The 144,179-nt window shown below is 42.3% G+C and overlaps 3 protein-coding genes across 5 annotated transcripts in view; 1 reads left to right on the plus strand and 2 right to left on the minus strand.

Moving 5' to 3' along the window:
• Positions 1-12,787, minus strand: part of LOC105921235 (integrin alpha-11) — a 226,260-nt gene extending 213,473 nt beyond the window's left edge. Inside the window, exon 1 of the mRNA XM_036130878.1 lies at positions 12,709-12,787. Coding sequence (XP_035986771.1) covers positions 12,709-12,757 — 49 coding nt within the window. The 5' untranslated portion in view covers positions 12,758-12,787. The remainder of the gene's footprint in view (positions 1-12,708) is intronic.
• A 10,029-nt stretch (positions 12,788-22,816) lies between these two features.
• Positions 22,817-102,113, plus strand: LOC105922159 (zinc finger protein 609). Its single transcript, XM_036130883.1, has 10 exons — positions 22,817-23,184; positions 30,209-30,345; positions 45,069-45,930; positions 48,553-48,778; positions 52,735-52,822; positions 56,999-59,153; positions 70,849-71,224; positions 94,054-94,392; positions 96,743-96,821; positions 101,411-102,113. The coding sequence occupies exons 3-9, from the start codon at positions 45,202-45,204 to the stop codon at positions 96,814-96,816; spliced, it is 3,987 nt and encodes a 1,328-aa protein (XP_035986776.1). The 5' UTR covers positions 22,817-23,184; positions 30,209-30,345; positions 45,069-45,201; the 3' UTR covers positions 96,817-96,821; positions 101,411-102,113.
• Positions 102,114-104,753: 2,640 nt separating this feature from the next.
• ska1 (spindle and kinetochore associated complex subunit 1) lies at positions 104,754-113,457 on the minus strand. 3 transcript variants are annotated; one of them, XM_012858040.3, is made up of 7 exons: positions 113,316-113,457; positions 111,794-111,887; positions 111,594-111,709; positions 110,224-110,318; positions 106,060-106,197; positions 105,365-105,534; positions 104,754-105,121 (listed from the first exon to the last, which is right to left on the minus strand). In XM_012858040.3, exons 1-7 carry the CDS (start codon positions 113,334-113,336, stop codon positions 104,973-104,975), a joined length of 783 nt encoding a protein of 260 aa, XP_012713494.3. In that variant the 5' UTR covers positions 113,337-113,457; the 3' UTR covers positions 104,754-104,972. The 3 variants fall into 3 exon arrangements, with proteins under 3 accessions (XP_012713494.3, XP_021169536.2, XP_035986773.1); XM_021313861.2 differs by having other exon boundaries at positions 111,794-111,879; positions 113,316-113,455; XM_036130880.1 differs by lacking the exon at positions 113,316-113,457 and having other exon boundaries at positions 111,794-113,305.
• Between the last annotated feature and the right edge of the window lie 30,722 nt (positions 113,458-144,179).

Genomic DNA, 144,179 nt, shown 5'->3' on the forward strand with positions numbered 1-144,179 from the left:
CCCAGAGCAGGGGTTCGAGCCCAGCCCTGGCGAGGCCCGCAGGAGGCACCGGGCTTCGGGGGAACGGAGGGGAGAGAGAGGAGAGATGAGACGCATCGCCGGCTGCGCGGCACGGCAGGTCGCCTGGCCCGCACCCCCCCCCCCCCCCCCCCCCAGCGCGTTGCGCGGACCGCGGAGGATTGCAGAAACGCACGGACCGCGGAGGAGTGCCGAAACAGGCGGCCGCAGGTTGCTTCAGGGACGCCCGCTTCCCTCCCTTCGCTGGCGGGGACGGAGAGGAGGGGAGGGCACCCCCTCGTAGTTTTGCTTAAACAGCAGGATGCGCTCACGAAAACCTCACGACAGCCGACTGAATTTCAAACATGTTTGATTTTCACTGATCGTCCGATTCCTGATCGGGAGGTAGTCGTGAGAAGCCAGTCCCCCCTCCTCCCCCCCTCTACAATCAAGCTGAAATTTGGCCCGATTCAAAAAATGCTCGCACGACTGAAGAATCGGCCCGAAAAGGGGAAAAACTCGTACAGTGTACGCCTGGCTTTAGTGATTGCACGTAGGTTATTACAGTTACCGTTATGGTCACAGTTACAGTGCAGCGTTGTATAATCTGGTAGCAGCAGGAATGAATGACCTACGGTAGCGCTCCTTTTTACAGACAGAATGTCTAAGTCTGTCACTAAAGGTGCTGCTCAGCTCCTCTACAGTCTGGTGCAGGGGGTGGAAGGTGTTGTCCATGATGGATGTGAGCTTGGACAACACCCTCCTCTCAGCCACTTCCTCCACAGAGTCCAGAGTGCAGTCCAGGACAGAAGTAGCCTTCCTCACCAGCTTGTTCAGCCTCTTTATGTCCCGCTCTGTGCTGCCAGGAGCCCAGCAGACGACAGCGTAGAGGAGGGCTGAGGCCACCACAGAGTCATAGAAGGTCTTAAGCAGAGGTCTGCTCACTCCAAAGGACCTCAGCCTCCTCAGGAGGTGGAGCCGGCTCTGGCCTTTCTTGTACAGAGCTTCGGTGTTATGAGTCCAGTTCAGTTTATTGTTGACATGAACACCCAGGTGTTTGAAACTCTCCACAGTTTCTATGTCCTTAGACTTAGACTTAGACTTAGACTTTCTTTATTGTCATTTTGTAGCACAGAGTGCATACAGAACGAAATTTCGTTTTTTCATACAGCTCAGAAAGATTGCAGTAACTCTACAGGATACTTTGCAGTGAATTTACAGTACAGGATAAGAAAAATGCAGTGGTAAATCACAGTCAAATACAGGATAACTTTCAATTAACTTTCGGATAAAGTGCAGCAGTGAGCAGTAGGCAGATTGAAATGTAAAAACAATGTAAGCAATGTAAACAATTATGCAGTAAGGTGCAGCAGTGATTTAACAATAGACAGTTGCATTGTAAACAGTTTTGCAGTACGTTTCCGGAAAAAGTGCAGCAGCGATATTGAAGGATACATACAAATGTGCAAATTAGCGGGTCGAGTGTGGTACACAGTCCGTTTTTATACTTCAGCAGTTCAACAGTCTGATGGCAGCAGGGAAAAAGCTTTTGCAGAACCTGGTGGACCTGCAACGGATGCTGCGGAACCTCTTTCCAGAGGGCAGCAGGGAGAATAGTCTATGGTGGGGGTGTGAGGGGTCCCTGATGATGTTACGGGCTCGAGACACACAGCGCTGCGATGAAATGTCTTTAATGGAGGGAAGAGGAGCCCCGATGATCCCTTCTGCTGTCCTCACCACTCTCCTCACGTTCTTCCAGTCGGAGGCACTGCAGCCTCCACACCACACAGAGAGACAGCTGGTCAGAATACTCTCTATGGTGCTTCTGTAGAAAGTCGTGAGGATGGGCGGGGGCAGGCGGGCTCTCCTCATCCTCCGCAGAAAGTACAGTCGCTTCTGTGCCCTCTTCACCAGTGACATGGTGTTCATAGTCCAGCTGAGGTTGTCCGTGATGTGCACCCCCAGGAACTTGGTGCTGCTGACCACCTCCACAGCTGAGCTGTTGATGAGCAGTGGAGCATGGTGAGGCCGGTTCTTCCTGAAGTCGACGATGATCTCCTTCGTCTTCTCCACGTTCAGGATCAGGCTGTTGTCTCTGCACCAGCCCACCAGCTGCTCCACCTCCTCTCTGTAGTCCTGGTCGTTGTCGTCTCTGATCAGGCCCACCACCGTTGTGTCGTCCGCAAACTTCACGATGTGATTGGTGGTGAACCTGGGGACGCAGTCGTGTGTCATCAGAGTGAACAGCAGGGGGCTCAGGACGCAGCCCTGAGGGGAGCCCGTGCTGAGGGTGATGACATCAGAGGTGTTCTGTCCGACCCGGACTGATTGAGGTCTGTTGGTTAGGAAGTCCAGCAGCCAGTTGCGAAGGGGTGTGCTGAAGCCCAGATGCTCCAGTTTTCCCACCAGATGCTGTGGGATGATGGTGTTGAACGCTGAACTGAAGTCCAGGAACAGCATCCGCACGTGCGTGTTCTTCTCCTCCAGGTGTGCCAGGCTCAGGTGAAGAGCAGAGGAGATGGCGTCCTCAGTGGAGCGGTTCCGTCGGTAGGCAAACTGGAACGGGTCGAGTGTTGGGGGGAGACTGGAGACGATGTGTTCCTTTACCAGCCTTTCAAAGCACTTCATCATGATGGGAGTCAGTGCAACAGGCCGGTAGTCGTTGAAACAGGTGACTTGAGGTTTCTTCGGCACCGGAATGATGGAGGCGGACTTGAAGCATGCTGGCACTGTGGCTTGGTCCAGCGAGGTGTTAAAAATGTCTGTGAGGACACCAGCCAGCTGACCTGCACACTCCTTGAGCACCCGCCCAGGTATGTTGTCGGGGCCTGGGGCCTTTCGCGGGTTGACTCTCCTCAGAGTCTTCAACACGTCGGCAGTGTCAAGGCGGAGGACCTCCTCTTCCTGATGGGGGACAGCTTTCACTGCTGGAGTGCTGTTTAGTGCCTCAAACCTCCCAAAGAAGTTATTTAGTCCATTGAGGAAGTCAGCATCAACTTCACCCACCGGGGGGGAGGGCGTGTTGTATTCAGTGATCGCCCGGATGCCTTTCCACATGCTCCTGGTGTTGCTGGCATCGTGGAAAAGCTCCTGGATTTTCTGGCTGTGGTTCCGCTTTGCAAGCCTGATGGCACGGTTCAGGTTGGCTCTCGCTGTCCTCAGAGCCTCCTTGTCTCCAGACTTGAAGGCTGAGTTCCGTGCTTTTAGCGCTTGACGGACCTCCGCAGTAATCCAGGGTCGTTGGTTGGCTCGGGTGATGATGGTCTTGGTGGTGCTGACGTCCTCAATGCATTTGTTGATGTAGGCTGACACGGTCATGGCGTACTCATCAATGTTGATCTTGTCCTCATAAGTTGCTGCAGCTTTGAACATGTTCCAGTCAGAGCACTCAAAACAGTCCTGGAGCGCCTCTATTGCTCCCTCAGTCCACACCCTCACCTGCCTCGCTGTAGGTTTTGCTCTGATCAGCAGGGGCCTGTATGCAGGAATTAGCATCACAGAAAGGTGGTCTGAAGAGCCCAGGTGGGGGCGGGGGGCTGCTCTGAATGCTCCTTTTATGTTTGTGTAAACTAGGTCTAGAGTGTTCTCTCCCCGAGTTGCAAAATCCACGTGTTGGTAAAAATGAGGGAGAACAGTTTTCATATTTGCCTGGTTAAAATCCCCAGCAATGATGAAAACACCCTCTGTGTGTGCAGATTGCAGCTCAGAGATAGTCCGATAGAGAACAGTCATAGCCTCTTTAGTATCAGCGCTGGGAGGGACGTAAACCGCTGCGATGATAACAACAGTGAACTCTCTAGGCAGATAAAAAGGTCTGCAGCTAATAATCATAAGCTCAATGTCCGGAGAGCAGAGACTTGTGACTAATCTAGCATTTTTTACACCAGGTGTTATTGATGTAAACGCAGAGTCCGCCCCCTCGGGTCTTACCGCAGAGTTCTGTCTGTCTGTCGGCGCGGAAAGTAGCTAGCCCCTCCAGGCTAACGGCGTTGTCTGGGATTGATGATGAAAGCCATGTTTCGGTCAGAATGAGAGCGCAGCAGTCCCTGAACTCTCTCTTTGTAGAGAGCTCGAGTTGTAAATGGTCCATTTTGTTGTCCAGTGAGCGAACGTTGGAAAGCCAGATGGATGGTAGCGGCGGTCTGAATGGGTTAGCCTTTAGCCTCGCTGCTAAACCTCCTCGGCACCCGCGCTTCTTCAGCCGGCTACACCGCTTCCGCGTCGCGCTCCTCCGGCGTGAGCTGCTCGTCGAGGCCGCCGCTTCACAGGCCTCCGGGGCTGGTCTCCGTAGGACGCCACAGTCACGTAAGCAGACGAGCGTGGTATTTAAAAGTCCAAAAACACAACTTGATCGCAACTCCAACAGGCGCTCGCGGTCAAGTACTGATCGGCTGGGTAGATGAGTGGTTTCCAGCGAGTTTGGCGGCATTTTTATGCATTTTTATGCAAAAAGTCCGCGAGTTGGTACAGAGCTGTGTTCGGCTGCTGCCGCCAGGGGCGCCGCCGGAAATCTATGTCCCTGGATGTTCACAGGTGAGTGAGGTGGGGGTCTTCTCCTGAAGTCAATCACCATCTCCTTGGTCTTACTGGTGTTTAAGCACAGATGGTTCTTCTCACACTAGTCCACAAAGTCCATGATGACCGACCGGTACTCCACCTCGTTCCCCTCAGACACACAGCCCACAATGGCCGAGTCATCAGAGAACTTCTGAAGGTGGCAGCTGTCCGTGTTGTAGGTGAAGTCCGAGGTGTAGAGGGTGAAAAGAAACGGAGACAGAACGGTGCCCTGGGGGGCCCCGGTGCTGCAGAGTGCCACCTCTGACTGACAGCCATGCAGCCGCACGTACTGAGGGCGGTCAGTGAGGTAGTCCATGGTCAGTGAGGTAGTCTATGGTCAGTGAGGTAGTCTATGGTCAGTGAGGTAGTCCATGGTCCAGTCAGCCAGATGTTTGTCCACTCCAGCGTCCTCCAGCTTCTCCCTCAGCAGCACCGGTCTGATGGTGTTGAAAGCGCTGGAGAAGTCAAAAAACATGACTCTCACAGCGCTCCCAGTGGTCTCCAGGTGGGTGAGCGCACCCTGCAGCAGGTTACCTTCATAGACAACTTTAACATATTTTGGGAAAGAAGACATCTGTTCAACAGAGATGGTTTCTCTCTAAATAGGTCAGGTGCAAAACGACTGATTTCAAACATCTTCTATTCTGTGAACCATGCTCCATCAGCTTTGTTCCAAAACAAAGTACATCCAGTGCCAAAACAAATGATAAGCCCAGTGCAGCCCGAACAAACCAAGATAAAGATGGCCAGAAAGATGACACAGAAAGAGGCTTCGTCAGAATTACAGGAGGATCCATCCCAGATCTCAGCAGGACAAAGACAGGACCAAGAACCGCCATAGTCACAAACACCGGTCCAGACTACACCCGCCTCGCCTTCCTCTCCACAAAGCCCAGAGGTTCCTTTCCTGGATTTCTCTCATAACATGAACAAAGTCCTTAAGATTGGTCTACAGTTGACATCCTCTCCACATATTAATTCTGAAAACCGCAGTTCTGTGACTAAATCAGCATCTTCCAAAGGACGCAGAGGTCCAGATCCTCCTCCTCTACATATCACAGAACATGCCTGTCCTGAGGACCTTCGGATAACTTCCTTGTGATATTCAGCGGGCCCTGGCAGTACGTTTATCAGTCAAGACCGCTTCCAGCATAAGCCTGGGCCTCCTGATGGAGAACATGGAATATCTGTTATGGTACGTGGCAGAAATAAGAAAAGCAAAAGGAAAACAAACAGGAATAATCAGTCGTACTTAAAAGTCATAAACTGTCAGATGCAACCTGCCACAGAGACACCATCAACCACCAAATCATATAAACTGGGTTTACTAAATATTAGATCTCTGTCAGGAAAATCCCTTTTAATTAATGACTTCATTATTGACGATAATCTTGATGTTATGTTTTTAACAGAAACATGGTTACATGAATTTAATGAAGCAGCCATTCTGCTGGAGTCGACTCCTCCAAACTACAATTTTCTTTGTGAGAGCAGACAGCAAAGGAAAGGTGGAGGAGTAGCAACATTGTTTAATGATTCACTAAAGTGTAAAAAGGTGTTTTTGGGAAAATTTGACTCTTTTGAACATTTGGCTCTCCAGGTAAAGAGCCCGATACGAACTATGTTTCTGAATGTTTACAGGCCTCCTAAGTCCACATCAAACTTTTTTAATGATTTTAGTGACCTGCTGTCTGTGATATGTGTTGATTATGACTGTTTAATTATTGTGGGAGACTTCAACTTTCACGTTGACAACCCTGAAGGCAGAAGTGCAAAAGAACTGTGTGACACACTTAGAAACTTTGGTTTAAGTCAACACGTTAAACAGCCAACACACAAACAGGGACATATTTTAGACTTGATCATCACTAAAGGTCTAAACATTTCACAGGTCAATGTAACTGATGTTGCCTTATCCGATCACTTCTCCGTTACCTTTGAATGTATCATTACCATTGACTCATTTAGCCAAAGGGACATCGTAAGAAAACGCACCTTTAAGGACAATGCCACAGAAACTTTTATTCAAGCTTACTCTGCTACTTCAACCTTGGGCTGCAACTCAGTAGATGAGCTAGTAGATAACTTTCATTCTAAAGTCTCAGACATCATTGACTGCATTGCTCCAGTTAAAGTGAAAGTTGTTTCCGGGAAGAAAAAATCTCCTTGGAGAAATGCTCCAGCAGTTAGAGGTGAAAAAAGGGAATGTGGAAAAGCTGAACACAGGTAAAGAAAGAATACACTCCAGGTTCACTACGACATCTATAAAGAGAGACTTTACAGATATAACTTACAACTGAAAAATGCAAGAGAATCTTTCTTCTCTGAGATCATTAAGAAAAACATTAATAACGCTCGTGTCTTATTTTCCACAGTCGACAGGTTAACAAATCCCCCTGTGTCCGTGGCTTCAGAACTCCACTCCACCAGGGCCTGCAATGAATTTGCTAACTTCTTTACTGAGAAAATCATAAAAATTAGAGGATCACTTTGTACTTCCATATCAACACCAGAACCAATGCCGTATTCAGCTGGAACTTATCCTGACAAAATGTCTCAATTCAGCCAAATAAACCACAAAAGCTTAGAGCAGATAATAGGGTGTTTTCACTGACGTCACTGGCCAACTTCTGGTCCGCCATATTGGGTGGCACACTTCCTTATCTCTAGTTGTCGTACACGTATTATCGTATCGCGAATGGATAAGTACGCCAGCACGCTAGAGCGACCAGATAAGGACGTATACCTGAGGAAATGTTCCGTGATCGACCATATGGACCCGTATGCCCTCCACGGTGCCTTGTTTAGCCGTAATCCAGGTGCATTACCTGGTGTTCGGTGAAAACCCTCTGCACACTCTTGAGGAAATGAGAGCTTACAAGGGTCTAAAGGCTCACAACCAGTTCACATCTGGTTATGTACATCAAGGAAATCGCCATCATACGTGGACGGGTGAGTTTTAATAAGATAGTAAAAATGTAAACAATCCGACGCAAATGCGGCGCATGCTTCTGCGGTGGCTGACGGCCGGCGGCGGGCGGTGCGCGAAGGCGCTTGGCTGCAGGGCCGATCGACGCTGCTCACGGCTTTAATTATTTAAGCAGAACAATGACCAGTGAAAAATTAAGTTGTATTTACCGTATTGGCGCCGGTAGGAGCTGCAGATCATAAAGCCAGCAAACAGTGGGAACACAGCAACTCGTTCAAAGGTAAGCTGTGCTCAGACGGGCTCTGGCACATGCTAACCGTTAGCGCTAACCGTTAGTGCTAACAACCACTCACGCATGTAATGTACTTTTAACTTGCTGCTATGTGTTTCAAACATTCAGAACACACTCTCACTGACATCGGGATAGTGTGGAAAGTTATGTTCGGTCGACTTACAGCCGCGATCCAAGCGAGCCGACGACTCTTTGTTATCTCTGTAACTCGTTCAAAGGTAAGCTGCGCTCAGACGGGCTCTGGCTCATGCTAACCGTTAGCGCTAACAACCACTCGCGCATGTAATGTAATTTTAACTTGCTGCTATGTGTTTCAAACGTTTAGAACACACTCTCATTGACATCGGGATACTGTGGAAAGTTATGTTCGGTCGACTTACAGCCGCGATCCAAGCGAGCCGACGACTCTTTCTTATCGCTAACAGTTGTTCTCCGTGGTTGCGCCTCCAGGCAGGAAAGCGGTGGAAAATTAATCTGTTTCTATGTTTTTCCCATGGCGATCATGTGTTGCGCTGTTACAGCCCACAATACAGCAACGGTTTACCATGGTTGAAATCAAGTTAAGGTGAAATTAATCAAATTAAAACACGGCTGAGAGAGGGAGTACAGTACGCGGTAGTAATAGGCAGTAGAGGCGGCGGAGGCAGTCAACATGACAGCCGCGGAAAGTAATAAGTCATAACGCCTAAGCCCTATTATTAATATATTCTTCTTATATGTTTTAAATACTTAACAGTTAATTACCTGTGACAAAGTGAGCACCGCAGACTCTGGCGTATTCCAGCTTAACACCGTCCAAGTCGGACCTGGATATCCGTGTCAGCCATAGGTGACGGCGTTGTTCAGACAGCTGTTTTGTTTTTTCACACTGATTCACTATTACGGCTGGTAGGCGATAGAAAGAGCGTTGATCTCCACCTCCACGGGCCGTGCAACCAACCATTAAACACGTTTTCCCCATTGTTCACTTCCAATACTGCCTAAGGCGTCATACAATGCAGGTCAACGGTGCGAAACGACTGCCACCCAATATGGCGGACGCGCTGAGTAGTCACGTGAGCGTGACGTCACCTGAAAACCCCCTATTCAGCAGCTAAGTTCCTCCTCGTGCTGCCTTGATGTTCTACCCACAGCTTTCTTTAAAAAAGTTTTACCTTTCATAGCGTCTGATTTGACTCAGATAATAAACACGTCCCTTCTGTCAGGAGTTTTCCCCCAGTCCCTAAAAACAGCAAATATCAAACCACTGCTGAAAAAGAACAATTTAGACAAACTTCTACTCCAGAACTTCAGGCCCATCTCAAACCTCCCATTTATCAGTAAGATTATTGAAAAAGCTGTGTTTCAACAATTAAACACCTTCTTAACAACGACCAGCCGCTTTGACGTTTTCCAGTCTGGCTTCCATGCTCACCACAGTACAGAGACTGCCCTGATCAAGGTTTTTGATGACATCCATATAAATACAGACTGTGGAAGAACCATTGTGCTGGTTCTGTTGGACCTCAGTGCAGCATTTGATACTGTTGATCACTCCATTCTGTTAGGAGTGGCGGTGGGGGGGATGGTAGGTCTCTGGAGGGCTGGTGGTTGGAGACGCGTGGAGAGTTGACGGCAGGGAGGGGGTCAGTGTGTGGGGAGTCGAACCGGGTGAAGAAAGTGTTCAACTCATCTGCAGACTTGGTGTCACCGTCTGCAGCCCTGCTGGTCCTCTGCCCGAAGCCGGAGATGTTCTTCAGACCTCTCCACACATCCCTGACGTTGTTCTGTGCCAGCTGCTCCTCCATCTTCTTCCCATAATCCTTCTTTGCTGCCCTGATCTTCCACTGGAGCGCCCGCTGGACTCTACGCTGCTCCTCTCTGTCCCCTGAGTAGAAAGCCCTCTTCTTCTGGTTCAGGAGGACTTTCAGCTCAGGGGTCACCCAGCGGGGGTTGTTTGGAAAGCATCGTAGCCGTCATGATGGCACGATGCTCTCCACACAGAAGTTCATGTAGTCAGTGATGCATTCAGTCAGGCTGTTGATGTCCTCTCCATGAGAGCTTTGGAACATGCTCCAGTCTGTGGTACTGAAACAATCCCTCAGTCTCTCACTGGCCTCATCTGATCAAACTTTCACTGACTTCTTCTGCACTATTGTCCTCCTCACCAGTGGAATGTAATGGGGGAGCAGGTAGACGAGGTTGTGATCCGAGCGTCCGAGTGGGGGGAGGGGGGCGTAGGTGTAAGCATCCTTAACATTTGCATAGAAGAGGTCCAGCGTTTTATTGTCCCCTTGTAGTACACGTGACGTACTGGGTGAGCGTGGGGAGGGTCGAACGGAGGGAACCCTGTGTTCACTCCTGGTCCCAGGAGTGAACACAGGGTTCACTCCTGGGACCAGGGTCCAGGATGACCAGCCAGAGTGACAGCCAATGAGTTCCCAGCGAGGGCAGAGCGAGCATTCATCCATATAGGAATCAATGAAGCTGCTGATACACACCAGCACTAGACAATAAACTAGTGAGGACAAAGCTAGCATAGGACCAGATGATTAGCAGGTGATGCAGCACAGACACTGGAGAGATACTTCATGGTTGTGAGGCAGGTTTAAATGGGCAGAGTAGCAGGTGAACTGGTTTGAGCCTAGCTGGAGCAATTGGAACTAACTAGGGAGAACAGAGAGGTGGCTGAGGAGTGTGGGACAGGCAATGTGGAAAAAAGTAAATCAGCCCCAAAAACATAAACAAAAAGGCCCAAACCATGACAATGTAATGGAAGAGTATACATTTGTGAGAAAAAGAAAACACAACACAATACAGTCCAGATTTTGTGCACAAAAAACCTGCTGTGAAATAATAGTTAAATTTAATTACATTTTATTTATATATCACCAATTCAAACACGTCACCTCAAGGCACTTTACAAAGTCAAATTCAGTCAAATCATCCAAACAGATTGGCAGGTCAAAAAGTGTCCTATCTAAGGAAACCCAGCAGATTGCATTGAGTCTCGACAAGCAGCATTCAGGAAGAGCGTAGAGCCACAGTGGACAGTCGTCTGCATTGTAAATGAATTTGCAGCAATCCCTCATATTCAGCATGCATGAGGCAACAGTGGAAAGGAAAACTTCCCTTTAACAGGAAGAAAAAACATCCAACAGAGCCGAGCTCTATGTGAACAGCATTCTGCCTCGACCAACTGAATGACTGTGAATGAAAACCTCACATCAGAAAGCTTCTTCAGGGCCTAGAGGAAACTAGGTTTCTTCAAGAAAAACCTGTAGGTAGGGTTTTATTAACCTAGTGATGTACTGAGTTAGACTTAATTCTATTTTAGGGCTCATGAAGGGTTCATGAAGTCTACATTTTCACGTAACCTGTTTTCTGGAATTACCTTCTGGTTATAAACATAGTAGATAAATGCAGCTGAAGCAAATATTGAGCTTTTTATAAATAAAATCTATCATTTCTTTCCTTTGAGATTAAATTAAGATTTATAACAACAGCTCACTTAAAACACAACACGAAACAGATCTTAGCAAAACGTTGAGCTCCATAGTGAACACAGCCTTAATGTAGCAAAATAGAGAAATCTTAATATTTGTTTTTTATTACAAAGCAGAATTATGACCTCAGCAAAACTTTCAAGTTTTACTGGTTTCTAGGATTCTGTTTGCTGTATATAGGTAGCACCTCATGTCACACTCCTTCCTGCTGCTTCCCTGCGCGCACCAGCCTTCATCCTGCGTCGCCTTCCTCGCCGCCTTCTTCCGCCTCAAGCCGGCTGCACTCCCCTTCCTCGTGCCTGCCTGCGGTCCTCTGGCGTCTTCCATCTCCGCCTGCCTGTCAACCCCAGTGTTTCAACAACTCTCTCGCTGCGCTGCCGGCTTCCCCCTGACACTAGCGCTCTCTCACTGGCCCCGGTGGTTTCCTGGCTCCCAGCGTCTGCCTGGCTCCGCTGCGCAGCACCCACGGTCCTCCTGCTGCCTTTCGTTCTGCCCGCTCCTGCCATCTACATCCTTCTGCTCCAGCCCGGTAAAGACTCTCTGGTCCTCATCCTCCACTACTCATACTCTTCAATAAACTCTTAAAACGAATCTGTGTGTGTGGCTGTGTTCGGGTTCATCAGAACGTTCATGACAGATAGACAGTAGGTGTGTAGGTCAAGGGACATATCTAAACTGTTTGTTTTCCAGGTGAACTCTTCCACCAACTCCTCCTCTTCTCCCATGATGGAAGCAAGGTTTTACATACTCTGCCTCTCCTGAAATCTAAATCTGGTTTCCAAGCCATGCCACAAAACTACTAGCCAGCTCTCCGTACTCCGCTTCTGGTTCATATTTGATACTCTCAAAGGCTGCAGATTCATTTGAGTATTTCTGCAGATGACAGCACTGTTTTGTACTGGAAGTCTGAAGTGTACAGAGTGAAAAGGAAATATGAAAGTTTAATCTTATGTGCTGCTCCTCTGTTCCCAACTACCTGGTTAGATTGAGAGCTCCACCGGTGTTTTCTGCAGTTTCTAAGATAACAAACCAGGTTGAACTGTATTAAATACAATTGAAAAATCTAAAGTATTATCCTCTCAGTGCTTCCTGCTTTAGAGAACAAACTACCAAAGGGGAAAGTACCACTATTTTATCTCTGACTGTAGACTTGGATTTCAACTTGTATTGTCTTATGCTATAGTTTAACTGTGATTAAAAAAAAATGAGTTGATGTGGTATTGCAGTAACTTGAAATGCTGATTGTTTAAGCAGACTATTCAAACAAAATGAACCTCAGTACCTTTGCAAACAGCTTAAATTTCTGTCCCTTATGTGTCATTGGCTGCTTAAATGGGATTTAAAGTAAATACCTCAAAGGTTACTATTTGGCATGCCCTTAAAGTCAAAAGAAGCATCCATTTGATATAGACTCCATTTTCTACATTTTGTCGTGCACGTTCGCTTACCTGGCCACAAGGTGCACGTCCACAGCACAAGAAGGTGGTGATAATCCATTAGTTGCCCTCAAAGGAAACAAGTACAGAGCAAGAGTGAGTGTGTCTCATCCCAGGGTGGATTCTTCACTATACTCTAATGTGTGACAAGCAGGGTGGAACAGAAAGGAGGAGGCACTCTATGTAGTAAATGTACCTCCTCCTGACTCATGTGTCTGCTGTGCTCACACAGACGTGTTCGTTAAATGGCCTCAGACTTTACCCTCTCTCTTTTAAAAAACGAGCTTTAATGTCTGTGGTGGTCTGTGATTCAGCAGAAGAACAGGGAATTCCTCCAACTCTTTGAATCAGCTTACTTTGCTCAACACCAGATGTGCCTTAATGTCAGTGGTGGACAGTAAAGGAGTACATTTACTTGAGTACAGTACTTAAGTAATTTTTTTGAGTATCTTTGCTTTACCTTGTTTTGTTTCTTTTTTGTTTTTTTGAAAAATATGACTTTCACTCCACTATATTTAAAAAAACGAAAACAAATATTGTATTTTCAACTCTCCTACATTTCTAGGACGCTTACTCGTTACTTGTTCCTTTTAGACTCAGCATAGTTTAGTAATCCGCTTTTGCGTTCTTTCATTACTGAAATACAATTGGCCACACACTGTGCTTCTCACAGGAAGGTAACCAATCAACAGCCACTGCTCACACCTGGAATGGATTTGGAAATATATCATCTTTGTTCAGTATCGCAAGCTCAGGAAATGCTAAACAGAGTAGGTGTAGCATAACCTGACCCTAGCCAGATTGATATCGCTCCGCCCAGCTTCACTCACATCCAACTGGGACCTCTTCCATAGAAAGTGATTTCTCCAACTAATTTTATTGTCCAGCCAATCAGGACGCAGGGCTGGAGTTTCATAGATGTGACGTAGTGGAGAAGCGACCGTGAGACTGATTCAGACAATGGCGGCTCGTCGAGGAAGCAAGCGTTAACATTGATGCTGCTATTTCTTCCGTGTTGTCCAATCCATGGACCGCGGAACGCATTTTACATTGGTCGGGCTCACCAGTCCAGTGGCCGAGCGGGGGGGAAGGGGGGGGGGTTGTAAAGCAAACGCGGCCGAGCGGGGGGGGGGGGGGGGGGGGTGTAATGCAAACGCGGCCGAGCGGGGGGGGGGGGGGGGTTGTAATGCAAACGCGGCCGAGCGGGGGGGGGGGGGGGGGTTGTAGTGCAAACGCGGCCGAGCCGCAGGGGGGGGGTTGGGGCGCGCTGCGGGGAGAGACACGCTTTTCGCGGATTGGGGGGTGAACACACAAGCGCGGCCGACAGCCGCAGGGGAGGACTTGATCATCAAAAGTAGGTAGGGCCGCGGCCCTACCGGCCCTACCGGTTCCGCGGTCCATGGTCCAATCTACCTAATATTGTTTCATTAAAAGAACATCAGAGAACGCCTCTGAAGGCTTTTGTTGGTGGAAACCATGTTTTCGCCCTTCTCCAGACCGGATTAGCGGTTAGCGTGAACCATGTTAGGAGGCCTTAAGTCCTCAACGCGGTCGGCCCGGGATCGACTCCGACCCGCGGCGCTTTGCCGCCTGTCTTCCCCCCTCTTCCTGTCAGCTCACTGTCAATAAAACGCGTGCCACTTAGAGCTGCGTCGCTATCATCAGCATCACGGGTTAGCTTCGGTGTGAGTGGTTGAAATAGCACGTCAATAAAGATGACAGACAAGTGGCTTATCCAATCATATGCAAGGATTTTTGATAAGGCCCAGCCTTCAATAAAGGCAATTCCTATGGAGGTGTCCCAGATGGATGTGAGTGGGGCTAGGCGGAGCGACCTCCATATGGCTAGAGTCAGGTTAGGTGTAGCATAGGCTTGCTGTCTGAAGTATGTGAATGAAAGTGAATAGCTCTATTGGAAAGCTTACTTTGGAACAGAGCTTTGTTAATTTTAGGAGAAAAACCTTACCCATCATACAAACAATTCATGGAGTACAGAAGCTCAAAGTCCAAAGGGCGTCAGTGTTTTATATAGGGACCAAAAAGAAGACATTGAGCTAATCAACAAAAACAGTGCACATAAGCTGTACTGTGATGACCAAGTTATTAATACCCGAACGTCTGACTCGAGGTGGCTTAGAAATGGATCTGTATCCAATTATTTTACAGATTGCTAATTTCTTTAAAGCGGAAATCTTGGTGTAGACTCTGTGGTGTAGCTCTCTAGGCAGAATAACAGAAGCTCTCTTGCAGGACGAGATGTTTTGCAAAAGAAATGAGCCAAAACACTGTATAACGATTTGCATTATAAATGAATTTGCAGCAATCCCTCATACTCAGCATGCATGAGGCAACAGTGGAAAGGAAAACTTCCCTTTAACAGGAAGAAAAAACATCCAACAGAGCCGAGCTCTATGTGAACAGCCATCTGCCTCGACCAACTGAATGACTGAATGAAAACCTCACATCAGAAAGCTTCTTCAGGGCCTAGAGGAAACTAGGTTTCTTCAAGAAAAACCTGTAGCAGTGGCGTAGGAATAGGGGGGGCAAGTGCCCCCTCACTTTTTGGACAGGGGGGGCAAAAGGTATGTTTTGCCCCCCCACTTTTGAGATAAAATTTCATTTTAACATTATTTTGATAAATATAACAATAAGAAAGCTATCAATATCAACAAGAAGTATTTGGCTACCTAATTAATTGATAGTGTTACTGTCATTGAATTCAATTCTTATTAATTAACTTGTTTTCTCTTAATTCACTTTTTAATTACTTGAAGTCTACTGGTTATTTCATTATCTTTTTAATGTTCAAATTCATTATTATTATTTTGTTTAATATGGGTTAAACTTCAGTACTCTTGTATGACTATGTACTGTTTACTGGGACCTAGTTAATAAATAACATGTGTGGGCATCTTCTCTGTATCCAACTTTTATGCGTCTGTCCACTTAATGACCTCTTGACTCATGCGCTATAGTCACTCCCTTTAAAACCATTAAGACAAAGAAGACAAGATTTAAACCAAGACCTAGGATAACCTGAATTTTTACAAAAACCCACCAATTCCCAGCGTAGTAAGTTATATTACTTACCATTTTACTCTGAAATCAATATTAGTAACTTTAAAGGGGAAGTTCGGTCAACAAGGAAAAATCAGGGGATCATTAGCTATACCTAAAACTAATACGTTTGTGGTTATTTAACGAATTTAGCGTTAATCAATAAGAAAAAAAACCCATAAATTGTCGTCTGGATCACTGTGTATGAGGGCGGTCAATACTGCCCAAATATGGGCAGTAATGGCCGCCTGACATCACATCCTGTGACGTGGGTAAGCGGAGAACAGACGGCAGTTCGCCGCGCATTAGCAGCTGTAGGAGCTGCTGTACACAGCTGCCATCAACAACAATTATTTTGGATTTCCAGAGGACTTCACCATTGAACTTTGCGAGAGCTATTGTTGAAGCAACAATGCTCACGTGCATTGCAGCTGGATGTAACAAACATCAGGTAAAAGTGGAAAAAACATTAGTTTTTTCACCTTTCCGATTCATCATCCACCATGGGCTGTTTTACTGGATTACCACCGTGAAGAGGGAGGACTTGCCATCATGTGTGTATATATATATATATATATATATATATATATATAAATGCTTCTCCACAACTGGGTATATATCCAAACTGCTAAATGTGTCTCTCTTGTAAGCAAAGCAATAGCAGCCCTTTTTTCAGCCAGCTGACAAACACTGCGCAGCAAAAGGTTTTTGTGGGCTACCATGTTTTGCTCTGTTAAGCCACAAAAAATTAAATTTCAAGAAAGCTAAGTTAGGTTTTTTTTGTCTTTAGGGAAATTATTCCTCACTTTTATCAATATAGCTGGGCTAACTATAGCTATCATGCAGGTTTTACAAATGCACAAGGTTTTATCAAGTGAAAACTTTCAATCTGGTTGTCACTGCCTTTGGATGGGCCTATATTGTAGCTTGTTTGATGAGCTTTAGCTCAAAAATGAGTCAACTCTAAGAATCTTACATCTGGACTAAAAATGGAAAGTCTGCTGTTCATGCCAGGAACAACAGTCAACACAGTCAACACTGGGGGCTGAGCACCCCTAAAGGTCAGATCCTAGAATCGCCCCTGGTGCTCACTGTTGTGAAGACCACTTATTTTATACGACTTTAGTCTTATTTTTTCTAAAGTCACTTGTATACTTCATGAGTTGAGGGTTGTAGTTTTTTTTGGGCTTGTTTCTGAAAGTGAAGTCGAAAGTGAAGGGCTCTAAACTAAGTGACGCCGAAATATCCCTCTGCCTCATAACGCACTACAGCTTATCGTGACAGCAGAAGCAGAGTAAACCCAGAATGAGCCGCTCTGACCTTATTTTCTGCAGTTAACGGCTGCAATAACTGATGATAACTGCTGAAAGTAGATTATACTCATCTTCTAACATTGCAGAACCCAACCCATAAACCGTACTTTAATGCTTATTTGATGTCTTTTTATGTCTCTAAAATGTAAAATTAGTATTAATTTAAACGCTTAATACCATGTCTATCTTTGTTTAAGTGGTTAAAAATATTTTGGCATTAAAACGGATATTTATTTACAAGGGGACAGATAGGGCATTGGGACTTGCTTTACAGCCGATACCGCACAGTGACGTCACAAACTGGGAGGAGGCAGCACTGTTCTTCACCAAGATGGCGGCCCCCATAAAAGGACTTTCAAATGAAAATTACTCTTAATTAAAAAAGCTTATAATTTATTGAACAGTATGTAATAATTGTATGTTTAAACATTGGTCTTTGTCTTTGAGATAATACCAAATTTAATCTGTCAATATCTGTTGCCTCTTGGGGTAGTTCTTTGTTTGGTAAATACCTCCTAAATGTTGAGAAGATAATGATGTGCCTTGAAAAAAACCCTCTTAAGCCTACAGTGCTGATATAGATGTAGATGTACTGATTGCTTCTTTAATCAGCACGCTCATTAAACGTGTTAAATAGGGGTGCATTTCACTTTTCCTTGCCTATGGACCCAAAAGATTTTTTGGTTCGCTCCGCTCGCCATTTGGCTATAATACCTTATCTATCTTATTTGCACCCCCACATTTTAAAACCTTCCTACGCCCCTGATTATATATATATATATATATATATATATATATATATATATATATATATATATATACACACATACATACATACATATACACATATATATATATACACACACACACACTGCTTCTGCATAGCTTATGTTTTTTGTCATTTTCATCTGTATGATATCTTTTGCCTTCTTTCTTTCTTCACACCCTCCATCGGTGTCCTCCCCACTGAGCTATATAATACACTGGAGTGCTGATTTTGCCGAAAAACTGAAGTCACTGGCCGCCATCTTGCTACTCCCTACTCTCACAGAATCCCACAGGATTTGGTTGCAACAACAAGCAGTTTTCTGGCTGAGTGAAAATATTTCACAGGTAATTCTACAGTCAGTGGATGTACTAACACTATCAACTACTAGGAAATAAGGTGCTGAAATATTTTACATGTTATTCATATTAAATATATATATGTATATATAAGTATGTGTATATGTATATATGTATATATATGTATACACATATGTAAATATATGTTTTTGTATATTGTTATTTATATATTTATAAATGTTAAATATATATATTTAAAGAATAAAATGCTAAATATTTCAGAACATGACTTTCTCAGTACTTGATATTTTTAGAACATAACATAAAACTATATGGCATTTGACATTTTAAAAGTTTTAAGCTCCCCCTGAACATGAGAAAATCCTCGTTATTTGATGCTGTATCGCACATATTCCCTAGTTACTGGGGGAAATAGGGAGTACCAATATGGCGGCTGGTGGCTTCAAAGCGACTCGTTCAAACAGACGGTGATTAGCACTCCAGTGTATTATATAGCTCAGTGGTCCTCCCCCATGTGCTTTCCTTCTTCTTCTTCTTCTTCTTCTTTTTGTTTACTGGCAGATTGCAACCTTAGCTTTTAGGTGCATACCGCCACCTACTGTACCGGAGTATGTAGCTTGGGCCCTATCAATTACTTTATTAATATCTACATCTATATATATATACCTGTATATATCTACATGTCTATATATATCCATACATACATATATCTATATATATACATACATACATCTATATATCCATATCTATCCATATACCCATATATATCTATCTATATATACACACATACACACACACACACACACACACATATTATATATATATATATATATATATATATATATATATATATATATATATATATATATATATACACACACACATACATACACACATCCATATACATACCTATATACACGCACCCATATATCTATATACCTTTTAAATCTTATAGTATACTCCTATATTCTTAAGATATTTAATAACAGCTTTCTGTATTTCCTTTATCCCCTCTCCTGTTGTTCCTATTTATCCTTTCAAATTCCATTCCCTTCCTATTTGTCTTGTCTTTTGTTTTAATCTTATCCTTTCTTCATCATATTTTCTATAATATAATAAAATATGTTCTACATTTTCTATTACTTTACATTCTGTGCATTCATCTGTTTCACTTTTCTTTAATAAAAATAATGTTTAATTTAACCCAGTATGATCAAATCTTAATCTAGTTAAAATAGTCTCCTCTCTTCGATTTTTCCGAGTCACACCCTTGGCATTAATAGATTTCTGTATCATATAATAATTTCTTCCACTTTTATCCATGTTCCATCTATCGTGCCATTTTTCCTTAATTTCTTTTTTAATTATTGCCTTAGCTTCTCCTTTCCCATACGGTATATTTATAATATTATTTGTTCTAATTGATTTTTTAGCTATTTGGTCTGCTCTTTCATTTCCATTTAATCCTACATGGGCTGGAACCCAACAGAATGTTACTTTTATATAAAGTTTTTGTATTCTGAATAAACTTTGATGAATTTCTAATAATAACTCTTCTCTTTCTGATTTCATATTTTGGATACTGTAAAGGGCTGCCAAAGAATCAACACAACAAACTACTCTATCTGTTTTTATTTCCTCTATCCATTGTAATCCTATAATTATTGCCATCATTTCTGCTGTATATACCGATATCTGATCAGGTAATCTCCTCCCAATACTTATCTCCATCATTGGAATATATATTCCTATACCTACGTTCCCTTTATCATCTTTAGATCCATCTGTATATATATATCTAAATATCTATAATATTTAGTTCTTATATAATGATTTGCCATTTGACCTCTCCTTCTGTTTACCCACTCTTTTTTTAATTCCATTATATAAAAATCTACCTCGACATTTGGAAATAACCAAATAGGGATATTACTTATAGGTCTAGGTGAGTTAAACCATATATTTCTTATTTTATATTCTTCTGATTTATCTTTTATTATCCATCCAAATCCTTTACCTTTAAAAGAATTATATTCCCAACACTCCTTTATAACACTTTTTGCTATATTTTCATTTCCACATCCATATAACCGACACCAATATGTAACCATGAGTTGATCTTTCCTTAAATCTAAAGGCACTTCTCCTAACTCTACCTGCATTGCTTTAGTTGGTGTTGATCTTATTGCACCTGTACAAATTCTCATTGCTTTATTAATTACTCTTTCTATTTTCATTAAATTTGTTTTAGCTGCTGCTCCATATACATAACACCCATAATCTATTGTGGATCTCATTAACGCCTTGTAAATATGCACCAATGCTTGTTTACTTGCTCCCCAATCTTTTCCTGCTATACTGCTCTCATGAGATTTATTATTTTCTTACATTTCGTCTCGACTTTTTCTATATGTGTTCTCCATGTTCCTTTTTGATCTAGCCATATACCCAGATATTTAAAATGACTTACTGTCTCCATTTTGTGACCATATAGTTCCAAACTCTGTTCATCTATCTTTTTCTTTTTTGTACATATCATATGACAAGATTTACTTGATGATAGCTTAAAACCCCATTTATATGACCATTTTTCAATTTCTCCTATTGTCTCCTTTATTCTATTTCTTACTATTATGGGATCTCGTCCTCTTGTCCAAATGGCCCCGTCATCAGCATACAAAGCTGATCCAATCCTTCTATCTAATTTCATAAAAATATCATTAATCATTATATTAAATAATACTGGGCTAATAACACTTCCTTGTGGAATTCCATTATTTATTTCAAATTGCTCTGAGATTTCAGATCCTATTCTAATTCTTCTTTCTGTTAGAAAATCTAGAACCCAATTATAAAATCTACCTCTTATTCCCATCATATTTAATTTAATTAATAATCCTTCCGTCCACATTGAATCATAAGCCTTTTCTATATCTAAGAAAACAATGCTCATTATTTCTTTCATTTTAAATGCTTTTTCCATTTCATTACTTACTTTCACTACAGCATCCATAGTAGAACGTCCTTTTCTAAACCCACATTGATATGGTGCATATATTCCTTGTTTCTCAAGAGTATCATTTAGTCTTCTTACTAGTATTTTTTCCATCCATTTACATAAATGCAATGTTAAGGCAATAGGTCTATAATTTCCAACTTTATTAGGGTTTTTCCCAGGCTTATTAAATGGCAATATCAACGCACTTTTCCACCTTTTTGTAATTTGACCTTCTTTCCAAATTTTATTAAATAAATATAATATAATCTCAAATAATTTCTCAGGTAATTTCTGAAACATCATATAACTTAACTTGTCTTCTCCTGTTGCACTATTTCTGACACCTTTTAACACAATTTTTAATTCATTCATATTAATTTCTGTATCTAATGCATTTTCCTCACTTTCTTTGTGAATAAATATATCTCTATTTTCAACTAGCATCTTCTCCATATTCTGTCTATGATTATTATCTAAATGGTCCCCGTTATGCACACTAGCAAACTTCTTTCCCAAAGCATTAGCCTTTTCCTTATCTGTTATTGCAATTATTCCATCATCCTCTAATGCTGGTATTTTGACAAATACTTTACTCCCACTCATTTTCTTTAGCATTGACCAAACCTCTCCTATTGTAACTTCACCTCCTATTGCAGAACAATAACTTCTCCATGTATTCCTCTTACTATTCTTTATAACTCTACGAACTTGAGCTCTCTTCCTCTGATAATTAATCAAATTTTCTTGACTCAAATTTTTCTTTAACACTCTAAATGCTTTATTACGTTCTTTAATTGCTTTTGTACATTCATCATTCCACCAAGGTATTCTTTTTTCCTTTCTCCCAATTGATTTATACGGTATACTCTTCAATGCTGCATTTAAAATTATCTGAGTGATTTTAGAAGAGCATTCCTCAATATCTTCCTTCATTGAAACAGAAAATATTATTGGATAATGATCACTTCCAATACTTGTATTTTCCTCCACATTCCACTCACATGAATTTGCCAGTCTATCTGATACTATAGTGAGATCGATACATGTGGTTGTATTAGAATGTATATCTATTCTACATGTGCTTTCCTCACCCATCTGCCCCCTTTTAACTGGAGAGGCTGATTACCTTTCTCATTAACCCCCAGCTGCGCGCGATCCCAGCGTCTTCCATATATGGGCAGGAGGAAGCCAGGGTACGCAGCACTACGCTTCTGGGCCAGAATGCCCCGGCTACACATGCGTCTCTGTAACAGAGAGCAAACAACTTGCAAGAAGCTGCAGAAGTAAACATTTCCAACCAGGCACCTTTTGTGTAACTGGAGACTGACTGTGTGGAATGATATAGAATGAAGGTCCCAGAACAGAACCGACTCGTGGGCTTGGGCTGAATTACAGCAGATAAAGCATCCTTAGAAAGCCCAGCTGAAGCTGTGATGTGTGTTGCGTCTGTTTTAACGCCTTCTAGGTCCACGTGAGAGAGCAGCGTGTGCTGACTCCGGGTCCACCAGGATCCAGCCGGCCACTCCGGGTCCACCAGGATCCAGCCGGCCACTCCGGGTCCACCAGGATCCAGCCGGCCACTCCGGGTCCACCAGGATCCAGCCGGCCACTCCGGGTCCACCAGGATCCAGCCGGCCACTCCGGGTCCAGTGGTTTCTGTGATCCGGTGATCCGGGCTTTGGATGTGCTGTAGCCAGCAGCCATCTAGCCCCGCGGTGCTACTGTTGTGCTCCTCTCTGTGTGACCGTTAACCGGGCTACCTGGCCCTGGAGTCTCTGGGAAGCCATCCGCTCATTGACCACCTGCAGTGCGTCCTGCCTCCACCCAGTCCGCAGCGCTGACCCCCTCCCCCCCAGCTGGAGCTGTTTCCCGGTGTGCTGTGCGTTCCCCGGGACCGGGACCGGGACATGGCTGCCCATTGAACTGGGAGCACGTTTTACTCTTCAGTGGCAACAACTTGTCTCTGTGGGATGTGGGACTAGACGAACCCGTGAAGCGTACATGAAGATTCCCTGGAGAGAAATCCCGAGCCGGGTAGGTGATAGATGTGTGTGGGAGGAAGCAGGAGAATGCTAGGAGGGGGTCCCGGAGTTAGCTCAGCGGGCTAGCTGCTGTCTTTGTCTGGAGACGTGCAAGCTAAGGGACGGGAGTCCATCATCGGACACGTCCTCGCTGTGAGCCGCCTGCTTACCTTCACCCTCCGGGTCTGTTATGGACCTAAAGCTGCACGTTTAGATCGCTGTCAATTGCTGCATCATTCTGGATCAAGCAGGCAATCTTGGCTAAACCCGTGAGCTGCCATTCCTGTGTTGTCGGGACGTTTCTTAAACTCCCAGTAAGTGACTTTTGTTTGGCTTAGAAGGTGCTGCTCCTTCAGTCACCTGAACAAGGCAGAGCTGTAACACAGCGAGCCCGGGGCGGCCACCTGCCCTGCAGCACGCTGCCTGGGGACAATGACATGAACCTTGCATTGCAACGTTGAGAGTATTGGACCACATGTGCTCTGACACCTGGAAAGAACTGGCCGAACACTACCAGGGTAGACTATTTATGTCAAGCTTGTCAGGCATGAAGGAAATCCTGCCACTTGGCCTGAAAAGCCCGCGTCCGATAATGGATGCCGCCCGCCGGTGCTGTAGCGGGCCGTGGCGGGCCTCGGATTAGCTCCGTTAAACGTGAGCACGTCCGCTTAGCTCCGCACCGGGGAGTCGACCCTAGCCGTGTGTGCGTGATTGAGACTGTGTCGCTGAACTGAAGCCATCATGAGGCGATGTTTGCATTTCTGCTGGCCTGCTTCTAAAACGCGCTAAAGCTGTGGGCCGCTAGCAGCAGCTAGCAGCAGCTAGCCGCGGCTAGCTGCTGCTAGCTGCTGCTAGCTGCTGCTAGCTGCTGCTAGCTGCTGCTAGCAGCAGCTAGCAGCAGCTAGCCGCTGCTAGCCGCGGCTAGCTGCTGCTAGCTGCTGCTAGCGGCCTGGCTAAAGCTCCGGCTAACAGCCTGCTCTGCGCTACACGGTCACCGAAGGTTTTATTTACGTACAGCTTCTCTGCGCCGGCAGAGGAAATCCTATTGAAGGGTTGCAGCTGTTGACAACTACCTGATAATCCTCTTCATACATCACCCCAAACTAAACATCCAACTGTGACCGTTCCCAGGATGTTACTTTCTCTGAGAGGCCAGCAAGTTTCCCACCATGATGCAGTGGTTCCACATGAGCACGATCTGAATTTAAGCACCCAAACTCTGTCTGGCTGGCTGTGTGTAAGGACATCTAGACCGAAACGTCCAAGAAGCATGCTGTAACCAATTCTGTGACTTTATTAGTTCTAATAAATGTCATGTAAATGGGACAGAAATGTCCTTTCACTCAAAGGTCATCCTTGTAACTGAGGAAGATGATATGTTTTACAATTTAAAGGTACTGATAATATTCTGCCTTGGAATACAGACGTTCATCTTGGATTCTGTTTCAAAGTAAACATATGCAAATGGGTAACTTCTAAAATTAGGAAATAATTAATATTTAGATAACAGGCTCGGTAGGCTAAGTGAGCTTTTGTTTGAGTGTGGAGTGGCACACGTCTTCCTTCCACATAGCTTTCCATTAATGTCCTTGGAGACAGCTCTACATGAGCAGGCAGCTTTTGTCAAGGGCTGTAATAAACAAATATTCTAGCAATTATTCTGACAGTCAAATAGTCGTATAAGAAATGTACATAGTCTGCAGATTTTCTCTTAATTACGTAAGCTTATTTTATGAGTAATAGAAATAAATGTAAAGTTTCAAATGAACAAACCACTCAATTCTTTTTTTGAATAACGATGATAAATCTACAGCTAAAAAGTTCTAGGATCAAAATGTTAAAAGCTCATCCCATTTTGGTTGACTTTACATCAATGCAGTGCAGCTGCCTGTGTTGTGAAAATCAGCGGTGTGCTCAGACATTGTGAGGGGGGGGGCAGGCGCTCAAGTGGAGAAAAAGGCCCATAGTGCAGCACCAGCACATGGAGCTGTCAGCTGCCTTTGTAGTATGATATTTATTACAGGCACAGCTTAAACATCATGTGTGTGTATATATATATATATATATATATATATATATATATATATATATATTTTTTTTTTTTAAATGAATATTCATATGTTGTCTGATGCAGAGTTTTAATAATGTTCAACTCTACAGGTTGGTTTATCAAACAATCAAGCTGGCAACAACAGAAAGTATTAAATTGCTGCACCACCTGAGGAAAAATCAACCCAAAACAAAGATGCATTTTACAAGAATTTTAATTAATAAAGCAACATAATTAGTATAAACACTCAAATAGAAAATACAACTCTAATTTTCACCCAATTTCACAACTGCCTTTTCTCCCTAAGGTCTTAGAAAAGTAGTCCTGTCACTGCAACAAGATTATCTCTTGGTGTAAATAATTGGTGAAAAGTTTCAGTCAGGCATCACGTCCCCATCACTGCACAGTCTGTGCCACTGAAGGTCCATAATGATATCCTCACAGCACTAGATGTAAATAATTCAGTTGTGCTTGTGATGTCACACCTCACAGCTGCCTTTGACACTGTAGACCACGCAGTAGTTGTTTCTCATCTGGAACACTGGTTTGCCTCATATCTAAGCAGTAGATTGTTTTCTGGTATGATTGATGGCTTCCCCTCTGAAATAGCCCCTTGGTCCTCTGGTGTGCCACAAGGCTCTATTCTTGGACCAGTTCTGTTTTCTCTCTATTTGTTGCCACGAGGACTTATGATCTCCATACACAAGGTCTCTTTTCATTGTTATGCTGATGACATACAACTTTACTTACCAATGAACCAGAACGACTATAATACTCTTTGTTTATTGCAAAACTGTCTGCCTGACATCAAGCAGTGGTTGTCTCCAAAATGTCTCCTCCTAAATGAAGGGAAAACTGAGTTCTCTTCAATTCTAAACAATCTTGTCAGGCCCTAAGCCTTGGTCCTATTTCCCCACCTTTTACGTCAGCCATGAGAAACCTAGGTGTGATTTTTTTTTTGACAGCACTCTGAAGTTTAATAAACAGCTTAACTCAGAAATGCAGCTGCTTGCTTTCTCTCAAACGCTCCCATATCACACCCATTCTCTGGGTTCGCTTCAGGATAGACTTTAAAGTCCTGCTGTTTGCTTTTAAAGTCATAAATCAGCATATATGTCTGAACTTTGATCGGTTTGCCACAACATCAGGGCGTCATCAGAACTTCTGACCATGCGTGTCCCCAGGACTAGGTGCAGAAAATAGAGTGATCGTTCTTTTGCTGTTTTTGCTCCTAAGTTGTGGAACACTTTACCACCAGAGCTACGATCCATTGCTGAGCTAGACATTTTTAAATCAAAAAAACAAAACTAAAAACGCATCTGTTCAGACAGGCCTTTCACTCCTATCCTGCGGATAATGTTTTCCTTTGTTTATTTGGTGGTTTTATTTTTCTATAGACCTGTTTTGAATTGTGCTATTATGCACTTTTTTGTTTTTATTCTGTTATTTTCCTATAATGTTTTTCTATTTTGTCTCACCATTTTTTTCTTTGTATTTTAACATGTAAAGCCCTTTGTGCACCCTATGGCTTGTTGAAAAGTGCTATATAAATAAACTTTGAACTTATCCTACATGCCTCACATTTAGTGAACTTTATTAAAGGAATTATTAATAGACAATACTCAGCTCATTTGGCCTAAAATGTATTTAAATGAAATGTTTAACAGACAGAGCTAACTTGACTTCTGTATTTGCAATAAAAACAACATAAGTGATATAGAAGTCACGGGGGATCATTATAGCAAATATAGTAACTCCATATGTAAGGCATATGTAATATTTCTATAAAATGGTGTTATTCTTTCATTGATTAAAAGCTTGACATCAGACTGGTGCTTTCACACAGTCCAGGAAGTCTGGCCTCCTGCCACAGCATTCCAGCCTGGGGGGAATCATACCCCCGCATTTGCAGAGATCACAGCTGAACCATAGGGAGATGTGACTGTCTCAGGGTTTGGATTGGACCACCGCTCTGTTTTCACTTGTTTCATTGTGTTGAAACGTCTTCCATATTCAGCAGTGGAGGGACAGGAGACAGTCAAATAATGCCAACAAATCAGGGCAGGGATGCTGACGGCTCCTTACAACGTGGACACCAGAGGTCTCCAGGACAACCTTGAGTGGTCCATAAGTGTTTCCAGTTGTGTCACCAAAATCTGAAATATTTATAGAAATACATGACTGGACTGCTCTAATAAACCAACCTGCAGTTTGGTCTCCTGACTCTGCCAGCTTGGTGACATGCAGAATCCCTCCACTGGCATCCTGGAACCTGCGGGTCATGCTCTCAACTTGCCCATTGATCACTTCTTTGTGTGCGGTAACGAGGGCCTTGTTATCACCCGCTCTAGTAAGTGATATTCCCTCATAGCTGTCTACACTAGTGGCTTTCATCATGGGTCCCTGTCTGATGAATAACAGCAGCACACTTTCTTCCTGTTTTGCTGAGGTAACCTTTTTAAAAAGAAAAATGGGAAAGTACTTAAACGTAAACATACCTGGTTTTGCACTTCTGGAGTAAAGCCTTTGTTGAGGTCAAGGCACAGTGGGCCCCTGCTATAGTGATGACGGGCCTCTGCAGACAGGTGGGCAGGTTACTCAGATGTGTGAGAGTCATGCTGGACGTCACAGCAGAAGCAAACAGCTTAACTACCAGTAGAGGAGTACTTTCTGGCTCTGGCCTGTTAGACACCTCGGATAGTTTGGGCATCAGGAGATTGAATCTTTGGAAACAGACACATAAACAATTGTCAATAATGATGAAATATGTTATTAGTTGTAACTTATTTATTAGACATATACATATCAGGGATTACTGAGTACCACTTAGCATGCTAATCTAGAACCACTACCTTCTCAAGGTGAAGGATGGGCCCCTGGTACCATTTCAGGAAGTTGTCCAGAGCACACAACAGGTGTCCTAGCCATCGGATCCCACCAATTCTGGTGGGCACAATGACGTACAGCCAAGAGCCTGGAAGCTGTTAATCAGGTTTGACCTGTTAAGCAGACCTTTGTGATAAAAAGAGTAGAGGTCTCCAAGCAGGTTCTCTACTTTCTGGAACATCACATGTGACCGCATGGCTCCAGAAAAGCTCAGTTCCAGGTGGTGTGCCATGCAGTGGATGCCAACAATATAGGCATTGTTGCCCTTCAGCTTGCTGACGGCACCACTGTTGGATCCGCTCATCACTGAAGGCCCATCAGTTCCTAGAACGAGCAGCTTGCTCGCCCAGTCATCACTCACTCCATCCATGATGCAACAGATGGCTTGGCTCAGGTGTCTGTCTGCCTTCTCCACCGACGTGATGCCAACCAGCTTTGATTCAGTTTTGCCCTGGTGACTTAATCTGATATAAACTAAATCCTCGTTCACAGAGCTGTCTGTGGAGCCATCATTGGTAGTTTTGTGTTTGTAAGATTCTCTTTGGTTTTCTTCAAAGGTGGACGGATATTTTCTGCTGACACTTGCGTTTTTGTCTTGTATCTGTATCGGCCAGTATGTGCATGTGTTGGCCGTTCCATCAGCGCCTTCAGCCGCCATGCTGTGACGTCACGTGACGCGCATACAGTGCCGCCGCCTCTGTGGCAGAGAGCGGCTCTTAATAGAAATCATATGTATTGATAATTATCAACAAATTCAAAACGTATATTTTAAGTGCAGCCTGCCAATTATTTTATACTGTTGCTTAGCAACCTATTTTCAGATACAGAACACAAAAACACTGAATTCAAACTTAGCGTTTTATTCAACCAACTTTTTACCAAAACTGCAAGTTTTTAAAAAAAAAAAAGAAAAAAAGAATGCGTGTTCTCTGAACTCTTTGAAAGGGGCAGAGCTTGGTTCCTGGGTCTGCCTTTGTGATGTGTTGGAAAGCCGTAATGACTGTAATATTAACCTACATGCTAGAATGCAAATGGAAGGAAAACGTATTCTATTGAATTTTTTATTGACCCTTTTTTTTCTATCATCGATATACGTCTATCGATCGATATATATTGTTATTGAATTATCGTACAGCCCTATGTAAGACTGATTGCCAATAATAACAAGAGTAAGTTTTCAACTTGTATTGTATTTTAAACTGTCTAATTTAGCTGTGTGTATATATATATATATATATATATATATATATATATTTTTTTTTTTTTATATATATATATATGTATATATATATATATATATATATATATACACATATATGGGTACTTGTTGCATTGCATTAAAATTATTTCTACGAGCATTAAAAGAGCATTAAAAAGCATTAAATTAAGGATACTCATTCCTGTATAAACCCTGATAAAGCTTTGCTGAAGCACCTCAGAGGGCATTATCCCGCTTATACCATGGTCGCTTACGAAACCAATAAATATTAAATCAAATTTTAAGAATTTTTGTATTTTTTTTACACTTATAATAGTACATTTTTCACGAGAAGCGGCTAAAATAACTATTTAATGTCTCTCGTTGTAACACGTTGCCAAAAATATTTGACTGAAACTTTTTATATAGGTTTTTTATAACACTTTTTAACAAATATCCTGCAGCCAATCAGAATCCAGTATTGACTGAGACCATGGTATAAATATTGTGTATATATAATTGACAGCAACACAGGACCCCAGTCTGTGCTTTGATGGCAGCACGGTGGCCTCGGCCTGACACCGGTGACTTCAGTGGCTGGCGCTGATATCCGATTGGATCTGTCCCAACTCTGAGTCCAGCCATGACTGAGAGCAATCTTTTTGGGTTTTTTTTGTTGTGGGAATGTTTTGGCCCTCTTGTCACGGAGGTATATAAGCGTTAATGTAAAACTTGATGATTGATCAAACTGTGGTTTTCCTTTTTTTAATGAATGAAATCTTTTAAAGACAATAATGTTAAAGTGGACTGCTAATAGGGTGGTGACCTGAAACCTTACCTGGATGATGTTAAACACAGAGGAACAGTCCCAGAATGTGTTTGTAACTGCTCTCCTCTCTTCAGGTGAACAGCAGCTTGTTGAAGCAGGCAGACGATGCCGTCATTAATTCCAATCTGAGGATGAAGTGCAGACTGCAGCTTTCTAAGGCGGCGCTCATCTGAGGTTGGAGATGGGCCAGCCCCAGTCTCTTCAGCTCAAGGTAACTGTTCACTGACCGTTCAGGCAGATCAACCCACTGTGGGTGTTTTACATGGCTCTTTCTGATTGGTTGTAACTAATCTCCATTTAGATTACTTCACTTTGAAATGGTGTTTAAATTTGTTGAAATATAAAAATACAAAGCAACAAATCGATAAAAAAATCAACAATTAAAAGCGTTAGCAATAAATTTCAACGTAGTTCGGGGTGGCGCCTGACCGTCAGTCTGGCGGCTCGTCTAAAGCGGCTGTTAGCTCGTTAGCTGGTTAAAGACAGGAGCTTGTTTACATGCGCAACGTTCGCTGATGTGATCGAAACGTGTTCAGATTAAAAGGAAAGAAATGATTCCGTAGGCACCGTTTATATGAGCTCAAAATCCAATAATCCGACCATGACGTGCGTTTACTTGCACTAAGCTTTATTCATGGTAGAGACTCTCTGACGTTAGCAGAGTTGTTGAATTTCCATAAAACAACCGCAGAAGTTTGATACTTCATATGGAAAAAACCGACAAACGCAGCGGTTCTGTTGGTGCTGGCTGATGTGAGCGCATAGAACGGACCGGCACCAGGTTCTGAGTGGTTGAGAGAGCGGGAGGAAATGATGATCGTCCCTAAACGTTGTGTGCTGCACAGCGCTGTGGCTCATCCTCCACATGCAGCGCTGTAAGTTCATGAGTTAATCGGAACAAGTGTTTAGATGGACGCTGATCGGATTATGGATCATAAACCAGCCCTCTCAATCACAATACAATTTCATTCTGATGATAATTTGTAAATTAAGCTTTAAGTTTGAATTTGCTGACAGTCTGAGTGAAGGTACCGTATGGGAGAGAGGAGCAGTTCTCTGAACTAACTTTTTTAGAATCAAGAGTCTTTATTGTTGTCATGTAACCATAATGAAATTTTGGTGAGACAAATTAAAAACACATAGAGAAAAACGAGAGTTGGGCATCCCCAAAGGACACCCTCAAAAATGTAAAACCCTCAGAAGAAATTAAAAGTATTAAATAACTAATACCGCTTTTTGACACTTCAAGAAACTTTGAAAAAAAACCCATATAAAATAAACATCCTTGGAAGAAAAATATGCACATGGACAAATGTAGCATTTAGTATTTGCATAAAATGCAGCTTGTGCTTAAACAGTCCATGAAATGGGCTGGAGGTTTATTTGATTGTCAGAAGTGCTGTTTTTGCACTGGTTTCATTCTTATGTATTTCTTCCCTAGGTGCATAGGGTGACCAAACGTCCGTATTTCCCGGGACATGTCCGTATTTCATGTCCTGTCCCGGGCGTCCCGGGCGTCCCAGGTTTTTTTTAGAAAGTGAGGAAATGTCCTGTTTTTTAAATTACCTTCATTGGACCATTAAATTGACCATTAAATTGACGTCACACGCACTGCGCACGACGCTGCGTGTGACGTAATCCCTGAGCCGCGTCAGTGCGGGCAGCCCTGTTCTTAATCAGAAGATAGATAGCGTGGCTGTCAGTACGCCAACAACATACCAAAGCTCAAATGTATGTTTCCCTGCTTTCAGACCGGGTCGAGACAAATGGGAGGCCTTTATTGTGCTATTCATTCATTACAGGAAATGTTAAGCATTTTTTAATAAATACATTTTGAATAAAATTATCATTTGTTATTGGAATTATTGCTGTTGACTTTTACTGAAAAGCATTTTTAATAAACCAACTGTAAATATCATGTTATTGTAGGATTACGTAGGCCTATGTTAAGTGAGTGCATGCCACAGACATCTCTATGCATGGGAACAGAGATCCCAACCCCATCCCCCACCCCCCCGCTCCAATGTGTCCTGGTTTTCCCAAATGAAAATATGGTCACCCTATAGGTGCACTAGAACAAGGGTGAGGTTCAACAGGCTGAACATGAACACAGCATTGCATGCACAAGAGCGTGATAACGTCAGCCTCCTTTGGTCCAGTCAAAGCTCTGCTTTTCAAAATGTGCTGCAGATTACGCTTGCTGTAATATTTGTGAGGCGAAGTACAAGGCCAGCGGCGGGAAGACCTCTAATCTGTGGAAGCACCTGGTCACTGCTGTGAATTTAGCAAATTTCTTGCTATATTTGGCGACTTTTCAGACCAATCCAGTGAACTTTTTTTTTTATAAAGAGAGACTCGCGAAAAATCTAGCAACTTCTGTTATTGTTGGTGATTTCCCGTGAAAGTTCAGCAGTTACTGTCTTTGGAGAGCCAAGCACTTCTTCGTCCTGAAACCCGCCTGCAGTCAGAGCAAAGTAAATGTGTAAATTTGTAAATGTATCCTGGCCTGATTTACAAAGCCGGATAAAATATGTTTTTAATATACTATATTTTTCAGACCATAAGGCACAAACTGATGGTGCGCCTTATAATCCGGTGTGCCTTCTACTGTTGTGCTTACTGAGTGATTTTATTTGGTACAAGGCGCTCAAAAATCTGTTAACATGTGTAAATACGACTTTGGTTAGCATCAAAGCCGCTCCGCTCAATGGTTTTTCGGAGCATTACGGTACACTGTGTCACTACCTTATCGGCCCGTAACAGGACCCCTGAGCAGTCTGCAAGACTGCCTGACTGTAATGTCTAGACTAGAGGTGATGTAAGGCAGCCCACGCCTGGAGTACGCACTAGGAACGATAATGTTTATTTTGGCCTTATGTTAGAAACAGGGCAGTGTAGTCCAACAACTCTGTCTTCCTAATAGAGACGGATAGCTCTCCCTCTCAGGAGAGAGCGGCGTATGCGGAGGGATACTGCAAAAAGGGAACTTAAAGTAAGTAATTAGTGTAGTCCTTGATTTAGAAGCTAAATAAGACTGTTTGCCAATGGGATGAGTATGTTTACCCCTTAAATAAGATATACCCCGTTTACACCACCCTTTTTTAACCGTGTCCAGACCAGTCTGAGCTCGGTAACCGAGATAACCATCGAGTGTAAACGGTCAGCAGACACAACCGGACCGCGCTAGACACAACCGGACCGCGCTAACTGCAGACCAGTTCCTGGTGTGGTCTCGGCCTGGTTCTTTCTGGCCCGGTTATCTGATAAAGAGCGCATGAGCAGACCGCGTCATGCCCTTACAGTCAGCTGACTGTCAGCGTTTTTTCCGGCGTGTCTGGATGCACGTCCCGATTCACACTCCATTCAGACAAATTTCAGACATTCATAATAATCCTAGCTTCCTTACCGTGACACACGGTTTCCAGTGATGATTCTGCTTAGCAGTGTGATGAACCTCAGCGTCTGTTGTTGTTTCCTGCGTCTGTAAATCCTTATTAGACGTTCGTTTGTCTTATCCACGTCCCAAAAGCCGACTCTGTCTAACCATAACATCCTGAATGTTACGGGGGCCGCCATTTTGATTTGCTCGGTTCCGCCTTCAATCCCAGAGAACAGTAGTACCGCAGATCGTCACCCCGATTGTAAAAAAAAAAAAAAAAAAAACCTGGTGCTGACCCAATCAACTTCAACAACCTCCGTCCTATCTCCAATTTACCCTTCATTTCCAAAATTCTTGAAAAAACAGTTACCTCCCAGCTCCATACTCACCTATCTGCCAACAGCCTGTATGAAGAATTTCAGTCTGGTTTTCGGCCACTCCATAGCACTGAAACATCACTCATCAAAATCACCAATGACCTCCTCATGGCATCTGATTCTGGACTACTCACCCTCCTCATCCTCATCCTCCTCGACCTGAGTGCAGCCTTTGACACCATCTGTCACACCACTCTCCTCAGTAGGCTTTCTTCCATTGGCATCACTAACACTCCATTGGACTGGTTTATTTCCTACTTCTCTGGCCGCACTCATTTCATTCAACCGAAGACCCTCAAATCCAAATGAAATAAAAGCCTGGTTCACCAACAACTTCCTTCAATTAAACAGTAGTAAAACTGAGGTTCTCCTCATCGGCACCAAATCAACTCTTTCCAAAACCGACAGCTTCCCACTTATTATTGACAGCTCCTCCATCTCACCCTCCCCCCAGGTTAAGAGTCTGGGTGACATCCTCGATAGCACCCTATCTTTTCAATCCCATATCAATAACATTACCCGGTCTGCCTACTTTCACTTAAGAAACATCAACCGCCTCCGTCCCTCCCTTACCCCACACACTGCTGCTATACTTGTCCACAGCCTCGTCACCTCCCGACTGGATTACTGCAACTCTCTCCTCTTTGGCCTTCCTCAGAAATCACTCCATAAACTACAACTGGTCCAGAACTCAGCTGCTCACATTATAACAAGGACTCCCTCTATCCACCACATCACTCCGGTCCTCCGACAGCTTCACTGGCTCCCTGTGCAGTTCCGCATTCAATATAAAACTCTCATGGTGACATTCAAGGCCCTTCACCACCTAGCCCCCCCTTATCTGTCAGGCCTCCCGCATGTTCCCACCCCCTCCCGTGCTCTTAGATCATCATCTGCTTTACCCCTGTCTGTCCCTTCCGCCCGTCTCACCACGATGGGGAGCAGAGCATTCAGCCGCTCTGCCCCCCGCCCCTGGAACTCTCTACCACCCCTACTTAGAAACACAGACTCACTTCTCCATTTTAAATCACAACTCAAAACTCATCTGTTTATGACTGCCTATTCTCTTTAATTATCAATTTCCATGTCCCAGCATCGGTATTTTTTAAATGTTTTTTGTTTTGATTTTTGTTTCTGACATTCTGTTTTTTACCCTTCTGTACGGTGACCTTGAGTGTCTAGAAAGGCGCCTTTTAAATAAAATGTATATTATTATTATTATAGTGTGGTGTGTAAACGGTTGTCAGAACGAGGCTCGGCTTGGTTAACTGATCCAAGCTCGGACTGGTCTGGGCTCGGCTCGGTTATAAAAGTGTAGTGTAAACGGGCCTATAGAGGCCCATTCTCCTAAGTTTATTCCAAGTCAGATGCAAATCAATAACCCACCTCTCACTGTCCTGGGTTGTTAGAGGCTATTGCTTGGTGTGAGTGGGTACTTGGTCACCTTAATGACGATGAGACGTAGTAGTTTCTTTTGAATGAGTTGGAGGACTCGTTGGTCAGGAAACCATGCTAAAACGTGCTTGGTGTATAAATAAATGTTTTCCTGACGAGGGCTGCAACATTAACTTGAAGGTTTCTCATTTCCTTGAAAACTGTCACAAAAGACAGTTTAGAATCTAGACGAGTCTGCATATTAAAGGAGAAGTCCAGTCAAAACCAGAAATCAAACTGCTGAAAGTACTTTAAATATAAAACTACTGCATACTGTGCAATAAATTATACGTTTTTTTAATTAAGAATAATTTTCATTTAATCATGTTTATGTGGAGGAACCCATCTTGTTCAAGAATAGTAATGTCACCTCCCATTTTGTGGCGTCACTTAGCGGACCCGCTGTTGAGCAAGTTCCAACGCTCAACAGTGTTTGTCACGACGCACTATTTTCCAACATGGTGACGACTGGTGCTCTGTGCGAAGCAGAGAGTGATGAAGTACTTAGTGACAGTGATGGGAGTTCTGTGGAGCTATCATCATCTGATAGCAATATGGATTTTTTAGAAGAGTTTCTTGACAGAAACCGGACTTTTGACGGAATCCAGCGTACCTATTTCCAGTGCAAACTCAGTCAGGTCCTACAGTATATATATATATATATATATATATATATATATATATATATATATATATATATATATATATATATATATATATATATATATATACACTCACCGGCCACTTTATTAGGTACCCCTTGCTAGTAACGGGTTGGACTCCCTTTTGCCTTCAGAACTGCCTCAATTCTTCGTGGCATAGATTCAACAAGGTGCTGGAAGCATTCCTAAGGGAGTTTGGTCCATATTGACATGATGGCATCACACAGTTGCCGCAGATTTGTCGGCTGCACATCCATGATGCGAATCTCCCGTTCCACCACATCCCAAAGATGCTCTATTGGATTGAGATCTTGTGACTCTGGAGGCCATTTGAGTACAGCGAACTCATTGTCATGTTCAAGAAACCAGTCTGAGATGATTCCAGCTTTATGACATGGCGCATTATCCTGCTGAAAGTAGCCATCATGGGTTGGGTACATTGTGGTCATAAAGGGATGGACATGGTCAGCAACAATACTCAGGTAGGCTGTGGCGTTGCAACGATGCTCAATTGGTACCAAGGGGCCCAAAGAGTGCCAAGAAAATATTCCCCACACCATGACACCACCACCACCAGCCTGAACCGTTGATACAAGGCAGGATGGATCCATGCTTTCATGTTGTAGACGCCAAATTCTGACCCTACCATCCGACTGTCGCAGCAGAAATCGAGACTCATCAGACCAGGCAACGTTTTTCCAATCTTCTATTGTCCAATTGTGATGAGCTTGTGCAAATTGTAGCCTCAGTTTCCTGTTCTTAGCTGAAAGGAGTGGCACCCGATGTGGTCTTCTGCTGCTGTAGCCCATCTGCCTCAACGTTCAACGTACTATGCGTTCAGAGATGCTCTTCTGCCCACCTTGGTTGTAACGGGTGGTTATTTGAGTCACTGTTGCCCTTCTATCAGCTCGAACCAGTCTGGCCATTCTCCTCTGACCTCTGGCATCAACAAGGCATTTCCGCCCACAGAACTGCCGCTCACTGGATGTTTTTTCTTTTTCGGACCATTCTCTATAAACCCTAGAGATGGTTGTGCGTGAAAATCCCAGTAGATTAGCAGTTTCTGAAATACTCAGACCAGACCTTCTGGCACCAACAATCATGCCACGTTCAAAGTCACTCAAATCACCTTGCTTCCCCATACTGATGCTCGGTTTGAACTGCAGGAGATTCTCTTGACCATGTCTACATGCCTAAATGCACTGAGTTGCCGCCATGTGATTGGCTGCTTAGAAATTAAGTGTTAACGAGCAGTTGGACAGGTGTACCTAATAAAGTGGCCGGTGAGTATATATATATATGTATGTATATATATATATATATATATATATATATATATATATATATATATATATATATATATCGTATTTTCCTGACTATAGAGCTCACCTCTATATAAGCCGCACCCACTAAGTTTAAAAAAAAAAAACTAGAGAAGTACATATAAAAGCCGCACCGGGGTAAAAGCCGCTGATAACAACTGAAATGGTTACCGGTACCTCGTTTAACAGAACACAACTGAACAAACTGTAGCACAAAAGTAAAAGTGCTGATCAAACAAAACAGAAAAGTTATTGATTTATTTATTCATCGTCCTCCTGCACACTGAAACCACTGAAGTCTTCTTCTTCAGTGTCGGACTTGAACAGCATCAGAAGAGCTTCGTCACATACCTTCTCTGTGTGAATATCAGAGTTGCTCTCCGTGTCGCTGTCATCCCGGGGTGAAGCTGCTCTGAAGCTGTGGTGCCCTCTTCACGCAGCAGTCCGGCCTTTCGGAACCCGTTGGTAATGGTAGATTCCTTCACGCTGCTCCACGCTGTTAGGATCCACTGACAGACATCAGAAAATGATGCTCTTCGCATGCGGCCAGTTTTTGTGAAGGATTTTTCGCCGCTCGTCATCCAAGCCTCCCATTCACACCGGAGTGCTGCTTTAAACGCTCGATTCACACTGATGTCCAGAGGTTGCAAAAACCTTGTTGTGCCTCCAGGAATCACAGCAGGAATTGAGTTGGTTCTCTTGATGACAGCTTTCACTGAGTCGGTGATGTGGGCCCTCATACTGTCCAAAACAAGAAGCGCCTTTTTACGGTGAAAAAATCCTCCTGGGCGCTTTCCGTAGCATTCCGTTAACCAGTCCTTCATCAGACTTTCAACCATACATCCTTTCTGGTTGACTTTAACCACTATGTCCTTCGGGAGTTGGTGTTTCGGCATAGTTTTGCGCTTAAAAATCACCATCGGGGGAAGCTTCTTTCCAGAGCCGGTGCAGCCCAGGACGCAGGTGAAATGAGTTCTCTCATGACCGGTGGTTTTCACCATAATGGATGACGCACCTGTCTTGTTCACGGTCCTGGTCAGCGGCAGATCAACTGTTAATGGCACTTCATCCATATTTATAATGTCGTCTGGTCCTATGGCGTTCTCCGCAATTTTTGTTTCAACAAATTGTCTGAAATTTGCTACTTTTTCCTGGTAGTCTGGGGGGAGTTGCTGACAGAGAGTTGTACGCGCCCTAATGGACAGGTTCTTTCTCCTCATGAATCTGAAACACCAAGACGGTCCTCCGTTGAAATCCTCAATATTCATTTCGCGGGCGACTGATTTGGCTTTCAGCCGGATTTGCACGGTGGATACACCTCGGCCACCTGCTCTCTGAGTGTTAACCCAGTCCTCAAGAACATTTTCAAGTTCAGGCCACCTGCTTTTATGTCCTCTGAAAGCCTTTCTGTTTTTTTACATTGGATGAGTTCTTCCCGCTGCCGTCTCCAGCGCCGAACCATGATTCGTTCACGTCAAGTTTACGTGCGGCAGCTCTATTCCCTTCCTGTACTGCCAGATCGATGGCCTTCAACTTAAAAGCGGCATCATACGAACTTCTTCGTGTGGTTTCCATGATGAGTGGGAATGGTTTTGAACAAGATTCTCCGTCGTGCCTGCTGCTTACAAGTGCTAAAAAAAAATTAGCGCTATCTTCTTCTTTGATTTCCAACTTTGACTTCCCTACCGTCTCGTTTTTTTTTAACTTTCTGCTAAAGCGCCCCCTGCCGGGTTATGAAAAATCCACAGAAAAGCCGGACCACATTATAAACCGCATGGTTCGAAGTGTGGGGAAAAAGTAGCGGCTTATAGTCGGGAAAATACGGTATATATATATATATATATATATATATATATATATATATATATATATATATATATATATATATATGTGTGTGTACATATATATATATATATATATGCTGCTCCGCCTCTCTGCCTGCTCGGACGCATTTTTCTCTGCTCCCTGCTTGCTTGCATTTTCCTGCCTTTTACTTTTTATCTCCTTTTTATCTCTTTGCCAAAACCACGGAAAGTTGGATTTAGTTATTTTTATTTATTTTTATTTATTTTCTTTTTATTTATTTTTGATTTTGATTTTGCAAAGATGCCTACCTTCACCACAGTGGACCTTGACACGCTTCTACAGAAGATCGCTGTTATAGAACAGAAGATATGCCGACTCGAACTGAATTATGATGTAAACGGCGCGTATGGAAATGAAACAACCCTGCCTGCGACTCCAAACGGGGACCACCAGCCCAGCAACTCTCTGAACAAACAGATCCCTGAAGAAAAGGAGAATCCCTGGACCGCTCTGGGTGCAAGACCAAAGGATCAACGAACCCCGCACCTAGACAAAGAAAACTGGCCCAGACTACAGAGAGATGTCCCAGGACAAGTGAAACAACAGCGGGCTGTTCCCACAACAAATGATAGGAGTAAACCTGCTGGAAATGCTGGAATTCCTTTACGAAACAGATTCGCTCCGCTCCAAAATGTGACCCAGGAGAATCATGACAACACTCAGAGGTACGTCAACGACTTTCGCTCTAATACATCAGAGAAAGGACATGCCATGGGGCCTAGGACCCTGATTTTATGCAGTGGGTCTGTATGTGGGATTAAACATTTCTGTAACAAGAAAAACACAGAGGTGTTAATTTATAACGACTCGAACTATGGCCTGGTGTCTGATTTATTAGACATCCTTCAGACAGACCTTCCAAGGATCTTGAAAGAACGCCCGACCTTGGAAACACTCATAATACAAGCTGAAGCCCTGGGTGACGTCTCCCGGATAAGAAAATCAGAAGTATTGAAAGAGGATTACATTCGTTTGTTGAACCTAGTTCATGGCAAAAATGTCAAGGTGCTTCTGAGCAGCCCTTTCCCGCCCGTGGCTTGTGGAGACGAGATTTTTTCCAGAATTCTGATGCTAAACAAATGGCTGGAAAAAACATGCAAACAAACAACTGTAACCTTCATAGACAACTTTAACATCTTTTGGGAAAGAAGACATCTGTTCAACAGAGATGGTTTCTCTCTAAATAGGTCAGGTGCAAAACGACTGATTTCAAACATCTTCTATTCTGTGAACCTTTGTTCCAAAACAAAGTACATCCAGTGCCAAAACAAATGATAAGCCCAGTGCAGCCCGAACAAACCAAGATAAAGATGGCCAGAAAGATGACACAGAATGAGGCGTTGTCAGAGCTACAGGAGGATCCATCCCAGATCTCAGCAGGACAAAGAGAGGACCAAGAACCGCCATCGTCACAAACACCGGTCCAGACTACACCCGCCTCGCCTTCCTCTCCACAAAGCCCAGAGGTTCCTTTCCTGGATTTCTCTCATAACATGAACAAAGTCCTTAAGATTGGTCTACAGTTGACATCCTCTCCACATATTAATTCTGAATACCGCAGTTCTGTGACTAAATCAGCATCTTCCTAAGGACGCAGAGGTCCAGATCCTCCTCCTCCTCTACATATCACAGAACATGCCTGTCCTGAGGACCTTCAGATAACTTCCTTGTGATATACAGCGGGCCCTGGCAGTACGTTTATCAGTCAAGACCGCTTCCAGCATAAGCCTGGGCCTCCTGATGGAGAACATGGAATATCTGTTATGGTACGTGGCAGAAATAAGAAAAGCAAGAGGAAAACAAACAGGAATAATCAGTCGTACTTAAAAGTCATAAACTGTCAGATGCAACCTGCCACAGAGACACCATCAACCACCAAATCATATAAACTGGGTTTACTAAATATTAGATCTCTGTCAGGAAAATCCCTTTTAATTAATGACTTCATTATTGACGATAATCTTGATGTTATGTTTTTAACAGAAACATGGTTACATGAATTTAATGAAGCAGCCATTCTGCTGGAGTCGACACCTCCAAACTACAATTTTCTTTGTGAGAGCAGACAGCAAAGGAAAGGTGGAGGAGTAGCAACATTGTTTAATGATTCACTAAAGTGTAAAAAGGTGTTTTTGGGAAAATTTGACTCTTTTGAACATTTGGCTCTCCAGGTAAAGAGCCTGATACGAACTATGTTTCTGAATGTTTACAGGCCTCCTAAGTCCACATCAAACTTTTTTAAGGATTTTAGTGACCTGCTGTCTGTGATATGTGTTGATTATGACTGTTTAATTATTGTGGGAGACTTCAACTTTCACGTTGACAACCCTGAAGGCAGAAGTGCAAAAGAACTGTGTGACACACTTAGAAACTTTGGTTTAAGTCAACATGTTAAACAGCCAACACACAAACAGGGACATATTTTAGACCTGATCATCACTAAAGGTCTAAACATTTCACAGGTCAATGTAACTGATGTTGCCTTATCCGATCACTTCTCCGTTACCTTTGAATGTATCATTACCAGTGACTCATTTAGCCAAAGGGACATCATAAGAAAACGCACCTTTAAGGACAATGCCACAGAAACCTTTATTCAAGCTTACTCTGATACTTCAACCTTGGGCTGCAACTCAGTAGATGAGCTAGTAGATAACTTTCAGTCTAAAGTCTCAGACATCATTGACTGCATTGCTCCTAAAAATTAGAGGATCAGTTTGTACATCCACACCAGCTCCAGAACCAAAGCCGTATTCAGCTGGAACTTATCCTGACAAAATGTCTCAATTCAGCCAAATAAACCACAAAAGCTTAGAGCAGATCATTCAGCAGTTAAGTTCCTCCTCCTCCTGCCTTGATGTTCTACCCACAGTTTTCCTTAAGAAAGTTTTACCTGTCATAGCGTCTGATTTGACCCAGATAATAAACACGTCCCTTCTGTCAGGTGTTTTCCTCCAGTCCCTAAAAACAGCAATTATCAAACCACTGCTGAAAAGAAACAATTTAGACAAACTACTACTCCAGAACTACAGACCCATCTCAAACCTCCCCTTTATCAGTAAGATTACTGAAAAAGCTGAGTTTCAACAATTAAACACCTTCTTAACAACGACCAGCCGCTTTGACGTTTTCCAGTCAGGCTTCCGTGCTCACCACAGTACAGAGACCGCCCTTATCAAGGTTTTTAATGACATCCATATAAATACAGACTGTGGAAGAACCACCGTGATGGTTCTATTGGACCTCAGTGCAGCATTTGATACTGTTGATCACTTCATTCTGTTAGAACGCCTGGAGAACTGGGTCGGCCTCTCTGGTACAGCTCTCCACTGGTTTAAATCCTACTTAAGGACAGGGACTTTTTTGTATCAGTAGGTAACTTTACATCAAAGATGACAAAAATCACATGTGGGGTTCCCCAAGGGTCCATCCTGGGTCCCCTCCTATTCAATATCTACATGCTCCCTCTAGCTCAGATAATAAAAAACAACAACATCAGCTACCATAACTATGCAGACGACACACAGCTCTACATCATCATGTCACCAGGTGACTATGAACCAGTTCAGGCTCTGAGTAAATGCCTAGAAGAAATCAATACGTGGATGTGTCAAAACTTTCTTCAGTTGAATAAAAACAAAACTGAAGTAATAACATTTGGACCAATAGAGGAGAGATCAAAAGTTAGCTCACAGCTCCAGCTGCTTCAGCTAAAAACCACCAATCAGGCCCGAAATCTGGGAGTAGTGATGGACTCAGACCTGAACCTCAAAAAGCATCTAAAGACAATTACAAGGTCGGCTTTCTATCACCTGAAGAACATTTCTAGGATTAAAGGATTAATGTCTCAGAAGGATCTGGAAAAACTAATCCATGCGTTTTTTTTTTCGAATAGATTACTGCAACGGTGTTTTCACAGGTCTGCCTAAAAAGTGGATCAGACAGCTGCAGCTGATCCAGAACGCTGCTGCCCGCGTCCTCACCAAGACTAAGAAAGTAGAGCACATCACCCCAGTTCTAAAGTCATTACACTGGCTCCCTGTATCTCAGAGAATAGACTTTAAAATACTTCTGTTAGTCTATAAATCCCTAAATGGCTTAGCACCTAAATACATCACAGACTTGTTATCAACCATCCAGACCACTAAGGTCTTCTGGCTCCAGCCTTCTCTGCATACCTAGAACCAGAACTAAACAAGGAGAAGCAGCATTTAGTTCCTATGCTCCACTTATCTGGAACAAACTTCCAGAAAACTGTAAAAGTGCGGAAAGCCTGAGTTCCTTTAAATCAAGATTAAAAACACATTTGTTTAGGACTGCCTTCAACTGTTCTAGTTAACTGAATCACCACTTCTTTGTTCTAATTTCTATCTACATTTTATTCCTACTTGCTTTTATTCTGTTTTAATTTGCTATATTTTAATCATGTAAAGCACTTTGCATTGTCCCTGTACTGAATTGTGCTATATAAATAAATTTGCCTTGCCTTGCCTTGCCATATGTGTGTGTGTGTATATATATATATATATATATATATATATATTAGGGCTGGGCAAGTTAATGCGTTAATTTCGCGTTAACTCATTAGACTATTAACGGCGATATTTTCTTTAACGCGCATTAACGCATGTTGCTCACATGCTTTTATTTTGTGAAGGTCTGTTGCTGAGGTGTAGGGGTTTCAATCAGAACAGTAGGTGGCGATAATGCGCCAATAACCTCGCTGTCAGCCAAACCTCGGATTCAAAGAGGAAGAAAGGTGCTGGCCGGAAAAAAACAAAGCCGACATGCGGAAGGCGGTGTTTCCCGCAGGAATTTGCTTAGGTGAGGCGGTGAGTTGGCGAACGGAACAAGTTTTTTGTGGAGCGGGGGGGTCTGCATCGACGCCGTCGGTGAAGTCGCTTCTCGCTTCAAAGCATCCATGTATTTTTGCCTGTTTTTCCCTGCCATTCACTATATGCACGCGAGAAAGCAACAACAAAAAACCGCGTGTTAACGTCAAATAAACGCAAGCAACGCAAGCATATCGAGTTAGCAAGCATTTCAGTTTAAAGTTCTTCCAGCATGGAATATGACAGAAACAAGTTAGTTGTAACCACTGCCAAGTTAAACTTTGGTATTGAACATAAAATGGTAATGCTGCTCCCTGCTGTTACCTCAGAAATTTCCTGTTTTTGGTAGATTTTTTCCCCATAAAGAGAATTCCCTGTCAGTGGCAATAAGCTTTAATTTATTATTATTGCTATTTTTTTGTTTTACATGTTTAAGTTGAGCTTTACACTAAATATGTGTTACTGATAAGTGCTACAAATGTTACAACACTTTTGTTCATATGGCAGCAGAACATTAAAATAAAAGTGCTCTTTACACTACTTTTGAATTCATTCTTGGAGTTTGTAAATACAATGCGATTAATCGCGATCAATCAGGCAAATTATGCGATTAATCACGATTAAATATTTTAATCGTTGCCCAGCCCTAATATATATATATATGTGTATGTATGTGTATATATATATATGTATGTGTATGTGTGTGTGTGTGTGTGTGTGTGTATATATATATATATATATATATATATATATATAACACAGTGATCCAGACGACAATTTATGTTTTTATTTTCTTATTGATTAAAGATAAGTTTGTTAAATAACCACAAACGTATTAGTTTTAGTTATAGCTAACGGTCCCCTGATTTTTCCTTGTTGACCGGACTTCTCCTTTAATAATGTGAGGGAACCATCGTTTTATCCATTGAGTTTTCTATACCTGTGTGTGTTTGGAAACTGTCCTTTTGCTCAGTGGGGTGCGGGATCGTTCTCTAGTCCACTGCAGGGTAACCTGCAGAATGTTGCATGCAAATCTCTAATTTGTGATTTGTTATTTTACAGGAGGCGATGCGGGAAACGGCGTGGAGGAGACATAGACTGCAGCCCTGAGCAGGTGCACTGCTGTAGGGAGGAGCACGGCCCTCCTGCCGCCCTCCTGCGGCCCCCTGTGGCACCCTGGGACGCTTGAACTAAGATGTCCCTCAGCAGCAGCCCTGCAGGTGGGAAAGGCGTGGACTCCAATGCGGTGGACACTTACGACAGTGGCGATGAGTGGGATATTGGTGTTGGAAATCTGATCATTGACCTGGATGCTGATTTAGAGAAGGACAAGTTAGAGATGTCAAGCACTAAGGAGGGAGGAAGCATGGTTGCTCCTCCTGGTGCTGTGGCTACTTTACCTGACAACATAAAGTTTGTCAGTCCTGTACCTGCCATGCAGAGCAAAGATGGCAAATCCAAATCAAAGCGTAGTAAAAACAACAAAGAATGTGGAAAGACCACAGTCTTAGATGGAACCAAGAAGGAGGCCCAAAGTAGGGCCCAGGGAGACTTGGCACCCCAGAACTCCAACTCTTCCCCAACTAAGGGAACTGATAAGTCTGCTAAATCCTCCCGTATCCCCCCTGCTGTAAAAAAGGACAAAGATACGATTTGCATGAAAAGTAAAGAGAAGAAAATAGAAGCTGTAGCTACAAGAATGGTTAACACTGAAAGGGAGTCTGGTGTCCCTATTCTGCCTCTTGGAGCCCCTCGGAACAGCTCATTTGAGAGTCAGCAAACCCCCGACCTAAACCCTGTGGACCAGTTTGGGAACCTGACTCTGGACTCTGCAGGGATGGGCCAGTCTGTCATGATGACAGAGCAGGAGGAGGTAGAAGACGGTGACTGCCGAGATCTGAAGAAACCTGTCAGTTGTGAGAAGGTAAGCGAATACAATGCTGCTGTAGTATCCTGAAACAGAGTTGTGTTGAAGGGTGTATTGTTGGCTCTCTCTGGAGAAGTTGTTTCCAGTCTTGTTCAGGTGGAAGGAGGCAGCCATGTTGAATATGGCAATTTAAGGAGTAGCGATGTGTACGTTAGTTCTTTAGGGTGTGCTGCATCACTAGAATCATGACATTAAAATGATTTCTGCAGAATAAATTGTTTAGGGGTTGTTAACTGCTTCCCACTGTCGCTTCATGCTTGCTCAGTATGAGGGATTGCAGCAAAGCCATGTACAATGCAGATGACTCTTCCTGTGGCTCTACGGTTCCCCAGGAGTGAATGCTGCTTGTCGGGACTTTGATGCAATCAACTGGTTTCCTTATATAGGACATTTTTGACCAATCTGTATAATCTGACCCAATCTGTATAATATGATTGAACTTGACTTTGTAAAGTGCCTTGAGATGACATGTTTCATGATTTGGCGCTATATAAATAAAATTGAATTGAATTGAATTGAATTAACAATTCTCAGCATTTTCAGAAGTGTACAAAACATACTCAGAGTCCACATCCAAACAAAACCTTTTGATATTTTACTATAGATTAAGATAAGATAAGATAGGCTTTATTGATATCACAATGGAGAAATTCACTTGCCACATCGGTTCATACAAGAAGGTGCAGAGTAGGAAAGGTGCATTCAGTTATATACAGTGAATCTTCATATATACAATGGATCAAAAAGGATACAAAAAAAATACAAAAGAAATAGGGATGGGCATATGCTGTCTTATTTACATACATAGTGATCTATATGTATATAAACATATATACATACTTTATATATATATATATATATATATATATATATATATATATATATATATATATATATATATATATTATATATATATATATAATATATATATATATATATATATATATATATTAGGGCTGGGCAACGATTAAAATTTTTAATCGCGATTAATCGCATAATTTGCCCGATTAATCATGATTAATCGCATTGTATGCGCAAACTCCAAGAATGAATTCAAAAGTAGTGTAAAGAGTACTTTTATTTTAATGTTCTGCTGCCATATGAACAAAAGTGTTGTAACATTTGTAGCACTTATCTTATTTTATACTGGATATTTTCATCCCTTCTATTGAATTTAGTGCACTAGTTGATCTTTTCTTCATAAGAGAACAGCGAGCACTGCAGCCAAAATATGGCCTTTTTTGACCTGCTGTATATTAGCCAGTCCCTAAGCTTGATGTATCATGAAACTGTTGAGCTTTTGGGTTTTGTGGTTTTTATTTTATTATTACAATTAAATAAAAATAATAATAATAATAATATGTTCAGTGTTTTTTCGCTAATCCACCTCTTATATATTTCAATCGTTATGTAATTTTGTCTGTGTTGTGTGCACCTGCCTGTTGCTTTAATCCTATAAATTTCCCTGTCGTGGGATAAAAAAAGGATTAGCTAATGTTATCTTATCTTAAATAACACTTTTTAATATATGTACTGGGTTCTTTCAAGGTCTTAATTACATTTTCTGTGTGGGCTCCAGTAACATATGATAGATAATATCTACTTTGAAAGTTAACATGAACTGCTGCTGAAGATGAACACTGATCTACCTGGATGTTCCCTGGAGGACTGAAACGCCTCAGTCAGAGACGTCTGTGGGTCTGTCGGGGCAATGAGAGAAGTTTCGTCTCCTCTCTCCGTTTCTGGGGCTCGACGTTTTCATATTTTTTCACGTGCTTAGATAAATTTGTTGTGTTTCAACTGAAATGAACCGGTTTTTTACAAAACATACAGCTTGATTTCATTTACGGTATTAAAATAAAGCCAAACGGTGCTACTTCCCCTGTTCATGTTTTTTCGCTGCTGCGGTCTCTCTCAGCTGTTTGTGTGTTAAGTTTGTGTGAGAGCTGAGTGGGCGGGCCAGGCTGAGCCTGCGTGCTGATTGGCTGGCGCCGCTGAGCCATGTACGAGGGGGGGGGGGGGAGCAGGAGAGTGCTGCCGTGACAGCGTGCTGCAGCCAGCACGCGTGCTGACTGACACTGACTGAAAGCATGTGAGCAACATGCGTTAATGCGCGATAAAATAAATATCGCCGTTAATAGTCTAATGAATTAACGCGAAATTAACGCGTTAACTTGCCCAGCCCTAATATATATATATATATATATATATATATATATATATATATATATATATATATATATATATATATATATATATATATATATGCCTACATACGTGCGTACCTATTCCAGGCATTGATTGAACTGAAAACTTTATATCAGTATTATAAGCCTGACGGGCCGCCATTCTTTACTTAGGGCCCCCCAGATGTGTGCTGCTGATCCAGGGTCAGTTTGATAGACATGAGAGCACACAGAGCAGTCATGAAAGCCACATTTTAGGATCAGATCAACAGCTAACCACAAAATATGAATCCATAGTCATCAGTAACGCTGGGCCCGGGGGGGCATACCGTGCACCTAGGCACCGCCCCACACACACCCGCTGCTGCCGTTGGCACGGGTTCTTCTTGGCCTGAAAACCCTAACTGCTAGAACTTCTTGTCTTGTTCTACAGATGGAATCGTATTCCACCTCTGCTCCTCCTCCTCTACACCTGCTTGGTCCTCCTGCTAACAGCGGTGACATCTCTTCTCCTTGTGAGCAAATCATGGTGCGCACGCGTTCAGTTGCGGTGAACACAGCGGAGGCAGCGCTGGCCACCGAGCCAGAATGTCTTGGGCCATGTGAGCCTGGCACCAGTGTCAATCTGGAAGGAATTGTCTGGCAGGAGACTGAAGATGGTAAGTAGCCCAGCATTAAAGGTGCCATGACAGCACTGTGTAAACCATTTCATGGAGCATATGTTGCTGCATATGGAAATTCTCCAGAGAGTTATACCCATAAAGTTTAATGGCTTTAACGACCGCCCATTACTAAGGGGTGGACCTGTTTGGGTTGTATTTGCATGTTATCTAAGCCGTTACAAGGCCTTTGTTTGGCAGTGGTATAAAGCTTGATGCTCCACATTACTCCAGACTTGTTGATTTGAGAAAGCTTCCTGGAGAGGAAGCGAAGCGTCTTCTACTACGAAAAACAAGTTCAGTTACTTTGTTTTTTACCTTTTTTGGAATATCCATGATTTGGCAATTTTGATCCAACTTCACAACATGCCAGCCCAACTGTGAAGTACAGTTTCTCAATGCTCAGTTTTCAGTACATTCAGACTTTTCCGCCCTTTCTCTGCAACACTTGGGCCCTTGGATATATCAGACATGAAGGGGATCTCATCCATGTTGATAATACAGTTAGGCCCAGAAATATTTGGACAGTGGCACAAGTTTAGTTATTTTAGCTGTTTATGAAAGCATATTCAGGATACAATTATATAATCAACATGGACTTAAAGTGCAGACTCTCAGCTGTAATTTGAGAGGATTCACATCCAAATTGGAGCATGTGTTTAGGAATTATAGTTCTTTAGTACGTAACTGCCTCCTTTTTCAAGAGACCAAAAGTAATTGGACAATTGACTCAGAAGACTACAAAATAAATAACCAGGCTGCATGGGCTCTTGCCTCATTAACACTGACTAGCCCTGCCTGCAGTTGATTCCAGGTGTGGCATTTGCATTTGGAAGCTGTTGCTGTGAACACACATGCGGTCAAAGGAACTCGCCATGGAGATGAAACAGACCACCCTGAGGCTGAAAAAAAGTAGGAGTGTCCATATCAACAGTTTGGTATGTTCTGAGAAAAAAAGAGTGCACTGGTCAGCTTGTAGAGTCAAAGAGGCCTGGACGTCTACAGAGGACAACAGTGGTGGATGATTGCAGAATCTTTTCCATGGTGAAGAAAAACCGTCACAACATCCACTCAAGTGAAGAACACTCTCCACGAAGTAGGTGTATCAGTATCTAAGTCTACCATAAAAAGAAGACTTCATGAGAATATATGACGGATTCACCTCAAGGTGCAAACCATAAATCAGCCTCAAAAATAGAAAGGCCAGAATTGACTTTGGCATAAAGTTCTGGAAGAGCATTCATTGGACAGATGAGACTAAGATCAATCTGTACCAGAATGATGGGAAGAAGAAAGTTTGAAGAATTGGAACAGCTCATAATCCAAAACACGCCACATCTTCTGTAAAACATGGTGGAGGCAGTGTGATGGGATGGGGGCATGCAGGGCTTCCAGTGGCACTGGGTCACTTGTGTTTATTGATGATGTGTCAACACAGATGCAGCTGGATGAATTCTGAAGTGTATAGAGAAATATTTTCTGCTCAGATTCAGTCAAATGCAGCAGAGTTGATTGGACGGCGCTACACAGTACATATGGACAATGATCCAAAACATACAGCAAAAGCAACCCAGGAGTCTTTTAAAGCAAAGAAGTGGAATATTCTGCAATGGCCAAGTCAATCACCAGATCTCAACCCAATCAAGCAATTATTTCATTTGCTTAAGACAAGACTTAAGGCAGAAAGAGCCACAAACAAGCACCAACTGAAGACAGCTGCAGTAAAGGCCTGGCAAAGCATCACTAAGGAGGAAACCCAGCGTTTGCTCATGTTCATGGCTTCTAGACTTCAGGCAGTCAAAGGATTCTCAACAAAATATTCAAAAGTAACATTTTACTTAGGGTTATGTTTATTTGTCCAATTACTTTTGGGTCCCTGAAATGAGAAGCGTTTGTATAAAAACACAATTCCTACATTTTTAATCGTATATTTTTGTTCAACTCCTTGTATTAAACCTTAAAGTCTGCACTTCAATTACATTGTAGTTGTTTCATTTCAAATCAAATGTGGTGGCATGCAGAGCCAAAATCATGAAGATTGTGTCACTGTGCAAATATTTCTGGGCCTAACTGTATGATCTGGTCGAAACACTGTGTTCAGTTAGCTGCTTTTCAACAAACTCACGGAGGTAGTCCACCTTGGCTTGGATGTCTGCTGGCAGTTTATTTGTAACACTAAGAAGTCATTTGTCTCCATTTCCTTGGCAACTACCAGGGCGTTGAGATGTTGCTGCACTGAGGGGACTCCCGGCAGCACGTTGTTCCAGCACCCATCTGTGGACTCGTTCCGTCTCCTCGGTCCATCTTGCTTTCAGCATGGGATTTGCTTTCTTTGTTTTGTGGTGGGCACAGTCGCAATAATAAGAACAATAGATATTTGCAGGGATAATTTTTTTGTTCATTGCATTTTCATTCAAGCTATGTTTAGAAATTGTTTTCAGACTGGTTATTGTCTTTTTTGTTGGGTGTTCAATAATTGTAAGTACGATATCATTTACAATAAGCTATTCATCCGCCATTTACGTCACCTCCAGGTTCTCAATACACATTCACACAGACTTATCTACATCCGTAAGAGTCATGGCTCCACAAAAAAAACTTTTTAGAAAGCGGTGCTGGTTTCCTCTTACCTCGTTTTCTATTTGTTATGATGCGGTCAGGTCCCTATGTCTACTCCCATTGCCCAAAAGCAAAGAGGGCGGTTTCCGCATATTTTTCTCTAAACAGTGCACCGCTGCGTGACTCGAACCCCTTTAATTAATAGTATAACCGAGCTTTCTGGGTTTTTCATTGGCACCGCATGAAGTGGAAGGACACTGGACACGAAGCTCGGCTTCTGGATTGCTGAATGGTGTTTTTTCCCCCAACACTTCTGTATAAAAACACAGAGCAGCTTAGTGCCCTTTGGCAATCCTCGGGGGACATTTAACCAGCATGTTGCGTAAAAAGGAAAACATGTTTCTTCTACACAGTAATGATAAAGCTGATCTCTATTTAGGCTTTTTTAATCAAAAATAGTGCACATTAAATATATGATATCACTGATGTTACAACAATAAGTAACCCTAAATGTCATTATTCATTTCATGTTTGTTAAAGAATGATGACAGAGGGGAAAAGGGACCTCCAGAAACACTCAGACTTCCATCAGGGTTGCCAGGTTCGCTAATTATCAGCGACTATGAGCTTAATCATCTAAACTGTTTACAAGATAGAAGTAATAGAGCTGGTTCCTTGTTTCTCCCGCAATAACTGGCAACACTGGCGTGGCTTCCGGACTTGCAACTTTTTTTCTAAATGCTGCTGCGTTCTGGGCACAGAGTGATAGACTATTATTTTCATAAGCTTTCACTACCGTGTAAAAGTTAGTTTAAAAGTCAATTATCCTTAATTAAAATAGCTATCCCCTCGAACATGCAGCACTGCGCACATTCGTCATGTACCATGTGGCACGTGCAGCACCTTTTGCTTCTTCAGCCGTGTTCAAAGTATACAGTGTGAGCAGCGGAGCTACAATAAACGACTAACACCGAAGCTCACCGCTAAGCTAACTGGATACATAAACACTGTTGCACAGCTAGCAAGCGGAAACTAACAAGCAACGTGCGTGCACATTGGTATTACGTGATAGCGTCACAATGATTGGCATGTGGGACAACCAATAGATAAGGCTATACTCCCGGAAGTAGAAGGACAGAGAGGGGCGAGGGCAGGACCGAATCTTTTTGCCAATTCCTCACTAGTGCTAGTTGATTACCATTTTCGGCTACTTCTTTTGAGTGTAAGTCACAGAACAAGCCAAACTGTGAAAAAACTGCAACTTATGGTCCAGAAAATGCTGTGTTACACTGGTATTGTTGACTAAAAACAAAAATGGTATCCGTCTTAAAACAAGCTTTACACTGTATTTCTGAAAGTGTTATAGTATAGGTACTGTTTGCTCTCCCTATCTGCAGGTATGCTGGTTGTTAATGTCACCTGGAGGAACAAGACATACGTTGGGACTCTTTTGGACTGCACAAGACACGACTGGGCCCCGCCAAGGTATATATACACACATTGCACTTACAATTCACTGATAAGCCATTTCTTGAATTAGAGACGTCATCTACGGCTGCGATCAATAAAAAAACTAGCTTTTTTTCTCTAATGTACGGCTGGCACAATTGTGGGTATAGGCTATGCAGATTGTTTTATAGATTAAACAAATCTGCATTTCTTTGTCACGGTCTTAAGGTGTTTAACCCACATGCAGAACTCACACCGGAAGACAAGAGCAGTTTCAGATATTTATTGAACTAGCTGAAACGAGCAAACACAAGAAGTTGGAGCTCGGCTGAGCAGACGGGGATGTCGGCGCGAGTAGGGGCCCGATCGTTCTGTGGGTGAGAAACGAGAGGATTCGATAAGTCTCTAGGAGCTGAAGTATGAGGGGAGAAGAGTTACGTAAACGCAACCTACCGCCGGGTGATGGAACCAGGTCGGGGGGAGTGGAGTGGAGTGACGGACTCAGTTGGAGCCTTCTCGAGCTGAGCCGGTGACTGTGGGACTGATGGGCTGGTTGATGGAAATCCCAGGAGAGGGGCCCAAGCAGCAGTGGCGTAGGTGGGATCCGGAGTCAGCTGATGGAACCAGAGAGCACGGGGATGTGTTAGGAGCAGGAGTGGGAACAGCCTTAACCTGTTGTCCTTCACTTGGGACGACAGGGAACGTTGGAGACGTTCTACAAACGGAAAATGACCTGAGGAACACAAGAGACAACGTTGAAACGCTGGAAAGGGTTGACTGTCATAGACAGAGGCCTCTGAGCATACCAAACCAGGTTAACACTCTGGCATCCATCAGCTGTCAGAGTGCTGTTTATATAGCAGGGCCGCACGCTGCTGAACGAGCCGCAGGTGTGTACCACGCCCATCTGTCACTCCAGCCACCTGTGGAGAAGGGAGAGGGAGGAAAAAAGGCAAAGCCGGCAGAAAACTGCACGGCGCTGTCCTGACATTCTTGATAGGTTTTTCATGTTTTACATTGGCCATTTTCCATTGCAAGCCCTAGGATTTAAAGCCTTAAAGCTTCAAAGTTTGATGCATTTCCTTTCGCTAGGGGCAATTTATGTAAATCAGCCTAGTGATGTATAGTGAAGTTGTGAGGAAAAATTGCAGCACACCTCTAAACTTTTGGTTTGGCAGTGAAATTATTTTTATAGGTTGGATATTGTATATTAAGGCTGCCCTGATTCAGTTCTTCAGTGCTAAGTGCTAATTGACAACAAAAAATAATAAAACAAATAAATAAAAATAACAGATAATAAGGCATATTCTAATAAAAAATAAGTGTTAATATTGATAATGAAACTAAGTTAGAAACTAAAGAAAAAACATCAGTTGATTAACAGAACAATTTAATATTTTAGTCAAACATTTTTGCATGTCCCTCAGTTATTTTACAGGACAACCTAACAAACTCACCCTCTACTCACTGCTGCACCCCTCTCTCTTTTCACATAATAGCAGGCCCTCACATGATTGGCCGTTTAGCTGCCATGGTGACCAATTGAAACAAGTTCAGTCGAGAGCAGAAAGGTCAGCTGTGAATAGAAGCGCTAACCTTCGGCAGCTAGAAACTCAATCGATACAAGGCAGCTGGCTGTACAGTTTTCTTTTCTGTTAAGTTTAAAGTGTCCCTACATCTTTAAAACTTTAGTTCTCTTCCTCTGCGCTGCTTTTTGCCTGTTGCTTTCTGTCTCCATAGCAGATAACCACACTTAGCATCCATGTATTAGCAGGCTAGGCTACCCTTGGTGTTAGCCGCCAGGCCAGAACACAGTGTGCTAAATAAATAATTTAAAGAAAGCTCAAGGCAACTAATTACCTCGTTTCCACCACACTTTTTTAACCGTGCTGAGACCAGTCCCAGCTCGCTAACCGAGATAACTATTGAGTGTAAATGGAACGCAAACTGAACCGCGCTAAATGCAGACCAGTTCCAGGGGTGGGCTCGGCCTGTTTTTCCCTGGCCCGGTTTTCTGATAACAAAGAGCGCATGAGCAGACCGCGTCATCCCCTTACAGTCAGCTGACATTTCAGACATTCATAATGATACTAGCTTCCTTACCATGACACACGGTTTCCGGTGATGATTCTGCTTAGCAGTGTGATGAACCTCAGCGTCTGTCGTTGTTTCCTGCGTCTGTAAATCCTTCTTAGACGTTCGTTTGTCTTATCCACGTCACAAAAGCCGACACTGTCTAACAATAACATCCTGAATGTTACGGGCGCCGCCGTTTTGATTTGTTTGGTTCCGCCTTCAATCCCAGAGAACAGTAGTACCGCAGATCGTCACTAGGAGGCGAGGAGCCAAGGAACCGAGATAGTGTGAAGTGTAAACGGTCTTCAGAACCAAGCTCGGCTTGGTTAACTGATCCAAGCTCGGACCGAGCTCAGCATGGATCGGTTTAACAAGGGGAGTGGAAATGGGGCTAATGTTGCCTCGATGAATTTAATCAATTGAGTTCCATGAATTGTGACAGCCCTGTTTGTGTGTGCACTTAGCTGCGGGTTTTCTTTATGCAGCCCACAGATGTCTGTGGGGGAAAGACGACACAAAAGCTAAGGGCCAAGCTTTGAGCATTAGCAAAAATAAATGTCATTCAAAGCAAAGCTGCACATTTATGATGCAGAGGAACAGCCTTTTCTGAATGTTTGGTCCGCACATAACAGGAACCTTATTAAATTGTTAGTAACTCAATTACAAGTAAATGCACATTCACACCAAACGCGAATAAGTCGAATGGAGCGAGTAACTTACATGTTATCCCTGTGTAAAGGCATGATCAGGAACAAATCAATGCTTGACAATGCAAATGACACAAATTGGGTGAATACATCAAAAACAAAATCTCGCTTGAATTCTATAACCTATATACTTTTCTGTCAATTTACATCACATTACGGGTGCTCCTCGTCCATTTATTTTAGTGTGAAAATGTTTTTTATGTTACATATTCAATTCCGTTTTATTTATATAGCGCCAATTCACAACACGTCATCTGAAGGCACTTTACAAAGTCAAATTCAATCAAATCTTACAGATTGGTCAAAAAGTTTCCTCTCTAAGGAAACCCGGCAGGTTGCATCAAGTCTCTCCAAGCAGCATTCACTCCTCCTGAAAGAGCGTAGAGCCACAGTGGACAGTCGTCTGCATTGTTGATGGCTTTGCAGCAATCCCTCATACTGAGCATGCATGAACAACATATATATTGGAATGAATGTTTATCTAAATATTGCAAAGTAAAGTTGCAAAATATGAACCAGGTAAAAAAATAAAATAAAGCAGTGTCTCTGCTGCTGCTTCTTGTTGCGCAGCTTAACCCACCGGGGGAGCTCTCGGCTCAGCTTGAACATAACAGCAGCCACTCCCAAAATGTTTCCCTTTATCTGGCTGACTCTTCTTCTGGCTTGGCCTCCCTACGATTGCCAATTGCTATCGGTCAGCCGATAGTTGACTGAGCTATTTCTACAGAAAAGTAAGACTCTTCCCTACTTTACAGAAGTCGATTTTTGTGACCGTATATCTCAACAACTGTTATATCAGAACAGCTTTGTCTGTGTAATCTTTCCATTTAGTTTATCTTAAACCATTCCTGTTACAGGCACTTTAAATGTTGGAAACAGAGTCTAGGAGAAAAGTGCTACTTCAGAGGAAGAGCAGCACGGAGCATAAATGCTACAAACGTTTCCGCAAGTCTCTTTTCCGCATGTAATGTATGTGCGTAAAGCAACCTTTTGGAAGAGTAACGGAACACAGCATTGTCAAGTATAAGTAAGCATATCATGAACATCGTACAATCCAGTCAAATTGGTTGTATGTGTACACAGACATGCAAATAAAGCTGGTTCTGATTCTGAATACAAAGGTAAAGGATTTGGGGTTTAAAAGGTTTAATTCAATATGTTGTCTTTGTGCTCTTTACTCACTAAATTATTAATACTCTTGGCGTATTTATCAAGTTATTTTCATTTATTGTTTCTGGAAGGAAAAAAAAGAAAGTATATCCTGGAAGATAACTATGTAAAAATAACTTGCAGTGTACACTATGTTGCACACATGACAGGTTAAAATGGGAGCATAGCACGAAGTTTGTATAGAACAGAAAAGGTTGATCACACATGATGCAAATAAATACTGGTGGCTAAATGTTGACTTCTTACTATGTTCTTGCAGGTTTTGCGAGTCCCCCACCAGTGACTTGGAGATGCGAAGTGGCCGTGGGCGAGGGAAAAGAATGCGACCTGGCATCAACGCACCACTGAACGACAACAGCTACTCATCAGACAGCAAAGGCAGTGGAAGCAAGACCCGCGGTGCTGCTGCAAACAGCAAAGGACGACGGGGCCTAGGGGTAGGTTGTGGTGAGGATGCAAAGGCCTGCCCATCCTCTGCCAAGAGGAAAACTAAACCTGTGTCTGACATGGAACCTACCTCCAGCTCCGAGGACTCTAAAGCTTCAAAGCGCATGAGAACCAACTCTACTGGTGTTGGGAACCCTCTCCATGTTGGGAAAACAGAAGTCCTGCCCCCTCCACAACTGGAGCAGACTTGTCCTTCTCCTATACTCATTGATTGTCCCCATCCAAACTGCAACAAGAAATACAAACACATTAACGGACTGAAATACCACCAGGCTCGGGCCCATAATGACCACGACGTACGTTTGGACCAAGATGGGGACAGTGAATACGGGGATGACTCGTTTCTCCAGCATGACCCAACTTCCTGTAATGGTGCTGCTTTCTCCCCTGCCCGCTCCAACACTCCCAAAGGACGGGCGTTTGATGCCCCCTCTCCCTCGTCAGGAAAGCAGATATCAAAAGGGAAAAAGAAGGCAGGGGAGGGCGAGCCTGAGGCCACCGATGGCGGTGAGGAGGGGGCATGTCTGACCGATGAGGCCAGCAACGATGGAGTTGATGACAGAAAGGCCAGAAGATTGTCAGCCGGCAGCAAACCAGATAAACCGAGTCAGAAAGCTACCAAGACAGGCCGGCCGTTGCCCCATGTTGGCCTTGGGGTTGCTCCATCGTATTCCCCCCAGGCGTCTGCTGCTTTGAGCTCAGTGGTACAGTCTGTACCCAGCAGCCCCCAGATGAAAAACAGCCAAACTAAACCCTCTCCACTCTCGGACCCTTCCTGCAGCCCCACGCTTGGTAAAGACAAGAAAAAGAAAGACAAAAAGAAAAGAGACAGCTGGAAGGAGGAGGATAGTCCCGTGGCGACGAGTAAAGCAGGGAGGCCAGAAGAGGGGAAAAGTCCGTTCTCTGAGACCACTGATAGTTTGCTTAACGGCTGTGTGGAAGCTCATCAGAACCGTTTGGCCAGCATCAAAGCTGAGGCTGACAAGGTCTACAGCTTCTCTGACAATGCACCTAGTCCATCCATCGGCGTTGCAAGCAGGATAGATGGTGGCCTAGCAACCCCATTGCACTCCAACCAGAACGGCGCTGATGACGTGTCCGTGAAGACCAGCAGCCCTGCTTACTCTGATATCTCTGATGCAGGGGAGGATGGAGAAGGGAAGACAGAGGGCATGAAGGTCAAACCAGATCCTGATCAGGGACCTCGCGAAGGTGCCAAGAAAGCACTGTTCCCTCCTCAGGCTGTTCCCTCCAGTAAAGAATCACCATACTACCCCAACTATGACCCTTACTACTCCCCAAGCTACCCAAACCCCAGCCCAGGAGCAGCACCTGGAGCAACAGCTCATATGGAGGCAACACAGGTGAAGGTGAAAAAGGAGGAAGAGCTGCAGGTAGGAGAGGAGGGCAAACCTAAGGCTGAACCTCAAGAAGAGAGGAAGGCTGACATGGGTCCTCAGCAGCCATCAGTTATTCAGCAGCGCTCCAACATGTTCTCCCAACCTCTGTACTACAACCAATACTATGTGGCCCCCTACGCTTATGCCTCTGATCCAGCCTACCACAGCCACCCGCTAGCCTCCAACCCTGCTTACCGTCAGCAATATGAAGAGAGGCAGCGGCAAGCTGACAAGAAGCTGGAGGGAAAAGACCATGACAGTTTTAGTAAAGACGAGTGGAAGCAGAAGGCCCCAGTTCCCCCTTCCGTCTCAGGTGCTCCTGGCCTCACGGACCTAGGCGCCAAAGGAGTAGTCACCTCAGCCAAGCCTAAAGATCCCGCAGTTGCTTCAGAACAGGCCACATCAGTCATTATGGCTAAAGGAGAGGATATTAAAGTCCCCAGCTCCCAGGCTGAAGGTCTCAAGATGAAACTGAGTGAAACGGGTCACCATGTGAAAGAGGAGGCTAAATCTGGGATGGAATTAAGCAGATCAACAGGTGTGGATTCTGCCATGTGGTACAGACAGGTAATTTTTTTCTACACGAGTCATTCTGGGTTCACTGAAGCTTGATAAAAAGGCACTCATTTCTTTAGCTATTAGAAGGTTTCAGAAAAAGAACTCACAAGTTAGGCTGTGACCTATGAGGCGATGGCTAGGTTTAGATTATCTGATACTATAATTACCTTTCAATGCTCTGTTTTTTTTTCTTCCTCCAACCAAAAAAAATTTACATTCAACTTCATCTGAAATTAGCATTACTGATGGTTTTCAGTTGGTACATAATAACAGTTACAGACGCTATAGGTTAATGGTAAATGGCTTGTACTTGTATAGCGCTTTATAATGTCCAACGACCCCAAAGCAGGGGCGGATCCAGGATTTTTCAAAGGGGGGTGCGCACCTTAGGGTCATGTCAAGACAATGTGAGGCTAAATGACCAAAGAATGCCATCTTTACTCTTTCACACTACCCTAATTATTCATCTAAGGGTTTTTGAATTGATAATCATTTTAATGGATGAAATAAGTGGAATCAGCATGATTACATTATTGTAATTGAATAAGGATTTTTAAGCCTAAATCTCTCGGTTTTTACAGCATGCACAAGGTTAAAAAGTAGTTTGAAGAAAAAATTATCCTTATCAACAATTAATCAAAGAAAGATTTTCTTTATTTCCAGAAATTATATTTATTTTGTAAAATTAAAGGTATACTATGCAACCGGGGTTGATTTTCCAGCGAGGCTCCCCCCAGAGGGCGAAAGTAAAAGTGCACTGTCGTAAAGATGCTCAGCTGTTCTGGTTCCTCCGTCAAGCCAGGCGCGGTTGTTTTGAGCTTAGCAGACAGGCGAACGCAACGAAAAGTGGAAAAAACAGCAGTACAAACAATGACTAACACAGTGAAGGTATGAACATCAGGGTTTCCCGCAGCGCTATGTTGGCGAGGTGGCCGCCTCGCCAAACTCACGCTACTGCCTCGCCAACATAAAATAATAATAATAATAAATAATAATATAAAAAAAAACCTTGATATGCTTTCATGTTTATTTGACGTTAACACGCGGTTCTTTGTTGTTGCTTTCGCGCGTGCATATAGTGAATGGCAGGGCAAAAACACATGGAGTTCTCGCCGTAAAGCAAGACCGACTCTCGCGGTCTTGCACGAGACTTCTGAGCTTGTGGGTGCGGGCCGAGGGCTCCTGCAATTAAAACAATTTGGTATGGTTCAAGCGATAAATGATTTTTAATATATTTTAAAGAGATAAAGAGATAATGAGAAAAAAAACAACAACTTTAAATTAAGTTAAACCAATGAACATGTATGGTGAAGTTAAGCTATGAACATGTTAAGCTATGAACATGAACATGTAAGGTGAAGTTAAGCTATAAGCCTATAATAGAATAGTAAGACTTGACAAAGAATATTGTTCTCTTCTACAACACCTTCAACTTTATGATGACAATGATAATGGGTTTACAAATGTCAACCCTCTAGGATGCTTCTGGACAAATATGTCTATGATTTTGTTGATGTCTAAATGAATGTCCTTGTGGACATACAAAAGTAGCAAAGCCACAAACCTTTCCTGTCCCATTGTCGACCTTAGCAAAGTTTTCACTGCTTTAAGGCCCGAGTTAGCACGTTCCACAGAAGCACTCATAACAGGTAGAACTGAAATGTTTGGGTAGCACTTCATATTTATTATCTTTAGAATTTCAGGGAGAGAGCTGGGTTTTTCCACTGATGATGACCACTTTGTGTGCCACAACTTCACTTCCTGCTTGAATGTTGATCCTGATGGTAGATCATCTTTATATGATGTAAAGATCTCTTTCTCACTCTCATCGTTCATCATATGCAAGTTGCTTGGAAATAGTTTTAATTGCGTCATGTTGTAATAACGTGAGACCTGAGCAATTCAAATTCATGCTTGGACAGACCCGGCTGCAGAAACAAATTACAAGGGAGGCATTCCATTTTTCAGGGGGGCACACTTTAAAAAAAAAAAAAAGCATTTTATATGCTTCAGGCTGAACAGTGGCTTTGTGACAACTCCTAAGTGCTAAGAAACAAACTCTCAATAAAATCCCAAAATCTAAAGAAAACGGACAAACAAATACCAATAGTGTACAGTCATGGCCAAAAGTATTGAGAATGACAAATATTATATTTTCACATGATCTGCTACCCTCTGGTTTTCATGTGTGTATGTCAGATGTCATCACATACGTACAGAAATACAATTGCAATCATATGAGTAACAAAAGCTTTTAATGACAGAATGAGTTAATGCAGAAAGTCAATATTTGCAGTGTTGACCCCTCTTCTTCAGGACCTCTGCAATTCTCCCTGGCATGCTGTCAATCATCTTCTGGACCAAACCCTGACTGATATCAGTCCATTCTTGCACAATCAATACTTGCATTTTGTCAGAATTCCTAGGTTTTCGTTTTTCCACCCGTCTCTTGATGATTGACCACAAGTTTTCAATGGGATTAAGATCAGGGGAGTTTCCAGGCCATGGACCCAAAATCTCTGTTTTGTTCCCTGAGCCAGTTAGATATCAGCTTTGCTTCATGGCAACGTGCTTCATCATGCTGGAAAAGGCATTGTTCATCACCAAACTGCTCTTGGACGGTTGGGAGAAGTTGCTCTCGGAGGACATTCTGGTACCATTCTTTATTCATGGCTGTGTTTTTAGGTAAGACTGTGAGAGAGCCGACTCCCTTGGCTGAGAAGCAACCCCACACATGAATGGTTTCAGGATGCTTTACAGTTGGCATGGGACCAGACTGGTGGTAGCGCTCACCTCATCTTCTCCCAACAAGCTGTTTTCCAGATGTCCCAAACAATGGGAAAGGGGATTGATCAGAGAAAATGACCTTAGCCCAGTCCTCAGCAGTCCACTCCCTGTACCTTTTGCAGAATATCAGTCTGTCCCTGATGTTTTTCCTGGAGAGAAGTGGCTTCTTTGCTGCCCTCCTTGAGACCAGGCCGCGCTCCAAGAGTCTCCACCTCACAGTGCGTGCAGATGCACTCACACCTGCCTGCTGCCATTCCTGAGCAAGCTCTGCACTGGTGGTAGCCCGATCCTGCAGCTGAAACACTTTTAAGAGACGGTCCTGGCGCTTGCTGGTCTTTCTTGGGCGCCCTGGAGCCTATTTGGCAACAATGGAACCTCTCTCCCTGAAGTTCTTGATGATGCGATAGATTGTTGACTGAGGTGCAATCTTTCTAGCTGCCATTCTCTTTCCTGTTAGGCCATTTTTGTGCAGTGCAATGCTGACTGCACGTGTTTCTTTAGAGATAAGCATGGTTCACAGAAGAGAAACAATGATGCCAAGCACCAGCCTCTTTTTAAAGTGTCCAGTGGTGTCATTCTTACTTAATCATGACAGATTGATCTCCAGCCCTGTCCTTCTTAACCACACACACCTGTGTTAATGGAGCAATCACTGAAACCATGTTAGCTGCTCCTTTTAAGGCAGGGCTGCATTGACGTTGAAATGTATTTTGGGGGATAAAGTTAATTTTCTAGGCAAATATTGATTTTGCAATTAATTGCTGTCACGCTGATCACTCTTTATAACATTCTGGAGTATATGCAAATTGCCGTTATAAAAACTGAAGCAGTAGACTTTGTAAATATTAACATTTGAATCATTCTCAATACTTTTGGCCATGACTGTAGTCAGTGTTACCAAATTAGGCAGGTGTCCACCCAATTAGGCTGCTTTTGAACACAATGAGCTGGAACTAAAATAGCTTATGGGCAAGTTGAAAAAATTTGGGAAGCTTCTCATATTTGTTGGGCTTTTAGAAAAAATTACTAACAAAATATATATCAAAATAGTTGTCTATGTCTGGAAGAAAACTAAAACCCTTTTAATAAAATGCCTTCAAATTTAACTCATTTTACTGGTCATTTTATTTCTTAAATGAGCTGAATCTGACATCATCAATGAATAATAGTTATAATGAATAAATATAATGATGCTGCAAAACTAGTCCATGGATTTGTTACTTCAAGGCTGGACTATTGTAATTCTTTACTATCAGGAAGTCCACAAAATGCTGTTCAAAGCCTTCAGCTGATCCAAAATGCTGCAGCAAGAGTTCTGATGAAAATCAACAAGAGGGATCATATTTCTCCTATTTTAGCTTCCCTTCATTGGCTTCCTGTTAAATCAAGAATATAATTTAAAATTCTTCTTCTGACGTATAAAGCCCTTAATAATCAATCTCCATCATATATCAGAGCTCTGATTACCCCGTATGTTCCTAACAGAGCACTTCGCTCTCAGACCGCAGGTCTGCTGGTGGTTCCTAGAGTCTCTAAAAGTAGAATGGGAGGCAGATCCTTTAGCTATCAGGCTCCTCTCCTGTGGAACCAACTCCCAGTTTTGGTCCATGAGGCAGACACCCCGTCTACTTTTAAGGCTAATCTTAAAACTTTCCTTTTTGACAAAGCTTATAGTTAGAGTGGCTCATGTTACCCTGAGCTACCTCTATAGTTGTGCTGGTATAAGCTTAGGCTGCTGGATGACATCAGGGTCTATTATTCTCACTCTACTGATTTATACTGTTCTCCAGTTTTGCATTGCCTGTTGTCATTTCAGCTTTTAACGTTTTGTTCTGTGCTTTTTTGTCTGTCTTGTTGGGTCTCTGCTCTGTCTTCTGTAACCCCAGTCGGTCGAGGCAGATGACCGTTCATACTGAGCCCGGTTCTGCTGGAGGTTTTTCCTTCCTGTTAATGGGTGGTTTTTCTTTCCACTGTCGCTTCATGCTTGCTCAGTATGAGGGATTGCTGCAAAGCCATGGACAATGCAGACGACTCTCCCTGTAGCTCTACGCTTCTCCAGGAGTGAATGCTGCTTGTCAGGACTTTGATGCAATCTAGAGGGTTCCCTTATATAGGACATTTTTTACCAATCTGTATAATCTGACCCAGTTTGTATAATCTGATTGAATCTGACTTTGTAAAGTGCCTCGAGATGACATGCTTCATGAATTGGCGCTATATAAATAAAATTGGATTGAATTATATCACAGAGAAGTTATCTGAAGGTTTTGAGCGCAGGCATGTAGAGGGGGAGGATCTGGGGCTCTGCGGCCTTTGGAAGATGCTGGTTTAGTCACAGCGCTGGGGTTGTCAGAATGGCTATGTGGAGAGGATGTCAACTGTAGGCCAATCTTAAAAAATGTGTTGATGTTATGAGAAGATTCCAGAAAAAGAACATCTGGGCTATGTGAAGAAGAGGGGGAGGTGGTTGCAGTCTGGATCGGTGTTCGTGGGGATGGAAGTTTTTGGTTCTCTTTGGAAGTTAAAGGGGTGTCATCTTTTTGTCCTCCTGTTGAGATCTGGGTTGAATCCTGTAATTCTGACGTAGCCTCTTCTGTGTCATATTTCTGGCCATCTTTATCTTGGCTTGTTTGGACTGCACTGGGCTTATCATTTGTTTTGGCACTGGTTGAGCTTTGTTTTGGGACAAAGCTGATGGTGCATGGTTCACAGAATAAAGATGTTTGAAATCAGCTGTTTTGACATATTTAGAGAGAAACCATCTCTGTTGAACAGATGTCTCCTCTCCCAAAAGATGTTAAAGTTGTCTATAAAGGTTACAGTTGTTTGTTTGCATGTTTTTTTCAGCCATTTGTTTAGTATCAGAACTCTGGGAAAAATCTCATCTCCACAATTAACGGGCCTGTGAGGGCCGCTGAGAAACACCTTGACATTAAGGCAGGGGTTAAAGTTTTCCGTCGCTGCGACAGATTTCCGTCATTTGGAAAATGAGCCCAAATTGTTTCATCTACACTTTTTAGTCAAGGTTTTAAATCGAAGCTGCTGTCAACCAATGAAACCTGGCAGAACTGGGACATTAGCCAATCAGAAAGAGAGTAGGACGGGTCTTTGCAAAGCGGACATCTGCCTATCTGAGCTTTATCGGTGCTCAATCATTCTAACTTTTGGAAGAGCGTCTCAAACTGGCCACAGATGCATGAATGACAGTAGCGGTGGTCAAAGGTTTTCTTTGGGTTTATGCAAACCAGCAAGTCAGGAAGTGGAGCGGATTGACCATCTGACAACAACTTCCATCGGTAAGCAGTCTGTCGCTGCTCCTACAGTTAATTAATGAATTATTTCCACCTGTGGCCATGTCACCTGTCAGCGTTTATTCACTGGCTTCCAGCAATTTAGCTGATAAATGCAGTGACCAACCAGGGACCTCCTCATGGTTTTCTTTGTTACGTTTTATTTAAAACTCGAAGAGTAAAGCGCTAGCTCAGGCTAATTTAGCATGACGCCTTTTTTAAAAAAAATTTTTTTTTGGAAGAAGGATCTGAATGTGAAACAATGTCCCGCATTTGATTGGAAAAAGTAATAAAGAATAAATCATTTCTCCTGCGCTTTTCTGAACCAAAGAAGGCAGAGCTGCGGTCAGAGCGGCTATCAGTCAATAAACAACAGCGTCCATCTAATAAGCCGCTGCGCATGGGGACACTTAATAAAATGACAAAGATTTTGATTTTGAATATTAAGGAACTACATCAAAAAAAGAAACTGCAGCTACAGCATGGAGAGCGGGTTCTAACTGGGTGAGGCCAGAGGTGATTCTCAAAGAGCTTTAATGAAGTTATTATTTTATTTTTACACCGTGTAGAGCGTGATGTTAAGCAAGTCGTACTAGAAACCGCTGAAAAAGCCTCCTGTCTGTGGATCTATGGACTCATTTTACTCCGACCCTAAAACACCTGCCAGACAGACAGTACTGCAGCCAAGATTACCTTCAACAATATTTAACTTTACAAAATACATTAACATTTTGCTAATTAAAAATATTCATATTTAAAAGGAAGTTATGTTTTTTCTGATAAACCTTGAGCAATTTTATTAAACTTCTTAAAAATTTAACATCCCACCCTTCATGGATTTTCTATACCGGCTTTTCCCTACAGGTGTGACTTCAAGCCGTATCTGATGGGGAAACACAGCTCGACGTCACACAGGGTCGTGGAGGTTGTGGGCTCCAGTCTCCGGACACTGGGCTTGGATTTAACAGTTTTATTAAACTTCAAAGAAGCTAAATAATGCCTTTTTATAAACTCATGAGCTGTGATAATTAATTGTTGAGCAACAATGGGCAATCCAGAGACTGATTATTGTAATATGCGATCTGTGTTAAACTAAAATGTATGACATCATAGTGTTGGTTATGTCCTGCATTGACCTTGTATGATAATAGGATTAATGTGTACTGAATGTGACAGTGGAGTTAATGTACAGGTGTGAAGTAGATGATGTAATGATGCAAGCTGCTGTCTTTTGTACTAGTTGTAGTTTATGTAGGTTTATGGAGGGAAGGGAGCTGAAACTGTGAAGTGGATTGTGGACCATTTTGGCAAAAGTGTGAAGGAAGAACTGCAAATATGAAAGTTAACCAGGTGATGTTATGGATGTGGAAAGTGAGAGGCTGTCTATGGGCTGACTCTAAAAAAATTTCCTCCTGTAATCTATTATTACCTCCTTGGTCTCACTGGTGTTCAGGATCACTGTGTGAGATTGCTGACCTCATCCCTGTAGTGGGACTCATCATTGTTGGAGATGAGACCCACTACAGCGGTGTCGTCCACAAACTTCACCACAGTGTTTTTGGGATGGACAGCAGAACAGTCCTGGGTGAAAAGGGTGAAGAGGGCTGGGCTAAGGACACAACCCTGGGGCGTTTCTATGTTGAAAATCAGTGGAGCAGATGTGTGTTTCCTTATCCTCACCACCTGGAGTCTGTTGGTGAGGAAGTCACTGATCTAGGAGCAGAGAGATGTGGATAATTCTCATGTTGTGGAGCTTCAGCTCAACATTCAACATTGTGCTACCAGACATGCTCGCTCTGAAGTCCATGAAGAGCATCATTACATAGGTGTTGGGCTGCTGCAAATGAGTCAGAGCTGAGTGCAGTTCTAACGAGACAGCGTCCTCTGTGGAGCGATTCTCCCAATGGTCAAGCTGCAGGCTCTCCTGGCCAGTAGTGTTGGCATCCTTGATGTACTTGAGGAGGATCCTCCCGAAGCACTTCATGATGATGGGACGATAATCATTGGGGCAGGTAATTGGTTTCTTGGGGACAGGCATGATGATGAATGATTTCAAACAGATAGGAACCGTGGAGAACTGCAGGGAGAGGTGTTGTTGGTGGTTACCTTTTTCAGGGAAGAGCCGGTCACTTGGTGGAGCTTTAGGATTAGAGGCTGATGGTGCTCCTCTGGCTGGGGAAGATGTTCTGGCTCCCTGCAGCTTGGAGAGTCAAAGCATGGAAAGAAGCTGTTTAAGGTGTCAGGGAGAGCCGGATTATTGCTCAGCTGCTGGTCACTGCACTTGTAGTTGGATGTTTCTGCTGCCTCTCCACATGTGGTGTGCATTGTTGCTGCTGATGTCGTCGTTGATGCTCTGCTTGTACTTTTGCTTGACTTTCTGGAGGCTTTTATTGAGTTCACTTCTAGCCCTGTGGTAGGCCAGTCTGTCTCCAGATCTGAACGCTGTATCCCAGGCCTTCAGCAGAGACCGCGCTGAGCTGTCCACCCATGGTTTCTGGTTAGGAAACACTCATTGTCTTTGTTGGTAGGACAGCATCAGTGCAGAAGTGGATATAGGAAAGCACAGATGATGTGTAGCTTTCTTAGTCAGCACCCTCTTTAAATACATCCCAGGCAGTGTTTCCAAAACAGTCCGGTAGAGCTAAGCAGGCCTCTTCTGTCCAAACCTGAATAGTTTTTATCTGCAGATCAGTGGCTTGTAGGCAGGAATCAGGTCCACGGAGATGTGATCTGATGAGCCAAAGTGTGGGGCTGTGACAGCTTTGTATGCTTCTGGGATGTTACAAATAAACTTGGTGTATTATTGTCTCTGGTCGGGAACTTAATATATTTATGGAATTTGGGGAGCACAGCCTTTAAATTGACATGGTTAAAGTTCCCAGCAATTATCATAGCTGCTTTTGGATTACTGTTCATTTGGCCAGTAACAAAGTAATAGTGTTACTCAAGAGCTAGTTTAGTGTTAGTTCTCGGCTGTACGTACACTGCAATGATTATCACAGAGTTGAGCTACACAGCAGTCCATCTTAAGCGTAGAGATTCTTAACTGGATCTTGTCAAGTTTGTTAGTGAGTGACCTTACGTTGGCCAGAGTGAGGCTCGGAAATGCTGGTCTGTATGGGTTAGCTTTTAGCCGAGTCAGCAGGCCTGCTGACTCGTTCGCGGTCTCCTTCTTCGCTTCCCCCATTTCCTGGTCTTCCGTAGCAGATACAGTGGAGCTTCTATTGTCCTTTGCAGGTTGGGGTGATTAAAGTCTGGATTCCACGGTCAGTACGGTTTGTGAACTCCCTGGTTGGGTCGCAGTTCCAACAGCTTCTCTCTCCTGTATAGAATTACAGCTTGGGGTGGTGATAACACGAATAAGAACACAAAAACATACTAAATTGACCAGGGTGCCTTTGCTGCAGCAGTAACTTGCGCCACCAACAGAACTGGCCCAAGGACTGAACCCTGTAGTACTCCACAAGTGACCCTAGAGTTTGAAGATTTATTAACATCAACAAACTGGAATCTGTCAGACAGATACAGATAAGATTTAAACCAGCCTAACGCTTTCCCCTTAATCCCTACAGTATGTTCAAGTCCTTTTAGAAGACCCTGTTGTTGCCCTCCTGCGGCCTCCTCCACATCTACTGATTACTGGCCTGTCTCCTGGTAGTGCATCTGCTCTGAACACTACACTGACAGACGCAGCAAACCTTCTTGCAACAGTTTGCCTTGATGTGCCATCCTGGGTGAGCTGCACTACCTGAGCCACTTGCGTGGGTTGTAGACTCCGCCTCTTGCTACCACTAGAGTGAATGCACCGGGCAGCATTCAAAAGTGACCAAAACATCAGCCAGGACGCTTAGGAACTGAGAAGGGGTCTGTGGTCACCACCTGCAGAACCACTCATTTTTTTGGGGTGTCATCCTAATTGCCAATAGTTTCCACCTCTTTTCTGTTCCATATGCACAACAACATGTGAAATTGATTTTCCATCAGCATTACTTCTTAATTCTTCATTGCTTTATCGTTCCTCGTGGGGGAAATTATGTTTCAGTACAACCCATCAAGAGAAGGACAAACGTGGGTAGACAGTTCACTGAGGCCTTGCTGTCCTTTTCAAGGTGCTGCCTTTTTGCAGAATCTAGAAAAGAATACATTGGGGGAGGAGGGGATTGCGGGGAAAAAAGTGCATTTCTTGCATTGTCTCTTAGTGGACAGTATGTGGATGCAGGAAAAATGCTCAGCACAAAAAACAACAACAATACAGATGACATCATAAGCGTAACAGGTGTGTGGGTGATCAGTTCATGGGTGGGAGATTGCATACCAGTCCATTCCTCCCAATGAGCAGCGCATCCAACCTAGGATTCTGTCTGCTTTTTCACAATGCTGAACACATTTTTAAAAGAGTGTCTCCCCTCCCATCTCTTACAGGAGGAGGGGTGATCTGTTCGAACAAATAAACTCTCCCCCCACCCCCACTCCCCTGCAATAAAACTTCATGTGTTATTCTACTCAGCAACAGGGAGAGACATACCTTAAGCCTGGGGAGTTTGTCTGTTATTCTCCATACAACTGCCTGATTAATATAATATAATATAACAACTCCCCCATGGTACATGTCAGAATTCAATCTGACTTCATTCATTCTCTCATCATGGCTTTAATATGCTGGCACAAAACCTTCATAACACCCACTTTGCATGGAGTTGGACCCACTTGCACATGTACATAGGGCCGCCATGTCCTTGGCCATAATTACATCTGCATATCACGGAAACTACCCCGAAGTAACCCGCCACGCATCCAAATAACCATGGCACCGGAGCTGTCAGTCACAGACACTTCAAGGGATATTTGCAGTAAATAATAGCAAACCAGCAGCTTCCTGTGTGACATCAACGACTCATTAAAGGAACTGGCTGAAAATAAAGTTTGTCTGATCGTACCCATTTTGTTGTACAATGTCTATCAAAATGAAACGCTGCTGTCTGGCTGCTGCATTGAGCTCCATTATAGCTTAATGCTGATAATTGTAATGATGAATATGACTCCAGTACTTCGATGAGGAAGTCTGTCCCCGCACACACTATATGGAGTACTTTAAATCTTAAAGACGAGAAGGGATGTTTCATTAAAAATACGAGTCGTGCGCGACGGCTGACTCATTGGGGAATGTTATCTAATACAACTTGGTCTACAGTGATGTAAATAGTTTGCACTAAAATCTCCAAACTGTTGTTAAATTTAATTAAAAAATGAAAAACTTAATAAAACAAATCTGTAAAACTGTTAAATTGAAGTTGGAAAAAAAATCTATCCTATTTATCCTGATATACCCACACCATATATAACGGTAACATTACATGACACATAAACTTTAATGTCAGTGTTCCACGAAAAGTGCTTAATCTTCTGAGGAAGATAACAGTAACAGTTACCTGGTTTTAACAAGGCTAGCCTACATGGCAAGTAGAGGGAAAGTCTAACAGCAGCTGCAGAACTTAGCCGTTAAATACCAGCTGTCGTCATAGCTGTAGGGCAGCTCATTAACCAGATGTGACGATTCTTTTCTACCATTATTTGTAGTAGTAAAAAAAAACTGTACTGTGCTTAGTTTTTTTTCTTCTTCTTTTCAGGAGCCAGACTCACGCTTGTGGCCCTATGTGTACCCCAGTAAATACTCAGAAGCTTCCAGACTCCAAGAAGAAGAGAGGTGGAAAGATGAGAGGGACCGAGACAGGAAAGCCAAGGAGGATAAGCCACGGGCAAAGGAGGGCCTTCAAAAGGATGAGGTGAAAGAGGGAGCAGAATGCAGGATGCCGCTGCCCCCAGAGGAGCACCATAGTGGGGGAAAGGAAGCACGGGTCCCCCACATGCAATTTCCCTCCCCTCTGGCCCAACATCAGAGCTACATGCCCTACATGCAAGGACCTTACGCCTACAGTCAGGGCTTTGATCCCAGTCACCCCGGGTACAGAGGCATGCCTGCAGTTATGATGCAGAACTACCCAGGTAAGACCAAAGTTAGGGTCTAAAGCCATGATACAACCTGAGTGTTAACTCTAACTAGAAAGAGAAAAGGTTTTGGATTAGCTACATAAACATAGACATGGAAAAAAGTAGGTCACATCATTTTGTCTAAAGAGCAATTTGACTGGAGGGGGTGGGGGTTAGTTGTTGGGTGCACAGTTGTTGGTGCCTCTAACGGTCCCTTTTCATAATCAAATTTTTTTTTTAGTTTACTCTTCAAGTTCATGGCGGTATAGAAAGGGCAAAACGGGCCCATTTCTTTAATCCACTAGCTTGCAGGGTTTCCACCACCGTATTCTAAGCAACATAAAACGGTCAGTAAAGTTCCAGTCCGGGAGAAAACCTCCCAGTGTCAATAGGCACATTTACACTACACTTTTTTAACCGAGCCGAGACCAGTCCGAGCTCGGTAACCGAGATAACTCTCGTGTGTAAATGGTCAGCAGACACAACCGGACCGCGCTAGACACAACCGGACCGCGCTAACTGCAGACCAGTTCCTGGCGTGGTCTCGGCCTGGTTCTTTCTGGCCCGGTTATCTGATAAAGAGCGCATGAGCAGACCGCGTCATCCCCTTACAGTGAGCTGACTGTCAGCGGTTTTTCCGGCGTGTCTGGCTGCACGTCCCGATTCACACTCCATTCAGACAAATTTCAGACATTCATAATAATACTAGCTTCCTTACCGTGACACACGGTTTCCAGTGATGATTCTGCTTAGCAGCGCAATGAACCTCAGTGTCTGTCGTTGTTTCCTGCGTCTGTAAATCCTGATTAGACGTTCGTTTGTCTCATCCACTTCCCAAAAGCCGACTCTCTCAAGTAAATTCACCAATGGTTGCCTTCTTCCCCTGACTCTCCGCAAACACCGAAATATCACAATATCAACCATAACACCCTGAATGTTACGGGCGCCGCCATTTTGATTTGTTTGGTTCCGCCTTCAATCCCAGAGAGCGGTAGTACCGCAGATCGCCACTAGGAGGCGAGGAGCAACCAAGGAACCGGGATAGTGTGGTGTGTAAACGGTCGTCTTGGCTTGGTTAACTGATCCAAGCTCGGACTAGTCTCGGTTAAAAAAGTGTAGTGTAAACGGGCCTAATAACAGGGTTTCCGCAGGTCATTAAAAGTCATTAAATTATTATTTTTTTAAATTAAGGCCTTATTTGGTGTTAAAATTCATTAAATGTGATTATCGTGGAATTTAAAATGCCTTATTTTTTTTCTAAAAAACTACATTCATAAAAACGGTTATGTCAGATTTATTATATAAGATATAACTGATTCCGCGTGTTTGCGCGGAACCAAACACGCGGAACTGCTTCCGGTTGTCCGTAAAGCCTTATGTTTTTACGATGTTTGGAAAAGAAGCTCGAGGCGGAGAAAGAGCTAGAGAATGGGAAACTGCAAATTTCAAAAAAGTGGGTGGAAAACGAGGAATTTGGGACATGGCTGCAGCCTGTCGACGGTAAAGATGACAAAGGATTTTGCCGTGTTTGTAAAAAAAAATTAAGCTGTGCACAATGGGTGTCAATGCTTTACGGTCTCACATGAAGTCGGACAGGCAGTCCGACTTCATGTGGTCCAGGGTGTACGCGGGTATACGGCCTATAGCCACTTGTTTTTCAGTCAGAATTACGTATACCCACTTCTGGAGTGATATTTGTGCCTTTTGTTTGAGCGCGCAGTGAGACAGGTATTCAGCGTTTAAACATCACACGTATAATGTCTATGATTTTGCCCCTCGCTCGGCTCTGTCTGTGTGCTCGTGACTTCAAAAACTGTCCACTCCACCAGCCAATCACAGACAGGTTCCTTTCCATCCAATCAGAGCAGGGGTTGCAAATCCTGCAATCAGATGGATTAAATGAAAATGCTGCAGTTTTTGGCAGAAATTACTAAACATAACAGTGGGATTGAAGAAAAAACAACAACCAAGAAACAGTTTAATATTTTAGCCTAAAATATTTAGTCTAAAATAATTCCTTGAGTTACTAAGTGAGGTGTGAAAAATGTTTTTGTCTCATTTCTTTCTGGGAGGTGATGCAAAAGTTTCTTGTGATCATAATCATCATCATTGTCATCATTATTTAAAGAGCAATTTAACACGAGGTAAAACAAAATAACATCTAATAAAATGACTTGGGTAAAGACACAACAGTTTAAATCAATAATAATAATAATAGTAATTCATAAAAACTTGATATCAAACATGATAGAACCAGCCAGCACAGCAGAAATACAAGTACCAAGAAAAGTTGAGAAAGATAAAATCTCAGTAAGGTTGAAGGCCATTGAGTAAAAATAGGTTTTAAGACAGGTTTTAAGACTGGACAGGGGAGGGGCCTGTCAAATGTACAAAGGTAAGTTGTTCTATAACTTAAGGGACCCCAATAGAGAAGGCCCTGTTCCCTCTAAGCTTCTGCTCAGAACTGTAAATGATCATGAGCAGTTGGTCAGCAGACGTGAATGAGCAGCAGGGGTGTAAAGGTCAAGGAAAAGCTCATTTAAGTAAGGTGGGCAAAGCTGTTTAAAATCTTAAAAATAAACAGAAGATATTTTAACTGAACTCTAAGAAAAACAGGTAACCTGTGAACGGAGGGTAGGATGGGGTAATGTGCTTTATTTTACGTTTTTTAATTAAAAGGTGTACAGCAGCGTTTGAACCAGCTGCACACGTCTGAGTAAGGACTGACCGATTCAGAGATAAAGAGAATTACACTAATCCAGCCATGATGAATGAAGGCTTGGAGTAGGGTTTCCATATTTTGCCTTTAAAGAATAGGTTTTACCTTTGCTTTGTTCCTCACATGATAAAAATTATTTAACTGAGGTCCCTTTTTGACTGTCAAGTTTAAAATCACCATCCATTTTAAAATCGAGGGGCTAAACATTCATTGTCAGGTTGTCTAAATCAACAGGATCAACACTTCTTTGGGTGTTTCAACTGGTATATTTGACCATTCATGATTTGCAAAGACAAAGGGATTTGAGTTTTGATGTTCTCCTCATCATTAACTTTATCTCTTTCTATAGATTCTCTTTCTCATTCAATTCAGGACTTTCCATTAGGGCTGGACGATAATTCAATAACAATATATATCGATCGATAGACGCGTGGCGCGATAGGAAAAAAAAGGGTCGATAAAACTTTGATATAGAAACCGTTTTCCTTCCTTCCTTTCAGCCTATTATATTAGTTGATGCTACAGTCACTACTTCCTCTCGACCAATTGTAATGGCGGACCCAGGCACGCCGTCACAAAGGGCTGCCCTCTCAAACCACAACACAGAGCATGTGAATATGTCGCAGCAAGTAGTGGCGGAGGAAACAGCCCCAAAACGGGGTTTTACTAGTTCGCCAGTCTGACAGAAATAAACCACAGTGATTTGTAAAACTTGCAAGGAACCAGTAAAAACAAAGTCTGGTAATGCAACCAACTTGTTTCATCACGTAAGCCGCTCACACCCGCAGCAGAGCGAGCTGTGCAGCCCCGCCGCCGCTCAGCGTCATCTTAGGAATCTTCTGGAAGTTCTTCCAAAACAAAGCAGGTACAGCAGCTAAACTGGGCTCCCTTCTTTGTGATAAAATGAAAAAGCGTCCAAGCGGCATAAGGACATCACGCATGCAGTAACGTGCTTCATAGTGATGGATATGCTGCTGTTGTCTGCAGCTGAAAAACCTGGCTTCAAACAACTACTCGCCACTCTTGATCCGCGATATAAAGTTCCGGGACGCAAGTTTTTCTCTAACAGCGCTCCCTAAATTGTGCAACGAGTGCAGGGAATCAGTGCAAAACTAGAAAAATTTGCATTTCCTGCGAAAATGCACTGTGAATGCAGTAAGCTGAATTATTGAGCAAAAGATGCAGAAGTTCTTTGAAGAAGAGAAAAAATAGCTGAAAAGCATTGAAGAAGTTGAAAAAGTTGAAGAATTTGAACATGAAAGAACAATAGCTGAATGATTAGAAGAAGAAAAAAACTGAGGGAATGGCAACAAACATCTCCTAACTCATTCTAAACACTGAATCGTTTAACAAAGCAGAAGTAGAATTTCAAACTTGAATATACTGTAGCCATATGTGGGCCTGCATTTCAAAGAGTATGAGGGGTTTCACCCCCCCATTGAAAAGCATTGGATGTTTGACACCTTATAGCTTGGAGATGCTTTATGCGACATAGGCCAAATTTCGTGTGGAGCTTTCTCTTTAAAGGACGTACAGACTCTGAAGCAGAAGTTTGTACGAGCTTCCTAGGGCTACCTCCGGTTAGCAACATGCTAACCATTAACTGCTAACATGGTTGTGTTTGGTATCACTGGGTGAGTGTACTCTGTTAGTTTGGTCCAAATCCTGTACTGGGATGTGCCTCAAATAGGGAGAAAATACGTCGTTTATAACGTTGCCATGGTAACTCAAAATGGCGGTGGTACAAAAACATACTTCATGGGATCAGCAGACATGTTTTGATATACACACTGTGGGGATTATAATATAAAACTCTTAGTCTACCACACCGGGATTCAGTCTCTTGACATCTTGCATGCAAAGCCCGCACTTTCTATCTGAGCTATACTGTAGCCATATATGGGCAAGCATTTCTTGGACCATAAGGGGTTTGGTCCCCCATTGAAAAGCATTGAATGTTTGACTCTCCATGGCTTGGAGATGCTTTATGCGACGTAGCCCAAATTTCTTGTGGAGCTTTCTCTCTAGAGGAGGTACAGCCTCTGTCAAGCAGAAGTTTGTACGAGTTTCCTAGAGCTACTTCCGGTTAGCAACATGCTAACAGTTAGCCGCTAACATGGTTGTGTTCAGTATGACCGGCTGCTTGTACTCTGTCAGTTTGGTCCAAATCCTGTCCTGGGAAGTGCCTCAAAAAGGGGTGTCAATACTTAATGTCACCAAACGTGACCAAAGTTCATGGGTCAGATCCGCCTCCTTTAGCAACTCAGCCTCACCACATCTGGGCCCAGAACTCAACATTTGACCAAAATGGTGTGTAGCGCCATTTCCCACAGGTGGGTGGTGCTGTATTGGCCAATTGGGTCGTGTCTGGGCATCATGCCAGGTCCTGTTGGAAGCAAAGGCCCAATAGGAAAGCATGTGAAATCCAAAATGGGACAGAAAAGTGGCACATAGCTGATAATCGCTTGAAAAGTTTAAAATGTTAAGAGGAAGTGACTGTGCGAATTTCAGATTCCTACATTAATCACAGCCACTGCAGTGGGTATCGAAAGTTGCCATTCTATCCCAATGGAGCCTGTCCCTCTGGTCAGCAGAGTTCCGTCATCATGGAAACTTGCTCACACCTGCAGCGGGCCATTCTACCAGAGTGCAGACACTTTGCTCAGAATATGTCCCATTGGGTTATAATGGAGAACTTTGCCTCGCACAACGCTCCATATCTCCTGATCCGTAAATGGTAGAGACGTAATTTTTTCTGCGTTTATTTCTTAACAGATAGGGGAAGAAGACTTGCTATCGGTTTTTGCTGGAAATATTTTAATAAAGGCGTAAAAAAAATTGATATAAAGGGGATTTTTAAGGAATTTCAAAAATCCTCTAAAAACGGTCCCGAACAAATCGCTCTAGTTGAAAAAGTATAAGAGATATCAAAATAATTCAACAAAAATCGGTGTAGGCTCAGCGACGATGTAAAAAAGTGGATCATGTGGAAAAATGCAGCTCTAAAGCATTTTCAGGATTTTGCACATTCGCTACTCCCAAACAAAATGTTCCTGCGGCAAAACCATAACAGTTATCCAAAAATTCCGTTTTTGTGAGTGCCAGAAGGGTTGGGACATTCATGTGTGAAAGTCTCATGCCTGTACATCAAACGGTTTAGGAGTAGAGACGATGCGAAAGCATGTGATGTTTTAGATTTTCAGACTCATTTTTCAAAACCGCTCCATAGGAAATGAATGGGGGAGGTTTCGGGTTTGTGTCGCTCTGAGGTTATTTGCGGAAAAACAATAAATTCCACACCAATGAGGGTTACATTTCCTGAATCCAGACAAAAATTCCTACGTTTTGATGTATAATTTATGTGGATAGGTTGGAAATTGAGCGAGTGAGAAGAAGTTGTTCGGAGAAGAAGAATTTGTTGAATTTCTAGAGTGTGCACTCTATAACTGCCTCCTTGACGACCATAGCAACGTATGTTATTTGCTGAATTTCTTGAAAAGCCAAAAAAATTTTAAGAAGGTACTATATGAAAACGGTAAAAGATATGAAAAAGCTGAAATATACCATAATAGCTGAAAGATATCACTACATTTTAAAAGTTGAATGGCGTTTCTAGCTGAAAGTAGGCTGAAGCAGTAAGCTGTCAAAAAGCAGCTGAAATGAGCGGAATTTTTGTGAATTACATTCATTTCCTATGGGAGAGAAAAAAGCTGAAAATTAGCAGAAAAAGCTGAATATTTTAAAAAGTTGAAAAGTTAAAAGTACAAAAAGATATAGCCATCGATTCCAGAAAAAGCTGAATATTTTAAAAAGTTTAAAAGTTAAAAGTACAAAAAGATATAGCCATTGATTCCAGAAAAAGCTGAATAGTTTAAAAGTTGAATGGCTAAAATCGGACAAAAACTGTAGGAGGAGAAGCGAATCAAACCTTAAACAGTAAAAACGCGAAAGAGGATCTCAATAACTGTGAATGCCTACTGCATTCACAGTAATGAGCTGCAATCTGTGTCTTCCCACGCCACAACCTCGGACCTCAGCCCTGCGTCAGCCTCTCAATTATGAAACCTGAGAAGTAACCAGTGTACTATTCCCATCTAAATAGGCTATTTTATTTAGTTATTTGGTATATTTATTTTGGTAATTTTACTGGTCACTTTAATTTATTCTTTGACAGTATTTAATAACATAACTCAGGTGTCTTAAGTTATTTTTCTTTTAAAAAAATTCTGTTATGTTTAAAAAGTTGGTTAAATAAATAAAAAAATTCTGTGTTTGTGTTCTTTATTAAGATTAAATCATTTAGCAATATCATAAAATGTCCAGGCAGAGCTGCACATAAAATATGGTTTTAAATATTTTCAATAATTATCTATCGATCAATATGCATTTTTTTTTATCGATAAGCTTTTTTTCTATATCGTCCAGCCCTACTTTCCATATGCCTTATCAACTAGGTCTATATTGAAAAACCTACAATCAAGTAATGAAATGTTTATTCTGGATGTAGTATAGGAATTCCTTCAATATAAACCAAAGAAAATTTTACAATACCTGCCAGAAGCTGGAAAAAAATCTTTAAAAAAGAGACAACAGTATTTTTACACCTCACGTAGTAGCTCAAGGAAATATTTTAATCTAAATATTTTAGCCTAAATATTTTTGGCTAAAATGAGTAAACACTACTGATGGATTTTTAGGTAAACTAAATAGAGCAGTGTTACATGTCATTGTTTCTAAAACGGCATTTTCCTGAGCTGGGTCTAAAAGGGCAAACCTTGAGCTGCAAGGGGCAGACAACAGTTACTAACGCCACTAATGTCGGGAAATCAAATGGTCTTCGAACAACATTTGAAACAAACACTGCATGCGGAGATGTCCGAACACAGCCATCAACAAGTACCCATGACTCTGCTATATACACACACACACACACACACACACACACACACACACATATATATATATATATATATATATATATATATATATATATATATATATATATATATATATATATAGGAGAGTCGGGTACTTGTTGATGGCACTAAAATTATTTCTAAGAGCATTAAAAAGCATTAAATTAGAGAGCAAGCCACAAGCCTAATGACAGGTCATAAACTATGCCTTTGATTACTCTGTGTTCTGGGAAGCGTCTGTCAGGTGGCTGATAGCCGTCACCCTGACAGGCCTCCAGACAGATGTGAGACATGGACAAAAAACAAACATGGCTGCTCACAGATTCGTTGTGGAGAGCTCCCTTGCCACCAGCTAAAAAGTTCAGGGTCACAATTGGCTTTTTTCATGGAGAAGTGGCTTTTTGGAGCCGTTCTTGCCACAAACCACTTACCTAAAAGTCTTAACCTCAATGTGCATCTGGGTCGACTGACTCCTACCTGCTGTCAGTGCTTATCAAGCTCTGTAGTGGTGGTAACACCAATCTGTAACAGACTCCTGAGGCTTGCTGGATTCTCAAACATCCTGACGCTTCATGTACTGCAAGTGAACCTCTCACCTTTAAGTTAATGATTAACTGTTAAAATCCTGAGCAGCAGTTGTCTTCCACATGAGGCCATATTGATGCAAAATCTGTTGACTTTTTTTCTCTTGTGGTAACCGTGCTTAAGACAAGACGGGAACTTAACACCATCTTCCTTTCTGTGCTGCTGATATAACTACGATCGTGGCCAAAAGTATTGAGAATGACAAATATATTTTCACATGATCTGCTGCCCTCTGGTTTTCATGTGTGTATGTCAGATGTCATCACATACGTACAGAAATACAATTGCAATCATATGAGTAACAAAAGCTTTTAATGACAGAATGAGTTAATGCAGAAAGTCAATATTTGCAGTGTTGACCCCTCTTCTTCAGGACCTCTGCAATTCTCCCTGGCATGCTGTCAATCATCTTCTGGACCAAACCCTGACTGATATCAGTCCATTCTTGCACAATCAATACTTGCATTTTGTCAGAATTCCTAGGTTTTCGTTTTTCCACCCGTCTCTTGATGATTGACCACAAGTTTTCAATGGGATTAAGATCAGGGGAGTTTCCAGGCCATGGACCCTAAATCTCTGTTTTGTTCCCTGAGCCAGTTAGATATCAGCTTTGCTTCATGGCAAGGTGCTCCATCATGCTGGAAAAGACATTGTTCATCACCAAACTGCTCTTGGACGGTTGGGAGAAGTTGCTCTCGGAGGACATTCTGGTACCATTCTTTATTCATGGCTGTGTTTTTAGGTAAGACTGTGAGAGAGCCGACTCCCTTGGCTGAGAAGCAACCCAACACATGAATGGTTTCAGGATGCTTTACAGTTGGCATGAGACCAGACTGGTGGTAGCGCTCACCTCGTCTTCTCCCAACAAGCTGTTTTCCAGATGTCCCAAACAATGGGAAAGGGGATTGATCAGAGAAAATGACCTTAGCCCAGTCCTCAGCAGTCCACTCCCTGTACCTTTTGCAGAATATCAGTCTGTCCCTGATGTTTTTCCTGGAGAGAAGTGGCTTCTTTGCTGCCCTCCTTGAGACCAGGCCGTGCTCCAAGAGTCTCCACCTCACAGTGCGTGCAGATGCACTCACACCTGCCTGCTGCCATTCCTGAGCAAGCTCTGCACTGGTGGTAGCCCGATCCTGCAGCTGAAACACTTTTAAGAGACGGTCCTGGCGCTTGCTGGTCTTTCTTGGGCGCCCTGGAGCCTATTTGGCAACAATGGAACCTCTCTCCCTGAAGTTCTTGATGATGCGATAGATTGTTGACTGAGGTGCAATCTTTCTAGCTGCCATTCTCTTTCCTGTTAGGCCATTTTTGTGCAGTGCAATGCTGACTGCACGTGTTTCTTTAGAGATAAGCATGGTTCACAGAAGAGAAACAATGATGCCAAGCACCAGCCTCTTTTTAAAGTGTCCAGTGGTGTCATTCTTACTTAATCATGACAGATTGATCTCCAGCCCTGTCCTTCTTAACCACACACACCTGTGTTAATGGAGCAATCACTGAAACCATGTTAGCTGCTCCTTTTAAGGCAGGGCTGCATTGACGTTGAAATGTATTTTGGGGGATAAAGTTAATTTTCTAGGCAAATATTGACTTTGCAATTAATTGCTGTCACGCTGATCACTCTTTATAGCATTCTGGAGTATATGCAAATTGCCGGTATAAAAACTGAAGCAGTAGACTTTGTAAATATTAACATTTGAATCATTCTCAATACTTTTGGCCATGACTGTATACTGGAACGAAGTCAGATGATCATTCTCTGCAAAAATAAAGTGAAAATGAATTCTAAACTCAATTTATGCTGATAAAACTCTTTGCTCTGGATCATCTGCACAATAATGATGTGAAATCTCAGTACAAACACTGAACCTGGAAAGATTGCAAAACACATTAGGGTCGATGCAAAAATGGGACCCTGACAGTAAAATGTCTATACACAGTAAAATGAGCGGTGTTAATGTAACACTTAAAGTATCAATTTCAACACTGAGCCAGGTTACATATGGTGCTGCCCTGTACAGTGTAAAAGTTACAGTGATCTCAGTGTCAAAATTTCAGAGTTAATTTTACTCTAGTTGGAGTCGATTATAGTTAAAAATAACACTTACTCTGACAATTGTTAACTTAGTTTAACACTTGTAAAAAATCAACACTAAGTGGAGTAAAATTAGCTGTAAAATTCTAACACTGAGATCAGTGTAACTTTTACACTGTACAGGGCAGCACAATATGTAACCTGGCTCTGTGTTGAAATGTTCACTGCCCCGATCAGAAAGGACAATTTTAGATATATCTCAAGGTGTACAGCCAAAACTTAAATAAGAATTCAGAGGAAAAACGACCCTCAATATATCCATATCTTATCAATTTATTAATTTCAGCACATCAACAAAATGCCAATAAAAACTTGGCATAGAATTAAACAAAAACTAAGACATGGTAAACTTACAATACCTTGCATGTTGATACTGCCAAAATGTTTCTGATAAACAAAACAAATCTTCCTCATATTGTCTAAACTTATTGAGTGAACAAGAAAAATATCAAAATATAAAGAGAGTAAAATAGAAAAAAATCTGACCATAAGAAAGTAATCACATTTATAGGCAAACTTGTTGCCCAGAGCAGCCTGATTCATTCACTGCTTAGTTTAGCAGCCTAGCCTCTATCTCTGGGACGTGGAGTCTCCTGAACTTTGCCAGCATCTATGTTGTAGATTGTTGTTTGTATGAAGATGTACGGTTGTTGATTGTATGATGTTAAGCTGTACCAAATACAAAGTGAGCCTTAAAAAGTTCATCAAAAGCTCCAAGTGAACTTGCTGACTTGCATGGGATGACCTGCTTGTCCAGAACAATTCAATTCAATTCAATGTTATTGATATACCGCCAACTTATGAAACATGTCATCTCAAGGCACTTTGCAAAGTCAAATTCAATCATATTATACAGATTGGTCAAAAATTTCCTATATAAGGGAACCAGTTGATTGCTTCAAAGTCCCGACAAGCAGCATTCACTCCTGGAGAAGCGTAGAGCTACAGGGAGAGTCGTCTGCATTGTACATGGCTTTGCAGCAATCCCTCATACTGAGCAAGCATGAAGCGACAGTGGAAAGAAAAACCACCCATTAGCGGGAAGGAAAAACCTCCAGCAGAACCGGGCTCAGTATGAACGGTCATCTGCCTCGACCGACTGGGGGTTACAGAAGACAGAGCAGAGACACAACAAGAGAAACAAAAAAGCACAGAAGCTCACATTGATCCAGTAATCTGTTCTACATTAGATGGTATTAGCGGATCATCTGTCTTCCCTGGATGATGTCACAGTTAACAGAACGCCAGACCAGGTGTACCTACTATGAAGAAAAAGAGAGAGAGAGCAAAAAGTTAAAAGCTGAAATGAACACAGTCATTTCAATGTAATGCAATGCAAAACTGGAGAACAGTAGACTGGAGAACAGTAGAAATCAGTAGAGTGAGAAAAATAGGCCCTGATGTCCTCCAGTAGCCTAAGCCTATAGCAGCATAACTCAGGGTAACATGAGCCACTAACTATAAGCTTTGTCAAAAAGGAAAGTTTTAAGATTAGTCTTAAAAGTAGACAGGATGTCTGCCTCACGGACCAAAACTGGGAGTTGGTTAAACAGGAGAGGAGCCTAATAGCTAAAGGATCTGCCTCCCATTCTACTTTTAGAGACTCTAGGAACCACCAGCAGACCTGCAGTCTGAGAGCGAAGTGCTCTGTTAGGAACATACGGGATAATCAGAGCTCTGATATATGATGGAGCTTGATTATTAAGGGCTTTATACGTTAGAAGGAGAATTTTAAATTCTATTCTTGATTTAACAGGAAGCCAATGAAGGGAAACTAAAATTGGAGGAATATGATCCCTCTTGTTGATTTTCATCAGAACTCTTGCTGCAGCATTTTGGATCAGCTGAAGACTTTGAACTGCATTTTGTGGACTTCCTGATAGTATAGAATTACAATAGTCCAGCCTTGAAGTTACAAATGCATGGACCAGTTTTTCAGCATCACCCCTGGACAGAATGTTTCTAATTTTGGCGATATTCCTTAGGTGAAAAAAGAAAACTCTGGAGACCTATTTAATATGGGATTTAAATGGCATGTCTTGGTCGGAAATAACACCAAGATGTTTTACTTTATTACCAGAGGCCAAGTTAATGCCATCCAGATTAAGTGATTGATTAAGAACTTTATTTTTTGAGAACTATGGTCCAAAGATTACAACTTCTGTCTTGTCAGAATTTAAGTGCAGGAAATTTAAAGTCATCCAGCTTTTGATGTCATCAAGACATGACTGCAGTCGAAGTAACTGATTGGATTCATCAGGATTTATGGATAAATATAGCTGAGTGTCATCAGCATAACAGTGGAAATTAATCCCATGCTGTCTGATAATTTTGCCAATCGGAAGCATATATATATATATATATATATATATATATATATATATATATATATATATATATATATATATATATATATATATATATAGTAAAGAGAATTGGTCCAAGGACTGAGACTGAACCCTGTGGTACTCCACAGGTGACCCTAGAGTTTGAAGATGATTTATTATTAACATGAACAAACTGGAATCTGTCCGACAGATAAGATTTTAACCAGCCTAATGCTTTCCCATTAATCCTTACAGTATGCTAAATTCTTTGTAGGAGAGTATAATGATCAACTGTGTTAAATGCAGCACTGAGATCTAACAGGACAAGTATAGACACAAGTTCATCATCTGAGGCCATGAGAATATCATTGGTGACCTTCACCAGAGCTGTTTCAGTGCTATGATGACCTCTGAAGCCTGACTGAAACTCCTCAAGTAGGTCATTACTTTGTAAATGTTCACAAAGTTGATTAGCAACTACTTTCTCAAGAATTTTAGATAGGAAAAGAAGATTAGATATAGGTCTGTAATTTACTAACTCATCTTGATCAAGAGATGGTTTCTTAAAGTCTAACTCTTGGACTGAAAAAAAATCCTGAAAACCGTTGAATAACTTCCAGAACAAGGTAAACTTTGATTATTCATGTATCAAAAGTGTTCAAATTAAGTTTAAATATGAAATATTGCGCTTTTTTTACACCAATTATGGTATTCCGCGTTTGAGTGCTGCCTCCGTTTACGATCGGCCATTTCCGACGTGTGACGTCAGTTCAAGAACACCGAGAATGCGCAAAGTGAACTTGCATAGAAACACACAGGCGTTTACGTTGTACAACCGGTACGGCAAACAAGGATATATGGATGTTTTACAGTATCTTCTTTCACACACCAAATCTGCTGATCCATGTGTACTTTGAGCAAGCGCTTTTAAAACAAAGTCACCGAACTAAGTCCACAATAAAATGCCTTCTAGGTGCGTAGTTGGTGGTTGTAGTGTCGCTTATAGACCAGTTCACTGCTATTGTTTTCATCCGGGTTTTTCGCGCATGCGCGCCGGACTGGAAGGCAGCAGGCGAACACATAGCGGGCACAAACAGAGGAAACTGACGAGTTCTCGACGTATTTTTCTTCTTTGGATAACGTATCACAAGATCGTTTCAAGAGTAAGTTGATGGTTGATGGTATCAGATTGCCAGATCCACACAGCAAAAGCCTGAAGGGATGGAGCGAGTCTGTGAAATGCTGGCCAAGTGTTCCATACGGCGACATATACAGCTGCCTTATAAACACGCCAGGCAGTACACACGGGAGAGCATTGAAGCATGAAACCACTGGAGGGCTACAATTATTTTATATCGGGACATAGACACCAGCAACCCCCGCGACCCCATGAGGGATTAAGCGGATGGACGTTCAGACATGTTTGTGTAACATCAGAAAGCGGAGTCAGACACACAGCGCTTCAGCAGAGAGGACGACCCGCCAGGTAGGTTAAAACAAACATTGTTCACTAAGGATTATTAAGGTGTTTTTGTCCTATTAATCCTTTTCAAAGACTCATGCCAGAGGGTTTGCATACATTGTACATGTACGTATAATAAAAATAAATAAATAAAAAAATTAGAAAATCGCCGAACTAAGTCCACAATAAAATGCCTTCTAGGTGCGTAGTTGGTGGCTGTAGTGTCGCTTATAGGCCTAGTGCAGACCGCGGTGAAGTTGGTTTGACATTGGACATTCAAGCTCCGCGGAGTCACCGGGATCTAGCTCACGGTTGATCCGGTTGAAGGACTCCGATTTCGGCCAGCATCTCTCAGCTGCTCCCTTCTCCCATACGCGGTGGGACTGTCAACAAATCTGATTTGATTTTTGTTTCTCAAGAGTGCTCCGCTGACTCCGCGGAGCTTGAATGTCCAATGTCAAGCCAACTTCACCGCAGTCTAGTGCAGGCCAGAATGTAGCGCTACATACTTGGCCGGTGGATCAAAAGGTCCGAAAGAAATGGGATAAATTCGTAAAAGAAACGCGAAAGGACTGGATTGCCGGCAGTGACAAAAGTGTTTTATGCAATTCACACTTCACGAGCGAGGATTTTGAGGGGTACTTACAATGGAGCATGGGCTCTATGTCTTGGGCAGCGTTAGATATAGTCTCCTCAGGTTCACCTTGTTCAAACTCCATTTCTTCGTATATATATTCGGTATCAGAGTCGTCAATGCTTGAGGTGGAGTTTGTAGATGTATCAGACATTTCTTTTTTTATAAATTTTTTGTACGTTAATTAATAAATGTGAATTAGTGAAAGTCGTAGTGTTAGCAGCCGGATACACGGTACTCGTTCTGTTTGTGACGTCACATTCCGAAAAAGCCCGATTGAAGAATGTTCGCTTATACAGCAAGTTTTATCGAAATTACTTCCAAACGGCGCACATAATTCACATATAATATACATTTCTTTACTCTGGTGACTATTTGAATGCATCTGCGTAAAAATACATTCAGTCCAAGAGTTAGACTTTAAGTAAAGGTTTAATAACAGCTACTTTAAAAGCCTGTGGTACATATATTTACCATGGATAGATTAATCATGTCTAAAATAGTGCCACTGATCAGAGGGAATATCTCTTTAAACAACATGGTTGGGATTGGATCTAACATACAGGTAAAAGGTTTAGATGAAGCTAAAATTTAGATAGCTCAGAAAGCTGTACTGTTTCTAAACAGTTCAGACACTGCACAGGTTCTAAAGATTCCTCCAACGCTGCCTCACTTACTGAGGACGAGGTAATCATGTTTGGGAGGATGCCAATTATTAAATTTTTAATGGAATAAATTTTATTTATGAAGAATCCCATAAAATCATTACTGCTAAGAGCTAAGGGAATGGATGGATCAACCAACAGAGCTATGACTCTGTAAGTTTGGCAACTGTACTAAAGAGGAATCTAGGATTATTTTTGTTCTCCTCAATTAATGATGAAAAATATGCTGCTCTAACTCTACGAAGGGTCTTGTTATACAACAATAGACTGTCCCTCCAGATTAGGTAGGATTCCTCTTGGTGTGTAGAGCGTCATTTTCGCTGCAATTTCCTAACATTGTGCTTCAAGGAACGTAGCTCTAAATTAAACCAGGGAGCCAGCTTTCTGTGAATAATCACCTTCTTTTTCAAGAGAGCTACATTGTCTAATGCAGAACGCAATGACGAAGTCACATCGTTAAAGACATCTATTTGTGAATGAGAAGAAACAACATTGCTGCTATCTGCTGGGTATTTCTGCAATACTGAGGATATTAAGAGGGGGACAGACTCTTTAAAGTTTGATGCAGCATTGTCCGATAAAGATCTACTATAATGGAACCCTCTTTTGGGGGTGGAGAACTCGGTTAGATTAAACTCAAATATTATTAAAAAATGATCAGATAGGACAGGGTTGTGAGGAAATACTGTTAATTCTTCACAATCAATGCCATATGTCAGCACAAGGTCTAAAGTATGGAGCCAAGAGTGCGTTGGTTTATGCACATTTTGAGCAAAACCAATTGAATCTAGGATAGTTTTAAAGGCTACGCTAAGGTTATCACATTCTGTGTCAACATGAATGTTGAAATCCCCCACTATAATAACCTTGTCAGTGTTTATCACCAAATCAGATAAGAAGTCTGACAACTGATCCAAAAACTGATAGTAAGGGCTCGGTGGACGATACAAAACAACAAACAGAAGAGGTTTTATTGCTTTGCAATTTGGATGAGGGAAACTGAGGGTTAAATGTTCAAAAGAACTGTAGTCAGTAATTGGCCTGGGACTAATTAATAAATCTGACTGAAAGATGGTTGCCACTCCTCCTCTTCCCACAGACCTGGAAATGTTGAAATTTGAATAATTGGAGGGAGTTAACTCATTTATACTAACGTAATGTTCTTGTAGCCAGGTTTCTGTGAGACAAAATAAATCAATCTGTTTATCAGAAATCAATTCATTTACTAAGAAAGTCTTTGGAGGGTGAGACCTTATATTTAATAGGCTACATTTAATTGTTTTATTTTTTGGTTCAAAGTGAGGTGTATTGATTTTTATTAGAATTTTATGAATTGTTCCTTTTAGATCAGTTTTTGATCTTAAGTTTTGGCCGTGGGAAAGACACCGTCTCAATGGGGTAATGGGTGGGTAACAGTTGTTAATTAGTATTACTGGCCTAATCCTGCTTCGCTCTGAAGGCCCATTTTTACCCCGGTTTAAGATTTGACAATAAATGAGAAAAGCATTGATAAGAGGTAAAACATTGTAATATGCATATTTAATTCATTAGGAATTACGAATGGAGACAAAAGTTTACATTACCAGTGTATCTACGTCCATTCCCTTGGTATTGCAGCTTTTGTCTGATCTAAGTTTTGGGAAAACATCCTTTTCATAAACTTAGTGCTCCTCCCGCTAAGCTCAGGAGGAGGGTGGTTCTGGCCTACTCCCTACCATAAAACTCATGTAATGTTTACCTTACCCTGCACCAGGGACAGACAGTCAACACCCCTGCATTCCTCAGCACTAAGTTATTTATTTTCCTCAACACAGTACAGAAGCTGCAGAGAGGTGTGTTAAACTACGGCTCTGCTTCCTGGTTTGGACCCTGGGTTGTCAGCATTTAGGAGAACTAAAAAAATCCGGCCAGATTCCTAGAAAGAAGAGCTGCACCATCCAAAGTGGGATGGATGCCGTCTCACCGGATCAGACCAGGTTTTCTCCAGAAAGTTTGCCAGTTATCAGTGTAGCCCACGTCGTTTTCAGGACACCACCTAGACAACCAGCGGTTGAATGATGACATGCGGCTAAACATGTCGTCACTGGTCAGATCAGGCAGGGGACCAGAGAAAATTACGGAGTCTGACATTGTTTTAGCAAACTCACACACCGAAGCAACACCAACTTTAGTGACCTCCGATCAGCGTGACCGGGTGTCATTATCGCCAGCGTGAATAACAATCTTACTGTATTTACGCTTATCCTTAGCCAGCAGTTTCAGGTAAGATTCTATGTCGCCCATTCTGGCCCCTGGCAGGCGTTTAACTATGGTCCCTGGTGTCTCTAGTGCCACGTTTCTGACTATTGAGCTCCCAATCACCAGGATCGGCTTCTCAGTGGGTATGTCGCTGAGTGGGGAAAATTTGTTAGAAACGCAGACGGGTTGGTGATGAACTGGGGGCTGAAATCTAGAGCTATGCTTCCTACGAACCGTCACCCAGCCGGCCTGGTTACCCAGGTGCTCGGTTGCTTCTGGAGGACCACTACATGGCACATACTGTAGACACTTTCCACCTTCCATACAGCTCCAGTCTCCAGTTCAGTAATCATCCACACCTGTCAGCTACTAATCAGCCAGCATTCAGCACACCTGTCAGCCTCACTATTTAAGCTCACTGCATTCTGTCATTCCTCGTCGGTTCGTTCTGTTTTCCTGCTTACCTCTGTTTCTGCTGCTCACCTCATCCAGTCTCGTCCAGCCCGAAGTTCCTCCATTCTCTGCCAGCCTGCTGTAGTTCTGGTTTCAAGTCTCCATTCTGTCGTGCTGTGAGTCAAGCCTGGTTCCAAGTCTCCATTCTGTCATGCTGCTGGTCAAGCCTGGTTCCAAGTCTCCATTCTGCTGTGCACCTGGTTCTGCTGCCTTTGTGCTTTGGTTCTGACCTGCTTGCCAGTTCCTGCCTTCACCATCCTCCTGCTTCAGCTCAGTACGGACTCTTGGTTCTTTCCTCCACTATCCACAAGCTTCAATAAACTGTTAAAACTTACTCTGTTGTGGTTGTGTTCGGGTTCAGAAAACAAAGCATGACAGAACGAGCCGACCTCATGAACCTGACACCCACACAGAGCCTCCATGCAGGAGCTGGCAAGAGGGATGTTGCTCCGCTCTCGGGCAACAGTGTAGCGAGGAACTCTTAGCCCAGTCCCGGGGCGTTTTGGAGAACCTCGCATCGCTCAGTCCACCTTGGAGGCGGGTAGGTGTGGTTGCTCAGGTACGCAAACTGTGGACAAGTCAAGCCGAGCTCCTTCCTCTTTTTGAAGAGATGGGACTGATGGAGGAGCTCGAGTGGAACAACAAGGCTGCCCTTGCTCAACTGTATGGCAGAACGCCTCCTCCCATACCCTCGTTCTCCGCCGCTGCTGCTTACTCCACTTCTGCCGCTTTCTCCACTCCCTCAGTCGAGTCCGCTGCAGGTCTACTACGGATCCAGCCTCAGCTCATCCCACTCCTGCCGCTGCTGTAGCTCCTGCCGATGCTGCTTCCACTTCCTCATCACCAGCAGCAGCCACTCACTCTCCGCCCAGCTCTTCTCGACGCAGACACCGAGCTCGTCGCTGCCGTCACCTCCACGCCCCTGGTGAGTCCGTCCGGCAGCGTCGCAGCTGTTCCAGTGAGCCAGAGCCGAAGCCATCCTATTCACCGTCATCTCAGTCACCACCTCCGCGACACTCAGCTGACTCCTCGGGTGAAGCCTTCAGCTGCTGCTTGAAGGTCCACGCCTCCTCCGGCCAAAGCTCCTCAGATCCATGAGACCCAGCTGTGGGATTTTTTACGGGGTTAGGGATGACCTGCTTCCCTATCAGCCCACACCAACATCAGAGGCTGAGGTTTCCGTCACTTTGCCGCCGGCTTCATCAGATAAATCAGCCCTTGCTCGGTCTGCAGCCGAAGACCCAGATACTGCTCAGTCTGCAGCCAGAGAACCAGATCCTGCTCAGCCCGCAGTCAAAGATTTAGTTCTCTCCCAGTCGGCCACAGAAGGCCCTGATCCTGCTTCACGGGCTGCATCAGAGGAGCCTGCTGCCGAGGATCTGGTCGACGCCAGCCCGGCGTCCGACGTGGGTGCAGAGCACGCCAGCCCGGCATACGACCCAGGAGGGTCCACAGCCTGTGAAAGATGCGGGGACCCAGGAGGGTCTGCTGCCCACCATCGATGCGGGGACCCAAGCAGGTTCACCGTTGATGCGGGGACCCGGGCGAGTCCACCGCCTGCCAGAGACGCGGGGACCCAGGAGGGTCCACCGCCTGCCAGAGACGCGGGGACCCAGGAGGGTCCACTGCCTGCCAGAGACGCGGCGGACCCAGGAGGGTCCGCTGTCTCATGAACTCTGTAGCCCGGGTCTTCCTGAAGCCAGCAGCCCGGGGCCTCCTGAAGACTGTAGCCCGGGGCCTCCTGAAGACTGTAGCCCGGGGCCTCTTGTAGCCTGTAGCCCGGAGGCGTTTCCCGAAGCCCGTAGCCAGGCGTTTCCCGAAGCCGGTAGCCCGGGTACTCCTGTAGCTTTTAGCCTGATCCCATCCAAGTTCCTTAGTCTGATCCTGGGGCCGACCCCTGTAGTCTGTAGTCCTGTGACCCCTGTAGCCTCTAGTCCCGTGACCCCTGTAGCCTCTAGTCCCGCAACCTCTGTGTCGTTTTTTGTTGTTGTCTGTTTTCGTTTGGCCGTCTGGGAGCCGGCCTTAAGGGGCGGGGGAGGGGGGTGCTGTCATGATGCAGCCTGTCTGCTGCACCATGCACATACTCTAGACACTTTCCACCTTCCATACAGCTCCAGTCTCCGGTTCAGTAATCATCCACACCTGTCAGCCTCACTATTTAAGCTCACTGCATTCTGTCATTCCTCGTCGTTTCGTTCTGTTTTCCTGTTTACCTCTGTTTCTGCTGCTCACCTCATCCAGTCTCGTCCAGCCCGAAGTTCCTCCATTGTCCGCCAGCCTGCTGCAGTTCTGGTTTCAAGTCCCCATTCTGTCGTGCTGTGAGTCAAGCCTGGTTCCAAGTCTCCATTCTGTCATGCTGCTGGTCCAGCCTGGTTCCAAGTCTCCATTCTGTCATGCTGCCGGTCCAGCCTGGTTCCAAGTCTCCATTCTGTCATGCTGCTGGTCCAGCCTGGTTCCAAGTCTCTATTCTGTCATGCTGCCGGTCCAGCCTGGTTCCAAGTCTCTATTCAGTCGTGCTGCCGGTCCAGCCTGGTTCCAAGTCTCTATTCTGTCATGCTGCCGGTCCAGCCTGGTTCCAAGTCTCCATTCAGTCGTGCTGCTGGTCCAGCCTGGTTCCAAGTCTCCATTCTGTCATGCTGCTGGTCCAGCCTGGTTCCAAGTCTCCATTCTGTCATGCTGCTGGTCCAGCCTGGTTCCAAGTCTCCATTCTGTCATGCTGCTGGTCCAGCTTGGTTCCAAGTCTCCATTCAGTCGTGCTGCCGGTCAAGCCTGGTTCCAAGTCTCCATTCTGCTGTGCACCTGGTTCTGCTGCCTTCGTGCTTTGGTTCTGACCTGCTAGCCAGTTCCTGCCTTCACCATCCTCCTGCTTCAGCTCAGTACGGACTCTTGGTTCCTTCCTCCACTATCCACAAGCTTCAATAAACTGTTAAAACTTACTCTGTTGTGGTTGTGTTCGGGTTCAGAAAACAAAGCATGACACTACATAAAGTAACTCTATGTTGCTCCGCGCCAGCAAAGGAGCCCAAAGCTACAAAAACACTACATTTAGCTAGGCAAGCGCCCTTTTACCGCGGCAAAAAAGTAAACCGTGTGTAACACGAGGAGTTCCCAAGCGCGATGTGCAGCTACAGAGAATGTTTTAAAGGTGCTTATGTGTTAGAAACAGATGTTACAGCAAAGAGATTAAAGATAAAAGTGAGAGTCTGGAGCAACAGACCGTAGTTCACACCGTGAAAACAGGAAGTGACACAATACGCCTTACCGCAAACAGGAAGTGACGAGCGTAAGCAGTCAGCAACAATGAAGAACTCGTGGATGGTGCTTTTCTTTGTCCCAACAGCAGGATGATAGGGCTGTGTTGTAGAGTTTATGGCATCCACATGTTGCTGAATACTTGTTCCACTTTGAGAATTTAAATAAAGAAAAAAATAAGTATTTTTTCTTTTTTTTTGCTGCTTCTAGTGGCTCACTTTTTATTCACAGTAGACTGACAGGAAAGGGGCGGAAGAAGGGGAAAGACATGCAGCAAAGGACCGCGGGTCGGATTCGAACCCATGTCATCCGCGTTGAGGACTAAAGGCTTCCAAACATGGGTCGCGGTACCCGCTACGCCACAAGTGTGCCTAGAAAGAAGGACGAAAAGGGGAAAAAAAAGTTAATTGCTATTTCCAAATTTTCACATCTTTTTAAATCTCTACTCAACATTTTGGATCTTCCCCTTAACACCAGGGTTTCCGCAGGTCATTAAAAAGCATTTTTTTTATTTAAGGTCTTAAATGGCATTAAAAGTCATTAAATGTGATTATCGGTGACATTATATTTTTCTAAAAAAATACGTTCATAAAAACAGTTTCATCAGATGTATTATATCAGATATAACTGATTCCCTTTAGTAATAGTAATAGTAATATCATCTTTATTGTCATTGAAACATACATTGAAACATACATTAGAATGAAATTTGCTCTCTGCATTTATCACATCCCCTTGGGGAGCAGTGGGCTGCCATGTGCGGCGCCCGGGGAGCAATCAGGGGTTAAGGGTCCTGCTCAGGGACCCAGAGTGCCGGCAGTGGGGATCGAAACGGGTACTTGCATCCTTCTCTGAGTGCAAGCGCGCTGCTCTAACCACTAGGCTGCCACTCCCCATTTAGCTAAAAAGGAGCCCCTGTTAAATTTCATTGCTAACTGGCTAAAATTGTTCAGGTTCAAGCTAGCTCATCCTTTTCCTGTAAATGTAATAAATGCATATATTTATAAAAATATAAGTTCTATTTAAAACACTGTTATTTTAACAAGGTTTTCTGACTTATTCCGGTTGAAATTCTGGAAGAAAATTTTAAATCGAGGCACTTACCATGTTTTTCCAGCAATGAGAAACAGTTACAAAATGGCGCAGAGAAAATTCCAGTCTATAATTATTATACTCTCAGTATTTTTCACAATAATTCCGAAAGAGGGAATTTTTAAACATTTAACAGATTACACTATAAAGGGTCCTTACCAAACCGATTTTCACCAACACTACAATACATAAGGAGGCATTTTACATTCACTGTTGCTGGAATGACTCTTATAGGGTTAACAGATTCTGACACTGCCAATTTGACACTCTGAGTTTACTGTGTAACAAACAGCTAACAGCTGTTGTATCTCTGAGTTGAACAAAGTGAGGCAGTAGCCTCATAGTGTGACGCTGGTTGACTCTCAGTTGTCATAACGTGCCGACGATTTATCTGCTTTGTCCTCAGCTTCATACATGCCGGCTGGTTACCCTTTTTCATCGTACGGAGGGAAAGTGGCAGCAGGGGAGGATGGAGAGAAAACCTCCAGGTCAAGTCCAACTGTGAAGCCGCCCAGCGAGGCCAACGCTCTGGAGCGGCTGCAGCAGCATGCCAGCCACTACAAGAGCAAGTCGCCTTCCATTCAGGACAGCAAAACGCTGCAGGAGCGAGAGTGGGAAAGGGACAGAGACCGGGAGAGGGAGGGCGCTCGGCCTCGATCTTCTCCTTCACAGCGTGTCATGCCATCCCATCATCACCTGGGATACCCTCTGTTGTCAGGACAGTATGACCTGTCCTACGCCTCAGGTGAGACCCACATGCTGTGTCAGTGTCGGTGTGAACGTGTCCCTACAGTGCAAATGTCAGCTGGAGACGTTCTGACCTCAGGTGTTCATTTCAGGTCAAACCCTGCAGCATAGTGCCCGAGCTCGGAGGTGTTCTTGACTCGATTCTTTGCCGGATCTTTTCTTTCTCTCTTCTTATTCCAGGCTTTGTACAGGTACACTGCAAAAACCAACCTAAAAATAAGTACATTTTTCTTAAAATGAATGTATTTGTCCTTGATTTGAGCAGGTAAATAAGATGATCTGCCAATGGAATAAGATTTGTTTTACTTAAAATAGGAACAACTCATCTCCATCATCTTATTTCAAGTGCAGGATGTCTAATTATCTTATTTTAGGGGTAAAATGCTCATTCCACTGGCAGATGATCTTATTTAACTGCTCAAATCGAGGACAAAAACACATATTTTTAAGAACATTTTACTCATTTTTATATGCGTTTTTGCAGTGCAGGCCAGGTCTTTCTTTAGACACTTGTTTTCCACCCTGAGCTGAAGGGATCATTTTAACTCAACACTTTGGATCTGGTTCCTGGTTCCATACCTGGAGCAGATGCACTGCTGGCACGACCCATTCTCTGTTTGACAGCTGTGAGAAAGGACAGAAAGTGTTGTGCCAAATTATTAGAATTTAATTTACTACCTTTAGGCTTGCAGCTATGAAGGAATCGTTTTAGATTCTTGCTTCTGTCTGTGCTTAAAGATGTGATAAATTTGTCTGTCCAAATAGTTGGGCTGAGTGAGAAGACAGCTTGTCTGGGCGGTGCTGACGGCTCTGGAAGAGAGCACCTCTATTTTTTATTTATTTTTTTTCCCCTGTGTCCTGTCTGGCAATGTGGCAATAAGAATTGATGTCTTAATGCCAAATAGAGCTCGACAGATTTTACTTTCACAAGTGGAGCAAACAGCTTTCACCATAGTGCTCCGCTTGATTTATGCACGTAAATAGTTTTATTGTGATTCCTGCTGGGAGAATTTCAAGTTATGTGGACGCTACAATGTGGGAAAGTTGGAGAGTAAAGGAAGAACAAGAGGAGAAAAAAAGAAAGAGAAGAGGTGAAAGAAAGAAGAGATAAAAGGGAGAGAATGATAAAACGTCTTCAGTCTGCTTCATCACCTGCAAAGAGAGATGTAAAAAGAACAGTACAACCAAAGGACATAGTATAACAGATACAATAAAGTAACACCCTGATACCATTGCTGAATTATATGTATTATTTAATCTGACTTTTTTTTTTTTTCTTCTTGTGGACAGTAGTGTCCTTGGCTGCACGGCCTCAGTGAACCGTCTCCCCCTGAAATGTTTGTGATGTTTATGTAATGGTGATGGTACTGAAACAGCAACAATTTCCCTCTGGGATTATTAAAGTATATCTGATTCTGATAATGTGGTAGCTGAGAGAAAAATAAATAAATAAATAAATGATGGGCTTTCTGTATAGACGTGAAGACTGAGTACCTGGATCCAAGCACCTGTAGGTGTTTGTGAGAGTACACTTGTGTATGTGAAATTTATCCAAAAGAAAAATGTAGTCAAATGTAATCAATAGTGGTTGTGAAGAACCAAAGATCCGCCTCCCCCAAGCACCGAGGCAGGCGCCGGGGGACCCATAACCCTAGACCCCCAAAGGGGCCCCAAAAGCAGGGTGCCCAAGAGGGGCCAACACAGGAAATCCCCTGCTAACGAAACCCCCCCCCAGACACACACACACACACACACACACACCAAGGGAAGAGGGGAGAAGATAGCAGGAAGATGGAGCAGCAAGACTTGGTGCCTGCTGCCGAAACGAAGCTGGGCTCAGGATGGTCTCGCCTGGGTCATGTGCTAACCAAGGCCATCCTGCAGCACATTTGGAACACGTACTCACACGGGTTGGTGTTTAGAGGTATGCTGGATCTCTGAGGACCAGCAGATGGGTTTTTGACACATGGGAGGATCATGGATTTGCCTGGAGTGGACTGGATCATATTTGGTTCTGATTTCTTACTCGCTGCCAGCGGAAAGAGTTTGTTCTTTTAGAAAATGCATGATCGACCGTCCTTCTCAGACCCCCGTCTTTCCGAGCTGAGCTGTTCAGCTGGCACTGCATAAAACTGTTCCTGAAGAAGGCAAACAGAAAGTTAGAGAAACACTAAGTGTTCAGCTCATGAAAAAAGGGTCTGAGTACCAAATCTAGATTTTCATGCTGAGTGAAGCTTTTTCCAGACAGCTGTGTTGAATAAATCAGCTTCTTGATCTTCCAACATCTTAAATGATTGGCTCTGGAGTTTGGGTGTTTGATGTTTCTGATGACTGGCCTTCTCTTTCAGGCCTCTCCTCTTCAGCCATCGTTGCAAGTCAGCAAGCGTCTGCCCCGTCCATGTACCCGCCTCCTCGGAGGTAAAACAGGTAAGACACGCCTGCCTCCAGAATAAACCTGATATTATCCACGCAGCATCAAACTGGACGTGTCTTTGCCAGGACCTTTCGTCACTTATCTGTGGGAGTGTGCTAACGAATCCATTTGCCTCACAAAGGCCAATGATGTGATTTCTGATGATATATTATTTTCAGTGTCTGGAAAAGTTCAGAAAAACATTTGTTTCCTAACTCTCAGACAAGAACAAACCCTAAAACATTTTAAAAGGTTTTCCAAACTCTTACACTCTTGATTTTCACAAATAAAAATGCATAAAAGGAGCTGGGAACTCAGCAGTTTGCTCAACCTTTGAGTTGAGTTTTTATTTAGTGAAGTCGTACTGTTCCGTGTCGTTTTGACCGTAACGGTCTAATTTCAGCCTAACTTCTCGTTACGCTGAAATGCGTTGGCGAAAACCCTGTAGTAGGTAAACAGAATTTAACAAAGCCTCGATGAAAGTGAGGAATCGAGGTACTCTGATTGTTTTAGGATTTATATCAGCCTTTCGATTTGAGGCAAATGTCAAGGGAAATACAAGAGAACATGCCATCAAGTGAGGCATATGTTTGTTGATTTCCCTGAGTCAGCAAATAGCTAAAAGGTAATTATGTGTGCCTGCAAAGCCGGCCCTGGGACCACACTCTAGTTGTCTATCATCAAATCAGGTTAGGTGCCTATATGTGATTGTCATGTTTGAATTTAAATGTCAAAAATAAATGACTTATCTTCTATAATGTAGCATTGTTGCCCTCTTTTCATTTCTGCACTTTACTCTTCATATTAATAGTCTGGATGAACTGCATCAGAGAAGAAAGATCAGCATCAGTGACTGATCAGGTTAAAGCCGTCTGTCATATGCTGCGGCTCACCCATCCACAGAAAAGGTGGATGAGCCCGGCAGGCTGCTTCAGCCGCAGCTCCTGCTTTCTCCTTCCTTCCTTCCTTCCTTCCTTCCTTCCTTCCTTCCTTCCTTCCTTCCTTCCTTCCGCCCTTCCTTCCTTCCTTCCTTCCTTCCTTCCTTCCTTCCTTCCTTCCTTCCTTCCTTCCTTCCTTCCTTCCTTCCTTCCTTCCTTCCTTCCGCACAGGGTGCTTTGATCAGCAGCCATGAACAACTTTTTGAACCAAATACTCTTTAGAGAGAAAACCTAATAGCTTTCAGTGTGTGTGAAATGAGAGAATCTGATTTCGGTCATTAAATACAGCGTGCTCGTCTGCCTATGGAAGCTGAAGTGTCCTTTTTTTTTTTGTTCAGGCGTGGTTCATGGATGGTAAATAGTAAATTATATTTAGGTTTGACCTATTTTGTTCATGATGGTCCTTGATAATGATGTCCTCGCTCTTCGTTTTTACTTTGTTGGCGAAAACCTTCTTGCTTCTCCTCACCAGTGGCCAGTCAGTGAACAGCAGTCTGCTCATGTCCCATTACTGCTCTGCTCTGCTCTCACCGGCCCTACTCCTGAGCAGGACCAGAAAAAGCCAGCCCAGTCAGGGGAAAAACAAATCAAAATGCTCTCAAAGCGGGCAGAGTTGAACAAAGCGGGTTTAAAAGAGGCTCTGAAGTCCTTGTTGAAGACATTACCAGGCTGTTTTACTTCATTAGTAATATTTTTTACGGTACATGACGACATCAGCAGGCATCAACAGGTGGTCAGTTTGTATTCAGTACTTTAAAACTAATCATTGTTGTCTGTGGATTAAAGCAGTAGCAGACGTTTAAGTGCAATTTCATAGACCTAAGCATAAAAGCTTTAACCTGACTCTAGCCATATGGATGTCGCTCCATCTAGCTCCACTCATCCATCTGGGACACCTCCATAGGAATTGCCTTTATTGAAAGCTGGGCCTTATCAAAAATTCTTGCATATGATTGGATAAGCCACTTGTCTGTCATCTTTATTGACGTGCTATTTCAACCACTCACACCGAAGCTAACCCGTGATGCTGATGATAGCGACGCAGCTCTAAGTGGCACGCGTTTTATTGACAGTGAGCTGACAGGAAGAGGGGGGAAGACAGGCGGCAAAGCGCCGCGGGTCGGAGTCGATCCCGGGCCGACCGCGTTGAGGACTTAAGGCCTCCTAACATGGTTCACGCTAACCGCTAATCCGGTCTGGAGAAGGGCGAAAACATGGTTTCCACCAACAAAAGCCTTCAGAGGCGTTCTCTGATGTTCTTTTAATGAAACAATATTAGGTAGATTGGACAACACGGAAGAAATAGCAGCATCAATGTTAACGCTTGCTTCCTCGACGAGCCGCCATTGCTATCAAAACAGTCTCACGTCACGGTCGCATCTCCACTAAGTCACATCTATGAAACTCCAGCCCTGCGTCCTGATTGGCCAGACAATAAAATTGGTTGGAGAAATCACTTTCTATGGGCGATGTCCCAGATGTATGTGAGTGAAGCTAGGGGGAGCGACATACAGCTGGCGGAGTCAGGTTAAACGTGCGCAGGAAAATAATTACTTTTTCTTTTTTTTTAGTTAATTAGGCAACGAAAACTTTGAGGAACGAAATAAAACCCGTATTAACCGGTTACCATTATTTTTAAATAAGTGTTCCAGTTCCAGAACATAAAAAATAATAACGTTTCGTTCGTTTTTGTTCCCTGTAAAATACAAAAAGTTCCCGGTATTCGTTTTCGTTCCTTGAACCGGTTCAAAGCCCTGCTTTATTATACTTTAAAAAGAACTTCAGGGGCGTGCTGGTGGCGCAGCGGGTAGCGCCGCCCATGTACGGAGGCCTTAGTCCTCGACGTGGTCGACCGGGGTTCCACTCTGACACGGGGTCCTTTGCCGCATGTCTCTACCCCTCTTCCTGTCAGCCTACTGTGTTAAAAAGCGAGCCACTAGAGCCACGAAAAATCTCCAAAAAAAAAAAAAAGAACAAAAATATTTTTGCACATTTTAATAATGCATTGGCCTATTGCTGGGGCCTGGAAAGTAATCTAAAGGGCCACTCAAACTGATAACCTCATAATTAGTTTGATTCACAACTGAGTACTTAGCTTAGGTATATGTTTCAAAGTAGTAGACACAACGGATATATTAGTCTGAACATCTGAGAAGCATTCTTTTTAAAAGACAAACCTGTAACATGATGTGCATGTCGGTTCATCAATGAGATGTGAATAAATGTAGCATAGCATCCAGGGTCCAGTGGCACACAGCGTTGGATGCAGATGTATTGGCTCATTGTAGTGCAAGCAGCATTATGATGTCTGTCTGCAATTTTCCCCTCTGGTGTTTGGCCACAGGGGAAAAAGGTGTTATTTAAAAGTCGGTGTATGTAATGTTTTTCTACCGCTTAAGATTCTCCTTTAATAGAAGGATTGATGGCCAACTTGGATGCAGATGAAATTAATTTATACTTATAGTGACTGACCACTAAATAAATCTAGTTGTAATGGTGCAGTAGAGCTCTTTGCATTACTACCATAGAATACATTGCATTTACGTGAATAAATTACAGTCCAGCTCAGACCATTCGGGTCTCCTGGCTCAAGTCTATTCAGCATAACCAGAACTAGAACCAGACATGGAGAAGCAGCATTTAGTTTTTATGCTCCACTTATCTGGAACAAAGACTGTAAAAGTGCTGAAACTCTGAAATTATGTTGTACTACTGTTGTAGTTCATCATTAGATCAAGTCTGGTAGTTCAACTTTTCCTGACCTGTTGTTATTGTTCCTCAGTAACGAGTTTTCTTACCATCTGTTCATGTAAAGCACTTTGACTTGTCTTGTTACTGAAATGTGGTACAAATAAACCTGCCTTACCATAATAGATGGAGTTAAGTAATGGTAGTCAGTATGCTAGTGTTAGCAATTTAAGTAACGTTAGCATTTTAGATCATTTTAGCCTATAAACTGTTGTTAGCTAACTCGGTGGAGCTCTTTGCTCTTCATGTAAAGGGTTTTGAATTACCCTGTGTATGAATAGTGCTTTATAAATAACCGTGCCTTGCCTAATGTTTGAGTTTGGAAGACCTCTTGTGTTTTCCAAACTTGCCATGATCTTTAGGTCCCACGAATGTTCTCAGATTTTTAATACTTCCTGTCAAAAGAAACATGTTGGTAACATTATAGATTACCTTGAACCTAAATCTGACAAGGATATGATGAATTTTGAGCTTTACTGTAAACGGTTCATATAAGCTCCACTCAGCTGGTGACATTCAAGCTAGTTAAAGTGATAAACAGCTTTATATGTTTATGTCTTTCCAAAAGAAGGTTTGTTGCCCAACCAGGCCCTTTACCCTTGTCGTCCCTGCGCCTGTGGGTTCTCTCTTGTTACTCTAGCCACAGTCTTCTTCCCACGGTCCAAAACATGCATGTTAGGTTAAGTGGTCTTTCTAAATATCCCAAAGTTCAGATTTTTGCTAGCATGGTTGTTAATCATGTGTGCGCTGTGATTGGGTGGTGACCTGTCCAGGTGGTACCGTTGCCACCTTACACAGATAAGTGGATGTACACAATGGAGGAATCACTGTTCAACAGCTGTGGTAACTGTTCATGTGGAGGATGGTCAATGGGAGTTCCTCCATCTTTGACCTGTACATCTGCTGGCTCTCTACAGGTACTCTTGATTGGCTGTCCTCGTCCCATCTTAGTCATGTGACTGGATCACATGAAAGTACGTCTCTGTGGTGACATCACTTCATGTTTGAAGTCTACAAACATCTACACCTGAACATTCAGCGAACTCCCTGCTGGACCAGACCAACACAGTTCTGCTGGTTCCAGGTGGCACAGCCATCTCCACACTGATCCGACAGCACAGGCTTTGGTTCTCAGACTGATGGCACTGTGGAACTGGGAGGTGGAAACGGGTTCCACCGGTCACTGGATCGTCTGATGACCTTCAGGGTCCAACAAACTTTCCGAAGTAAAGGGAAGACTGCCAGTCCATGTCATTAACAGCCTTAATTTGTTTATCCCCAGCCCACTGTCGTCTCACTGGTTCATCTTTTTATTCTCATCCTCATACATGTCAGAGTCCTCTGAGACTCCCCACGCTGGACTTTACATGATTACTTGATCACCTGGATGTCTCATGAAAAAAAGGACTCACTGAGAACATCCAGAAGCTGGATGAGGAGATGGTGTGTAAATGTAATGTAGTGTGTGAGTGTGTGCATGTGTGTGTAAATATTGTACAGAGGAATTATTTTAAAGAGTCTGTTGGATGAATTTGGATTTCTTACTCTTCCTTTTCTCTGTTAGCCTCTGTTTTTCTACTGTTGTTGATCTGATATTAAACCTGTAGCTGTTGAAAAGCTGTTGGAGCTCAGCGTCTTCATTTATTCCACCACTACACGACTTTATACTGCCTAAAGCTGCCGACACCTTCCCGATTTACCAGTCGTGGAAAGTCTGCATCCGTCTGCACTTAGCGGCACACAGTCGGCAGGGCGGGTTAGCACAGATCTAGTGTGGGATGGGGAGAAGACTGGAGTCTGAGAGGGAAACCGACCAGATTTCATTGGCAGTCAAACATGTTTGAGTTTTTGAGGCTGATCTGCACGCAGTCGAGTGGTGTCATTTTTATTTGGAAGTACAACTCATTTAACATAAATGCACTGGGCTTAATAGAAACTGAACTAATTCCAGTTACGTAGTGATAAAACGGAAACCAAAAGACTAAATGGAATAAATAGTGAAGGGTCTTATTGAAATGAACAAAACATTTCACTTTTTTAACATAAAGGTAATGGGATTTAATTTAATGAATTGGCATTTCTGAATTAAGTATTTTTCTCAGAATAAATCTATTGTACATTCTTATTGTTTATTTGCACGATCCTCCCCAAACGTTGAAAAAATAGTTTGAGATTACAGCCAACATTGGCAGTCATTCCAAAAACACTGCATCGGTCATGTAAGAAGCACCTGCCAAACATGGGTGCAAATAATCCATTTGTTCTATTCAGATATTTATATTTTCCTATTCACAACAAATGTCATCTCAAGGCATTTTACAGTAAAAATATAAATTCAGCCCAGTTATACAGACTGGTTCAGAATGCTACCTACATTTCAATTTGATCCTCGTCAAGTTTTTCATGCCCACAGGTAAACAGTTTTCCACATACTGTGCAGTACATGGACATGCTTTCAGTAAGCCATTTCTTTAGGGAAAATAATTACTGGTCTGATGTAATTTTCTTAAATTATTATTATTTTACTTTCTGCATTGAATTGATGAAATAAATGTTTCAATATTTGAATGTATTGGGTATATCTGATTGGAGTGGAGAACTCCTTAATCTTTCTGATGTGGATGTAGCGGTCCACTGACTGTATCCTGAAAACCCAACATCATGGAAAAAGGGAAGGAATTGCTCACAATAGTTGAATTTGAAAAGACTGATCCCCTGAACCTTTGCCATCCTGTCAGCTAAGGGATAGAAAAGTTTTAGAGCCTGTTAATAGGTTGGCATGTATCCTGTTGCTAAGTTGTGTACGGGTCAAGTATGCATCAACAGCACCTTTTGCTGAGTCAGGTATATTCTGTATGTACAATATGCCCTCTTGTGGCAAAGTGTTGCCGCTACATGCATAGTGCTTTACCCTCAGTCGAATTATTGAACTATTTTCAAATTAAAACAGAACATTTTGAATATCCAAAACGGTCTTTCACTGAAATAAAACAAATTAAAAGTCCATTCTTTCACACTCTCCCTGGAAAATACTGTTGTCCTGACATTCAGGTACAAGGACTTCATAGCAAATCAATCAGTTTACAAGTTCCTGAGCATGAGCTCACTGGTGCTCAGTTGTGGATGGTCCGCTGACTCTTGTAGAGCCGTCTGTCCCATAATACCTCACAGGGTTTTTATAATGGATTAAACTCAATTTTGTATTTTTTATTATGGGATGATGAATACTTTGTCTGCTGTACATTAAAAATTTTGCTATTTGCACTTTTTAACCTCTCCTTAGAAAAAAGGACCACTTGGTCTGATACATTCATGCAATAGCACAATAATTTACATTGCAGTAAAAAGTGACTGTTTTTGACGCGGAACATTTAAATCTCACCAGATGCTAAGGACTATTTGCACACTTTAGTTTCTAAGGAAGTGTTGTCAGTGCATTGAACTTGGAACATTATGTCTTGTTCTATATCTGTGTGTTATGTGTGAATTCTGAGCCAGTGTAACACCAAAATATTACGTTTCATAATGACAAAGATTCTTCAAGTCAATGACTTCATGCAGTTGCTGACTTTCCCTGGAAAAGGTTTTGACCACTGTATGGTTTGACTGAATTCATTGTGTAGAGCTTTGAGTACGTGTTGTAAATTGGCGCTGTTAAGAACTACCGCACCCTGTCGGCGGTGAAACACCTTCGGTGGACCCAACTCGTTTATACACCTCAGAGGACCCCCACTTAAATATGACTTTGGATGCAAGATGCATGAAACAGAAAAGTATACTTCAAGTTATTTTATCTACTAAAGGCAGAGAAAGGGTTACAGACTCATCAGCGCTGATGGGCTCTTGATCAGCAAGAAGCCCCGATTGCTCATCCCACAAACATTATAAAGGAGTTTAGGTTGACACCCATAGAGGGCCGTACACATCCAGACTGTGTCATCAGTAGAGAAACTGTCACCTCCGGGACGCTCTCTGGTAGATTTGAGTCATCTCCTTGTGTCTGGTGCTATCTAAGTGTGGCAGGCAGTTCTGGGTTAAGCAGTTCGTTCCACTGACCCAGTGGATATCTTAACAGCGCTATATAGTTAAACTGATTCGATTTGTGGACTATATCAGGTTAATTTAATGGTTTAAAAATATGATTTTATCATCCCAGTTTACACCAAATGAGATTTCTAGCCAAATGTTAAGACATAAAACCTAGTTCAACACATGGCATAGGTTGTTACAAAAATAACAGACTAAACTGCACTGACTCACCCCAGTAGAGTAAAATTTAATTGCACACAATTACAAGTATTTCACAGAGAAGACAAAATTTCTGCAACTTCACTTTATTCAATACAAATCTGAGCAGGTTTTATGTCAATATAAGTCATCTGACCTTATACAAAAGTCTAAATGTACAGCCTGACACTCATATACATAACTGTGCAAGCCTACAGCGTTGTTGTGATGAATGTTAGGATCCATCTTCTTTCAATTCAATGTATAGCGGACGACCCCGCCCCCCCTGATCTCGCGGAGGCGCTGACAGTGTCGAAGCATGTTCAAGATCCCCTGAAAGCGTTTGTCCACCTTCATCTGGGTAAATTCAAGGATGTCATCCTCCACTACAAAAAACTGTCCTGTGGGATATATAAAAAGGGGTGGGTGGAGGGAGAAAGACAATCAGCTTCACTGTACTCAGGTGTCATAAACTAGGTTTTCTGGAGAATTCTCCCGAATACAACACAGGGAAACTATTCTGTCTCAGTTAATCCACTGAGGTGAGAGTATACTGCATTAAACGAGATGCATATAATTATCCGAGAGTTGTGCAAACATTCATTTCCATCAGCTACTTAGGGGACGGTCTGCATGCAGTGTACCTTTTGTATCTTTGCTTTCCTGGTTTTTGAAGCGCTGCTGCAAGTTGCGTGCGTGAATATTAAGAGCCTTCATTGGCTGAGAAAGGATTTTGTACTTGGCTCTTATAGCGGTGTTAATGCTTTCCACCACAGCATTGAGCTGCTCATATGATACACGTCCTTTCATGTACCTGAAAAACACAGATGCACATAGACAGTTACCCAAAAGAAGAAGCAGAAAGTGGCAAAATGAGAGGGATTTAATATTAACTGGAATTTTTAACATGGGTATCACTGTGTAGAGAAGAAATTGGATCTTTGGGAAATAAACTAGTCCCATCAAGTTCTGATGTGGCAGTATGACGACACACCTGTTCACCATAATGCACCTTGTTTTGTTTACATTCAAGATGCACACTATGCTACAAAGCAGTCTACCAGCCTCTTATCCTCTGATCCAGTCATCTGATTACCTGACCCATACACACAAACTCTGCTCTGTTTGTCAGGTACAACACTGCCACCCTGTGGCAAAACCGGGCACGCTGTTATATATTCATTTAATCTGTTTGCATTAAGTACATAATAGTCTTATTTTTACATTTTTTAATGACTGTACATTCCAAATAATATGTTTAGATCGATTGTTAAAACACTAGAATAATAAGCTGAGAGTTACCAACAACTAGAATTGGTATGTGTAAAACAAGACTTACTGAGGGATGCTCTCATATTCCTGTGAGGTAATATAGTGCATCTCTCTGACAAAGCCCCTCTTGGTCTTTTTAACATGTTCGGCCTGGGCTGGCTGAACATCTGTCGCCGTGTTCTGGTTCCCCCCGTCTGTGTTTTCCCTGCAAACCAAAAAAAACTTCAAAACTGAAAGCTTCTAACCACATTAGATCATTTCGATAATACAGTCCTACATGCTTGGAAAACCTACATTTTCTGTTCAGTCTACCAAGCTAAAAACTAAAATACTAAATTAATACATATGTGAAAATCACCAACATTGGTAAACCACCTGACTGTACAACATCCAATTCTGAGTGTTTTGGGCTTTGTGAGGCGTTATGGCCTAGTTAGGTCTTTGTTTTTGTCTTTCAGGGTTTTGGAACTGGGCCGGCTGCAGGTGGTGCTGCTACTGCGTAAAAGCTGCCATGTGTGCAGAGCAAACGAGGCTCTCCCTGTAATTTCTCTCCTGTTTTTTTTGTTGATTAGATTTTGTGTTGGGTTACAGCTTTTGCTTATTTTTGGTTATTTATGGTCCTTGATTAATCTAATCTTTAGTTTCTCAGTTGAGATATTCCTTTTCAGGTTGCATTTCTTTAGATAAACAATCATTTTGTTTTAAGTAGTAAATTCCTCCTGTGATTTCCTTCAACGTTACCCAGCCAAACCAGCGTGGTGGGCTAACAGATGAATCTCAGGGCTTGGTGGTTGACTGTATCAAGAACATTTCCGCCCTTTGATCTTCTGACTACAGAGATGTAATTTAAATGAATTAGATTTCAAAGAGATAGAAGTGGCAGCCATAAGTCTTTTTAGCCAGAAAAGAAAGACAAGACTTAATTCAGCTTCAGTTTTTTTACCAGTTCAGTTCTTTTAAGAGTGTTAAAGGACAATCATCAATCAAGACCCTGAGGTATTTATATTCAGACACTAACTCAATCTTCAAACCATGAAGACATGTCATACAAGGAAACAAAATTTAAGAATTTGTTTTGGTGTTGAAAACAACACAAATGTTTTTTTTTAACCATTGAGAGCTAATTTAAAACTGCACAAAACTTTGCTGAATAGTTTCTAAAGCCAGTTTGAACATGCAATATACAGTTAGGCCCAGAAATATTTGCACAGTGACACAATCTTCATGATTTTGGCTCTGCATGCCACCACATTTGATTTGAAATGAAACAACTACAATGTAATTGAAGTGCAGACTTTAAGGTTTAATACAAGGAGTTGAACAAAAATATACGATTAAAAATGTAGGAATTGTGTTTTTATACAAACGCTTCTCATTTCAGGGACCCAAAAGTAATTGGACAAATAAACATAACCCTAAGTAAAATGTTACTTTTGAATATTTTGTTGAGAATCCTTTGACTGCCTGAAGTCTAGAAGCCATGAACATGAGCAAACGCTGGGTTTCCTCCTTAGTGATGCTTTGCCAGGCCTTTACTGCAGCTGTCTTCAGTTGGTGCTTGTTTGTGGCTCTTTCTGCCTTAAGTCTTGTCTTAAGCAAATGAAATAATTGCTTGATTGGGTTGAGATCTGGTGATTGACTTGGCCATTGCAGAATATTCCACTTCTTTGCTTTAAAAGACTCCTGGGTTGCTTTTGCTGTATGTTTTGGATCATTGTCCATATGTACTGTGTAGCGCCGTCCAATCAACTCTGCTGCATTTGACTGAATCTGAGCAGAAAATATTTCTCTATACACTTCAGAATTCATCCAGCTGCATCTGTGTTGACACATCATCAATAAACACAAGTGACCCAGTGCCACTGGAAGCCCTGCATGCCCCCATCCCATCACACTGCCTCCACCATGTTTTACAGAAGATGTGGCGTGTTTTGGATTATGAGCTGTTCCAATTCTTCAAACTTTCTTCTTCCCATCATTCTGGTACAGATTGATCTTAGTCTCATCTGTCCAATGAATGCTCTTCCAGAACTTTATGCCAAAGTCAATTCTGGCCTTTCTATTTTTGAGGCTGATTTATGGTTTGCACCTTGAGGTGAATCCGTCATATATTCTCATGAAGTCTTCTTTTTATGGTAGACTTAGATACTGATACACCTACTTCGTGGAGAGTGTTCTTCACTTGAGTGGATGTTGTGACGGTTTTTCTTCACCATGGAAAAGATTCTGCAATCATCCACCACTGTTGTCCTCTGTAGACGTCCAGGCCTCTTTGACTCTACAAGCTGACCAGTGCACTCTTTTTTTCTCAGAACATACCAAACTGTTGATATGGACACTCCTACTTTTTTTCAGCCTCAGGGTGGTCTGTTTCATCTCCATGGCGAGTTCCTTTGACCGCATGTGTGTTCACAGCAACAGCTTCCAAATGCAAATGCCACACCTGGAATCAACTGCAGGCAGGGCTAGTCAGTGTTAACGAGGGAAGAGCCCATGCAGCCTGGTTATTTATTTTGTAGTCTTCTGAGTCAATTGTCCAATTACTTTTGGTCTCTTGAAAAAGGAGGCAGTTACGTACTAAAGAACTATAATTCCTAAACACATGCTCCAATTTGGATGTGAATCCTCTCAAATTACAGCTGAGAGTCTGCACTTTAAGTCCATGTTGATTATATAATTGTATCCTGAATATGTTTTCATAAACAGCTAAAATAACTAAACTTGTGCCACTGTCCAAATATTTCTGGGCCTAACCATAGAATCATGGCTAAAGAGATACTCTCTCTTTTTTTCCCCCCAGTGTCCTGTCTAGCAATGTGGCAATAGGAATTGATGTCTCAATGCCAAATAGAGCTCAACAGATTTTACTTTCACAAGTGGAGCAAACAGCTTTCGCCATAATGCTCCGCTTGATTTATGCATGTAAATAGCTTTATTGTGATTCCTGCAGGGAGAATTTCAAATTATATGGACACTACAATGGGAGAGTAAGGGAAGAACAAGAAGAGAAAAAAAAACTGAAGAGGTGAAAGAAAGAGATAAAAGGAAGAGAATGATAAAACGTCCTCTGTCTGCTCCGTCACCTGGAAAGAGAGATGCAAAAAGAACAGCACAACCAACAGACATAAAGCAACAGATACAATCGTGTAATACCTTGATACCATTGCTAAATCATATGTATTATTATTTAAGCTGACATGTGTAATGTGATACCTTAAAAAAGAAAGTGAAAGAACTGAAATAAATTATAGGCTTACTGTATATAAGTGAACATTTAATACCTGGAACCCAGCACCTGTGGGAGTTTGTGAGAGTGCACTAGTTTAGGTGAAAATTATCCAGAAGGAAATAGCTCGATAGTGGTTGTGGAGAACCAAAGGCCCGCCTTCCACAGAGGCAGGAGTCAGGGGACCCGTAACCCCGGACTCGCAAAGGGGCCCCTAAAGCAGGGCGCCCAGGAGGGGCCGACACAGGATACCCCAAGAGCCGCGGGGACGAGCCCGTGGGCTCCGCCGGCAGCTAGCCCCGCTGAAGTGGTCCTGGCCATGGGCCCTGGGGGCCAGAGGCCCCAGAGATACTCTTTAAATTACCAGGTTACATGAGACTCAAAGATTTTTAGCAACAACAGATCATTTTGATATTGGCTTTCAACCGTTTAGGTTTGCTTGATCGTCCCTTTAAGTAACTGCAGAAATAAGGCACATCTCCAAACGGTAGAAATCTCATTTGTATGTTTGTAATATTTTGGGTAAATATTTTAACCCGAGTAGTTCTGTTTGTGTATAAAAAGTACTTCCAGCTAAACCTCTTTCCTACCATTCAATTTCTTGCAGAGCATCACTTACTGTTAGAAACGGGCGCAGCAGTAAGTGCAGAATGCAGTATATTTTGGTCATCATTTCATAATTGGATAAAATAGAAGGGTTTCTATTGAAAGAGCTCAAGATGATATAATCCAAATCTGTGTCCCCCATCATCCTGGTACAGCAGGACTAAGCAGTGTCCTTTTTTATTACTGGGCTGTGATGTATATTAACTGTAAATAATTTAGGCCACTTTATTGGTTTCCAAAATATTTTTTTATTTATTTGAAGATACAACAGATGTTTTCATTATTGTCACAAAACTAAATAATTCTCTCTCTCTCTCTCCAAGACCAAAAATACCTAAAATAATACACAATATATTTACGGTTCTTTGTAGAAACAAATAAAGAATCTCATTTTCTTACTTGACTGGACTTGTCTTCTTAGGAATGTGTGCAGGAATATTGTCCTTCATGTGCTGAACACCCTCCAGATCATTTTGAATTAACTTCTCAAGTTCCTGAAAGACATAAAAACCATCTGTATAAATACAACAAAACATTACCCTTGCATGCAAGCTGAATTCTCGCAATATTTGTACATTCACAAACAAATAGGAACCTATCTTGTCCCGCTCCCATCTCAACCGTTTTTGGGTCGGGCCAAAAAGGTTGCAGTATAATGGTTTAAGGTGGAACATACCAGCTGTGATGAAAGCAAATAGCCGACCCAACACAAACATGGCAGCGCAGGAGGACGCACACGCAGCTGCTGCAATCACAGCTGTTTTCTAACAATCCACAATTTCTTCTTTGAAAGAAGAACAGCAAGAAGTGTCTTGACTAACTTAGCTTGTTGTGGTTTCTCATGGCGTCTGCTGCTTACAACATTTTCCTTTGATACTGTGATTGGCTAAAACCAACCTTTGGTAGGCGGGCACTTGTTGTTGCTTCCCAATCAACTTGGAGAGTTCTGCTCATTGTCTCTACTTTCCCCAGACGGATTTGATGGGAGCAGGACCGGATTGATAATATGCAGAACGTAGAGTGCTACAACTGATCAATCTGGCTAGCCAAGTTAACAAAACCGAGACAGGATTATATTTTTTTAAATGCATATTTTTGTGATTTTCCTGTGATTTCTGGATGTTAAAGGTATACTATGCAACCGGGGTTGATTTTCCAGCGAGGCTCCCCCCAGAGGGCGAAAGTAAAAGTGCACTGTCGTAAAGATGCTCAGCTGTTCTGGTTTCTCCATCAAGCCAGGTGCGGTTGTTTTGAGCTTAGCAGACAGGCGAATGCAACGAAAAGTGGAAAAAACGGCAGTACAAACAATGACTAACACAGAGAAGGTATGAACATCAAGCTTCCCGCCGCGGCCGCCTCGCCAGTTTTATTATTATTATTTTTTTTTTTTTTTTTTTTTATGTTGGCGAGAGCTACCGCCACCGCATCGCCAAGCCGCAGCAGCCGCCGCCGCCTCGCCGCGGTAGCGTCTCGCCAACTTAAAAAAAATAAAATAAATAATAATAATAATAAAACTCGATATGCTTGCATGTTTATTTGACGTTAACACGCGGTTCTTTGTTGTTGCTGTGCGGGCCGTGAGCTCCTGCAATTGCAAGTGCGGTATTTCCCCCACAGACCCCCAGGGCGGCCGAGAAAACCTTTGTTCGACCTGAAATGACTCATTTAATCATCCAAAACGGTATGGAACACATTAATTAACTGAAAAATGTTGCTTAGTATGCCTTTAAGCACTGCTCTTATCTCAACAGCTGTAGCAGAAATTTTACCTTCAGCTGCTGTAGTTGAACTTTTTGATGATCGACACATTTGTCAAACTCCTCCAAAATAATCTGAAGTTCCAATATTTCTTCTCCCAGCTTCTTTATCTTCTGCTTAGGAAAGTCTAGACGCAGAAAAGAAAGAGCCCAGTGAGTGTTATACAGTGAATCAGTTGGTCACATATGCCAACCAAGTCACACCGTCATACCAGTGGCTGACAGGTCCAGCATGAGTTGTATGGATGACAGTTTATTCTGAAACTGCTGGCTGATTTCTTCCAGGTCACCCATTGTCCTACAATACTGACATGGTAAAGTTACTCACCGAGAAAGTAAAGTTATAGATCAAGAACAAGTAAATATGTACGTTCAGTTATACATGGACAAAATACCAGCAAAGAAGACAAAAATGTTATATCTATTGAGTTATATTTCTTTCTTCTTTCAGATAATCATTTTGTACCACACACTCCATGCCGGTAAGTGGCGGTAATGCCCATCTTTCATTTTTGCCAACTGCCAGATAAACTCCACTAAGAAAAATTTTAAATCCATGATAGGAAAAAGAAAAGAAATAAATAAGGCGTTTTGGATGGACAACTGAAAATAAAATAAAATAATTTAAAATGACTTAGATGATTTAGAAATTACTCAAACAACACCAATATCAATTATACCACCATGGGTTCTACCAGAAGCAACAGTAGATATGTCAATAATGGAAAAGACACAAGATAAATCTTACATTGTGGATAGTTATTCAGTACAGTTACATTTAAACAATTATCAATATATTCATATTTATACAGATGCATCAAAAATAACTGGAAAAATAAGAATAGCATTTGTAGTACCAGAATTCAATATAAAAATAGGAAAACGAATTACAGACGGATTATCAGTATACAAAGGAGAAATGTTGGCAATATTATTAGCTTTACAATTTGTAGAAGACTTAAAACCATTAAAAACAGTAATTTGCTCAGATTCAAGCTCTGTATTAATAAGTTTAAAATATAATCAATCAGATAGTAGGACGGACATATTATTAGAAATATTTCATACATTATTCAGAATACAAAATATGGATTTGATAGTTCTATTTGTGTGGGTTCCAGCATAATAACAGGCATTTTCTTTTAGTAAATGGTATCTGAACTTCCTAGCAGTGTGTCAGCTGTGTAACACCTACCTGAGCTAAGGAGGCCTACCTGCAGGCAGCCAGAACAAAGCACTCAATGCATGGAGCCTACTGTACAGTGCATGCCCATACTGTCCGCTAACTGACATTTGTGTAAGACAAATTCACTTTTAATCGTCAGATGTAACATTGACATTTTCCGTAAAACTGAGGTTTGGGACCTAATTAGCTGGAATAATCTAAGTTAACCAAAATAAACAGCTGAACGGTCTTAGAGTAAATCTAAGACCTTCACATCCGTTGAGACTATATTTGACCTTTATTCACTCTTAGATGAATAACAACAGGCAGTGATACAGCCTCCTAATGTTTGGAAACAGCAGCCTCTCCTTTACACGACTTTCATTCAAACAGCAGCTAATTGAAAAGCAAAAATGTTACTCGACCTTTAAACGAGAAAGATGTGTATTTTTCTGCTCTAACCGGAACCTTAAATAAGTAAATGTATTGGAATAGTACGCTAACGTTTAAAGACCTACGTATTTATTATTATGTTCATAAACATATCCTAGGAAGCTAATGTTACTTACACTGACCGTCGTCAGACCCATACACTCCTTTTCTTTAAACAGAAATCACTTTCCCGGCTTATTTGAAATATAATTCAGTTGGTACGTCACAGGTTAGCGCATGCGGGTTATTACGATTCTTCTTCGTGGAGTTCTTCTTCTTCTTGGAGTTATTGGCGGTTGGCAACAAACTTTTAGCAACATTACCGCCACTTACTGGTATGGAGTGTGGTTCGTGATGGTCTATTTATATAAATATATTTGTATTCTACCCATCTATATCATACAGACATTCATAAACACACCTTCTGTAATCAAATTTTATGAAATAATTTAGTTCTCTTTAAATATTGAATAACTATTTGCATATCTTTACTCCCCAAATTCTTCCTCAAAATATCTAATAAATCAACCTTTTCCCTAATACATTCAAACTCTCTCCTCATATATCTTCTCTCTCTTTTATATTTATGACATTCTAATATAACATGTTCTATTGTTTCATATTCAGTGATCACATTTGCCAGTAATATGCTTTTGAATTTTAAAAAGTGTACAATTAAGTCCTGTATGCCCAAATCTTAACCTTGTTATCACCCTCTCCTCCTTTCTATTTCATCTTCCATTTCTTCTTTCTCCTACGATCTTCTGAATTGTATGAAACCATCTTCCTATTTTTTCTTCCTCCCACCTTTTTTTTTGGCCATTTTCCATCTGTTGCAACTCTCCTGGTACAATAAGGTTAACTTTACAAATGAAATGTATTGTTGGCCATGTCTTTTGATGAAGCCATCTCAGGGATGTGTTGTTTGGTCAAAGATGAGTTTTCAGATCTGAATAATTTTGAAAGAAGATAGAAAACCATGAGCAGAGGAAAGAACATGTGCTTTCATGTCCAAGGTGAAGTTGTTTGGGGAAGGTCAGGGTTGAACATGCTATCAATGAAGGTGTGTGCATTCAGGTAGCAAAATACAATGAAACCGTGAAAAAAACAACTTATCGATGTTACTTCTTTACTAGACTGTCAAGAGCTGGCATTCATGATGAGGGCAGTGAATCAGCCAATAAAGGCAATTACAGAAAATTTACAGAAACATTAGCAAAATATGACTTTGTCTTGACCTCACAATTGCAGTCATCAGCTGTGTTTTCTGTTATGTCTCATTCCATCCAAAATGATCTGATTTCTGCCATTGCTGCCACTGTTTCTGATGAGATCAAAAGTGAAATTCAAAATGCCCCATTTTGTGGATGAATCTACAGATTTATCATGCCATGCACAGATGTCGGTCAGTGTGTGGTATTTGGATAGTGCAGGCAAAATACAGTAACGTTTCATTGAATGTTTTGATGTGTCAGAAGGACGAGATGCCCAGTCTGATCTGATGTTTTAATCAAACACATGCAGAGCAACAATTTCAGAGAAAAACTAGTGGCCCAACCCTATGATGGGGCTGCGCTCATGGCTTATTCACTCAATGGCCTGCAGGTCCAGGTTAAAGAAATAGCTCCCACTGCTACATTTGCCCATTGTTATGCATTGTTATGAATCTAGTGTTGTCTCAGGGTGCTAAATGCTTGTGTATTTTTGCAACTCTCACTGGGTTTGCCACCTTTTTTGTTCAAAGTCTATAAGGAGAATGTCATTTCTTGAGTCTGTAGGGTGTTCAAAACTCCCCAGAAATCCTCGTCCTAGATGGAATTTTACATCCCGCATTGTGAGCACTGTGGCAAATAATTATCATACACTGCTACAGCTTTTTGAAAAGCCTGTATCTGAAAAATAAAAGGTGGACGATGAGACAATAGATTGTGCCAAAGGGTACATAATGAAGATGGAAGACTTTGAATTTGTTTTCCTTTTGTACACATAAAACCAAATCTTCAGAGAAAGCAATGTTGTTTTTGACATTGTCCAGCAGAGGGCTATGGATGTGAGGTTTTGCAAATCCAAAATTCAATCTCTCTGTCAAGGAGAAAAGTTCAAAAGAGGCTTTTCAAGTTGTTTATTCAAAAGCAGCAAATCTCACAACAGACCTTGGAGATGTGCCTATGAGAAAACGCTACCAGAAGGTTGTGTCCCCCATTAATAAAGAGTTGTCTGGGTGCAAGTCACAATTATTCTACAAGAGACTCCATGTTGTCTCTCATAGGATACAACTTTACATGATCCTTAATAAGAAGGATGAGGAGTTTAATGTAAGGTTTCATGTAAAGCTGGATGACTTTGAAAATGTTTTGTTTGCCACCTCCTACCATATGAAGAGTTTTGGATGTGGCCAAGAGGCCACATTCAAAACTACATTTGCTTCCCACTCCCTTCTTGCTATACAACATAATATGTTATTTATATTTTTACATTTTGTCTTGACTTTCTAGCTTAAGCCTATTCAACATTTTGACCATACAGTTTTAAGGATATAGTTTTTGGTTTTCTGGAAAAACAGATAACCTGAGATTGTCAGGATCTGGGTGTCTTTGACATTTATTTTCAGCACAGAGGAGATCTGCAGGACAGATTGGTTAGCTGGTGTAGCAGGTCTCACCTGTATTCCATCCACTCATCAGGTGATGACCTTCTTGAGGAGCTGCGGAGCAGCAAAGTCAAAATCAATCATATTATACAGATTGGTCAAAAATGTCCTATATAAGGAAACCAGTTGATTGCTTCAAAGTCCCGACAAGCAGCATTCACTCCTGGGGAACCGTAGAGCCACAGGAAGAGTCGTCTGCATTGTACATGGCTTTGCTGCAATCCCTCATACTGAGCAAGCATGAAGCGACAGTGGGAAGAAAAACTCCCCATTAACGGGAAGGAAAACCTCCGGCAGAACCGGGCTCAGTATGAACGGTCATCTGCCTCGACCGACTGGGGTTACAGAAGACAGAGCAGAGACACAACAAGAGAAACAAAAAAGCACAGAAGCACACATTGATCCAGTAATCTGTTCTACATTAGATGGTAGTAGCGGGTGAGCCGTCTTCTCTGGATGATGTCACAGTTAACAGAACGCCAGACCAGGTGTACCTACTATGAAGAAAAAAGAGAGAGAGCAAAAAGTTAAAAGATGAAATGACGACAGTAAAGCAAAACTGGAGAAGAGTAGAAATCAGTAGAGTGAGAAAAATAGGCCCTGATGTCCTCCAGTAGCCTAAGATCCTTCACTGCCAGATGGTCTTCAGTTATCAGTAATCCTACCCACTGATTACCCACGTCGCATGGAAGACAGAGATTTTGTTCAGACCCCATTTACTGGACCATGTTTCAACTCCCTTAATTGCCTTTTGCATTTTATCCTTAGAGAATTCTAGGCTATGCCCTCGGATCCACAACGATTTAAACGATTTAAAGATTTACCAATTCCTGGATCTACTTGATCAAATATATCCTTGATCATTATCATGAATAAAACAGGGCTGCATACTCTACCTCGAGGATTTCCATTTTGCACATTATATTTAGTTGAATATTCTTTCTCTACTCTTACTTCTGTTGTTCTTTCACATAGGAAATTGCATATACAATTAAACAATTTTCCTTTTCTAGTTTTATTAATAAGCCTTCTTTCCAAAGAATATAATATGATTTTTCTATATAAAAAAGACTGCAATAACCAATTCCTTATTAGCCTGTGTATTCTTTATTTTAGACTCAAGGCATAGAACAGAGTCCATCGTGTTTCTTCCTTTCCTGTATCCACTTTGATTTGGTGACAGGTGATTAACTTCTAAATAATAATATAACCTTTCAGTTACCATTCACTCCCCTGTTTCCCCAGTTGTGAAGTCAATGCAGTCAGAGTCGCATTGTAGTTTGACGGATTTGAGGGATTCGTTTTTTACATGCAAAAAACTTTATTAGATATTATTTTGGGATTATTTCAAGTTCAATGGACACAGAAAAGGAAATGTAAAAAAGAAAGAAAGGAAGAGAAAAAGATGAGGCAAAGTGCTAAAAGGGAGAAAAGGTGACAAAAATAGAGTAGATGAAAAAGAGTATGAGATAACATCTTGTGAGTGTGCTTCCACACCTGCAGAAAGAGATTGAAATAATCACAGGTAAAACCCATTGGGGCCATCTCTTCTCTTCCCTTGGTGGGGGGAGGGGGGGGGGTCTTTGGCTCTTCACAATCACTATTAAGCATTTTCATTAAACTTTACATACACAAGTGCACTCTCATAAAAAAAATTCAGGTAATTGGTTCCACGTACTTAGAGATTCACTTCCATACAGAAAGCTCATATTTTTATTTATGTATTCATTTATGTATTTATTTATTTTTTTCTTTCCACTTCAGCTATCACATTAATTCAATTCAATTCAATTTTATGACATTATACATGTCAGATTGAATAATAACACATATAATTCAGCAATGGTATCAGGGTGTTACATTATTGTATCTGTTATACTAAATCCGTTGGTTGTACTGTTCTTTTTACATCTCTCTTTTCAGGTGATGAAGCAGACTAAAGACGTTTTATCATTCTCTTCCTTTTATCTCCTCTTTCTTCCACCTTTTCTCTTGTCCTTCTTTTCCTCTTGTAGTGTCCATATAATGTGAGATATTCCCCACATGAATCATAATAAAACTATTCACATGCATAAATAAAGAGGAGCACTACGACAAAAGCCGTATTGCTCCACTTGTGAAAGTAAAATCTGTTGAGCTCTTTTTGGCATTAAGACAACAATTCTTATTGCCACATTGCCAGACAGGACACTGTTAAAAAAATAAATAAATAAATAAAGTATAAAAATGGCAGCCTATTATGTTACTTTCAAACTAAGGAGTTCTTTACACAGCTTTATCTGGCAATGTTAACATTCCCAGCTCATTTCTTCTGCTCGTGTCATGTCACAGACATGGTTTCTTTAATCGTATGCAGAACCTGGCTAAAGTGTTCATACCCTCTGAACTTCACATCTTTTAACGTTACAACCACAGACAACAATGTATTTTATTTGGATTTCACGTGATAAAGTTCTAATGCAGGCCAAAAATGATTAATGTTGAAGACTAAATGGACGGTTTGTTGTTTGGTGTTAGGATCAGAGCTGTGGGAGCTTAAGACTTTGGAGGTGTGCATCAGTAAGTTGGCTTGTTGATCTTGAACAGTTGCACGCACAGGTAGGCCATGTACTATTAAACACCCGGAGCCTTCCAGCAGCTTGCATTAAGGCATCCTCTCACTGATGGGGGGTGGGTGGGGCACTGTGCTTTGAGTATGGCTGCTACACTGCAGCTCTATAAGCTCCATCTGAATGTGTGCAGGTGCTTTCCCAACATCAAAGCAGCACCAGGAAGACCAAGGGACACCGCATGCAGGTCAGGGATAAAGTTGTGGAGAAGTTAAAACAGTATTTGAAGCCTTTAAGATCTGCTCAAACCATCACCTGAACTTGGAACAGATACTTCACAAGAGCAAACAAGCCCAGACAAACTAACAGGCTTGGCAGGGAGGGTATTTATCAGAGAAGCAGTCAAGTGGCCAATGGTAACACGGGAGGAGCTGCAGAGATCCAACGCTCAGGAGGGAGACTCTCTTAGCATAGTTTGGATAAAAGCATAATTTATGTATTAGAATGGTCCACTCAAAGTTCAGATGTAAAACCAAATGAGAATCTAAGATAAAAGTTAATGCTCACAGACACTGACTGAGACTGAGCTATTTTGACAAGAAAAGAAAAAAGAGAGAAAAAAAGAGGAAAAAAAAGACATGCCTTGGTCAAAAATAACACCACGATTTTTTACTTTATTACTAGAGGCCAAGGTAAGTTAATGCCATCCAGATTAAGTGATTGGTTAAGACATTTTTCAGGACTTTGGTCCAAAGATTACAACTTCTGTCTTGTCAGAATTTAAATGCAGGAAATTTAAAGTCATCCATCTTTTGATTGTCATCAAGACATGACTGCAGTCGAAGTAATTTATTGGATTCATCAGGATTTATGGATAAATATAGCTGAGTGTCATCAGCATAACAGTAGAAATTAATCCCATGCTGTCTGATAATTTTGCCAATCAGAAGCATATATATAGTAAAGAGAATTGGTCCAAGGACTGAACCCTGTGTGTAACGGACGTGTACGTTGATAGCTAGTCGCTCCCTCACTGACTATGTGCTCTGGTCAGAGAACAGCTGCGACTTTAGGTGTTATTACAGACTTTATTGATGATCATGTGAGAGAGTGTGTGAGTGTGTATAGATACGTGTTATAGCTGCTCCCAACTTTTTCTAACTGGTTGATGCAAGTGCAATTATCCAACTGATGGTTCCAAATGTTTTATTACAGGATTTTCGTCATACAAACGCCCAAAACCACCGTGAACACTGCAAATACACGGTGGAAAATATTCATCAGCGAAACCGTCACGTTCCATTATATGAATTATCATCTGAAACTTATTAAACAAAATATACATTTTCTCAATTGTCCATACCGTATGCCCCTCCAACCAGAAGGTTAGGAGTTGCTAGAAGTCCTTACAAGTCCATTTCTTCTATATTTCAGTCTCTTGCACACGCCGACTGAGTATAAACGAAACTCAGAATTGTACATCAAAAACATCACGCGAGAAAGTGATGACCCAATCAGTGACATCTCCATCTGACGTTATTACAATATTTCCCCAAAGTATGTGCGTATTAATCAAAAAATACACAAATATGAAATGGATATTAAAAGTAAAACGTATTCATATTCACAAAACAAAATAAATTCACACAAACAAAAATGCTTATGTAACTGCGTTCGCTACACTGCCACCAAAATTACAAAAGGTTTACCTTCACCATATTCCAAGAAATAAACTTGTAATTTTCCAATAACTCCAAACTTAACCTTTACCCATACTTTCGATCAATACCTGTTATATTAGATGACTGACTCTTTCAGTTTTCATGTTTACGCTGAGCTATTTTGAATAATATTCAACTAACACAACTAATTTCTGCACTGGACGCTCAAGAAATGAAGGTTGTGTTAAGCGCTCACCCCTTGGTCCTAACTTACTTTGGCCTACTTGTATTTTCACCTTTCGCACGAGACCATCATCTTCCTCTGCCTCAACTACTCTAGCTAGTGGCCACTCACTTCTGGGAGTGTTTTCATCTTTAACAATGACTACATCTCCAACCTGCACTTTTCGTCTAGTTGTATGCCACCGCTGACGAAGGTTGATGTTGGTTAAGTATTCTCGGTGCCACCGGTTCCAAAACTGTTCTGAGAGATACTGCACCTTGCGCCATCTTTTTCTTGCGTACAGATCTTCTTGAACAAACTTTCCTGGAGGTGGAAGGGGTGTTATAGGTTTCATCGTAAGCAAGTGATTGGGTGTCAAGGGTTCAGCACTTTTGGGATCAGTGAGGGTGTTTGTTGTCAGTGGTCGACTGTTGACTATGGACATGGCCTCGTAGAAGAACGTTCTTAGTGAGGAGTCATCCAGTCGTCCTTTAGCCTGAGCAAGGACAGAGCTCATCACGCTTCTGGTCGTCCGAATCTGACGCTCCCATATGCCTCCCATGTGACTGGCTTCGGGAACATTCATCAGAAAATCACATTCCTTTCTTGCGAGATAGGTCGCGATCCTTTCCTTGTCAAGTTCCATCAAGCACTTTCCCAATTCATTCTTTGCTCCTATGAAATTCGTACCTTGATCCGATCTGATTTGTCTCACTGTTCCTCTTATTGCAATGAAGCATCTTAATGCATTTAGAAATGCATCGGTTGTCAGGTCCTCGAGCATCTCGATATGAATGGCTCTAGAGCTTAGGCATGTTAACAACAGTCCATATCTCTTGTACTCTTTTCTGCCCTGCCTCGTGTAGAAAGGGCCAAAACAGTCGATGCCTGTATACGAGAAAGGAGGAGATGGCTCTATTCGATCAACAGGCAAGTCAGCCATGCGCTGTTCTTCAGTTCGACCCCGCACCCTTCTACATGTCACGCAATTCTTGATGTGCTTGGCAACAACTTTACTAGCACTCATTATCCAGTAGCCGTTTGCTCTGAGATCGTTCAGTGTTTGCCCTCGGCCTTGGTGCTGTGTTCTTTTATGGCAATGATCAAGTATCAGGTGCGTTACCACGCCTTCTTTAGGGAGTATTACAGGATGTTTGAACTCTAGCGACGCTGATGACCTTCTTAACCTGCCACCAACTCTGAGCACTCCGTCTTCAAGAAACGGGTCGAGCTCATACATTTTGTGAGTTTTCCTGAGTTTTTGTGACTGGCTGAGCAGTTTCAGCTCTTCAACAAATGCTTCCTGTTGTGCCGCCTTGTCAACACGAGAGCTGCTTTCTTTCGCTCTTCTACAGTAACAGGCCCAGATATGTCCCTTTGAGCCAGCCTCTGAATGCGAGCAATAACGTTAAGGCATGTGACCCAGTCTGAAAACCTTGCTAACCTTTTCAGGAGGTCATCTTCTTGCACAACATCTGTTTTCAGGACTTTGACCTCTGGGTCACCTATGAGAAGCTCTGGGGTTGTTGGGTTGGTCACGATTTTCTGTTCCCACAAGAACTTGGGTCCTCTTAGCCAATCTGAGGCCATTAGATCTGCCACCTTGAGTCCTCTAGATGCATGATCTGCCGGGTTTTGACTTGTTTCAATGTAAAACCATTGATTAGGGTCAGTAGCATCTCTGATCCTTTGGATCCGATTCGCAACAAAAACGTGAAAACGGCGGGCCTCATTCTTGATGTACCCAAGTACCACTTGTGAATCTGTCCAAAAGTACTCAGCATCGAGTTTCAAGTCTAGCTCTTCTCTGAGGAGCTTGCTTACGGCTGCAGAGATTGTGGCAGCGGTGAGCTCTAGACGTGGGATACTGACAATCTTCATGGGTGCTACCCTAGCTTTGGCCATAACTAAAGTACAATGTACTTGTTCTTCATCCACGATCCTAATATACGAGCACTGCCCATAACCATCATTACTGGCATCAGAAAAGTGATGCAGCTCAATCTTCTGAATCGTGCCAAGATTGTTGGGAACAAAGCACCTTGGTATTTGAGTGGTTTGAAGATTGTTCAGATCATTGAGCCATGTCTCCCACTTTGGCCTTAGTTCTGGCGGTACAGGCTCATCCCAGCCTACACCTCGCTTGCACATTTCTTGCAAGATTCTTTTCCCAATCAAGATGTAGGGGGCCAGAAATCCTAGCGGATCATATATGCTGGCGACTGTGGATAAGATGCTTCGTCGAGTGGCTGTTCTTTCTCGTTGGACCACATTGAATGAGAAGACATCCATGTCGATGTTCCACTTCACTCCTAGCACTCTCTGAGCAGGTAGCTCTGTGTAGTTCAAGTCCACGTCCTTGACTTCTGGAGCACGCTCACTCTCTGGAATGCTCTCCAAGACCGCTCTGTTATTGCAAACAAACTTGTGTAGTCGCAGCTGTCCCTTCTGACAGACTTTTCTTGCTTCATGGACAAGTTGCTTGGCCTCTTCAACGGTACCCAGACTGACAAGACCATCATCCACATAAAAGTTTCTTCGGATGAAGCTTGCTGCCATGGGGTACTCATGCTCATACTTGGTGGCGAGGTATTTCATGCCATAATTCGCGCATCCTGGCGATGATGCCGCTCCAAATATGTGCACCCTCATGCGGTATTCCTTGGCCTCACTCGTTGTGTTCCCATTTTCCCACCACAGGAACCTCATAAAATCTCGATCTTCTGGAGTGACATGGAAGCGGTGGAACATTTTCTCCATGTCACAGTTGATCGCAATTGGATACTGTCGGAACCGACACAGCACTCCAGTCAAGGCGTTGGTTAAATCAGGTCCCGTGAGGAGGTGGTCATTCAACGAAGTGCCTTCGTATTTGGCAGAGCAATCGAAGACAACTCTGATCTTCTCTGGCTTTCGCGGGTGGTACACCCCATGGTGAGGGATGTACCAGGTGTTCCCATCCTTTGGTGTTGCAAGGACTTCCTCTGCATCACCATCCTTGAAAACATTGATCATGAACTGTACATAGTCCTCCTTATATTTGGGATTTCTGTCCATCTTCCCTTTCAGATGTTTCAGCCTAACTGTGGCTAGATGCTTATTGTTAGGCAGCTGGGGACGCTCTCTAAAAGGAAGAGGCATCTCCAGATGACCATTGTCATTGTGATGAATTCCCTCATTCAAAATCTGTAGAAACTGAATGTCTTCTTGAGAGATCGTTCTATCTGTAGGATTTGTATCCTGAAAATCTCTCTCCAGAGCCTTAATTGCACATGCAGGTGTAATAAGTGGAATTTCCTTTATAGAGATGCGATAGCAGATTCCAGCATTTGTTCCTCCACCAGTAGTAGGCAATTTGGCACCAACCACGCTCCACCCGAGGTCTGTTTTCACTGCATAAGGCTCATGCTCAGCTCCAGAAACGACTTCTTTCGGTTTTAGAGCTCTGACACAGTCGTAGCCTATTAGCAGTCCAGCAGGACAGTCTAGCAAGTCTGGCATCTCGTCAGCTATACTAAGCAAATGTTTCCATCCCTTGGCTGTTTCCTTAGTTGGAATGCTGGTCTTCTCCAACGGGATATCTTCTCGAGTGTAAGCTGGAGGAAGTTCTATGCATTCTTCGGAACTGTATCCTCTGACCTTTAACCCACTGGCTCTGTGACAATTCACTATTGACCTGTCAGTCATGGTTGACAACTTGAGTTTAACTGGTTCAGTGTGTACTTCCAGTTTTTCGCACACATCTTCAATGACAAATGTATTGCTACTTTGTGTATCTAACAGAGCATACACTAAGATCTCTGGACTATTCTTGACAGAACTAGACAGCCACACCGGGACTATCATTGAGGTGCGGTCAGCATTGGTCATGTTCATACTACATGAAGCAGTAGAAGTACTGTCTCCTTGTTGGCTTACTTCAGGCTTTACCTCTTGAGCCGATTCATCATGAAGCGGAGTCGGATGGCCTGTTCTATAAACATTGCATGTAGCCCTTTTCCGACAATCTTTTGCAACATGGCCAACTCTCAAGCAGGCGAAACACATATTGTTGGTTTTGACAAACGCTTTCTTCTCTTCAAGAGTCAGAGCAGCAAGCTTAATGTAGCTATAAGATAGTCTTTATTGATCTCACAATGGAGAAATTCACTATTTCACCCTCTCTGTTTATTTCAGCACGTTTTGATGCTAAGCGTGCTGCTACTTCTGTTTTCTTTAATGACACTTGACTTCCTGCTACGCTATGTGCGCCAGCTCTTGATACAGTAGACCCGTATATCGATTTCGCATCATCTCTCTGAAGTAATTTAGCGAGTGATTCCTTCACTGTGACAGCATCAAACTCTTTGCCTACCTCTGAGCAGCGCATTTTCAACAGTGCTACTACTTCTTTGGTTACTGAGGTGCAGCTATCCATTCGCCGTCTTATGTCTTGGCTTGGTGTGGTCAATGCGCGTAAGTTTTCATACACCTGTTTTAAGTGTGACTCATATTCTTTCAAAGTACCGGTCATACTTTCAAGTTGCTCTTTGTCACATTCTTCTTTGAGTTTGCTCCTAATGTACTGAACCTCACCTTTGAAGCTTACATAAGTTAACATAAACTTTCTTTCCTTTTTTTGCACTCTCTAATTTGCATACTCAAGCCACTTTCCAGTTGGTTTTCTTTCTCTTTCTGATCGCCTGGGTTGTTTAGGTTCAGAAGCTGTTTCCTGGCTCTCTATGCTATGTGCTTGCAGACTGCTGTTAATTTCAGCAATGCGTTCTGTCATTTGGTCCCTTAATGATTCATCTGCTTCAGTTTCTAACTTGGTTTCTAAGTCTATTTTTTCTTCTTCAAGAGCCTGAATTACTCCCTCAAGTACAAGAGCACTCTCTATGCCTTTATCCATTTCAGAATTATTTTGAAATAACACTAAGTAAAGTAGTAACCAAAATCTTAAACCTTAGCAAAACCTATGCAACAAGTGATCTTCAGTATTAATTTCAAACATCAATCATACACATGTTAGACCAAACAAGAAATCCAAAGTAGGAATGCCAACATTACTTATTAACACAGGCCAGAAATATTCACACAAATATGCACAAAATGGCCTTTCACACTTAAATTCAAATATTCACAAGTTATAATGTCCTTTTCTTATCAACGGGAAAAACCTGAAATCCTAGGGCTGGTGTCAGGCTACTACTCACGACCATGGCGCGCTGTTGCCCTCTTGTGTTAACTTGTTGAAACGGCACCGTCTCAATCCTTGTCCTCATTGCAAGCCGACGCTATGTTTTGCAAGTTAATGCAATCGCAACGGCCCTCGTAGATTGTAGAGGTGGAAAGACGAGCTGTACTTTTCTTTAGCTGCAGGCGAGCTGTTATCTTCAAGCTTTTATTCTTCTCCCCCGTCCATCTCGGCATGGCTGGCGAGAAGTTCACAGCTTGCATTCAGTGCGCGGCTCCCTCGATGCTCTCGGGCCTCGGGCGCTTTGCACACGGTGTACGTGTTCACTATAGCTGCTCCCAACTTTTTCTAACTGGTTGATGCAAGTGCAATTATCCAACTGATGGTTCCAAATGTTTTATTACAGGATTTTTGTCATACAACGCCCAAAACCACCGTGAACACTGCAAATACACGGTGGAAAATATTCATCAGCGAAACCGTCACGTTCCATTTTATGAATTATCAGCTGAAACTTATTAAACAAAATATACATTTTCTCAATTGTCCATACCGTATGCCCCTCCAACCAGAAGGTTAGGAGTTGCTAGAAGTCCTTACAAGTCCATTTCTTCTATATTTCAGTCTCTTGCACACGCCGACTGAGTATAAACGAAACTCAGAATTGTACATCAAAAACATCACGCGAGAAAGTGATGACCCAATCAGTGACGTCTCCATCTGACGTTATTACAATATTTCCCCAAAGTATGTGCGTATTAATCAAAAAATACACAAATATGAAATGGATATTAAAAGTAAAACGTATTCATATTCACAAAATAAAATAAATTCACACAAACAAAAATGCTTATGTAACTGCGTTCGCTACACGTGTGGTTTCTGCAAGATAAACATATACAGGAAGAGTAATTAGAATATTGTACATCTAGATTCCAGATATACATATACAAATTCTAACATATGCAGAATATTCGGTTTCAGGTAGAATCGAATATACATATTCAGTTACATTAACAATATATATTGTAATTATGTAACATTTCAGTAACAGTAATGTAACAAGGAAGAGGATTACCGCAAGTAGCAAGCAATAACAGGATAACACAAGTGAGAACTGGGCACCCAGGGTGTCAATACAGAACATATGAATGCAGTACACCCAATGTCCACAAGGTGGCGTACAAAGACCACAAATGGTAGAAGCAGTTCTTCCCACCGCACGGTCGAGAAACGACTATCCACCCGAACACACCGGCTCCACAAGCGCTCCACACCACACTCGGAAGCCAGTTCACAATCCTGAATATCCTCAGAACAGCAGAAAGGAAGCTACAATTCAGAGCACTGCCAAACAGCTCTCAAACTGAACTATTCTTGCGACGGCAAACCAAGAGATGAGCGTCAGCTCGGCACTTCCTCGTCTGAATACATTGGAGCTCGCGGTAACTAAGGTTACCGAACTAATAGCGTGTAGTAAACACAAACGTACGAAGGAATTATGTACTTACATTGTCATCAACGCACACGTACACACAAAGGATTCAACATTTTAGAGAGGTGCTGAAGCAGAGCTGCAAGTGCCTGCTAGCGGAGCACACACTAAAGTCTGGTCATGAATGTGCGCAGGCGCGTGGTATGTTCCTAATAACGTCTCTGACGTCACGACGCAGCTTTCAGCAGGGAGTTTTCCACACTGTGGTACTCCACAGGTGACCCTAGAGTTTGAAGAAGATTTATTATTAACATGAACAAACTGGAATCTGTCCGACAGATCAGATTTAAACCAGCCTAATGCTTTCCCCTTAATCCCTACAGTATGTTCAAGTCTTTGTAGGAGAATATTGTGATCAACTGTATCAAATGCAGCACTGAGATCTAACAGGACAAGTACAGACACAAGTCCATTATCTGAGGCCATGAGAATATCATTAGTGACCTTCACCAGAGCTGTTTCAGTGCTATGATGACCTCTGAAGCCTGACTGAAACTCTTCAAGTAGGTCATTACTTTGTAAATATTGATTAGCAACTACTTTCTCAAGGATTTTAGATAAGAAAAGAAGATTAGATATAGGTCTGTAATTTACTAACTCATCTTGATCAAGAGATGGTTTCTTAAGTAAAGGTTTAATAAGAGCTACTTTAAAAGCCTGTGGTACATATCCATTTCCTAAGGATAGATTAATCATGTCTAAACAGTTCAAACACCGCGCAGGGTCTAAAGATTCCTCCAACGCTGCCTCACTTACTGAGGACGAAGTAATCATGTTTAGGAGGATGCCAATTATTTTATTTTTTATTGGAATCAATTTGATTTATGAAGAATCCCATAAAATCATTACTGCTAAGAGCTAAGGGAATGGATGGATCGACAGAGCTGTGACTCTGAGTAAGTTTGGCAACTGTACTGAAGAGAAATCTAGGATTATTTTTATTCTCCTCAATAAATGATGAAAGATATGCTGCTCTAACTCTGCGAAGGGTCTTGTTATACAACAATAGACTGTCCCTCCAGATTAGGTAGGATTCCTCTTGGTGTGTAGAGCGCCATTTTATCTCCAATTTTCTAACATTGTGCTTCAAAGAACGCAGCTCTGAATTAAACCAGGGAGCCAGCTTCCTGTGAATAATCACCTTCTTTTTTAAGGGAGCTACATTGTCTAATGCAGAATGCAATGACGAAGTCATACCGTTAACAAAGACATCTATTTGTGAATGGGAAGAAACAACATTGCTGCCATTTGCAGGGTATTTCTCCCCTTTTTAATACTGAAGATATTAAAAGGGGGACAGACTCTTTAAAGTTTTATGCAGCATTATCCGATAAAGATCTACTATATTGGAACCCTCTTTTGCGGGTGGAGCAATAAATTAGATTAAACTCAAATGTTATTAAAAAATTATCAGATAGGACAGGGTTGTAAGGAAATACTGTTAATTCTTCACAATCAATGCCATATGTCAGCACAAGGTCTAAAGTATGGAGCCAAGAGTGCATCAGTTTATGCACATTTTGAGCAAAACCAATTGAATCAAGGATAGTTTTAAAGGCTACACTAAAGTTATCACATTCTGTGTCAACATGAATGTTAAAATCACCCACTATAATAACATTGTCAGTGTTTAACACCAAATCAGATGCATGCAGTTTGGATGAGGGAAACTGAGGGTTAAATGTTCAAAAGAACTGTAGTTATTAATTGGCCTGGGACTAATTATTAAATCAGACTGAAAGATGGTTGCCACTCCTCCTCCTCTTCCCGTAGATCTGGGAATGTGGAAATTTGAATAATTGGAGGGAGTTGACTCATTTATACTAACGTAGTCCTCTTGTAGCCAGGTTTCAGTGAGACAAAATAAATCAATCTGATTATCAAGAATACATTCATTAACTAACAAAGTCTTTGGACGGAGAGACCTTATATTTAATAGACCACATTTAATTGTTTTATTGTTTGTTTCAAGGTGAACCATATTGATTTTTTTATTAAATTTTTATGATTTGTTCCTTTTGTCATGGTTTTTAGGTGTTTGGCCCACATGCAGAACACAGTCAGGAGACAAAAAGCAGTTAAAGGTGTTTATTGAAAACTCAGGGGTACACAGAGTAACCTATCCGGGGGGAGTGGAATAGAAGAACAGACTCAGTAAAGCTCTCAACTAGTTCTCTTATAGAACTAGGTGACCGAGTGACAGGTAAGCCCGAAGGAACCAGGGTGAATCCAGGAAGGGGGAGACTTCAGCGTTCGGAGGAGCGGCCGGTGAGTAATCCAGAGCACAGAGCGAACTGCGAGGAGACAGGAGACATGAGTTAGTACTGTGAACAGGAAACATGAATCACACAAGAACGAGAGACTGTTGAGTGACAGTGGCCACAAAGTGTACCACAACGGTTTAACACTCCGGCGTCTTCAGCTGACTGCGCCCTGCTTTTAAGCTCCAAGCCGGAGCTGCCGAAACGAGCTGCAGGCGCGCACCACGCCCACCGGTCAACTACGGCCACCTGTAATAGTTAAAGAGAAGAGAGCAGGCAGCGTAGACAGTGCAGCCTAGTGAATCCTGACACCTTTTAGATCAGTTTTTGATCTATTCAGTTTTGGCCGTGGGAAAGACATCATCTCATTAGGATAATGGGTGGGTAACAGTACAAAAGCTGCAGAGAGGTGTGTTAAACTACGGCTCTGCTTCCTGGTCTAAGCCCTGGATTGTCAGCATTTAGGAGAACTAGTAAATCCGGCCAGATTCCTAGAAAGAAGAGCTGCACCATCCAAAGTGGGATGGATGCCGTCTCTCCGGATCAGACCAGGGTTTCCCCAGAAAGTTCTCCAGTTATCAATGTGGCCCATATCGTTTTCAGGATACCACCTAGACAACCAGCGGTTGAATGATGACATGCGGCTAAACATGTCATCACTGGTCAGATCAGGCAGGGGACCAGAGAAAATTACGGAGTCTGACATTGTTTTAGCAAACTCACACACCGAAGCAACACCAACTTTAATGACCGTAAATAACACAATTTCTTTTCTCAGCACTATTGTAGTGGTCACAGAGTCACTGTTCAGCCTGAAGCATTGTCACGGCTGTTGCCGTCACATTTGTGTTTCCCCCTTTTTCTTTCTCATTTCTACTAAGTAGGCTGCTTGTCCCTGTGAAAAGACCCGCCTACTTCCTGGTTTCTGGGGTGCTGACCTCAGTCTCATCCATTGGTTCCCTCGGTTCCACCTCAACCAATGGTTCATCACCACCTACAATCACCTCCTGCTCATAAGGAGAGCCAACCCGTTGATTGAGGCAGCTTGTCACAGCCAGTTGACTTGTGTGCCTCGTGTGAATAAGAAATTGTTAGTTAGCTAATGCATTTGTGCTTAGTGGAGTGGCTCGTTTAAGTTTATGGTTATCCATTTTGGTTTGTGTTTAGTAGCCTGTGCCAGTGTCTTTTGTTGTGTTTGGTTGATGTGCCTTTATTAACTTGAGGCCAGAAAGAGGGTAGAATTAGGGCCAGAGTCCTCACTGACTGCCACACTGAGTTTTCCTATGTTAGTTTCATTAGGTGTAGTGGGTGCTGTGCTCTCTGTGTTTTTTAGTAAGAATCACCTCTGTTTAAATGTAGAGTTAGGCACAATCCTCCTTTTGAGGATCTCTTTTATTTAACTTGGTTTGTTATTTTCACAGCACCCTCATCCACCCTTCTTTTTGTTTGTGTATTGCCTGAAACTCTTGTTACCAAATAAATTATCATTTTATAAGAACTTACCGGTTTTTGCCTATATGTTTATGACCCCACTCCCCTAGACCAACAGGGGGTCGTAACATATATGGGGGCTCGTCCGGGAGCGCTCTTTCTAGAGGAATCCCGATTGGCATTAACGGGTTCTTGGTAACAGTTGCCTGACTAGCTTGACGGCAACGAGGTACAGCTTGCCTGATTCAGGGAATCATGGCCACTGCACGGTTTGACTTAGAGGTCTTTCTGAAACAGCCCTCAGTTGAGCAATTTAATATGTGTTGGAAAGATGAGCTACTCCAGTTAGCATCCCACTTTGGCATCTCGATTCCCAAAACAATTCTTAAGAAAGAATTGAAATCTATGCTATTGTTAGCATTAGTTGAGAGAGGAATACTTGTAGTACCAGAACCACCTGAGAAAGTGCTCATGTCCCCAGTTGCTGGTCCAGCTGCCAAAGGGGAGGTTACGCCTACCCCTGACCCTGCTACGCACGTAGTGGACTCAGACAAAGCAGGTAGATGGCCGGCGACGCCATTCACGCTGCCCAAGTTTGATCCCACCTCTGTTGGCAGTGCTCATTCGCTAGGAGAAGCACGGCTCAAGGTACGCCTTGCCCGTCTCCATTATGAGGCACAAGACAGAGAACATCAGAGGCAACTCCAGCTCGAAGTAAGGAGAATGGAGATTGAGGCTGACCAGGTGGTGAGACTGCGGAAGTTGGAGCTAGAAAGCGCCAACACAGCTATGGCTGGTGTGGCTGCGGGTTCTGGTGGTACAACTTCTCTCCTCTACTCATCCAAATTGGACTCGGTAAGTCCCCGATTTGATGTTGGCAAAAATATTGTTTTGGTACCAGTGTTCCGAGAGGCTGAAGTGGACTCTTACTTTCAAGTTTTTGAGCGCATAGCCTTAGCATTAAAATGGCCACCGGAGGTCTGGTCATTATTATTGCAGTGCAATTTACAGGGAAAAGCTCAGGAGGCTATAGCTGCTCTTTCTGTTGAGGACAGTGCAGACTATGAAAAAGTTAAGTCTGCAATTTTAAGAATTTACGAGTTAGTGCCCGAAGCTTATAGGCAAAAGTTTCGGTCACATAAAAAGCCGGCAACGCAAAGCTACACAGAGTTTGCTAGAGAGAAAGCCATTCTCTTCGATCGGTGGCTTGCGTCATCTAGTGTAGCTGAGTTCAGTTCACTTAGAGAACTATGTCTGGTAGAGGAGTTTAAATGCTGCCTATCTGAACGCATAGTGATGTACTTAAATGAACAAAAAGTGTTAACATTGTCTGCTGCAGCTATGTTAGCAGATGAGTACATGCTAATTCACAAACCAGTAGCATTTGGCCAGGTTGTAGGAAGTTCTCATGTAAACCTAACTCAGTCTAGTCCCCCTAGGAATCCCAATCCGAAGGAAGAAGAGCGCCGTTGTTATTATTGTCATAACAGTGGACATGTTATCGCCGATTGCTTAATTTTAAAATGTAAAACCACTGTTTCTAAAGAAAGCCGTTTATGTTTCTATTGTCACAAACCTGGACATGTCATTGCTGATTGTTTAGCTCTAAAACGCAAAACACAGCAAAATTCACAACAGACTAAAGGTGGGGGTTTTGTGAAAAAGGAACCCCTTAATAAGAGGAAATGGCAAAGTCAATGAGCCAGCTGGAAACTTTGAACCGTGAGCTGCAGGAGTGCAGCAGGGCAGCAGGTGGAGAGATGGCCCAGCTGGAGAAGGAGCTCCTGCTTCTTCAGAGCGCGCTGGAGACAGAGCGCCGAAACTACAGTCAGGAAACAGAGGAGATGAGGGAACTGAAAGCAAGATTGGCTGGACTGCAGGAGGACAACAAAAGCCTGAAGATCAGTCTGTCTAAAGTGGAAGGACAGCATAAGCAAGCCCAAGAAAGGAGCTGGTGCCGTGACTTTGCAGGAAGATGTAGAGGGTATAGACCACCCTAAAACATTGTTGCATATGCCTTATCTAGACTGCATTCATGGATAAAAAAAGGGGTGGTTATGTCTAGACTGTTAAATTTACAAACTGGGGAGTTTGTTTTTATGGGGGGGAGTGTCACGGCTGTTGCCGTCACATTTGTGTTTCCCCCTTTTTCTTTCTCATTTCTACTAAGTAGGCTGCTTGTCCCTGTGAAAAGACCCGCCTACTTCCTGGTTTCTGGGGTGCTGACCTCAGTTTCATCCATTGGTTCCCTCGGTTCCACCTCAACCAATGGTTCATCACCACCTACAATCACCTCCTGTTCATAAGGAGAGCCAACCCATTGATTGAGGCAGCTTGTCACAGCCAGTTGACTTGTGTGCCTCGTGTGAATAAGAAATTGTTAGTTAGCTTATGCATTTGTGCTTAGTGGAGTGGCTCGTTTAAGTTTATGGTTATCCATTTTGGTTTGTGTTTAGTAGCCTGTGCCAGTGTCTTTTGTTGTGTTTGGTTGATGTGCCTTTTGAGGCCAGAAAGAGGGTGGAATTAGGGCCAGAGTCCTCACTGACTGCCACACTGAGTTTTCCTATGTTAGTTTCATTAGGTGTAGTGGGTGCTGTGCTCTCTGTGTTTTTTAGTAAGAATCACCTCTGTTTAAATGTAGAGTTAGGCACAATCCTCCTTTTGAGGATCTCTTTTATTTAACTTGGTTTGTTATTTTCACAGCACCCTCATCCACCCTTCTTTTTGTTTGTGTATTTTATAAGAACTTACCGGTTTTTGCCTATATGTTTATGACCCCACTCCCCTAGACCAACAGGGGGTCGTAACAAGCATATAAAATGTTTTTGAAAAAAAATTCAAAAATGAAAACTTACTATTGTTTGTATTTTGTATGCCATTTATTTTCTATCGGCTTTCCACAATATATAACACACTTTTAGTTGCTAATATGTATGAATAGTGTTGCAATTGGGTAGATTTGCGAGGAACACTCTGCAGAACAACAGAACAAATGACGTTTTTTCATCCTCATACAACTGAATTAAGTATTCAGAAGTAATATAAGCCTTCTGTCTCCTCACACCCAGAGTCTTTGTGTCAGTGTAAACATGCCCAGAGTGTGTTAGCTCTCTTGTTGCAGTAGCAGTTAATAAGGTTTGTCAGGAGGAAGCTGTATTGATCGGCTCGTTTAAACACTCATTTAAGTGTCCCACAGGCCCAATCACTGTGCTGGTAACAGTCTCACAGTCTGTGGAAGACTGTTTGCTGGTATGATTTTGCGTTTCATTCGGATCTCTTGCTTTGAGTGAGTGAGTGAGTGAGTGAGTGAGTGAGTGAGTGAGTGAGACAGACAGACAGACAGACAGACAGACAGACAGACAGACAGAGGATTATGTCTAAAGAAAACGCTAAAGAAAACTATTTAAATTATTCTCCTTTTGTTTGCAATGACATTAAGAGAACAAAGAGAGAGAAGGAGGTTAAAAAGAAAAATTAATCGTGGTTAAAAAGAAAGGAAAATTAAATGGCAGATGACCCTGTTTTCCCTCGACAGTAAACGCACCATTTACACACGACTCTGGGAGCTTTCAGGAAACGTGAAATGTGTCTCAAATAGATTTGTGCACTCGGAAACTGATTTGTGCGTATCTTTCTGGATTTTGTAATTTTTAGAAATTGGTAAATCATAATATGAATTTTAAAAAATGACATCCCTGGATGTTATGAGCAAAATGTGAGGTACGAATTTGTAAAAATTGCAACATCCCGTTACACACACAGATCTTTGAATCAATTTTCTCTCCACAGAGGTGGGGCTCAATGTGGACATGCCTCCAAGTTGGGCCATGCCCCGATCACTGAATTTAGATGCAGTGCACGAGTAGTTCATTGAGCTGAAAAGCAGTGCTTCGAGGGAACAGTGCATCCAGGGGTTTATGTCTTTAAGATGTCTCTTTTAAAATATGACAAAATGGTGTAAAAGAGCAAGAATAAGGAACTAATAATATAAACAATAATAATAATAACAGTAATAACAGTAATAATAATAATAATAATAATAATACATACATACATACATACATACATACATACATATTTGTATAACCCTTTGCAGTAACCCCTAGGTTACCAAAGTGCTTTACAGTGAGTAAAATGAAAGAAAAACACATAAAGCACAAGGAATAAAACAGCGTTATTTTTTGGATTATGAGATAACAGAGATGGGGGCTGCGATGAACTCTGGAAGCCAAGGACGTGTGGCATGCATAAACTGTTATCACTGGTATCACTTAGGTCTTGGCCTGAAGAGGGCAAGGTCCAGAATATCTCTTAATTCATCAGAAAGTTTATTCCATAGTCTAGGAGCTGCCAAAGTAAACACTCAATCACCCCAGTGCTTATATTTAAACCCTGGCTTTTCCAACAGGTGATGAAATGAGGTCCTCAAGACTGGGCCATGCACACAAACAATTGAAATATCATACAAATACAATGGTGCCTACCCATTAAGAGCTTTAAAGCCAGTACAGGGGGTATTAAGTGAATTAAGAATGTACTGGATGGGACATACATCAGGAGATTAGGCTTATGCCAATATCTGCAGTGATGAACAGTGTGGTAAGCAAAACTGGTCCAATCAAGTCAAAACAATACAAAGTAGTGTATAAACAAAAAAGGAAAAGAATATGAGAACAGACACAAATACACAGCAACAAGTGATTTAAAAAGAAATAAAAAATATTATTGCAATAAAAATAGTATACTGTATTTTACTGTCCCTGTATGACAAATAATTTCAAAATTAGAAAGGGCTGTTAATGCAATAATCTGACACCTTATTGGAAATGCCATGAATGAGGAAAACAGTTTGGAGTACCTCAGGAGAACAGCACCATATCCACAGAAAAATATGCTTCAGGCATCAGGTTCCATTGGAATTGTGTCTGCAGGGAGATAGTGATGGGGATAGTAAAGGCAGGACAGATGAGAGGGAGATGGCTGGGAGATACAGGAGGCTGTTCCTCTGAGGTTGGATATAACCTATATCAGGTTTTTACAAAACAAAATATGAAACCTGAGCATTTGCCCTGAACTCTGCTCTATGATTTGTGAAGAGTGAATTATTTAGTAGTCTGAAAGCTCCTTAAAGACCGAGGGGAGTTGTGAGTCATGTAAATGGAATACTGGCTAATCTGGTGACAGACACTAACACAACAGGCTGTATGACGTCATTTGTAAGGCACATATTGTCTTCTATTGACAGGAATTGTTAGATAGAAATCAAAGTGATTGTGCTATTTCTATAGCTAATTTAAATGCATTCCAAGCAATCAGAAACCCAAAACCCCAGCTTTCTCTGGTCTTTATAATTGTTGCAGCCATGTTGGATTTTGAGGTTGGTCTTCCTAAGAAACCTCAGATTTTGGATTTTGAAATAAATGGATGGATGGATGGAAATATGTAGCGACACTGAAGGGAATGCATTTGAATTAAAAGAAATTCACAGAACAGAGTTACTTTCATCTAGAAGTATTTTGTCTTATATATGTGATTATTTGGCAGTTTTTCATAAAAGTCAGCACTGGAATTTCATGTTCACTGAAACGTGGATTAATTGCATGTCATTGGTAGACTTTATCACCACCCAGTCCAGATCCCATGGCCTCATAAGCACAATAACTTTATGAGGACATGCTAAAGATACTTTTACCTTCCCCATTCCCGTATTAGTCCCATTTCTTTAAAAAGCCTGTATTTTGAGCTTTGTAAGACAAACGTCTACTATTTTATTTATTGCAAATTGATTAAATAAAGATAAGTAACAAATGGGAATTTCCCAGTAAGCTGTACTGTTAACCCAAATACCTACACAAGTCTAAATATTTAAATAAATAACCGAACTGAGTACAATAAATAGTTTCCAGTCTTATTGGTGTCCCTCCCCTTCCAACAACAAATTGAGGTTCTCATTGTCAATTCCATTTTTTTTTCATAAAACTTGTTACCACTACTATCCATGCAAAACAGAAAGAACTGCGAGTATCGTATTTTATGAACACGATTTAGCCAGCACTGCAATGTGAGAAGCTCCGAAAGATACTGATGTTGAATTATTTACTACCTGACTGATAACAGTTTGTGTGACAGTGGGATTGTGTGTCGAAGAGGGTGGTTGCCAGCACCGGAGTATCACAGGGGAAATCATCATTTCTCTTCAGCCTGTACAATGCAGACTTACAGTCAATAAGAAGTCTCTCTGAAGACATCCAGAAGTAGGAATCCTACAATAACATTGTCTGAAAGCAACTCTTTTCTCCTCATATGTATTTTAGAACAATTGTTTTTTACATTTGTATAAATTGTTACGCTTTAATGCAGTTGAACCCGATTTTCAACCAGACACAGAGTTATGTTTAAAGGGTTCATTGAAGAGGTGAATAATGGCAAATGAAGCTGGCAAACAGTCAATGTTGGCAGAAGAATCCTGGTTGAAAGTGCTTGTTTACCAGGATGAGCAGAGAACCAGAAGATGTAGGCGGTGACAGAACCAACAGGCCGTGTGGACCGGAGAACCACCAGAATGGGTAACCAAGCAGCTGAGACTCACAGAGGAAGAGGTAGCACTGCAGCATGGAGACTCTGGCAACCTCAGCTAGGAGAGTTCAGCTGGCAGGGCCACAGGATCCAGTAGAGCAGGAAAAAGGCTGAACTGCAGCACGCAGATACAGGTAATCTTAGCAGGAGAGTCCAGCTGGCAGAGCGCACAGGAGCTAGTGAAGCCAAGGCACATCACATGGGGAAAGCCATGAAGAGAGTGAGACGTTCTGGCAGAGAAGGGCAGGCAGAGGCAGGTATAAGTAGGCTGGTGAACAGGTGAGCTGAATGACTAATGGTGGCTGGAGGCAGACTGAGCTGGTAGGATAACTGCTGGTGGCTGAATAGTGACAGAGTGAACAGAAAAAGTCCTCATAAGTGCAAAACCAAACTAAATAAAAACCATAACTATGACAATAATTGCTTTTCAACTTTCTATGACTGCCTTCCTCTGAGTGACTCTGAGTGTGTTCTGGATTGCTGCCTATTTACCATGGCCTCTTCATACTTCCCTGTTGGTTCTCAGTATCTGGAAATTGATCTGTGCTTGTTACTGGAATCTGCCTCCTTGCTAAGCCCTCCTGTACTTCTGCCTGTTGGATTGACTCTGGATATCTGAACCCTACCAGTTGGATAACTCCACTTGTATTGCTGCCTGCCTCTGTTTACCCGTGTATGACCCTGGACTTTCCCTGATTCTCCTCCCCTGCATCTAGCCGATCATTGGAATTGGCTTCTTCAACCAGAGTGGACACAACCAGTATGTGTGTATATGCACATGCACATGCATATACACACATACATACACACGTTAAATATGATTAAATAACCCAGTGTTTTAAAAAAAATCTAATTATTTGATTTCTAACAGAATTTTATTTATATCCTAAAAAATGTATCATCGAAAATCCTATTTTCTTTCCATTTAGTACCAACTATAAGTGCTAACGTTCCTCTGAATACTTATTACATTCATATAACACATGTTCCACTGTTTCCATATGATTACAGTAATTACAAGTCCCTGTTTCATGTTTCTCTATTCTGAAAAGAGATCTATTAAGTCCAGTGTGTCCAATTCTAAGTTGAGATATGACTACCTCTTTTTTCCGCCTTCCATTCATACAGCTATTACCCCCCACATTCTTTTGAATTTTATATAAATCTCTACCAGTGTCATGACTATCCCATTGCTCCTGCCAAACCTTACTCATTTTATTTTGAATAATAGATTTACCCTCACCTTTGCTTAACAGAATACTTAAGTTAATAACATCAAATTTCAGGGCCTGTTTAGCTAATATATCCCCTTATTCATTTTCTTCTATACCTACATGAGCGGGAATCCAGACAAAATAAACAAAACATTTCTTATTATGTAGCTGAACTAATAATTGATATATGCCCAACAATACATCTAATCTACAACATTTGCCAGCTTTTATACTTAATAATGCAGCTTGACTATCTGATGCAATTATATATTTACTTTCTTTCGTAATACAGTCATCAAGCAACCATTCTAAAGCTAACATAATGGCAATTAATTCAACTGTAAAAACTGCTAGATGGTCTGTTTTTCTCCTTTTAATCATGACTTTATGGTGTGGGATATTCACAGCTGCTCCTAATCTGCCATTATTAGGATCTTTAGATCCATCTGTATATATAATTATACTATTTTTAAATCTTGCAAAATATTTATTAACTATAACCCATTCTGGAGTCTTTCCCTCAAGTGCAGATCAATGTCTGGTGTGATAAATAACCATGGTGGAATTGGTGACTGTGGAACCGTAAATCTGTACTTGAACTGAGTCAAACCCAAATTTTGAGCTTTGATGTCCCCAATCCATCCAAAGCTGTTACAATTAGATGTATGATGTTCCCAACAATCCTGCAGCACCACCTTAGTTGGATGACCATAATTATGTCCCTGTAGATTTACCCTGTACACATACATTAGCTTCATTCTTCTTACCTTAAAGGAAGCTCACCAGTTTCAACTTGCAAAGCAGCTAAAGGAGATGATCTGAAAGCTCCACAACATATTCTTAACCCTTGTGTTTGTTCACTGTCAAGTTTTCTCAAATGACTTTCAGCAGCTGCCATATATGCTATACATCTATAATCCAAGGAAGATCTCATGAGAGCTTGATAAACTGCCAACAGCACTTCTTGAAGCTCCCCATTCCTGTCCAGAAAGACATCTCAACAAATTATTCACTTTTTTACATTTGAACTAATTCTATGTGCTGTTTTCAGGTTAACTTTTCATCAAAGATGACCCCTAAAAACCTGACTTTATTCACTTGTTCAAGCTTCTGATTATAAAGATCTAAATTAACTTCCTTATGACTTCTATAAAAACAAATAACTTGGGACTTTGCCACTGACATTCTAAATCCCAGTTTATTTACCCAATCTTCCACTTTCAAAATGGCATCCTGCATCTTTTTCTGCAAATATATAATATTGTTTTAGTTTGTTTTGGATTTTTCCAGACTTTTTCTAGTATCAGCCTTGTCATCTCTCAGCCACTATCCTATCAGCTCTGTCCACTCCTCAGCCACCAGTTATCACCCAATCAGCTTAGTCTCCTTCCAGCCACCACTCTGCTCTTGATCAGCTCCACCTGCTGCAGTAATTAGAGTCCACTCTGCTCACCCATGCTTACTTATACCTGTATACTTATACCTCATCCACTCTCTGTCAGAACGTCTTGTCTTGCTTCTTCATCAGTCAGGGCTGTCCACTTAACCACTCAATGTTCACCATATTCATTGACCCAGTGGATCAGAAAAACCATGGGCAAAAAATTATTTTAGAATACCCAAAAAGTACCAAACAATCAGTTTATACAATACAAAATCCCTCCATAGAATGCCCTACAGGGGACAACTGATATTCCAGTCGGGTTTCTCTATTAGTAGCACATCTCCAAACCACATTGGATATTTTTACCTGATGACTACATGTTCACTGGCACTGCCTGCCTGTCTATGGCTTTTGGAGAAATTTTTGTAAAGATCTATCAATATTAATTTCTTTATCTTATTCTTCTGCTTCTTTCCTGTATATAAGACAAGCACTTTATATGATGTCACCTGGCTCTACCTATATCTATTTCTATAGGGACATGCACTTTGCACCTTCAGCTTCCCACTCACACCTATGGTGAATATAAGGTTTGTGAAATGGAATAGGACGGAAAAAGTTGAAGATTTTTAACCAGATTAAAAGATTAAAGGCAGATGCTGTCTTATTGCAAGAAACCCATAAATTAGCCATAACTGTATGTGTTTTCCGCCGGGTATAGTAGCAATTTTAAATCAAAATTATAGATCCGGAAGGTAGATTCATAATAATAAAAACATCTATTCATAACCAGAAGTTATGTATTTTCAGTATATATGGTCCAAATATTGATGATCCCTCATTCCTTCACAAACTTTTCCACACACTTTCAAAACACCTGGATTGCTCTCTGTTTATTGGGGGAGACCTTAACTTTGGTCTAAATGAGGAAATAGACAGGCTGAATACAACAGGGGCTCAGCATGATCAGAGTGATTATAGTCTTTGAGATGCATGGCGATCTCTTCATCCTAACAGTAAGGAATATACTTTCTTTTCAAATGTCCATCCTTCCTATTCTCGTTGGGACTATTTCTTCATCAGCAGCTCGTTGTTGTCTGACATTTATGTTGCTGTAATACATCTTATTGCAGTCAGTGATCATGCTCCTGTTTCTTAAACCCTAATAAATAAAAAAGTAACCTCACAAAACAAAAGCTGGAGATTTAATACAGCATTGCTTATAGATGAAGGATTTCTCAAATATTTTAAAGAGTGGGCTTCATACTTGGAGTACAATGATCTACAGTCTGTAAAGCGGGATCATATTTCTCCAATTTTAGCTTCCCTTCATTGGCTTCCTGTTAAATCAAGAATAGAATTTAAAATTCTCCTTCTAACGTATAAAGCCCTTAATAATCAAGCTCCATCGTATATCAGAGCTCTGATTACCCCGTATGTTCCTAACAGACCACTTCGCTCTCAGACTGCAGGTCTGCTGGTGGTTCCTAGAGTCTCTAAAAGTAGAATGGGAGGCAGATCCTTTAGCTATCAGGCTCCTCTCCTGTGGAACCAACTCCCAGTTTTGGTCCGTGAGGCAGACACCCTATCTATTTTTAAGACTAATGTTAAAACTTTCCTTTTTGACAAAGCTTATAACTAGAGTGGCTCATGTTACTCTGAGCTACCTTTATAGTTTTACTGCTATAGGCTTAGGCTACTGAAGGATATCAGGATCTAATTTTCTCACTCTATAGACTTCTACTGTTCTTTAATTATGCATTATGTGTTGTCATTTCTGCTTTAACTTTCTGTTCTCTCTCTTTTATCTTCATAGTAGGTACACCTGGTCTGGCGTTCTGTTAACTGTGACATCATCCAGAGAAGACGGCTCACCCGCTACTACCATCTAATGTAGAACAGATTACTGGATCAATGTGTGCTTCTGTGCTTTTTTGTTTCTCTTGTTGTGTCTCTGTTCTGTCTTCTGTAACCCCAGTCGGTCGAGGCAGATGACCGTTCATACTGAGCCCGGTTCTGCCGGAGGTTTTTCCTTCCCGTTAATGGGGAGTTTTTCTTCCCACTGTCGCTTCATGCTTGCTCAGTATGAGGGATTGCAGCAAAGCCATGTACAATGCAGATGACTCTTCCTGTGGCTCTACGGTTCCCCAGGAGTGAATGCTGCTTGTCGGGACTTTGATGCAATCAACTGGTTTCCTTATATAGGACATTTTTGACCAATCTGTATAATCTGACCCAATCTGTATAATATGATTGAACTTGATTTTGTAAAGTGCCTTGAGATGACATGTTTCATGATTTGGTGCTATATAAATAAAATTGAATTGAATTGAATTAAAGCTCTTACAAAGCGATTAGATAAAGTCACTCCTCTCCTAATACACCCTGGTCAAACTGGTTTCATAAAAGGAAAGCAGTCATCCACAAATGCACACAGATTACTTAAATTAATAGATTATTCCAATAGTGAAAACATTGATTCCAATATGTTGTCTTTAGATGCAGAAAAAACGTTTGAAATAGTTCATTGGATTTTCCCCCCACTATCCATCCATCCATCCATCCATCCATCCATCCATCCATCCATCCATCCATCCATCCATCCATCCATTGTCTTCTCCTTTGTCTTCCATTATCTTCTCGGGTCGTGGGGGTAGCAGCTTCAGTAGGGAGGCCCAGCCATTTGGGCCAGCTCCTCCGGGGGAATCCCAAGGCGTTCCCAGCAGAGAGACATAGTCCCTCCAGCGTGTCCTGGGTCTTCCCCTGGGCCTCCTCCCGGTGGGACGTGCCCGGAACACCTCACCAGGGAGGCGTCCAGGAGGCATCCTGACCAGATGCCCGAGCCACCTCAACTGGCTCCTCTGGACATGGAGGAGCAGCGGCTCTACTCTGAGTCCTCCCCGGATGACTGAGCTCCTCACACTATCTCTAAGGGAGAGTCCAGACACACTACGGAGAAAACTCATTTCAGCCGCTTGTATCCGGGATCTCGTTCTTTCAGTCACGACCCAAAGCTCGTGACCATAGATGAGGGTAGGAACGTAGATCGACCGGTAAATCGAGAGCTTCTCCTTTTGGCTCAGCTCTCTCTTCACCACAACGGATCGGTAGAGTGCCCGCTTCACAGCAGATGCCGTGACGCAGTCCCGTGACTGGGACCCACAACAGCGGTGAATTATTTAGAGAAACAGTGTTAAAAGGTGTGTCCTCTTCAGTATTACAACTGATGAAACTTATAGGCCTGATTGTGATTATGCTCGCTGGGACAAAACATTTGGTACATCATTTTTCAATGTGGCTCAGGATGGGGAGAGGAAGAGAAAATAAAGGGAAAAAAGGTATTACAAGATCCATTATTTAAATTGCAATTACAGGAAAGAAAGCAGAATGTGAGTAAAATAAAAAGTGAAAGTTGAGGTGGCTCGGGCATCTGGTCAGGATGCCTCCTGGACGCCTCCCTGGTGAGGTGTTCCGGGCACGTCCCACCAGGAGGAGGTCCAGGGAAAGACCCAGGACACGCTGGAGGGACTATGTCTCTCTGCTTGGAACGCCTTGGGATTCCCCCGGAGGAGCTGGCCCAAATGGCTGGGCCTCCCTACTGAAGCTGCTACCCCCACGACCCGAGAAGATAATGGAAGACAAAGGAGAAGACAATGGATGGATGGATGGATGGATGGATGGATGGATGGATGGATGGATGGATAGTGGGGGGAAAATCCAATGAACTATTTCAAACGTTTTTTCTGCATCTAAAGACAACATATTGGAATCAATGTTTTCACTATTGGAATAATCTATTAATTTAAGTAATCTGTGTGCATTTGTGGATGACTGCTTTCCTTTTATGAAACCAGTTTGACCAGGGTGTATTAGGAGAGGAGTGACTTTATCTAATCGCTTTGTAAGAGCTTTAATTCAATTCAATTCAATTTTATTTATATAGCACCAAATCATGAAACATGTCATCTCAAGGCACTTTACAAAGTCAAGTTCAATCATATTATACAGATTGGGTCAGATTATACAGATTGGTCAAAAATGTCCTATATAAGGAAACCAGTTGATTGCATCAAAGTCCCGACAAGCAGCATTCACTCCTGGGGAAGCGTAGAGCCACAGGAAGAGTCATCTGCATTGTACATGGCTTTGCTGCAATCCCTCATACTGAGCAAGCATGAAGCGACAGTGGGAAGAAAAACCACCCATTAACGGGAAAAAAAACCTCCGGCAGAACCGGGCTCAGTATGAACGGTCATCTGCCTCGACCGACTGGGGTTACAGAAGACAGAACAGAGACACAACAAGAGAAACAAAAAAGCACAGAAGCACACATTGATCTAGTAATCTGTTCTACATTAGATGGTAGTAGCAGGTGATCTGT

The sequence above is a fragment of the Fundulus heteroclitus genome, unplaced genomic scaffold (assembly GCF_011125445.2).
Source record: "Fundulus heteroclitus isolate FHET01 unplaced genomic scaffold, MU-UCD_Fhet_4.1 scaffold_39, whole genome shotgun sequence".
Taxonomy (NCBI): Eukaryota; Metazoa; Chordata; class Actinopteri; order Cyprinodontiformes; family Fundulidae; genus Fundulus; species Fundulus heteroclitus.

Coding starts and splice junctions, on each gene's coding strand:
- ska1 (XM_012858040.3), bottom strand. CDS start 113,336: ATGGGTCTGACGACGGTCAGT. Junction 106,198..110,223: donor AAGAAGACAAGTCCAGTCAA/GTAAGAAAATGA, acceptor TTTGGTTTGCAG/GGAAAACACAGACGGGGGGA. Junction 105,535..106,059: donor GAATATGAGAGCATCCCTCA/GTAAGTCTTGTT, acceptor TGTGTTTTTCAG/GTACATGAAAGGACGTGTAT.
- LOC105922159 (XM_036130883.1), top strand. CDS start 45,202: ATGTCCCTCAGCAGCAGCCCTGCAGGTGGGAAAGGCGTGGACTCCAAT. Junction 45,931..48,552: donor AACCTGTCAGTTGTGAGAAG/GTAAGCGAATAC, acceptor CTTGTTCTACAG/ATGGAATCGTATTCCACCTC. Junction 52,823..56,998: donor CACGACTGGGCCCCGCCAAG/GTATATATACAC, acceptor ATGTTCTTGCAG/GTTTTGCGAGTCCCCCACCA.